We start from the raw sequence: 143639 nt of genomic DNA, 5'->3' as shown, positions 1-143639 counted from the left end.
CACATCCACTATAGGCTTAGTTGGGCTTTGTATGGATGTGTCCCAAATGGCACCCTATTACCTATGTATGGGCACTGGTCAAAGGTTGTGTTCTGCATAGGGAATAGAGTTTCATTTGGGCCGTACCCTAATTTTTTCCTCCCCCTATGGAATTCAAACTTTGTTTTTTACATATCTAGAACAGGCTTTCTCTACTCTTACCATAGTCTAAACAATAGGTCAAAAATATAAAATAAACAGCTGAGAAGTTAAGTTGGAGGGAGATGACTGTGTTTACATGATACTGCTTTTTACAATGCTTGTTTTGAGCATCATAAGTCGTATAATTTGTATATTGTAATGTGGAACAAACTGACATCAGCTCATTATGAGATTAAACATTATACGAACAAAAACATGATAAGGATCCGCATGTCACGGCCGTCTTCCTGGAAGGAATAAGTGGACCAAAGTGCAGCGTGGTGAGTGCACATTTTCCTCTTTTTTTTTTGGAATGATGCCAACAAAACAAGATACAAACTGAACAACCATGACGCTTACAGGGCTACGTGCCACTAACAAAGTTAACTACCCACACTGAAAGGCAGGGAAAAGGGCTACCTAAGTATGATTCCCAATCAGAGACAACGATAGACAGCTGTCCCTGATTGAGAACCATATCCGGCCAAAACATAGAAATAAAGACACATAGAAAACAAAACATAGAATGCCCACTCCACATCACACCCTGACCTAACCAAATAGAGAAATAAAATGGTTAGGTCAGGACGTGACAGCGCAGCCATCACTAGCACATTCGAGGCTGCTGTACTATATACAGTACATAGACTTGAAATCACTAACCACAGTAATAAATGGAACACTAGTCACTTTAATAATGTTTACATATTTTGCATTACACATCTCATTTGCATATAATGTATTCTATTCTATTCTACTATATGGTAGTCTATGCCACTCTGACATTGCTCATCTATATATTTATATATTCTTAATTACATTCCTTTACTTAGATTTGTGTGTAATGGGTATATGTTGTGAAACTGTTGTTAGATATTACGTGTTAGATATTACTGCACTGTCAGATCTATAAACACAAGCATTTCACTACTCCCGCAATAACACCTGTTAAACACATGTATGTGACCATATATGCTTATAACAAATGACATTATATTATGCAGTATACCCCATACATTTTGTAGTACTGTAGCTCTTGAAAGGCCAATCTGTTGCGGTTAAATAAACAGGAGCAGGATTTCTGACTGTGATTTTGTCAACATTTCAGTCAGTATCAGTGGAAAGTCTTGAGCTACAGAGGTAATGTACACACTGCAGCACAGTCACAACTCTGCTTGGACAAACTGTAATGACAGTAAGGGCGGGTCAGGTCATAGAATTTGAATTCTATGACACACACACACACACATACACACATATCCTCATGGAGGCACACACACGCACACACGCACACACACACACACACACACACTAGCTAATAGAGGGACAGTGGATCAATGTATGTTTTAGACCTCCCAGAAACCTAGATCACATCAGCACTCATCCCTAGTTACTGTTCTCAAATGTCCGCTACCTCCGATGCAGTAGGAATCATATGGATGATGTGTTTGTATTGATGAATTCACTACATGGATCGAATGCATTGTGTGTTATTATATGTGAGAGGCACAAAAGGACACAGACGTAACACAGAAAATATATAACCTGCAGCTGTATGTGTATCATTAGACTGTTGAAATTCGATCAATCAGCCTCTTGAAACGTGAACACTAACAGGTGGGTTGATTGTTAGAAAAAGTCTTCAACCACCGGGTGTGTGAAATAGCTAGCTGTGGCCACTTGAGGGCATCTTTGTTGTTTTAGGCAAATAGTGTTGCATTTCTTCAAGGCCTCGCAGGACCTGGTGCTATTTCTATACCTCAAACACACAGTCACTGACTCTACATTAGGCAACACACACAGCACACAGTTTGTGGTCAATTCATAGATCAAGTCAAGCTATGGGGAGAATACAGATTGAATGATGCTAATGTTGTTATTAACCTCTGAGAGAAGCTTCTCCTTAACCCTTCAATGAGATGATGTTGTTTTTCCTACCGGACTGGTTTGCTGGTTCTATTTTAAAGTGAATTGTTGTTAGCTATATCATAGCTAATACATTCACTGTATACAACATGGCACATTATCATCAACTCAACATACTGATACCATTATATAAGCCACAATCCTGCACAGTGGCATTCACCCCTGCTGTAGCACACACATTGAACTGCTGAGAACCTGCATTAATTGAGCTCCAGGCAGCCCTCTGCTGGCTCAACAATGGTAGAACAATCTGAGCCTGGTTCTAAAAGCACAGGGTCTCCTTTGAGTACTTTAGAACAGGGGTGTCCAACTCATTCCACGGAGGGCCGAATGTCTGTGGGTTTTGGGTTTTTCCTTTCAATCAAGACCTAGACGACCAGGTGAGGGGAGTTCCTTACTAATCGGTGACTTTAATTCATCCATCAACTACAAGGTGGAGGGAAAACCCGCAGACACTCGGCCCTCCGTGGAATGAGTTTGACATGTTTAGAAAATGCACACATCCCTCCTTGTTTCCTGGAGGTAAGCACAGATCTGTAAGTGGATAGGTTTAAGCAAAGTTCACCAATCCACATTTCTGAAGTGTTCAAACAGGGCCAGGATCCTGTTTGAATACCTTTTGGAAAGGATGTATTTTCTAAAGTATTCAAACAGAGCACTCATTTGTATCCTTTCTTCCTCCCATCCTTGAAGTAATCACTGATCTATAAAGACAAGATAGGGGTAGGCAGGGGTTCCATCCCATAGCGTTCACCTTTCCTGACATGTCTGATCAGTGATTACCACAATTTATGAACAAACTTTTACTTGAGTCATTTTCTGTTAAGGTATCTTTATTTTTAATAAAGTGTGACAATTGGGTACTTTTTCCACCACTGGTGTTCAACAGCATTTTGGAATGGACTTATTGAATTCTACTATGTGTAACTTTGGTGTACAACCCTGCTCTCCCTTTCTCATTCTCCTCGCTGAGCCTTACCTGGCTGTTCAATCAATCCCTCTTTGTTCTTGGCATATCCAGAACGCAGGCATTTGGAGTATCTGGCTAAACAGATAGCACTTCTAGTGATGACATGGGGAGCTAGCGCGCAACAAAAACAGTGGTAGAAATGCTGCTTTCAAAATAATTCTTCTGACTTCAGTGAGACAACTGGAAAATCTAAAAAAATATATTGTTTTGAACTGTGTTCCAACTCGGAATTCAAATTCAGAAACTCAAGCATCTTTTACAGACTTTCCGATCTGAACATCACTGACCTCATGATTTGACCTAGTTGTCTTGAAAGCACCAAAACACTCAAGCATTGCGTTGAACAATTACGCAAGGTCCACAGATCATGAAAAAAGTTATCTTCACAATAATTTAAGGGTTTCTTTGCTGTCTCTGTCCGCGGAAGAGAATCTAGAAAAGTTCAATGGAATTTTGGAGTTGAAAGGAGATGGCTCCTCAATGCAGAAAAAATTGAATGGATTAAATCAGGTGTTGAAGGAGTTGCTACCGAAAGGGGATGACAACAGTCTATGTGGATGGCTGGACTATCTGTATGCCTACAAGTGATATGTTTATCCTAGGCTGCCTGCCATTTCATATGATTCCTATTAATTACTCTTTTGCTCTTGGAATCCCAGGACTAGGCCGAAAATAGCTTGTTGTACACTTATTTCAAACATTTTATTTAATACTACAGCTTGCTCTTGCTTGCTGAAAGAGAGCGAGAAATGGTGTGATCAAAATACACCATAAGAGTAGCCTGCTAATATACCTTTCTGGACCTTGTACACTGTGGAGAATAGACCCGTAACTGATCCAAGTGGTTGCATAATCAGACCATGGCTGTATGGTACTCCCTGTATATTGCTCCATTCTTGTGCATTTTATTTTATTCCTCTTGTGTTACTATTTTAGCAAGCGTTTCACGGTAAAGTCTATACCAGTTGTATTCGGTGCATGTGATAAATACAATTACATTTTTTTCTGCAGTTATTTCGGCATGAAGCGTTCAAAACAGGACATTTATTGTCTTGCTCCTTACTGTAATCAGAAAGCTAATATCAAAACTATGCATGCCGTCCTCTCTTGGCTAAAAGTAGAGGAGAGACTGACTGCATCACTTCTTGTTTTTAGAAGAAGCATTAATGTGTTGACATTTCCAAATTGGTTGCATAGTCAACACACAGCACTGACACACACATTTACCCCAGCAGCTATTTGTGATGTTTTAAATGTATGTACTTATGTCCTTAAGTTGTTCTTGTCTATTAATGTTCTGTATTAAGTCAGGTTTCATGTTGTGTGTGGACCGCAGGTAGAGTAGCTGCTGCAATAGCCACAGCTAATGGAGATCCTAATAAAATAAACATTTAAATATTCTTCATCACTGCAGCCAAAATTGGTGTACTCACTTGATAACAACAATACATTCCTCATTGCACTGTGTTGTTGTAGCCTAGTAGTATTATATTATTGTCAAGAAATGTAGGCCTAATCAACAGTGGAGCGTTGCGTGCCTGACTACTGCCTGACTAGTGCCTGACTAGTGCCTGACTACTGCCTGACTACTGCCTGACTAGTGCCTGACTAGTGCCTGACTAGTGCCTGACTAGTGCCTGACTAGTGCCTGACTACTGCCTGACTAGTGCCTGACTAGTGCCTGACTACTGCCTGACTAGTGCCTGACTAGTGCCTGACTAGTGCCTGACTAGTGCCTGACTAGTGCCTGACTAGTGCCTGACTACTGCCTGACTAGTGCCTGACTAGTGCCTGACTAGTGCCTGACTACTGCCTGACTAGTGCCTGACTAGTGCCTGACTACTGCCTGACTAGTGCCTGACTAGTGCCTGACTAGTGCCTGACTAGTGCCTGACTACTGCCTGACTACTGCTTGACTAGTGCCTGACTACTGCCTGACTAGTGCCTGACTACTGCCTGACTAGTGCCTGACTAGTGCCTGACTACTGCCTGACTACTGCCTGACTAGTGCCTGACTAGTGCCTGACTACTGCCTGACTAGTGCCTGACTAGTGCCTGACTAGTGCCTGACTACTGCCTGACTAGTGCCTGACTAGTGCCTGACTACTGCCTGACTAGTGCCTGACTAGTGCCTGACTACTGCCTGACTACTGCCTGACTAGTGCCTGACTAGTGCCTGACTAGTGCCTGACTACTGCCTGACTAGTGCCTGACTAGTGCCTGACTAGTGCCTGACTACTGCCTGACTAGTGCCTGACTAGTGCCTGACTAGTGCCTGACTACTGCCTGACTAGTGCCTGACTAGTGCCTGACTAGTGCCTGACTAGTGCCTGACTACTGCCTGACTAGTGCCTGACTAGTGCCTGACTACTGCCTGACTAGTGCCTGACTAGTGCCTGACTAGTGCCTGACTACTGCCTGACTAGTGCCTGACTAGTGCCTGACTACTGCCTGACTAGTGCCTGACTAGTGCCTGACTAGTGCCTGACTAGTGCCTGACTACTGCCTGACTACTGCTTGACTAGTGCCTGACTACTGCCTGACTAGTGCCTGACTACTGCCTGACTAGTGCCTGACTACTGCCTGACTAGTGCCTGACTAGTGCCTGACTACTGCCTGACTACTGCCTGACTAGTGCCTGACTAGTGCCTGACTAGTGCCTGACTAGTGCCTGACTACTGCCTGACTAGTGCCTGACTAGTGCCTGACTAGTGCAGAGCGCAGCCTGGAGAAATGCACAGATCTGCCATTTCATAATCTCTAAATGTTTTTATTTTTCTTGCATTTTGACAGGTAAATATTTTTAGCAATAATATATAATGAATGAGTGGCCTAATATCTAGCTAATATTTAGCTTCTTTGGCTACACAACTCTAGCCTCTCTTCCAGCTTGACTGGTGTAGGCTATAAAACAATACACTTTCCTCTAGTATGGATGTTCGCCAAAGTTTTATAGTTGCAGTATGTATAATTTATTGTTATAGTTATCCTCCTTGTCGTGGATTCCCCTAAACGCTTCAAATCCAAAAGTTCATTTCTTTGCCTCATTCTTTACAGTGTGTTACTTTAGTGCCTTATTACAAACAGGATGCATGATTTCCTTCTTTTCACTTTGTCATTTAGGTTAGTATTTTGAAACTACAAATGTGGCTTGTTTCAGGAAACTAGGCATATGTCACAGGAGCGCCATTTTAACGTAAACTTTCATATACCTTAAAAACAAACGTGTATGTCATCTGTAAATACGAATGCAATTGCTAAATTACTAGCCTAATTGGTTTAGTCACAGAAAAAGTTTACAACCTTCCCACTAGCCATGATTGGCTGAGATAATTAGAGGTCTGGACATGCCGAGAGATGAGTTGGGATTTGTCTGCCATGTAGAACGCTTCTGTCTATTTGAGCTGGTCAGTATGTGTAGGTAATCCTGTCTAACGCAGCTTTAAAAAAATATATTGCTTAGTAGAACTGCATAAGTGTTGCTCTCCACTGCTCTCCACTCCACTGATAGCTAAGGAGATGGAGTGAACAACTATCTCCGGATTACATCTTCAAACTAAGAGCAACCATGGCATCCGTGACAGAGAAGGAGAAGCTTTCCATCCATGTATACTGGTAAGATAGTCTAGCTAGCTACATTTTCAGATATTACACATTTCTAATTTTGTCAGAAAGTAATTTTAATTTCAAGTTAAATTGTATTGTTACCTAGCTAGCTAATGTTAGCTGGCTGTCTCGCTAGCTAACAGTACGTGTATGATCTGTGTAGTAATATTATTCGTATCTGAGGCATTTGTTTTGCTAGATATAGCCTAATGTTAACGAGCTAGCATTGAACCTGGTTGGTTAGCTACCTGCAGATTCATGTAGGGTAGTAATGTCATGAGTTATGGTTTATGGGATTATGGTTCATTGTTTGCTAGCTAGCTACATGTCTTGACAAAAGACTTCAATAAAATGTTCATAATGTCACTGCGACACGACAGCTGTTGATAGACGTATTTGGTAAATCCGCTCTGGCTATCTACTCCGATTTCAGAGCACTCTCGTCTGAGTGTGCCAGAGCGCAGAATAACTGACGAATTTACGAACCCGTTGAATATGGCGGGTGTCAGTAAACATTGGTAAAAAAGCGCAGTTGAATTGTTGGCAGCAGCGCAGTTGCATTCACCAACGCTCTGGATAACATAAAAACAGCCTAACCAGCTCTGCTAGGTTGAGTAAAATGGTCAGAGTGAGCTGTTCTCTCAGTTGTGTCTGGAAGTAGCCATTAAACTCTGTAACTGCTTTAATATCACCATTGGACTCATGTTGAAATTCCTGAGCGCTTTCCTTCCTCTCCGGCAACTGAGTTAGGAAGGCTGCCTGTATCTTTGTAGTGACTGGGTGTATTGATACACCATACAAAGCATAATTAATATCTTCTCCATGCTCAAAGGGATATTCAGTGTCTACTTTTTTTTCTATTTTCTTTACCCATCTACCAATAGGTGCCCTTCTTTGCAAGGCCTCCCTCGTCTTTGTGATTTAATCTTTGCTTGAAATTCACTACTCGACATTCCACCAGAACAATTGTATTTGTGGGGTACAGAGATGGGGTAATCATTTACAAGTAATGTTAACCAATATTATTGCACACAGAGTCCATGAAACGTATTATGTGACTTGTTAAGCAAATTTTTACTCCTGAACTTATTTAGGCTTGTCATGACAAAGGGGTTGAATACTTACTGACATTTCAGATTTAAATTATTATTCTTTAGTTATTTTATTCTAAAAACAAAATTCCACTTTGACATTGTGAGTTATTGTGTGTAGATCAGTGTCACAAAATCTAAATTTAATCAATCAATGGTCTCGGAATATCTGCATTTTAATTGTATGTTTTTTGTGTGATAGCATGATTTAAGCATAATTCAATATTATTCCATTGCAAGAATACCCCAAAATTGTGCCTCCTCGCGATTTTAACTGCCCCACTTCATCCTGGTACAGGGTTTTCCCCATTTCTTGAAGGTTTGTCTAGTGAATTGCTTACAGTAACAATACAATGCATCTCACAGGCTCACCAGCTCTTTTGGTTCTTAGATAAATTCATATGTGATTGTATTCACCCTCTTTATATAAACCCTTTATGGAATTTGGGTCCCTTTTCAGAAACATTAAAAAGCCTACGAACAGGAATCTTCCTCAATTCAATCAGGAATTAAATCCGGAATACCCCTTTTGTATTCTCCCCAATTCCTGATGTTTGTGAAACTCTGGCCAACTCTGATTATCACAGCAGTTTGGAATGTTGTATTGACACACACACACACACACACACACACACACACACACACACACACACACACACATACTGTACACACACTTTTTCTCTCTCTCCGCTCTCTCTCTCTCTTTCTCTCAAATGTGAGTGAGCCCCTCCCCACCTCCGCAATGGTTTAATCTGAATAATTCTCTGTTTGCAGATGTTGTATTGGCTTTCTGAGATAAGCCTGTGGGCTGGGGAGAATGGCATTGTGATGTGTTCCTCTGTGTCAGGGACTGAACTTGTCCCGTTCATTTTGAGGACACTGGATTTGGCCTCATGCCGTGGGTAGCCCTACTGTGCAGCTGGAGAGATACAACAACTCACAGAATGTCCAATTGAGTTGAAGTTGTTTGTGTAATTAAACATGGTGCCTTTGAATTAAAAATATTGTGTTTGGAAATGTCTGGGGTGTGGAGAGAAGTCCACCTGTGCTGCTTGTTATCTGCCCTCCCCTGTGTTAATTAAGCAATAAGGCCCGAGGGGGTGTGGTATATGTCCAATATACCACAGCTAAGGGTTGTTCTTATGCACAAAGATTCCAAGAACACAGGATGAGATGTTACTATCCTTTGTGCAAGCACTTCCAAGAGTTCATGAAGAGTGAGCCTGGTGAGTATTTGGGGAGCGCATCGTCAGTAGTGTACCTTTGGTTCCTATGGTGTTTCGGCCTTTCATACTATACACCCTCCCCAAAGGCGGCCAGTGACAGGGTGATCAATCCTACGCTTGCGTCCCATTCCCAATTAGTCATAGGAGTTGCCTTGTTGTTGATAGCCAACATCCCATGGGACTATGCATGGCAGGGGCGTCCTCCTCCCTGAGTCAAGCATTGTTGACCGCATACCTCCAACCACGCCAAGCTTATCCGTGGTATTTTGGAAATATTCCACTAACCCCCGAGGTGCCTTATTGCTTTTATAAACCGGTTGCCAACACAGTCAGGCAAGGAACTACACAAATTTAAACTGTTGCTTTAATAAATACAAAAATAATAAATACATTGCGCCAGAAAAAGTAGTCCGGACAAAAGTCTTGTTGCTAGACTGGTTGCTATGCAACAACCACAGGCTAGCTAGCAAGCTTACATTAAATGTATCAAAAAACCGAGCATTAGCGCCCCTTCTAGAGTGACTAACACATGGCAATTATTCATTCATGTTGATCTGAATGTTGCCATTTTTTTTGTGCACAAGTGAAAAAATTGTCCCATGTTATAATTTGTTGTTGGTTTGCCCATGTTGTTGTTTGCTGGCTCCACACTGCTGGAAACAGGGGGAGCTGCTGCTGTTCTGTCAGAGAGAATAGTGCTCCACCGCTTCCAGATTTGCCCTCCAGTAACTTTGAAGAAAGGTTTCGAATCTGTGTCCTCTGACAGACAGTATTTCTCGTACCTTTATTTCTCGTGCTTCTGTCATCCGACAGTTTCTGGATCATGGTGGTTCGAAGGCAGTGGTTTGTGTAAACCTGCGACGGGCCAGCTATTTTGCAGATCTTTGGCAGCGTTTTTGTGTTCCTGAAACTTAAGACAATAACGTTAGCTACAGTGCCTTGCGAATGTATTCGGCCCCCTTGAACTTTGCGACCTTTTGCCACATTTCAGGCTTCAAACATAAAGATATAAAACTGTATTTTTTTGTGAAGAATCAACAACAAGTGGGACACAATCATGAAGTGGAACGACATTTATTGGATATTTCAAACTTTTTTAACAAATCAAAAACTGAAAAATTGGGCGTGCAAAATTATTCAGCCCCCTTAAGTTAATACTTTGTAGCGCCACCTTTTGCTGCGATTACAGCTGTAAGTTGCTTGGGGTATGTCTCTATCAGTTTTGCACATCGAGAGACTGAAATTTTTTCCCATTCCTCCTTGCAAAACAGCTCGAGCTCAGTGAGGTTGGATGGAGAGCATTTGTGAACAGCAGTTTTCAGTTCTTTCCACAGATTCTCGATTGGATTCAGGTCTGGACTTTGACTTGGCCATTCTAACACCTGGATATGTTTATTTTTGAACCATTCCATTGTAGATTTTGCTTTATGTTTTGGATCATTGTCTTGTTGGAAGACAAATCTCCGTCCCAGTCTCAGGTCTTTTGCAGACTCCATCAGGTTTTCTTCCAGAATGGTCCTGTATTTGGCTCCATCCATCTTCCCATCAATTTTAACCATCTTCCCTGTCCCTGCTGAATAAAAGCAGGCCCAAACCATGATGCTGCCACCACCATGTTTGACAGTGGGGATGGTGTGTACAGGGTGTTGCTTTTACGCCAAACATAACGTTTTGCATTGTTGCCAAAAAGTTCAATTTTGGTTTCATCTGACCAGAGCACCTTCTTCCACATGTTTGGTGTGTCTCCCAGGTGGCTTGTGGCAAACTTTAAACGACACTTTTTATGGATATCTTTAAGAAATGGCTTTCTTCTTGCCACTCTTCCATAAAGGCCAGATTTGTGCAATATACGACTGATTGTTGTCCTATGGACAGTCTCCCACCTCAGCTGTAGATCTCTGCAGTTCATCCAGAGTGATCATGGGCCTCTTGGCTGCATCTCTGATCAGTCTTCTCCTTGTATGAGCTGAAAGTTTAGAGGGACGGCCAGGTCTTGGTAGATTTGCAGTGGTCTGATACTCCTTCCATTTCAATATTATCGCTTGCACAGTGCTCCTTGGGATGTTTAAAGCTTGGGAAATCTTTTTGTATCCAAATCCAGCTTTAAACTTCTTCACAACAGTATCTCGGACCTGCCTGGTGTGTTCCTTGTTCTTCATGATGCTCTCTGCGCTTTTAACGGACCTCTGAGACTATCACAGTGCAGTTGCATTTATACGGAGACTTGATTACACACAGGTGGATTGTATTTATCATCATTAGTCATTTAGGTCAACATTGGATCATTCAGAGATTCTCACTGAACTTCTGGAGAGAGTTTGCTGCACTGAAAGTAAAGGGGCTGAATAATTTTGCACGCCCAATTTTTCAGTTTTTGATTTGTTAAAAAAGTTTGAAATATCCAATAAATGTCGTTCCACTTCATGATTGTGTCCCACTTGTTGTTGATTCTTCACAAAAAATACAGTTTTATATCTTTATGTTTGAAGCCTGAAATGTGGCAAAAGGTCGCAAAGTTCAAGGGGGCCGAATACTTTCGCAAGGCACTGTAATAGTTAGGCCTACATAGCTACCAGTTATATTGTCACCGGTTATATTGTCAGTGTATATGAGAATGATTTAGCTAGCTAACAGTTAGATACCATGTAGCCATTCACTGGTGGGCAGCTTTATCTTGCACCTCGTCCCTCAACTTTTTAATTACGCCGACAGACACATTTTTGCTCTTTGTGAATTCGGTGTCCTTCTGTATACTCCATGCCAAACTGAGAGGGGGGGGGGGGTCATTGATATGTCTGTTCAAACCATCCCTGAGGCCAGCATAGCTGCTATGTTTCTCACTGAACCATACAGGTCCCGTAGAATGACGTTCAGCTCCGTTTTGGTTGTATTCCCAAACTCACAATGTATCCCTTTTCTGCCCACCAGTTAGTAAAGCAGGTACAGTTGAAGTCGGAAGTTTACATACACTTAGGTTGGAGTCATGAAAACTCATGTTTCAACCACTCCACAAATTTATTTTTAACAAACTATAGTTTTGTGCATGACACAAGTAATTTTTCCAACAATTGTTTACAGAAAGATTAATTCACTTTTAACTCACTGTATCACAATTCCAGTGGATCAGAAGTGTACATACACTAAGTTGACTGTGCCTTTAAACAACTTGGAAAATTCCAGTTAATGATGTCATGGCTTTAGAAGCTTATGATAGGCTAATTGACATATTTTGAGTCAATTGGAGGTATACCTGTGGATGTATTTCAAGGCCTACCTTCAAACTCAGAGCCTCTTTGCTTGACATCATGGGAAAATCAAAAGAAATATGCCAAGACCTCATAAAAAATATTGTAGACCTCCACAAGTCTGGTTCATCCTTGGGAGCAATTTCCAAATGCCTGAATGTACCACATTCATCTATACAAACAATAGTACGCAAGTCTAAACACCATGGGACCACGCAGCCGTCATACTGCTCAGGAAGGAGACACATTCTGTTTCCTAGAGATGAACATACTTTGGTGCGAAAAGTGCAAATCAATCCCAGAATAACAGCAAAGGACCTTGTGAAGATGCTGGAGGAAACAGGTACAAAAGTATCTATATCCACAGGAAAATGAGTCCTATATCGACATAACCTGAAAGGCCGCTCAGCAGGGAAGAAGCCACTGCTCCAAAACCGCCATAAAAAAGCCAGACTATGGTTTGCAATTGCACATGGGGACAAAGATCATACTTTTTGGAGAAATGTCCTCTGGTCTGATGAAACAAAAATAGAACTGTTTGGCCATAATGACCTTCATTGTGTTTGGAGGAGAAAGGGGAGGCTTGCAAGCCGAAGAACATCATCCCAACCTTGAAGCACGGGGTTGGCAGAATCATGTTGTGGGTGTGCTTTGCTGCAGGAGGGACTGGTGCACTTCACAAAATAGATGGCATCATGAGGCAGAAAAATTACGTGGATATATTGAAGAAACGTCTCAAGACCTCAGTCAGGAATTTAAAGCTTGGTTGCAAATGGGTCTTCCAAATGGACAATGACCTCAAGCATACTTCCAAAGTTGTGGCAAATGGCTTAAGGACAACAATGTCAAGGTTTTGGAGTGGCCATCACAAGGCCCTGACCTCAATCCCATAGAACATTTGTGGGCAGAACTGAAAAAGCGTGTGCGAGCAAGGAGGCCTACAAACCTGACTCTGTTACACCAGCTCTGTCAGGAGGAATGGGCCAAAATTCACCCAACTTATTGTGGGAAGGTTGTGGAAGGCTACCTGAAACGTTTGACCCAAGTTAAACAATTTCAAGGCAATGCTACCAAATACTAAGTGAGTGTATGTCAACTTCTGGCCCACTGGGAAAGTGATGAAAGAAATAAAATCTGAAATAAGTCATTCTCTCTGCTATTATTCTGACATCTCACATTCTTAAAATATAGTGGTGATCCTAACTGATTTAAGACTATAGATTTTACTAAGATTAAACGTCAGGAATTGTGAAAAACTGAGTATAAATGTATTTGGCTAACTGTTGTTGATGTAGCCATTTTATCGAGCTGAAAAGGTGCAACGATTTAAAGGTGAAAAGGCTAAACGTCATAGCCATAGTATTCCGGTCTCACATACACACGGCTAAATGCTGTTTTAGCCAATCAGTATCCAGTAACCAAACTACCTGGTTTATAAAAATAAATAGACCATCGATAAGTAGATTCTGAATGCTCAACAGACTTGCCAAAGCAGAGGGGAGACTAAGTTAAGTTTGTTAAGTTTATTTATTCTATCTAAATACTTTTGGTTGTTGGGAGAGAATAATGTGGTTCTATTCTCCCGGGGTCCATCTCTGGTTCCTCTTTTAGATGTTATGAACACTCCACTCTGCCAGACCAAGTGATGAGTGGAGTCTGTGTTGGATTGAATGAGCATCAGGAGTTAGGTTCTCTTTAGGAGAGCGAGAGATCACAGGACAGGTCTAAACATGTCCACATATCACGTTAGATTATGCAATATATATTGGCCCAGCATCATCCGGGTTTGGCCGGGGTAGGCCGTCATTGTAAATAAGAATTTGTTCTTAACTGACTTGCTTAGTTAAATAAAGGTTAAATAAATAAATAAAATAAAAATTCTAGACATTTTGTCATGAGGCCGAAAGAAAAAAAGAAGTCAGTTTTGAAGCTAATTTTCTACAATTGGCATGCACATTTTGTAATGTGGCTGAGAGATAAATGTCCATTATAAGGCTAATTTCCTGCAATTCTACACATTTTGCCATGGCTTGCACCGGCTTTCACCGTGTTCTTATGCTATCTGAGTGATTCAAATATTATAACAAATATATATATATATATATATATATATATATATATATATATATATATTGTTCACTTACACTGAACACAAATATAAAAGAAACATGTAATGTGTTGGTCCAATGTTTCAAGAGCTGAAATAAAATAGCCCAGAAATGTTCCATTGCTCCTTGGGATGTTTAAAGCTTGGGAAATCTTTTTGTATCCAAATGCACAAAAGAGTGTGGGCAAAACTTTTATATCTTTATGTTTGAACATCCTTCTTAGGCACTGTATATATATATATATATACATATATATATATATATATATTGCGTTTCTCCTTTAGCCCAGAAATGTTCCATTTGCACAAAAAGTGTGGGCAAAACTTTGTTAACATCCTTCTTAGTGAGCGTTTCTCCTTTGCCAAGATAATCCATTCACCTGACATATATAATTAAACAACATGATCATTACACAGGTGCACCTTGTGGTGGGTACAATAAAAGGCCACTCTAAAATGTGCAATTTTGTCACACAACACAATGCCCCAGATATCTCAGGTTTTGAGGGAACGTGCAATTGGCATGCACAAATATAACATTTTCCATCACATTCCTCTTTCCACTCAATCTGTGATAATTATCATTATATTTTAAGGCATTAGATTATAGATTCTAACAAAAGGTGCTATACTCCTATTAAAGTAAGGAAAATCAACACATAAAACCAGACACTTCATCATTTCAAACCCTTCATTCTGGGTTGTACAATCCTTATAAAACCATGGCTTTAGACCTTCACTTCATACAGTTACACATATGCTTCATTACACAATTAAATTTATGGATTCTGGCAATTACATTTTAGCTGGAGATTTTGTTGCTAGTGGCATGTTAATGACAGATCAGCATCTCAATGCATTTCTAGTCTAAAGTACTATACATTTCACAAGTGTGCAGCCCTCCACAATCAACATGATACCCAAAATAACAATTTTGGATAACCATAAATTAATTACGGGCACGGTTGGCGTTTCAGTTCGTCCTCCCAATGGCACCTCTTCAAAGTGGATGGCCCTTGATAATATCCCTCACCTGAGCCGCCACCGTCTTGTCCATTTTCCTACCAGTACAATAGCAGCATGAGGGAAGTTTGGACTGGATCTCTCTCCATGCTCACTCCACACGGTCTCATGTTACACTCCTGAGAGAAAAGGCATGAGAGATGTTGATAGCTTTGACTGAATGCTGTGTACAGATTGCTGGATCGGACTCAGGTTTCAGGTGGTGAAGGACCATATTGAACGTCATTGTCGCCATTACTTCAGCCAGTTAGAGGGGGTGAGTTTCACACTGTTCTCGGCCGAATTATCCCTTCCATGCATCTAGATACCATCTATGGTCACCATCGCTATAACCTTGAGAAAGGAAAGACCAGAACAACAGTTTAGTTTAGGGCATTTATGATCCAGACAAATTATTATTAACTGTATGACAAATTATTACAACTACCAATATTCTTAATACAAATTTCTAAGACAAACAGCAATACACTTATTCATATAAAACTAGAGGTGGGGAAAACGTCAACCATTTGGAGTAACTGTCAACCGTTACCAACATATCCTTTTTCCTTTTACAGGCAGGCATGTGGAAAAATCAATGAGCATATTTACCAAAGGGCCCCAGGGGACTGGTAATTACCCCTTTGGACACATGACTCACATTGTGACTCATGTGTCCAAAAGAAACAACACTGCCTGTTAAAATCAAAATAACAAATACAATTAGAATTACAACCCTTGATCACTACATCTTAATTTAATTGTATCCCATAAGGTAATGGTAAAATAGACTGGAGACAGGTGTACCTCGTTCAGGGGCAGTGCTCTTTCTCCTTCTCGTGTTCAGAATCACACATAGGACTGTTGATAAATTATAAACTTCTTCCAAATGATTAGTGTTTACATAGCCCAATTAAATCTCACCCAATGTCTCTAGTCTTTCTAGTGAGGGTGATTAGGCCTCACCAGGAAGTCAGAACAGAGGTCAGAGATCATTCAACCCCATTAAGTGAGTGTGTTTGTTTCCCTGTACCTCAGACATTATTTAAAGATATTTCAAACATTTCAAACATTTTATGTATCAGGTTTACATTGAGTTTTTCAGTACATTTCTTATCAAGGTGCATTGTGTGTGGGTGCTGGCATGTGTGTGGTAAAAATCGCTGGGTAAAACCTAACAAAATGGCCATACCTTACTTAATATGGGAGCTCTCTCAACATCTGGATCCCGGCACCTTTACACTGCACAATACACAGTCTCAATAACTGCTCTCCTAACATGCTTGCGTGCGTGCAACCCCCCTTGATTTTGTCCCCCCACACCAGACGCGATCGGGACATGCAGGTTGAAATAACAAAACAGTCATTTGGAGACAGGTCGAAAAGCATGACATTTTGAAGGCAATTTAGCTAACTAGCTTGCTGTTACTAGCTCATTTGTCCTGGAATATAAACATTGGGTTGCTATTTACCTGAAATGCACAAGGTCCTCTACTAAGACAATTAATCCACAGATAAAATGTGAAGCCGAATTTGTTTCTAATCATCTCTCCTCCTTCCTTCAGGTTTCTTTTTCTTCATGTGGTGGTTGGCAACCAACTTTACGGTGCATTACCACAACCAACTGGAGTGTGGAGCTCAGTACATCTTTCGATCACCCACGTGGGTATATGCTCCTAAAAACCAATGAGGAGATTTGAGAGGCAGGACTTGCAGCTAGTTGAGCATCACACATAGAACCATGTTCTATTTTCGCACCTGGCTACGCAGACGCTCGCTAGCAGTGTGGTCAGCATGTAAGGCACCTGCCTCAGGAAGCCCCTCAAAGTGAGATACACAGAACCATTGGCAATCATAAAAAAAATTGGTAGCGGACATTCCATAAGTCCTGGAAGAAAGAAAACAAACATCTTAATCAGTCCTAAAAAATTATTCATCTTAATTCGAGTTTACTGCATCTTGGGCAGGAAATCTTGATAAACCCATGCGTATGCATAAATATACTTCATACACATCAGATGATACCATGTCCCGTCAAGCTGAATAGGCACATTCTAAAGTAAACAATCCCAGAGCCCCTCTCTTGTAATCATTGTCATTTTGACCCGTTGCATTGACAAACAGTTCTGTACAAACTCTCCCTGGGACATAAACTATTCAAAATATAAAACCTGTTGTTTAATAAATCTGCTAGGACCTTTTGGTGCGGGCTTATCAGCTCAATATTTGGCACTAAAAACATATACTTTGATCTACTTACAGTGGGGAGAACAAATATTTGATACACTGCCGATTTTGCAGGTTTGCCTACTTACAAAGCATGTAGAGGTCTGTAATTTGTATCATAGGTACACTTCAACTGTGAGAGACAGAATCTAAAAGAAAAATCCAGAAAATCACATTGTATGAATTTTAAGTAATTCATTTGCATTATATTGCATGACATAAGTATTTGATACATCAGAAAAGCAGAACTTAATATTTGGTACAGAAACCTTTGATTGCAATTACAGAGATCATACGTTTCCTGTAGTTCTTGACCAGGTTTGCACACACTGCAGCAGGGATTTTGGCCCACTCCTCCATACAGACCTTCTCCAGATCCTTCAGGTTTCGTGGCTGTCGCTGGGCAATATGGACTTTCAGCTCCTTCCAAAGATTTTCTATTGGGTTCATGCCACTCCAGGACCTTGAGATGCTTCTTACGGAGCCACTCCTTAGTTGCCCGGGCTGTGTGTTTCGGGTCATTATCATGCTGGAAGACCCAGCCACGACCCATCTTCTTACTGACGGAAGGAGGTTGTTGGCCAAGATCTCGCGATACATGGCCCCATCCATCCTCCCCTCAATACGGTGCAGTCGTCCTGTCCCCTTTGCAGAAAAGCATCCCCAAAGAATGATGTTTCCACCTCCATGCTTCACGTTTGGGATGGTGTTCTTGGGGTTGTACTCATCCTTCTTCTTCCTCCAAACACGGCGAGTGGAGTTTAGACCAAAAAGCTCTATTTTTGTCTCATCAGACCACATGACCTTCTCCCATTCCTCCTCTGGATCATCCAGATGGTCATTGGCAAACTTCAGACGGGCCTGGACATGCGCTGGCTTGAGCAGGGGGACCTTGCGTACGCTGCAGGATTTTAATCCATGACGGCGTAGTGTGTTACTAATAGTTTTCTTTGAGACTATGGTCCCAGCTCCCTTCAGGTCATTGACCAGGTCCTGCCGTGTAGTTCTGGGCTGATCCCTCACCTTCCTCATGATCATTGATGCCCCACGAGATGAGATCTTGCATGGAGCCCCAGACCGAGGGTGATTGACCGTCATCTTGAACTTCTTCCATTTTCTAATAATTGTGCCAACAGTTGTTGCCTTCTCACCAAGCTGCTTGCCTATTGTACTGTAGCCCATCCCAGCCTTGTGCAGGTCTACAATTTTACCCCTGATGTCCTTACACAGCTCTCTGGTCTTGGCCATTGTGGAAAGATTGGAGTCTGTTTGATTGAGTGTGTGGACAGGTGTCTTTTATACAGGTAATGAGTTCAAACAGGTGCAGTTAATACAGGTAATGAGTGGAGAACAGGAGGGCTTCTTAAAGAAAAACTAACAGGCTGTGAGAGCCGGACTTCTTACTGGTTGGTAGGTGATCAAATACTTACAGTGGGGCAAAAAAGTATTTAGTCAGCCACCAATTGTGCAAGTTCTCCCACTTAAGTCATCCCCCGTTTGGCAAAGTTGGTCTTCACACAGTTCGCAACGAGCCAGGCGGCCCAAACTGCTACTTATAGTCTGACTTTGTTGCACAAAACACAAGATAAGTGACACAATTTCCCTAGTTAAAAGAAATTCATGTTAGCAGGCAATATTAACTAAATATGCAGGTTTAAAAGTGAAGTGCAGAGTGAAGGAAAAGCAGCTGACAAGTGCTCAGCATATGTGGGACCTTGTTGGCCTAGCTGGTTGAGAGAATGCCAAGAGTGTGCAAATCTGTCATCAAGGCAAAGGGTGGCTATTTGAAGGATCTCAAATATAAATTATATTTAGATTTGTTTAACACTTTTTTGGTTACTACATGATTCGATATGTGTTATTTCATGGTGTTGATGTCTTCAATATTCTTCTACAATGTAGAAAATAGTACAAATAAAGACGAACCCTCAAATGAGTAGGTGTTCTAAAACTTTTGACCGGTAGTGTATAGATAAAAAAAAACTCAGCTCACAGAACTGGTTGGGGTATACATTCAGACACACACTCAGTAATCTCCCATATTACCTCTTCACACCGGAGCCAGTCCCCTGACAGCTCTCATCCACTTAGTACTTAATAGTAATAATATTATTATTCTAAATGTCAATATCTTATTATCTTAATTTCAATCAGTTTAATATCCAAATTGCAGTCCTTTTATTATCCAAATTTAAATATGCTTAATATCCAAATTTCAATCAGCTTAACCTTTTTGGGCTAGGAGGCAGTATTCGGAATTTCGGATGACTGACGTGCCCAAAGTAAACTGCCTGTTACTCCGGCCCAGAAGCTAGGATATGCATATAATTGGCAGCATTGGATAGAAAACATTCTTAAACTGTTAAAATAATGTCTATGAGTATAACAGAACTGATATGGCAGGCGAAAACCCGAGGACAATCCCATCCAGGAAATGGGATTTTTTTTATGTGAGTGGTTTTCCATTGAAAGCCTATTGACTATATAGGGGTTTAGTGCCCAGATTGCAGTTCCTATGGCTTCCAATAGATGTCTTTAGACATGGTTTCAGGCTTGTTATTTGAAAAACGATGAAGAATAAGACCTTTTGGTCTATGGAATCATGCAGTACTGGTTTGCACGCGTGACTGTGTGTGCGCTCTTCATTATCTTTCCTTTCTATTGAATACGCTATTGTCCGGTTGAAATATTATTGATTATTTAGATAATTGACAACCTGAGGATTAATTATAAACATTGTTTGACTTGTTTTGACAAACTTTACCGGTACTATTAGGATGTATTTGTCTGCATGTTTTGACCGCCTTTGAGCCAGTGGATTACTGAACAGAACGCACCAACAAATTTGAGTTTTTGGGACATAAAGAGGGACTTTATCGAACAAAACAACCATTTATTGTGTAGCTGGGACCCTTTGGATTGCCGCCAACAGAGGGAGATCTTCAAAGGTAAGTGATTAATTGTATTGCTTGGTTGGAAAATGTTTGTATGCTTTTGTAAACGGGGCGTTGTCCTCAGATAATCACATGGTATGCTTTCGTCATAAAGCCTAAAGCGGCTGGATAAACAAGAAGTTAATCTTTTAACCAATGTATAACACTTGTATTTTTATGAATGTTTATTATTACTATTTCTGTAATTTGAATTTGGCGCTCTGTAATTTCATGTTGTCGAGGTGGGTCGCTAGTGGCACACCTGCGCCAGAGAGGTTAATCATGAAAAACATGGGGGTGTATGTTTTCCCTACTTCTTCTCAGAGAGATATTTGTTCCTGTCTGCGCGATGAACTGAGACCCAAGCTGGCTGGACTGACTCAGACAGTATATCCCGAGAGAGCCATGTTTCCGTGAAACAGTATGTTACAAAATAAACCCTATAAAAACAAATAAAATTATTATCCAGAGACTGAACATTAGCGAGTAATATACTCGGAAGTGGTATAGAAGTAACCCTCCTTCGCCGGCGTTGTTTGGGTCGGCCTCTGGAATCAGTTAAATTGCCCTGTTGGGTGCAAACAAAGGATCCGCTTCGGGAAAGTCGCATTCCTCATCGTAATGCTGGTAGTGCAGGTGAGTCGAAATGAGCCAATGAGCCAAAAGAAGTTAACATGTCCTTTCCACAATCACACAACTCTCACATCCACAATCACTTAGTATTATTCCCAAACTCACTCAGTAACCTCCATTATTACTCCATGTGCATCTCCAACGATTCTCCTGTCGTTACTTGCTATGCACCATATGTATCTTCAACGGTTCTTTTGCCTCTTCTTCCTATACATATAAATATCTCCCCGTTTTCTAAAACACCTCTTGTTATTTGTAGTGGCTGCAGACCATGTAGACACTTCTTCAATAAATGTCTACATGCAGCTGTCAGTGGGGCTTTCCATTGTACCGTTACTCGCCCTAGCTCTAGTCTTTTGACCATAAGACTAGTGAATAGCCTTCTCTCTATAAGACTATGGGTACCTCTTTATGTGCTACTCACCTTACTTATATTGGTTTTATATTTTCTTTTAAATAATTATTTTACAAATTCATTTAAATCGACTTAATTGACTCAATTGTTCGTGGATGATGTGTCTCCTCCTTGACTGCTCACAGTAGGGGTCTGGTCTGGGCGGGTCTCGTACTCTTTTGGTCAGACGGGAATTTCCCTCACACTTCATCAAATGCGCCAACGTTTTTCTTCACAGACCCCCACTGGAAAGCGCCGCAGGCAGAATCAATAATGCCAAATTGTCATGGAAATTCAACACAGGGACGTTCAAAGTCAATATTAAATTAATCATCCTTTATTATCAGTGCGCTTGAGAGGTTCCAACCAACTCAATGCACCAAGTAAACATGTCGATCAGGAGCTCCACCGGGGAAATCCCGTTCGTTCTCTTATAAACAGACAAGTCATTTGCATGATTTAGCTTATTCATCATTCATAATTAATTCATCAGTAATGTTTGCTTCATTCATGTGACCACATCTCAAAATTAGGAAGGTGTTCCCAATGTTTGGTATAATGTTAGGTAGAAAAGTATATACAGTATACTTTTTACATAATATTTTTGGGAGTGGCGGCCACGATGAACATAGGGAAACACTGATTCCATTCCAGCTAAACAAAGGATACATAGCATTTTGCATACACATCTAAAATCTATGAACATCTGAAAACATTAATAACTTAGACACACATGAAGCTGCCCAAAAGCAATCATTTCTGATGAAAAAACACAAATGTGAAAAATTGGTGGATAGAGCATTTTGGAAATAAAATCTTTAATTAAAAACCTTTGTAACATTTGAAATGCATATATTGGCTAGAGGGCAATTATGTTATAATGCTTGTAAGATTATATTATATTCTTTGTATTACATTGTAATAGTTGTTACATTCGACAGAATAGAGTATTGTGTGTGTGTTCCACTAAGGATGGGCCTCTATGAGATAACACTGACAGAGGAGATTTAGGATGTCTTTGGGTAATAATGCCTAAAGAGCATTCCAGATAACATGAGGTAATGGTTCTGCGCTATACCGTACCAGGGTGAGACGGGTTCCAGTTTAGAGTAGGAGGGGACCAGACACTGGTCTTTACAATGAGAACTGTTGACAAAGCACTAACTGTCTGCTATGTTTTATATCTTTCATACAAATCTTAACCTTTGTGAACTGTTCCTAAGATCTGTGAGTTGAGAGGCCTATCTTGGCTATAAAATATTTGTGTACTTTTCTTTTGGGACTTTTTCAATGTTTTTTTTATTTTATTTGTTTTTATTTATTTTATTTTTACCTTTATTTAACTAGGCAAGTCAGTTAAGAACAAATTCTTATTTTCAATGACGGCCTAGGAACAGTGGGTTAACTGCCTGTTCAGGGGCAGAACGACAAATTTGTACCTTGTCAGCTCGGGGATATGAACTTGCAACCTTTCGGTTACTAGTCCAACGCTCTAACCACTAGGCTACCCTGCCGCCCCAATTCATTAGAGATAGCACATCATTGAAAGTCAAAAAGGGCTATTGCAAAGCTCTTATAAACAAAAATGTAGTTTAAGTGTAACTCTGACTGGTGTGTAGTTTGTAACTCTCCTCATTTGGTAAAGCAGAAAAATGCCACCACAGTGTGTGTGTGTGTGTGTGTGTGTGTGTGTGTGTGTGTGTGTGTGTGTGTGTGTGTGTGTGTGTGTGTGTGTGTGTGTGTGTGTGTGGTAAAGACTGCTATCAGACTGGAGAGTATTAACATCCTCTCTTCTGCTTAATCACCACACTCTCTCTGTCCCCTTTCACCCCCATTACCTGTCTCTGCTCAGACGATGGGGATCTGAGATATCTCTGGAGACACACACACACACACACACACACAGTGTTTGCATTCGTACATTGTCTACATCTAGGCATGCTGGCACTCATCAGAACAAAAGGTTGAGTGTGGTCACAGTTAATGACCGTCAGGGCCATAACTGTGGTCATTACTGACTAATTAGCATTCCATAGTCTCAGAGCAATAACCATAAAGCTGTCCTGAATTAGCTCGGGCTAAAAATCTCAATCATGTCAGAGGAAATTAATGTTCATGATGTTTGCCATAATAGGAAGTATTGAGTATATATCATAAACATAAAAAATGCTAATTAACTAACAAGTCTAAGTGTGTCACATAATGACATGTTTAATTTTTACTTTTAGCAAAAAGTATATGCAGTATATATGGTCAGCTAGGGTATTGAATGCTAACACCCCAAGATCTGCATGTGTAACACACAATCTTCCATTGAGATCTTTGCATGCATAATTGACACCAAAGTCTGGATAAAATGTATGTCCCTAAGGTTACGATTCAGTCTTTTATTTTCACACCTGAATAGAGAAGTCATATTGATAATACTATTGTATGACTGTTTCCACCTTGACATGGTACTGTTCATTATAGCATGCTACAGAAAACGAACATGAGCATTTCTCGTTGAGCAAGTACAGGTAGTCCCTCTCTGTTTCAGGCCATTTTCTTCCATTTGGTGCCAAATGAACATGACCCAGTCCCGAACCACTGTATTACACTAGTTCTGTCTGCATAGAAAGAAACAAGCAGTCCAGACAAGGCATTAGTAATTAGGGCTGTTGGGGTGATCATAATACCGCAACACTGGCAGTCATAAGTCATGACCACAGTAGAATTCCACGTGACCGCTAAGTCATGGTAATCTCATGTTAAGCATTCTGGACATCATTTGGTAGTACCCAACTCACTAACAACCATCAAGTTTATAATGTCCTGGTAAACAGGGCTCTATTGTCCCTCTAACCACTCTGACATCAATGCAAAAGCAATCAAAAATCACATCAAACACATCAACACAGTGGAATGGACTTGGTGGTCAAGATGTGTTGGTATCTATGCTCACCAAGCTGCTTGCCTATTGTACTGTAGCCCATCCCAGCCTTGTGCAGGTCTACAATTTTACCCCTGATGTCCTTACACAGCTCTCTGGTCTTGGCCATTGTGGAGAGATTGGAGTCTGTTTAACTATGCTTTTAAAACTCCCCTCACCGTGATTTATACATTTGAAGAAAGAAGTTCAACAGGTTGACACTGAGTGGAAAACATGGTCGTAGTGGATGTTGTTTCAAAGCCTAACACAATTAAATGAACTGCGTTTTCTTAGGTGAGGATACCTTGATGGTTCAAATTACCTTTATATACACTATATATAAAAAAGTAAGTGGACACCCCTTCAAATTTGTGGATTCTGCTATTTTTAACCACACTCATTGCTGACAGGTGTTTAAAATCGAGCACACAGCCATGCAATCCCCATAGACAAACACTGGCTGTAGAATGGCCTTACTGAATGGCAGAAATTGGAAGAACTGACTTAGGTATCATCCTATGACGGTGCCACATTGAAAGTCAGCTCTTCCCATTTCTGCCCTGCTAGAGCTGCGCCAGTCAACTGTAAGTGCTGTTAGTTTGAAGTGGAAACATCTAGGAGCAACGGCTCAGCCACGAAGGGGTAGGCCATACAAGCTCACAGACCGGGACCGCCACGTGCTGAAGCGCGTAGTGTGTAAAAAATTGGGCTTCATGAAATGGGTTTCCATGGCCCAGCAGCCACACACAAGCCTAAGATCACCATGTGCAATGCCAAGTGTCGGCTGGAGTGGTGTAAAGCTCGTCACCATTGGCCTCTGGAGCATTGGAAATGTGTTCTCTGGGATGATGAATCACACTTCACCATCTGGCAGTCCGACGAAGGAATCTGGATATGGCTGATGCCAGGAGAATGCTGTTTGCCCCAATGCATAGTGACAACTGTAAAGTTTGGTGGAGGAGGAATACTGTTCTGGGGCTATTGTTCATGGTTTGGGCAATGCCCATTAGTTCCAATGAAGGAAAATCTTAACGCTACAGCATACAATGACATTCTAAATTATTCTGTGCTTCCAACTTTGTGGCAACAGTTTGGGAAAAGCCCTATCCTGTTTCAGCATGACAATGCCCCCATGCACAAAGCGAGGTCCATACAGAAATGGTTTGTCGAGATCGGTGTGGAAGAGCTTGACTGACCTGCACAGAGCCCTGACATCATCCCCATCGAACACCTTTGGGATGAATTGGAAGGCCGACTGCGGGCCAGGCCTAATCACCCAACATCAGTGCCCGACCTCACTAATGTTTTTGTGGCTGAATGGAAGCAAGTGTTGTGTGTGCTCCCTCTCCGGCCTCTAGGTCACCAGGTTGCTCGTTATGGCGCACACCCTACACCATCGTTATGCGCACCTGCACGTCGTCAGACTCACCTGGACTCCATCACTTCCCTGATTACCTTCCCTATATATGTCACTCCCTTTGGTTCCTTCCCCAGGCGTCATTGTTTCTGTTTCAGTTTCCTGTCTGTGCGTTGGTCGTGTTTCTTGTTTTGTTTTATGTTTCGTTTATTGATTAAATCACTCACTCCCTGAATTTGTTTCCCAACTCTTAGCGCACATCGTTACAGCAAGTCCCTGCAACAATGTTCCAACATCTAGTGGAAAGCCATTCCATAAGAGTGGAGACTATTATAGCAGTAAAGGGTGTTCCAACTCCATATTATACAATGGATGGGTCTAATGCTGATTGATTAAAACCGCATTCCAGCCTGTGTCTATTCCACAAGTTACCAGCGTCTATGAGGTTAAAATGCCTATTTACTCTGTTCGATCTGACTGCGCAATCCACTGTTTCATCAGCCCAGCAAGCCAATTAATAACCTTGATCTCCACTATAAAAAACATTTAGACATTATCTCACATTTCTTTTAGACTAACATTTAGTTTTCAACAGTGGAGATTTGTATAAACCTTGATGTCTGTCTCTCCGACATTTGCAACATTGTTTCAATATTCAAATTCTTATCTCCAGCTGTCCCATAGTAATGAATGTGTCAGGAGATGGGACAAGACAGACAGGCAAGCCGGGTTTCTCAGCCAGTTGAAATCATGAATCAGCTGGCATAATTTTTATGGATATATACAAAGAAATGTCAATTCAAAAAAGATTAAACGAAATGAAGTGCCGCTAATTGTCAGTCTTTCCAGCTTGAGTTTAAAGTGATTGTGTTAGCTGTGTTGTTGGCTAACTGCTCTGAACAACAGTGTCCTGAGGAGAGAGCACATTTTTTATTCCAGGTCTAATTGTGCGTCTTTAGCTCATTGTTATGGATTCATCCAAATAAATGTCACTAGAAAACAGCTTAAACCAATTCAAATGCAGCTACTGTTGTTATTCTGGCTGCACTGTTTGACGTGACCGTAAGTAAGTTAGCCGTAGTTGGCTAGCTAGCAAACAATCGATAAGAACGTTGTCAGCCAGTATGGCAATGGAACATTTAGAACAAACGACTGGGTCGCGTCCATAAATACAAAACAAAAATACTGAAGGACTGGGTCGCGTCCCTGGCAACCGAATCGATAGAATCAATGACCAGCTGGCTTGGGTAAAACCCCTAGATTTGTTTCGGAACTATATCTTGTGGAAAGATTAAATAGTATGAATAAATTCTTCAAAATAACATGTTTAATGTCATTCATTATTTGTCATTCATTATTTGAATGTGTTGGTAACGTATTGTATAAAAGTGATGATGCCCGCGAAGCCGGTGTTTGGAGGATATATTGGCACTTCCTCTCGGGCCTAACAACATCCACGCTAATATATCCTCCAAACACTGGCTTCTCGGGCATTATCACTTAATTAATGCCCATGAATTTGGAATCAGAGGTTCGACAGGCATGTGTACACATACAGTTGAAGTCGGAAGTTTACATACAGCTTAGCCAAATACATTTAAACTCAGTTTTTCACATTTAATCCAAGTAAAAAGTCCCTGTTTTAGGTCAGTTAGGATCACCACTTTATTTTAAGAATGTGAAATATCAGAAAAATAGTAGAGAGGATGATTTATTTCAGCTTTTATTTCTTTCATCACATTCCCAGTGGGTCAGAAGTTTACATACAGTCAATTAGTATTTGGTAGCATTGCCTTGAAATTGTTTAACCTGGGTCAAACGTTTCGGGTAGCCTTCCATAAGCTTCCAACAATAAGTTGGGTGAATTTTGGCCCATTCCTCCTGTCAGAGCTGGTGTAACTGAGTCAGGTTTCTAGGCCTCTTTGCTCGCACCCGCTTTTTTAGTTCTGTCCACAAATGTTCTGTAGGATTGAGGTCAGGGCTTTGTGATGGCCACTCCAATACCTTGACTTTGTTGTCCTTAACCTCTTGAAGCTAGGGGGCACTATTTTTATGTTTGGAAAAATAACGTTCCCAAAGTCTCTCTTTTGTTTGTGCAAAAGAGAGAGGCGGCCATTGTTCCTCCCGGTCCTAGTGAAAAGCCAACTGTCCCGGTTGATATATTATCGAATAGATATTTGAAAAACACCTTGAGGATTGATTATAAAAAACGTTTGCCATGTTTCTGTCGACATTATGGATATAATTTGGAATTTTTGTCTGCGTTGTCGTGACCGCTATTTCCGGTGGATTCCTGAGGATAACGCACCAAACTAACAGAGGTATTTGGATATTAAAAATATTATCTTTATGGAACAAAAGGAACATTTGCTGTCTAACTGGGAGTCTCGTGAGTGAAAACATCCGAAGATCATCAAAGGTAAACGGTTAATTTGATTGCTTTTCGGATTTTCGTGACCAAGCTTCCTGATGCTAAGTGTACATAATGCTATGCTAGGCTATCGATAAACTTACACAAACGCTTGTATTGCATTTGCTGTAAAGCATAATTTCAAAATCTGATTAACAAAAGGCTAAGCTGTGTTTCGCTATATTTCACTTGTGATTTCATGAATATTAATATTTTCTAGTAATATTTTGTTGACTGTTGCGCTATGCTATTCAGCGGTTGCTGATGACAAATATACCAGATCCGGGATTGGTAGTTCTAAGATTATTAAGCCATTTTGCCACAACTTTGGAAGTATGCTTGGGGTCATTGTCGATTTGGAAGAGCAATTTATGACCAAGCTTTTATCTTCCTGACTGATGTCTTGAGATGTTGCTTCAATATATCCACATAATTTTCCTCCTTCATGATGCCATCTATTTTGTGAAGGGCACCAGTCTCTCTTGCAGCAAAGCACCTCCACAACATGATGCTACCACCCCAGTGCTTCACGGTTGGTATGGTGTTCTTCGGCTTGCAAGGCTCCCCCTTTTTCTATTTTTGTTTCATCAGAACAGAGGACAATTTCTCCAAAAAGTATGATTTTTGTCCCCATGTGCAGTTGCAAACCGTAGTCTGGCTTTTTATGGCTGTTTTGGAGCAGTGGCTTCTTCCTTGCTGAGCGGCCTTTCAGGTTATGTCGATATAGGACCCATTTTACTGTGGATATAGATACTTTTGTACCTGTTTCCTCCAGCATCTTCACAAGGTCCTTTGCTGATGTTCTTGGATTGATTTGCACTTTTTGCACCAAAGTACGTTCATCTCTAGGAGACAGAACGCATCTCCTTACTGAGCGGTATGATGGCTATGTGGTCCCATTGTGTTTATACTTGCGTTCTATTGTTTGTACAGATGAACGTGGTACATTAAGGCATTTGGAAATTGCTCCCAAGGATGAACCAGACTTGTGGAGGTCTACAATATTTTTGACTTGGCGCTCCGGGACCGCTTGCCGTGCGGTAGCGGAGAGAACAGTCTATGACTTGGGTGACTAGAGTCTTTTTTGGCACTGCCTAGTATATAGGTCCTGGATGGTAGGAAGCTTGGCCCCAGTGATGTACTGGGTTGTACTCACTACCCTCTGTAGTGCCTTATGGTCAGATGCTGAGCAGTTGCCATACCAGGTGGTGATGCAACCGGTCAAGATGCTCTCAATGGTGCAGCTGTATAACTCTTTCAGGATCTGGGGACCCATGACAAATCTTTTCATTCTCCTAAGGGAGAAAAGGTTTTGTTGTGCCCTCTTCACAACTGTCTTGGTGTGTTTGGAACAGGATATTTAGTTGGTGATGTGGACACCAAGGAACTTGAAACTCTAAACCCGCTCCACTACAGCCCTGTCGATGTTAATGGAGGCCTGTTCGGCCCACCTTTTCCTGTAGTTCACGATCTGCTCATTTGTCTTGCTCACATTGAGGGAGAGGTTGTTGTCCTGGCACCTCCTCCCTATAGGCTGTCTCATCGTTGCTGGTGATCAGGCCCACAACTGTTGTGTCGTCAGCTAACTTAATGATGATGTTGGAGTCGTGTTTGGCCATGCAGTCGTGGGTGAACAGGGAGCACAGGAGAAGCATGCACCCCATTTTTTAGTATCAGCATGGCAGCTGTGTTGTTGCCTACCCTTACCACCTGGGGGCGGCCTGTCCGGAAGTCAAGCATCCAAGTGCTTAGGGAGGTGTTTAGTCCCATGTTCCTTAGCTTAGTGATGAGCTTTGTGGGCACTATGGTGTTGAACGCTGAGCTGTAGTCAATGAACAGCATTCTCACATAGGTGTTCCTTTTGTCCAGGTGGGAAAGGGCAGTGTGGAGTGTGATTGAGATTTTGTCATTTCTGGATCTGTTGGGGTGGTATGTGAATTGGAGTTGGTCTTGGGTTTCAGAGATGATGGTGTTGATGTAAGCCATGACCAGCCTTTCAAAGCACTTTATGGCTACCGACGTGAGTGCTACGGGCATTTAAGCAGGTTACCTTTGCTTCCTTGGGCACAGGGACTATTGTGGTCTGCTTGAAAAATGTAGGTATTACAGACTCGGTCAGGGAGAGGTTGAAAATGTCAATGAAGACACTTGCCAGTTGGTCCTCTCATGCTTTGAGTACACGTCCTGGTAATCCGTCTGGCCCTGCGGCTTTGTGAATGTTGACCTGTTTAAAGGTCTTGCTCACATCGGCTACCTATAGCGTGATCACACAGTCATCCGAAACAGCTGGTGCTCTCATGCCTGCTTCCGTGTTGCTTGCCTCGAAGCGAGCATAAAAGGCATTTAGCTCGTCTTGTAGGCTTGTGTCGCTGGGCAGCTCGCGGCTGGGTTTCCCTTTGTAGTCTGTAATAGTTTTCAAGCCCTGCCACATCCGACGATCGTCAGAGCCGGTGTAGTAGGATACAATCTTAGACCTGTATTGACGATTTGCCTGTTTGATGGTTCGTTTGAGGGAATAGAGAGATATCTTATACTGTAAGCGTCCGGATTAGTATCCCGCGGCAGATCTAGCTTTTAGCTCGGTGCGGATGGCTTCTGGTTGGGATATGTACGTATGGTCACTGTGGGGACGACATCGTCAATGCACTTATTGATGAAGCCGGTGACTGAGGTGGTATACTCCTCAATGCCATTGGATGAATCCCGGGACATTTTCCAGTCTGTGCTAGCAAAACAGTCCTGTAGCGTAGCATCCTTGTCATCTGACCAATTCCATATTGAGCGAGTCACTGGTATTTCCTGCTTTAGTTTTTGCTTGTAAGCAGGAATCAGAAGGATAGAATTATGGTCAAATTTGCCAAATGGAGGTCGAGGGAGAGCTTTGTATGCACCTCTGTGTGTGGAGTAAAAGTGTTTTCCCTGTGGTTGCACATGTGGCATGCTGGTAGAAATTTGGTAAAACAGATTAAAGTCCCCGGCCACTAGGAGCACCGCTTCTGGATGAGCATTTTCTTGTTTGCTTATGGCCTCATATAGCCTGTTGATTACGGTCATAGTGCCATTATCGGTTTGTGGTGGTAAATAGACAGCTATGAAAAATATAGATGAGATCTCTCTTGGTAGATATTGTGGTCTATAGCTTATCATGAGGTACACTACCTCAGGTGAGACTTCTTTAATATTAGAAATCGCTCACCAATTGTTATTTACAAATAGACACCAGACGTAGCTTCTCTGTCCTTCCGATGTATGGAATACCCAGCCAGCTCTATAGTATCCGTGTCGTCGTTCAGCCGCGACTCGGTGAAACATAAGATATTACAGTTTTTATGTCCCGTTGGTAGGATATTCTTAATTGGAGATCATCCAAATTATTTAATTGTTTTCCAGTGATTGCACATTGGCCAATAGTATGGGTGGTAGTGTTAGTTTACTCACTCGCCTACGTATTCTCACTCGCCCTCTTTTATCCGTCTTTTCATCACGCAAATGACAGTGGTTTGGGCCTGGTCTCGAGAAAGCAGTATATCCTTTGCGTTGTTAAAGAAAATAATATTTGTACAGTTCGAGGTGAGCAATCGCTGTTCTGATGTCTAGAAGCCCTTTTCGGTCATAGGAGACGGTAGCAGCAACATTATATTTAAAATAAGTTACAAACAATGCGAAAAAATCAACAAAATAGCACGGTTGGTTAGGAGCCCCATAAAATGGCAGCCATCCCCACCGGCGCCATTACACATGCTCTATATCATAAAGCTGCTTATTACTGTAACCTTATAACAATAGCCTACAGTCGCATCATGCAGCCCGTATACTGTGTGTTTTGATTTCTAATATATTCTACGGTTTGTATCATTCACAACTGAAGCTGTTTAAAATGATCACTTTTATGCTCAACATACTGTAGGTACTTCATGCTCTGGAATGGGAAAAATATTATTTCCATCTTATTCTGCTAAATTCAATTATATTCTTCTTACTATAAAATCATACAATATATAATAATGGCACAGGACTTATAAGCATATCCTGTCAGCTAAATCAACAAGCCTTCAGCCTTTGGCATGGAGCATAACCAGATAACATAGAGTGGATCAACTCATATTCTGTTCTAGTGAAATACATTTTCTTCATATCATAATGTTTCTTTAGACCTGCCTGAAATAAATAATGAATTTATTGTGATAGTGTATATTAAATTGGGTTAGGGTTAGGGTTAGGGTTAGGTTAAATAATGAATTTATTGTGATAGTGTATATTAAATTGGGTTAGGGTTAGGGTTAGGTTAAATAATGAATTTATTGTGATAGTGTATATTAAATTGGGTTAGGGTTAGGGTTAGGGTTAGGTTAAATAATGAATTTATTGTGATAGTGTATATTAAATTGGGTTAGGGTTAGGGTTAGGGTTAGGTTAAATAATGAATTTATTGTGATAGTGTATATTAAATTGGGTTAGGGTTAGGGTTAGGGTTAGGTTAAATAATGAATTTATTGTGATAGTGTATATTAAATTGGGTTAGGGTTAGGGTTAGGGTTAGGTTAAATAATGAATTTATTGTGATAGTGTATATTAAATTGGGTTAGGGTTAGGGTTAGGGTTAGGTTAAATAATGAATTTATTGTGATAGTGTATATTAAATTGGGTTAGGGTTAGGGTTAGGGTTAGGTTAAATAATGAATTTATTGTGATAGTGTATATTAAATTGGGTTAGGGTTAGGGTTAGGGTTAGGTTAAATAATGAATTTATTGTGATAGTGTATATTAAATTGGGTTAGGGTTAGGGTTAGGGTTAGGTTAAATAATGAATTTATTGTGATAGTGTATATTAAATTGGGTTAGGGTTAGGGTTAGGGTTAGGTTAAATAATGAATTTATTGTGATAGTGTATATTAAATTGGGTTAGGGTTAGGGTTAGGGTTAGGTTAAATAATGAATTTATTGTGATAGTGTATATTAAATTGGGTTAGGGTTAGGGTTAGGGTTAGGTTAAATAATGAATTTATTGTGATAGTGTATATTAAATTGGGTTAGGGTTAGGGTTAGGGTTAGGTTAAATAATGAATTTATTGTGATAGTGTATATTAAATTGGGTTAGGGTTAGGGTTAGGGTTAAATTTATTGTGATAGTGTATATTATTGGGTTAGGGTTAGGGTTAGGGTTAGGTAAATATGAATATTGTGATAGTGTATATTAAATTGGGTTAGGGTTAGGGTTAGGGTTAGGGTTAGTGTATATTAAATTGGGTTAGGGTTAGGGTTAGGGTTAGGTTAAATAATGAATTTATTGTGATAGTGTATATTAAATTGGGTTAGGGTTAGGGTTAGGGTTAGGTTAAATAATGAATTTATTGTGATAGTGTATATTAAATTGGGTTAGGGTTAGGGTTAGGTTAAATAATGAATTTATTGTGATAGTGTATATTAAATTGGGTTAGGGTTAGGGTTAGGGTTAGGTTAAATAATGAATTTATTGTGATAGTGTATATTAAATTGGGTTAGGGTTAGGGTTAGGGTTAGGTTAAATAATGAATTTATTGTGATAGTGTATATTAAATTGGGTTAGGGTTAGGGTTAGGGTTAGGTTAAATAATGAATTTATTGTGATAGTGTATATTAAATTGGGTTAGGGTTAGGGTTAGGTTAAATAATGAATTTATTGTGATAGTGTATATTAAATTGGGTTAGGGTTAGGGTTAGGGTTAGGTTAAATAATGAATTTATTGTGATAGTGTATATTAAATTGGGTTAGGGTTAGGGTTAGGGTTAGGTTAAATAATGAATTTATTGTGATAGTGTATATTAAATTGGGTTAGGGTTAGGGTTAGGGTTAGGTTAAATAATGAATTTATTGTGATAGTGTATATTAAATTGTTTTATTGGACTTTTTGTACATGTAGATGTTCCAAAGGCACGCATCACCAGCTTGTATGCATGGAGGCCCGGAGATGCTAAAAGCAGTTATCTTAATTAACCTTTGCATGACCTTTCATGACCGCCACAGAACTATTAGTAATATGTTTTAATACAATATATCTGCCTTTACAATACCTAAGCCCTGTGTCGTTGAACATAGTTCTGCAGGAGGATGATCCACAGTGGTGCACTAAGCGGATTTTGGATGGCTATTACTGTAACATTATATTACACTGATCCTAATGGAAATATCTCTTTATCTGCTGATACTGTGGTAGCGTGTTTCTGTGCAGTGTCCTTCAGTGTATGGGTGCATGCAAGCTGAATTTATTAGTGCTTAGTGTGCTTTGTGGTGGCTTATTTATGTATTTACCAAATGAGGAGAAACAAACTTCACACACCAGTCAGAGTTATACTGTCAGAGATATGTGTTTCCTCAGCGCGCCGAAACCAATTGTCCACCGCAGGAGCCTCGGTCCGGTTCTGATGCCAAGGAGCCAAAACCGGCTGATACCCTAATACACATTGAAAAGGAGTAAGGTTAGTGGAGGAGTGACGTAGCGAGTTCTGAGCCATCTCTGCCCAGGGCACGAACTTCGCCCACTCCCCCGGCCGATCCTGGCAATAAGACCGCAGAAACCTACCCACATCCTGGTTAACCCTCTCCACCTGCCCATTACTCTCGGGGTGAAAACCTGAGGTAAGACTAATCTAGATCCCCAGACGCTCCAAGAACGCCTTCCAGACCCTTAATGTGAACTGGGCACCCCGATCAGACACTATATCCTCAGGCACCCAATAGTGCCGGAAAACGTGTGTAAACAGGGCCTCTGCAGTTTGTAAGGCCGTAGGGAGACCGGGCAAAGGGAGGAGACGACAGGACTTCGAAAACCGATCCACAACGACCAGGATCGTGGTGTAACCCTGTGAAGGTGGAAGATCAGTCAAAAAACCACCGACAGGTGCGACAACGGCCGTTGAGGAACGGGTAGAGGTTGTAGCTTACCTCTGGGCAGGTGTCTAGGAGCCTTGCACTGGGCGCACACCGAGCAGGAGGAAACATAAATCCTCACGTCCTTAGCTAAAGTGGGCCACCAGTACCTCCCATCAAGACAGCGCATCGTCCTACCTATCCCAGGATGACCAGAGGAGGGTGACGTGTGAGCCCAATAGATCAATCGGTCGCGGACAGCAGACGGAACGTACAGACGACCAGCTGGACACTCAGGGGGGGGGGGTACTGTCACGTCGTTGCCTCTCCTTGTTCGGGCGGTGCTCGACGTTCGACGTCACCGGTCTTCTAGCCATCATTGATCCATTTTTCATTTTCCATTGGTTTTGTCTTGTCTTCCCACACGCCTGTATCTACTAGCGCCTTATACTGGGAATGCAGCGAAAAATCAGGAAAAGAGACCGAGACAAACATTAGTGCAACAGAGGGCTCTGGATGAGAATGGTGCCTACTCTCCTGGGGTGATGCCAGAATGCCCTGCCTGCCTTCTCTATTCCCAGAGGAACCAACCCTGCACCGACCAGCAGTGTGCCCTCTGCGACCATGAATGGTGCTCGAGCGGGAATCCCCTACAGTCTCCCTGCGCACCATCCCTCCCAATTCCATAGGTTCGGGAGAGAGGGTGCGGGAGGATGGAACAACCAGACCCCGATCTAGACGTCCACGAGTAGCCAGCATGTTGTCCAGCCTGATGGACATGTCCACCAGCTGGTCGAAGGTGAGGGTGGTGTCTCTACAGGCCAGCTCCCGACGGACGTCCTCGCGTAGACTACAGCGGTAATGGTCGATCAGGGCCCTGTCGCTCCATCCAGCGCCGGCAGCCAAGGTCCTAAACTCCAAAGCAAACTCCTGTGCACTCCTCGTCTCCTGCCTCAGATGATAGAGGAGCTCACCCGCTGCTTTGCCTTCGGGTGGATGGTCGAATACTATCCGGAATTGGCGGGTGAACTCCTCAAAATGGTCCAACGCCGCATCCTCCTTTCTACACACAGCGCTGGCCCATTCCAGGGCTTTCCAAGGTGAGGCATGAGACGAGGGCGTAACTCTTCTCACGGTCAGATGGTACTGGGGAGTCCGTGGTCAGATACAAGTTCAGCTTAAGGAGGAAACCCTGGCAGCCGGCAGTATCTCCGTTGTATCCCGTGTGTAGGGATAAATGGATCTTCGGTTCCGGAGGGGAAAAAGCGTTCAAGGGATATTCCGGTTGTGGTGGTGGTGGCGCTGGAGAAACTCCCTGTCTCTCCCAGCGATCCATATTCTGGACAATGCGATCCATGACGGAGCTTAAACAGTCAATCTCCTCTGCTTGTTCCCGGACGCGTTCCTCCACCTCCATGAGCGTAGTGTCCTCTCCTGCTGACTTCATATATTAGGGTCAGAGATTCTGTCAGAGATATGTGTATAGGTGGCAGGGAAGTCAGGCGCAGGAGAGTCAAACGGAGTGTAAAATGGAGTCTTTTAATAAATGTCCAAAGTAACATGCTCCATAACACTAATAAGAAAAATGAATATAAACAAAAATGGGTACGAACACCCGTCGCTCACCAATACAAAAAACACTACACTGACAATAAACAATCTCTGACAAAGACATGAGGGGAAACAGAGGGTTAAATACACAACAGGTAATGAATGGGAAGACAAGACAAAACCAATGGAAAATGAAAAATGGATCAATGATGGTGTAACGGCTTTCTTCTATCTCCTCCTCGGACGAGGAGGTGTAGCAAGGATCGGACCAAAATGCAGCGTGGCTATTGCAATCCATGTTTATTTAATAATAAAGAAACACGATCACTACAAAAACAATAAACGTAATGTGAAAACCGAAACAGCCTAAACTGGTGCAAACTAACACAGAGGACACTAAGGACAATCACCCACGAAACACCCAAAGAATATGGCTGCCTAAATATGGTTCCCAATCAGAGACAACGATAAACACCTGCCTCTGATTGAGAACCACTTCAGACAGCCATAGACTTCACTAGAACACCCCACTAAGCTACAAACCCAACACACCACATACAAAAACCCATGCCACACCCTGGCCTGACCAAATAAATGAAAATAATTTTTCTTGAGAAAGTATCCCTTAGCCAGATTACATTCGCTATAAATTATCGTTCAGTTTGGTCCCTAAAACAAGGTTCTAATCTCGTTCCTGGTACTTCATAGCACAAAAACATTACCTCATGTTATCTGGAATGCTCTTTAGGTTTTATCACCCAAAGACATCCTAAATCTCCTCTGTCAGTGTTATCTCATAGAGGCCCATCCTCAGTGGAACACACACTGAATAGTTAACAGAATACTCTATTCTGTCGAATAAAACAACCATTATAATACAATACAGGCATTATAACATACTCTTGCAATTTTCCACAACGTGTGTTATTTAGTATGTATTTGTGTGTAAGCATGCTGAATACCTAAATGCTGAGTGTGTATGCGTGCTGAGTATGTCTGTGTGTGTTTGCATCTTCAGTGTGTGTGTGTGTTTGTGTGTGTGGGTGGGTGGAATTCCTGAAGGCTCAGTGGTAACCGTCTCTAGAGGTCTTTCCCGGGCTCTGTGTTTGTTTGATGCTATTTGATAGCATTGGGCTTGTTCAGGAGAGGCCTATGTGTGAGACGTGTGTGCGTGTGTGAGTGAGTGTGTGCGTATTTATGTGTGTGTGTGTGTGTGTCAGGCATGTATGTGAAGCGTGTGGGAGAAATCAACACACAAGGATAGTTATCAGAGGAGGTTGTGATGTCTGCTGCTCTATTATAAAATATGGGGAGGCATACAAAGCCTGTATAGGCTATGCTCACCTTAAAGCTATTCAACCACCCTTGGAGCAAAATGTTTGTTCAATATAGGTTGTTTCTTTATTATTCAAGATGTATGTTTCAGCATTAACGCGCATCAGTGTGTCTGTTGTATTACAGAGCATGCACAAACTAAGATCATATCCTGTTGTTCCAATGTTGGAATTCTCCTTATAATTCTGCATGGTAATGGACCTCTCTCAAACGAAGGCTGACCTTATTTCAACTCAATTACTATTCTATGAGACCTTTTATGGCTTAAGAAACACAAGCGCATTTCGTGAGCCTGGGATTCTCTTGGCCACCCTGGGATTTGCGCACACACACACCCCCAGTTTCAGGTCTGCCAGAAGGTTGTAGTGTATGGGCTAATTGATATTCTCGCCCGCTGCCCTGGGCTTCTCCTAGGAACTTCTCTCTGCAGTGTTGCTGACAGGGCATGTTCCTACACTGCTACAGACTTCAAATAGGATCAAAGGATGGAAGCGTGTGTGCATGCGTGCGTGTGTGTGTCAAAGAGAGAGCAAAATATGTGTGTTACCAGCATGCAAGCTGTCTGCAGTCATCATTCTGCCTCTCTTGCTCTCTCTCATTTATATTTCTCTCCCTCTCTCTCTGTTATTTCCATTCAAGGAGAAAGAATAACATCAAAATGTTAGTGGAGTTTCTCGCTGTACGTGCATGGATACAAACATCCTGTCTGAGTCTTGACATGTGATTGGTTGGATTGGGAAGAGTCTCTAGGTATGACACTTAACTAATCACAAAGTGTAAAGGCTGCACTGCTGCAGGCCTCCAACTAATATGTTGGCATTATTACACAGCTGTGCTCTTTCCTTCCTTTATAATCAGGTTCCCTGTGAACGTGTAAAAGTCTAATTAAATGGCAAAACCCCACAGCCACAATTTACAGATTATGCATCGATCCACTTGGCCTTTCACTTACAAGGAGAGAACTGTCACAGCCTATTATGAGCACTGGTCAAAGTCAGGGTCCTCTGTGAACATTATCTCCATGGTAATCTGTTTTGGTTAGGTACTTGATGTGTTTTTATGATTTGCTCTCAATTTAACTGAATGTCAAACTCTGTGTTGTCTCTCTCTCTTTCTTACCGCCCACCTCTCTTTCCCCCACCATTTTCAACTTTCTTTCAACCTCCACCCTCTTTCTCTCTGTCACCCTCTATCTCTTGCCTTTCTCTCGTCCACCTATCTCTTTCTTTCTCCTATCTTACCACCCCCCCATCTCTCTCCCCTCTCTCAGAGTCGCTGGACAGGTAACAGTATAAAAACATGTCCCCAGCTATCATCTTTATGTGAAGAGAAGTTTAGCAGTGGTTTGATCGTTAATGGAGGATTGCAAATTAGGATTTAATGGTTCTGTGGCCTATAGGTTGGCCCCTCTGGGCCACCGTTGGTTATTGTGTTTCATTAGTGTCTCGGTTGGAGGCTGTTGACACCTCCGGTTCGTCCTAGGCTGCGTCTGAAATGGCACTCTATTCCCTATGAAGTGGGCCCATGGGGCTCTGGTCAAAAGTAGTGCACTATATAGAAAATAGGTTGCCATTTGGGATGCAACCCTAATCCTATCACAGTCAGAAGGGCGTTGCTCCATCACACTCACAACAGAGAGCCTTATTGTTCTGTGGCTACAAATATGCTCCAATGACATATTTATTATGACCTAAGGCCAATGCATGATGAGCATTTAAATGCTTTGATGGCTACCGACCGATAGGAAAACCAACCGTTTGGCGGCCCATTGAATTCTAAGTAGTTATGAAAAGAATAGCTTGTGAGTAATCAGTGTTTGTGTCAGTATTTGAGGGTTCTTAGCTTGACTTGCCCTTCGAGGTGTAATATCTGTAATCAACTTTAAATGAACCGGGCAGTGTGAACTCAGATGTGCTGTATGGCGTATGATTAGAATGATATTTGTAGGCTAGCTTTGATAAAGACCGATTGAGGTCGAAAAACGCCTGCTTTGTAATAAATAAGAGCATTTGTGCCTTGAAAGAATTCTTGTTGTTGCAGTCTTTTTGGGAGATGCCATCACCTTGTTCATTTGTACCTGTTTGTCCAGATGGGATGTATAGTAACAGTAATATGTTGCCCAATAAAATATCATTTCTTCACGTTCCCAATGTTTTGCAACACATTGTAGAGCTTGCTATTATGTACGATACACTTTGATCATTTTATTGCCCATTTCCATGGAAATGAAATAGGTGTTATAATCTTTTCATTTATCAATTGTAAAACAACAACAAAAATGCATTCTTGTATAATTGATGGTGATTTGATTGGGCTCTGAATTGAAGTTTAGGGCTAATATATGGGTCTCCTTTTTCAACGCAATCAATTGTCGTAGATCTTTTTACCCACAATCTCATTTGTATTATTGCTGTATAATTAGTCCATTCCATTATATCGATTAGATTGTGTTTTGAAGGTGAAGCAGTCTCTATGTCATTTTGCACACAGCAATATGAAACACTAATACGGACTCACGGAAAAAATGCAGTTAATCTAAGGACTACCTCCTAGTACCTCATTCACATACACTAATTTACTAAATTTAAGCACCACTTAAGGAGCTTGCTCCATTTTCATTTTCTTCATAAGTTGCCTGTGTACAACCCCCCACATCTACAATGCCTGATTAGCTTAGAGTATTAGACTTCTCAAACAAAACACACACACATGCGCACACGCAAGGAGGTACACATCCACACACAGATGCGGGCACACACACACGTGGGGGCACAAGTGGACACAAACACACAAACGGCCATGTTTTGCTGGCTAAGCCAGTTATTTTTAAAGGCCCTGCATCTGGTTGCCTCACTGGATGGACTCAAGACTCAAAGAGCGATAGAAAGAAGGGAACGAAACGACTTAATTCTCTGCTAAGCAAAATCATTTCTCATTTTTCTCATCTCAGTCTCGACCCTGAAAATGTTCTGACTCCCAATTTACAATTTACCCCATCAGGGAGGCGACTAGAAGAGAGGAGAGGCCCCCGGAGCGACTCAAATTAATAGGAATAATCTACAGCCTTGTTTATTGAAGTCCCATCCGCTGACATTTTCTGTTCCTCTGCCGCAGGACATCTCGTAAGCACTAACGTAATTCCCGAGGAAGGAGATTTGATAAGTGAATCCAGCCCTAATGGATCAGTTAGCTTTATAGTCTTCCTCTTGTCTGGCTCTTTGTTTTCGTCCCTGCATCTTAGATCCCAATGTGTGCATTGTTCTTCCCGTGGGGGAGGGGGGAGGAGGGGGGGTTGATACTCACATCCACAGTGGTGGTAACAGGTTTTAGCATACTAACAACACCAACTCTGCTATTTCTGTTGTTTCTTTTTTGGGCAATTCTCATCGCGTTTAGAACGTCTGTCTATTTAGCAATTATGTTTTGTCACAGTTGATTTGGGTACCCTAGTAGTGTCTGATGTCCATTTGATTGGATTTGGAAACTTCAGCCATACAGTGTAGTTGAGTATGGCAGTCCCACTGTAGTTTCAGTCGGTAATGTTGCAATACTTCAGTTTTAAACAGAAAACAAACTTTACTCTTCTTTCTTCTTTCCTTAAAGAGCGCATAAAGTGACTAATTAATTTGAACAGTTTGGGGCGGACTGTCAGTTCACACTAACAACGTTATCTCCTAGTATAAGCTGTATAAATGGGGCAGAAATCATTCCAGGTCAGATCCCATGCAGTAAAGAAGGGCTCTTAGCCTGCTAGGGGTTGGAATGGGTTGGCCATGGAGTCCCACACTTTCCGAAGGAAAAGACATGTAGGTATGTGCTCAACTTTCTATCTACAGGACAGTAACGAATAGAACGGCAGAAGGAGTAGAAAACGCTTGGTAAATACTTACTTAAAGCATTCAGGTATAATGCTTTATGACTTGTTATGAGCATGTATGAGCTTTTATAATGTCTTATAACAAGGTTTCTGTGTCTAATATCAAAATGTCAAATTTACTGGTACTTTATTACCTCAATGGGAGGATGCTGGCCCATGTTGACTCATGCTATGCAGCGTGATATCATTTTGAATTTTCTGTTCAGAATCCTACCCAAGCTTATCTTTCATCATGGCATAGACATATTCAACATAGATATTGTATGGATTCAGACTGTTGCTTGCATTACTGCTGTAGAGACTCTCTACATGTATGTTTTAGATACGTTTATGTCTCCACTCGGTGAAGGAAAGGCTTATCTATCCCCGCATGCTGTGTCGACTCCTGAGTAGTGCTGAATGATTAACTAAAATATTGGTTCTTTTCTGTTTTTTAAACAACTTATTGACTTACGTTGGTTCAATCATTTGAATTCCATTTTGTTTTGGGGTTTTCTGAGAGCTTAATACACACACTGCAGTGTTTCTCTAAATCAGATCCAGCCTGAACTGTGTGATGTTGTAGTTTCTCTAGAGATAAATCAGACCCAGACTGAACTGTGTGATGTAGTAGAGAGTTGTAGTTTCTCTAGAGATAAACCAGACCCAGACTGAACTGTGTGATGTAGTAGAGAGTTGTAGTTTCTCTAAAGATAAATCAGATCCAGCCTGAACTGTGTGATGTAGTAGAGAGTTGTAGTTTCTCTAAAGATAAATCAGATCCAGCCTGAACTGTGTGATGTAGTAGAGAGTTGTAGTTTCTCTAAAGATAAATCAGATCCAGCCTGAACTGTGTGATGTAGTAGAGAGTTGCAGTTTTCAACAGGCCAATGTTCTACATAGTTTAGAGCATAACATAACTAACTACAATGACCATAATCCATTGCGCAGCTACTTGTCTGGTCTCTGTTTATTTTATGCCTGCTATGGAAGAGTCGGAAGAATGTGTGCTCGTGAGGGGATATACACTGACTAGACTCAATTCATCAGGGCATGGACTCTATAAGGTATTGAAAGCATTCCACAGGGATGCTGGCCCATGTTGACTCTAATACTTCTCACAGTTGTGCCATGTTGGCTGGATGTCCTTTGGGTGGTGAACCATTCTTGATACACACGGGAAACTGTTGAGCGTGAAAAACACAGCAGCGTTGCAGTTCTGGAAGCAAACCGGCACCTACTATCATACCTCGTTCAAAGGCACTTAATTTTTGTCTTGCCCATTCACCCTCTGAATGGCACACATACACAATCCTTGTCTAAATTGTCTCAAGGCTTAAAAATCCTTCTTTGACCTGTCTCCTCCCCTTCATCTACACTGTTTGAAGTAGATTTAACAAGTGACATCAATAAGGGATCATAGTTTACACCTGGATTCACCTGGTCAATTTATGTAATGGAAAGAGCAGGTGTTCCTAATGTTTTGTATGCTCAGTATAGAGTGCTGCTGTTGCTTCGCGAGGTATCTCTATCTGAAAATACATGTTCGAAGTGATTGATAGTTGGTATTCAGCAGTCATCGAAGTATGCCTTATTCATTTTGAAGAACTACAAAATAGTGATTTTGTCAGACAGCATATGTAGCAGCTCTATAGAGATGAGATGATGACTTGGAATGAAATAGTAGTCATCAAATAAAACAAATGTAACATACACAACAACTGAAATATTTAATTTAAATAATGTGAATAAATGATTGATAAAAGTGATAAGCAGAAATGGGCAGACACTACCATCATGGGACTTGTATTAATTGTTTTATTCTGATACAACATTCAACCCAAAGAATAGAAACCGACATCGAAAGCCATGAATATTTTTTTTACCATCAAATCAACCTCAAAAAGCACTGATCTCTCAGCACTACTCCCCCAGTGGCATATTTCTGGTAAAGCAGTAGTCTAATCCAGTCTGCCTCCCCCATATACTCCCTATACGCTTCAGCCCTGCTAGAGACTGAGCAGTAAAGCATTGGCTGCATGCTGTACAGGTTGCAGATGAGGACAGAGCATACTGCAGCATCATGCTCATTGTAATATTTATATTGCTGTAGCAATAGTTTTTATGGGTATGTTTTGTAGCTCATTGAACATACTACTGTAATCTCTCATAAGTAATGTATTCCTCTCAGCAAACATATTGTTTTGTCATGTAATTCTCCTGGCTTCGGGGATGAGGCTGATTTGATATTATGTCCATGTATTGACTGTGGGAAATAACAGTGCAGCAAATATGATTTGCAATTGGATCATTTATCTGTTCATGTTGCCATGTAATGATGGCATTGGGTAAAGACAAGAATGTACATGCAGCCTCATACAGAAATAGCAATTCATTCGTTGTGCAAGAACATTTCTGAAAGACTGTCTCCACATATGGAAAACATAGTCCTGTCATGTTCTAGTAAACATTTGATCAAATTGCATTGATTTACAGTGCAGGTAATACATTCTAGCCAGACTATCATGTCATACAGTCTCTGTCCATATCTCACTGCTACTGCACTGTGCCGGTGGTGTACTGTGTCTGTACCTACGTGTAGAGTCATTGTTGGGCTGACAGTGTCCGCTGCTGGCTGCAACATAAACTGCATTGTCTCCAACTGTGCATGTCTCTGCGGCTGCATCTGAGCACAATCTATCCGAGGAGCATTTACGTGCGAAGACAGGCACACCACACATATAGACCGGTCACAGGGGTATTGTTTTCCTCAAAAAGGTAGGGGTCCAAACTATTGACACCAGGAGATATTATTATAAATAAAGTAGTCAAACGTTTAGTCCCATATTCCTAGCACGCAATGACTACATCAAGCTTGTGACTACAAACTGGTCGGATGCATTTGCTGTTCATTTCGGTTGTGTTTCAGATACTTTTGTGCCCAATAGAAATGAATGGTAAATAATATATTGTTTCATTTTGGAATCACTTTGGAGTCACAAACAATATGTTTCAATATCTTTCATACATAATATACCATTAATTTCTATTGGGCACAAAATAATCTGAAACACAACCAAAACAAAATGTAAATGCATCAAACAAGTTTGTAGAGTCATAAGCTTGATGTACAGTGCCTTCAGAAAGTATGTTCACCCCTTGACTTGTTTGGTTTTGTGTTAGAGCTTGCATTGAAAATAGATTAAATTGAGACTTCATGTCACTGGCCTACACACAATACCCCATAATGTGAAAGTGGAATTATGTTTTTAGAAATGTTTACAAATGAACTAAAAATGAAAAGCTGGAATGTCTTATAAGTATTCAACTATTTTATTGCAAGCATAAATAAATTCAAGAGTAAAAATGTGCTTAACAAATCACATAATAAGTTGAATGGACTTATGATTTTTGATTTTTGAATGACTACCTCATCTCTGTACCTCATTCATAAAATTATCTGTAAGGTCCCTCAGTCAAGCAGTGAATTTCAAACACAGATTCAACCACAAAGACCAGAGAGTTTTCGAATGCCTCGCAAAGAAGGGCGCGTATTGGTAGATGGGTAAAAATGAAAAAAGCAAACATTGAATATCCATTTGAGCATGGTGAAGTTATTAATTACACTATGGATGGTGTATCAATACGCCTAGTCACTACAAAGATACAGATGTCCTTCCTAACGCAGTTGCCGGAGAGGAAGGAAAATGGTCAGGGATTTCACCATGAGGCCAACGGCGACTTTAAAACAGTTACAGAGTTTAATGGCTGTGATAAAAGAAATCTGAGGATGAATCACCAACATTGTAGTTACGCCACAATACTAACCTAATTGACAGAGTGAAAAGAAGGAAGCCTGTGCAGAATAAGGATGCATGTTGTAGAAAAAAAAAACTATTCCAAAGCATGCATCTTGTTTGCAACAAAGTAATTCTGCACAAAATGTGGCAAAGCAATTAAATGTTGTCCTGAATACAAAGTGCTATGTTTGGGGCAAATCCAAAACAACACATTACTGAGTACCACTCCATATTTTCAAGCATAGGGGTGGCTGCATCATGTTATGGGTATGTTTGTAATTGGATGAAAAGAAACGGTATGGAGCTAAGCCCAGGCAAAATCCTTGAGGAAAACCTGCGTAAGTCTACTTTCCACCAGACACTTGGAAATTAATTAACGTTTCAGCAGGAAAATAACCTAGACACATGGCCAAATATACACTGGAGTTGCTTACCAAGATGACATTGAATGTTCCTGAGCGGCCTAGTTACAGTTTTGAATTCAATAAATTAAAACATAAAAACATGGCCACGCTACAGAGGGTTATATCGGTCCACCAATAAAGGACTAGTAAATGCCCAGTGCACTACTTTTTTTTCTTTTTTTCCCCAGTTGTTTTTATTAACATTGTTTTTTAAATTCGGATTTTTCAGGGGGTGCTGCAGCACCCTAAGCACCCCTACATCCAGCGGCTATGTGGGTGTGAATACCTATGTAAATGAGATATTTCTGTATTTAATTTTCAATCAATTTGGGGTATTGTGTGCAGATGGGTGAGAGACAAAACATAGATTTAATCCATTTTGAATTCAGGCTGTACTGCAACAAAATGTGGAATAAGTCATTGCGTGCAAGGAATATGGGACCAAATACTAAACTTTTGAATAGGCCTACTTTATTTATAAGGATCTTTAGGGTGTCAATAATTTTGACACCTACTTTTTTGAGAGAAAAAAATATTTATTTGAGCAATTGTATTAGTATAAAATAATATAATTTCCCAATTTTTGGGAGAATACAACATAGCCCAGTATTTGAATTATGTATTTTATGCACTCATTATTGTGGATCTTTATCATGAGTGTCAATAATTTCGAACCCCGCTGTACATTTGATTTAATAAGGTTAGATAGTTTTCCCTCTGAATATAAATAGGGATTGAATGCGGCCCTCTTTAATCATCCAGAATATCTACCCCTGGCTAAAACATTCATTAGTAGGCCCTAAAATGACGCAGTGATAAAAAACATTCATATTGCTGATTAATTTCTCTGACCGGCTCCCTAGTTTCCAGGTGCAACGTGAAAAAGGGAATGCTTGCGAATCCAGCCCTGGCCCGGCCATTTGGCAATGCATCTCAGCCCGGTATGCCTTGACATCAACAAGTGGATGCTCCATTGTGTGGGGAAAGAGAGTGTAGCCTAGAGCCCGGTGATGCCACTGTCCCCAAATGTTCCCACTTGTTTAATTAATTGCGGCGACAAACGGCAGATGGCTCTCTTGCTTTTTAATTTATATCTGTGAATGTTGTCTCTGGAAATGATATCCATCTAACAGAGAAATATCTAATGATTTATGGTGTTGTTTTGTAGTATTGGAACCACCAATCCAGCATATGTTGAAGTTTCTGAAGTGTCTCTGCTGAATATGTCAATGTTTTTTGTGTAGCCTATGGTTTGTTCTACGATTTATCCAGGAATTAGCACTGTGCGCCCTCAAACTGGGCATAGAAATCTATTCCACGTTGGTTCAACGTAATTTCATTGACATGACGTGGAAACAACGTTGATTCAACCAGTGTGTGTGTGTGTGTGTGTGTGTGTGTGTAAGAGAGTGTGTGGCAAAGGAACGAGGCGCTGAAATGAATGAGCCCGAAAGTGATTGAGAGATAGAGTGATATTATTGTGAGATTAAATGGCGATAGTCATGCATGTTAGCCCGCTCGAGTTGCAGGTTGTATTGACATTTTAGTCATTTGGCGGATGCTCTTATCCAGAGCGATTTACATGACCGATTTGTAGGGTTAAGTGCCATGCTCAAGGACACTTCGAAGATTTTTCAACTAGTCAGCTCGGGGATTTGAACCTTTCGGTTAATGGCCCAACGCACTTAACCGCTAGACTACCTGCCGCCCTATGTTTTTGCAGTTACACTATTCCTTCTGCTTAAGCACTTGAAGCACACACTTTTATTTAATTTGATTAGCGAGGAGTTCAAAAGCCTACATTTTGATGCACGGTTTACTCTTTTCCAATAGACTACCTGACCAGGGTCATACGTAGACTACCGGGCAATAAATGCCTACATTGATACATGCAATTGTGGACAGTCCCATACAGATTAAAATATATACAAATACATGTGTTTTCAGCCATATTTGTAACGAGCCTATTCAATTGCCCATTGCCATTTAGTTGCGAGCCTGTTCGGAACCGGGCGTCAGTTATTGCACAGCTGAAGCCGCCTTTATGTGTCAAATCTCACTACCGGCTCATAGCAACGCCTGGAGTGAGGGACTTGAGGTCGAACGAGAGGGAGGGAGGGTATTCTCCTCTTTCCTCTCCGAGGCGAGTGCAAAGGAGAGGGTGAGTGGCTAAGCCTTGTTGATGTGGAAGATGGGTTGATCTAGAGACGGAAACAAGAGTCACCCTTCATCGTTTTCCTTACAGCGCGGGATTGATGCCAAATGCGCTTTTGCGCGGGAAAGGTGTGCGTGTGCAATGGTGCCTATAGATAGCCTATGCGTTTCCATGCGGGGTCTCCTATCCTGTCTTTTCGATTACGCACCTGATTGCTGTCTCTCCAACGAACGGTGGGTTTAATACGAAATTCCCCACAGCCGTATTGTCTCCTCCGCATCCGGCAGCGTAAGTTTATCTATTTGTATGCAGTTGTCACACCGCCCAGACGTCATCCGCACAGGACCCGGTTAAGCTTAGGTTAGCCTACATTTTCTTTTCTCTCCAATCGGTGTACAATCGCCCATGTTGTGTGTGTGTTTCTCTTGGACCACAATACAAATCTACAATGACAGCTCAGATGTGAAGGGAAGTGGACTATACAAAGAGAAGACGTGAAAACGCATCATGCAGCCATGCGGTCGGATAGGTATAGCCTATATTGCTATTCAATAGGCCTAGATATAGCCACGTTTGATATTTACGTATTACTTTGATGTCGTATTTATCGTACTGACATGTATTGGTTAATATTTGACTCTCCAAGATGAATGGCCATTTCAGGAGCAGTGTTGCGTATTGAATGGTCAGCTTGGCTAATATTTCTGCGTAAACGTCGTGTTATCCTAAGCTGTACCCTGGCGAGTAAGTGCCCATCGTCCGACGGTGATAATCACCCAGAAAAGCGCTTTTGTTTGTTTGTTTGGACGGCTGGCGGAACACACGCGCGTACACACACTCAACACAGCGTGGCCACCGCTGTCCAGCGTGCTGAGTTCTGAATCCTGCACCGGTCTCCAGGACGAGAGGAGGGAAGGAAGACAAAAGGAGAAGAAGAGACAGGAGTGTGGGAAGGGGAGGCTACAACACACACTGGACATTTAGCAGGGGATGGAAGTGAAAATGTCACCCAATAAATCGAAAATCAATACGCAGATATGACTATTGAGCAATCTCGTTTGGGGTGAGTTTTTGCCAAGCAATTTCACCAGCTAGACTCCTGATGAAAATATGGAATGAAATAATTTTATGACAACAGTTTCATGATTCTCACTAACCGTACAATTAATGATAACGCAATGTTTCATAAGCACTAAAATGTAGTGTCTGTACACTAAAGGCAGTTATCAAAAAGTAGACTACTATTTAAATATACCTGATTCTACACCACGGACCGTCTAGCCGCCAATATGGGACTGTGACCGTGCTGCGAGCGACTAGAGGCGGTTGTTTATGTGGTCTGTGCTCCGTGTGCGGACGGAGTGCGGACCGGACCTGAGCAGCAGTGAGACATTGAGCCATGGCAGCCGCTATTGCCAGCGGTCTGATCCGGAAGAAGAGGGAGGCACGGGAGCAGCATGTAGACCGACCACCCCCAAACAGGCGGAGGAAGAGCCCCAGTAAGAACAAGGGGCTCTGCAATGGCAACCTGGTCGACATCTTCTCCAAAGTGCGTATCTTCGGCCTGAAGAAGAGGAGACTACGGAGACAAGGTGTGAGAAGTTGTGTGTCCCCGTGTTTGTGAGGTGTCTTTTGTGACTTATGTGGGTAACGCATTGTGCTGTAAAGTCAACCTTTTTATACACATCATTCATTTGGGTAACCCCTCATTGGGAAGTAGGCAAACCAATGTGCGCATGAACATTAATTTAATATCATTAAATCACTAAACTCAGAGATAAACCATTGCAGTATCATATTTGCACTGACTATCCCATCATCCATAAATGTTGAATGAAGGGAGAAAACAAACGTGGTAGGCTATAGCCCAGGGTTCCCCAACTGGCTTCCTGTGTGGGACTTGGCCTGCAAGTGATGTCATTTGCCCCCCCCCCCCCCCCCCCCCCCCCCCAAGTTTTCTGAGCTAAAAAGATATATACTTAAATTCTTAATTGTTGGGTATAAAATACTGTAAAAACACCAGGAAATCCACCATAAGTGATTTTAAATGTGTACATGTGTTCCCAAGCATAATAGAGATATATGTGATTGTATACAAATCTAAGCTAGGTTTGAAATGATTATGTTTTAGTGAAATATTGTATCTGTTTAGGCTTCTTGCGGTCAATTTGCAGTCTACAAATGATTTGTAATTATGTTCCAGCCCCGTCCTGCGGTTGAAGTTAAACCCTGCTGTAGCTTGTGGCGGCCAATCCCATGGTTCTTATGGTTGACTATAGCGGTCTGTTTGTTGGTCCCTCACAGGCAGGAAGGAGAGAAGGGGAGAAAAAACTCCTCTACCCCTGATTTAGCCTACATTCAATCTCAGGTAGATGACAGGCAATAGACGAGTGGTGTGTGATGCTTTAGAACAGGGTTCCCCAACTGGTGGCCCGCGGGCCAAATTTCTGAGCTGAAAAAAAAACTAAAACATTGTTGGACATAAAAGACTGTTTAAACACAAGGACATTTTTATTTTCAACATCTGTTCCGAAGTGTTCCCAAGCATAATAGAGAGACGTGATCGTATACAAATGTAAGCAACGTTTGAAATATTCTATCTCTTTGGGCTTCTTGTGGTCAATTTGCAATTTACAAATGATTTGTCAGTATGTTCCGCCCCCTCATACCATCCGCTCAAGAAAAAAATCGTCCTGTGGCTGAATCTAGTTGATGATCCCTGCTTTAAAACGGAGCTATCACCAAGTCTTGCTTGAATTGGCGTGTCCACTTTGAAGCTCCTACATGCACACTGCTGAACTGATGAACTGCATTGTGCATATAACAAAGCCTTACACATCCCCAGAATGAACAACAAATACAATTAATTGCTGTGAGACCTAAAAGGTTAATAGTTCCCTGATAAGAGGCTACGCCTTTCAAACCTAATCTTTCCTCACATAACTGTATTGAACCTGTGGGCCACTACCTTTCATTTATATCCTCCGATCAAAAAATCAAAAACTCATAAAATACACAGGCTTAACAGTGCTGTATTAAACCAGCTAGACAGCATATTTCCATTCCTAGTCCCTGTCTGTCTGGATGCCCCCTGCACTGTCCAATAACCCAGTTCTTCTGGCTTGTGGACAGAGATCCCAGCAGTTGCAGGACTTGATGCTAGATCATACCAACAGAGAAGCCGGGGCCTAATAAAACCATAATAGGCGCTGTGGGCTTGGGTATGTGGCGTAGCTGTGTATCTTGGTACCTGCCACTGGTGTCTACGGGGGCAATCTGTCGCTAATAAATTCCAGAGTCAAAGACACTGATGCCAGGCTTATCCGGTGTGACAAATTACTCCTACAACGCCTTGACAACAACACACCAGACAACTCAGGGCGCCTCTGTCTGTTTGTGAGTGTGCATGTGTGTGTATGTATTTGCTTGTGTGGGTGTGTGTTCATGTGTGCACGTGTGACAGTGACATTGCCCTGATAAGTATTGGCAAGTGATGCATTGCATTTGGCCTTTCTAAAACAGGTCCTCTGCCATAAGACAATGCATTATAACAATTAAATGTAGTGGTGGAGAAAGCTACTCAGAAATGTATGATTTGTTCTAGTTGCTGAGTGATAAGAGTTGTAGTCAGACCACATGGCAAACACTTGGGCCACGTCCCAAATGGCACCCTGTTCCCTATGTTGTGCACTACTTATGGGCCCTGTCAATTTTTTTGCTCTAGAAAGGGAATAGGGTGCTATTTGGGATGCAACCTTGGTTGTCGCCCATCTTCATCATAGCTGTTCCGTTATTTGTGATTACTGGCCCAGTGGGAAGATATCTCATTAATTTCCCACTCGCATGAGAGTTGTTGGGGACAATTTTTAGCGAGTGATTTCAACCACCACCACAGCTTTCAGAGCTCACAGGGGGCTGCTAGGAAATGCTGCCCACTCTTGTGCTCTCTCTCTCACACACACATGCATATGCACGCACATGCACACAGACGCAGGCACGCAGACATGTACAGAAACAAACACACATACAGACTAAAGGAAGAGTAATGACTTGTTTGGTGTGCTTAATTCAATACTGGCCTCTCTGGAAGGACATTTCTAGCTAAATAAAGCTGAATGCTCCACCAATCATACGCGGCACTATAACGCGAGCGGACAATGCAGTTGTCCTTTTTTCAGGGCTTCCACAGCTGAGGATACACTGGAAATAGGGCTTCCAGGGGAGAGCTTTTTCCTAGATGATTAGTTTTTCTGAGACTGTGTGGGTTTTCCATTGAGGAGACCAGGTTTTTCTTTACTGTGGCGCAGTTGACACTGTTGGATGGAGCATAGTGCTGGGTGGTGTTCATTAGACACCAAATGGAAGAAATTGGACTAAAACAGAGAGGGACTGTCTGGACGTTTTGTTGCAAGCTCTAGTGAACACGAATATGTCCTGGATTCATGCATTGGCCACAACACACATACTGATTGTATAGCTGTAATCCTTTTTTGTAAAAGCGTTTGAATATTCACCCTTTTATAATATTTTTATGGCAATGTTTTCACAAACATTGTCCTTAATCTGAATTTCTGATGATTCTTAGGATTCTACTAAATTTTGTTTGGCAAAAAAACAACTGAACAACAGCTTCCATGTCTGCATCTGAAAGACAATGCATTTATTTCCTCTTAATGCATTTCTCAGTATCTTAGTAGTAGTAAGTCCCTCTTCCACATGTACATACTGAATGTCATGGTTCCCCCTGGACCAGATGTGGGCAACATGGGTGTATACACTATCAGTGAGGTGAAATGGGCAGAGCATTGCAGATAGTTCACTTCTATCTCCAACAAGTCTCCATCAACTTACCTGGTGAATCTCCATCAACTTAGGCCACCTAAAACAGTTTAAAAACGTAACCTTTTCACACGTAACAACAAACAGGTGTGATCATTCTACAGTGGTCCCTTTAGCGTACGCTAAAACCGGTGTCATTATAACGCTTATTTAGAACGTACAGTTTTGATTGACACAATAGTCAGCATTTGAGGTAGCCACACTGTTTTTCCACGCAAACATTTTGCACAAACACAGTCCTTACAACGTTATGTCCTGTATGTGACCAGTTTATTTTGGGATGCAATATTCAGACATGCACAGAAGTAGCGACAACATAACACAATCGTCCAAACCGTGAAATGTAGGCTACGTTAGTCCTAGCACTAACTGAGGAAAGATTGAAGTAACACAAGCGGTCATATTTAGAGAACTCTCGGCTGACAGAAACCATAATATGAATTTGCCAATAGCAATTACTATTTATAATTCATCACATCACGGGTGAGCTCAACATTGATCGAAATACAGCAGATCCTCTGTTTTGCCCACCACCCAGGACAATGGATCGGATCCCAGCCGGCGAACCAAAACAACAAAGGGGCAGACGAAGCGGTCTTCTGGTCAGGCTCCGGAGACGGGCACATCGCGCACCGCTCCCGACCATACTACTCGCCAATGTCCAGTTTCTTGACAACAAGGTTGATGAAATCCGAGCAAGGGTAGCATTCCAGAGGGACATCAGAGACTGTAACGTTCTTTGCTTCACGGAAACATGGCTCACTCGAGACACGCTATCGGAGTCGGTACAGCCAGCTGGTTTCTTCACGCATCGCACCAACAGAAACACGCATATTTCTGGTGGGAAGAGGGGCGGGGAGGTACTCCTTATGATTAACGAGACGTGGTGTGATCATAACAACATACAGGAACTCAAGTCCTTCTGTTCACCTGACTTAGAATTCCTCACAATCAAATGTTGAGCGCATTATCTACCAAGAGAATTCTCTTCGATTATAATCACAGCCGCATATATTCCCCCCCAAGCAGACACATCGATGGCCCTGAACAAACTTTATTTGACTCTATGTAAACTGGAAACAACATATCCTGAGGCTGCATTCATTGTAGCTGGTGATTTTAACAAGGCTAATCTGAAAACAAGACTCCCTAAATTCTATCAGCATATCGATTGTGCTACCAGGGCTGGTAAAACCCTGGATCATTGTTATTCTAACCTCTGCGACGCATATAAGGCCCCTCCCTCGCCCTCGTTTCGGAAAAGCTGACCACGACTCCATTTAGTTGCTTCCAGCCTATAGACAGAGACTAAAACAGGAATCTCCCGCGCTCATATCTGTTCAACGCTGGTCCGACCAATCTGATTCCACGCTTCAAGATTGCTTCGATCACGTGGACTGGGATATGTTCCGCATTGTGTCAAACAACAACATTGACGAATATGCTGATTCGGTGAGCTAGTTTATTAGCAAGTGCACCGTGGATTAATGGCACAAACCGTGGATTAATGGCAGCATTCGCGTGAAATTGAAAGCGCGAACCACTGCTTTTAATCAGGGCAAGGTGACCGGAAACATGACCGAATACAAACAGTGCAGCTATTCCCTCCGCAAGGCAATCAAACAAACTAAGCGTCAGTATAGAGACAAAGTAGAGTCACAATTCAATGGAAGGAGTGGCTTCGTAAGAAGCATTTCAAGGTCCTTGAGTGGCCTAGCCAGTCTCCAGATCTCAACCCCATCGAAAATCTTTGGAGGGAGTTGAAAGTCCGTGTTGCCCAGCAACAGGCCCAAAACATCACTGCTCTAGAGGAGATCTGCATGGAGGAATGGGCCAAAATACCAGCAACAGTGTGTGAAAACCTTGTGAAGACTTACAGAATACGTTTGACCTCTGTCATTGCCATCAAATGGTATATAACAAAGTATTGAGATAAACTTTTGTTATTGACCAAATACTTATTTTCCACCATGATTTGCAAATAAATTCATAAAAAATCCTACAATGTGATTTTCTGGATTTTTTTTCTAATTTTGTCTGTCATAGTTGAAGTGTACCTATGATGAAAATTACAGGCCTCTCTCATATTTTTAAGTGGGAGAACTTGCACAATTGGTGGCTGACTAAATACTTTTTTGCCCCACTGTATGTAGCCTCGTTTAAATGTTTCTTCTCACAGCATTAAGATGGATTGATAATATATTATAGAATGCATGTCACATTGACGATACCTGTGGGAATCTGTAACAAGTAGATCTTGGTTGAAATACTATTAAAAATCATTCAAATACTTTTAGCTTTCTCTTTAGCCTGCCTGGAGTGCCAGATGGGCAGGGTTTGCACTTTTGATACTCTATCGGTTCCATTGCTCCAGAAAAGCTCAATCAAGCCGAGCTAAAGTATTTGATGTGATTTGATCTGATTACAATTCCATAAATCATTGGACTCTATCTACAGTATACTATTAGAATGTGTCCTATGAAAGAGTTTTGCCCTAAGATTGAAGATCTTTGGCCAGGTGTAGACTAGAGGTCGACCGATTATGATTTTTCAACGCCGATACCGATACCGATTATTGGAGGACCAAAAAAAGCAGATTTTTATATATATTTGTAATAATGACACTTACAACAATATAGAATGAACACTTTAATTATTAACTTAATATAATACATAAATACAAATCTATTTAGTCTCAAATAAATAATGAAACGTTCAATTTTGTTTACATAATGCAAAAACAGATTGTTGGAGAAGAAAGTAAAAGTGCAATATGTGTCATGTAAAAAAGTAAGGTTTAAGTTCCTTGCTCAGAACATGAGAACATATGAAAGCTGGTGGTTCCTTTTAACATAAGTCTTCAATATTCCCAGTTAAGAAGTTTTAGGTTGTAGTTATTATAGGAATTATAGGACTACTTCTTTCTATACCATTTGTATTTCATATACCTTTGACTGTTGGATGTTCTTATTGGCACTTTAGTTTTGCCAGCCTAATCTCGGGAGTTGATAAGCTTGAAGTCATGAACAGTGCTGTGCATCCCAGCATTGCTAAGAGCTTCTGTTTGAATTAATGCTTACGAGCCTGCTGCCTATCACCGCTCAGTCAGACTGCTCTATCAAATATAAAATCATAGACTTAATTATAATATAATAAAAACACATAAATACGAGCCTTAGGTCATTCATATGGTCAAATCCGGAAACTATCATTTCAAAAACAAAACGTTTATTCTTTCAGTGAAATACGGAACCGTTCCGTATTTTATCGAACGGGTGGCATCCATAAGTCTAAATATTGCTGTTACAATGCAAAACCTTCAATGTTATGTCATAATTACGAAAATTCGGGGAAATTAATTACGGTTTGTTAGGAAGAAATGGTCTTCACACAGTTCGCAACGAGCCAGGTGGCCCAAACTGCTGCATATACCCTGACTCTGCTTGCAAAGAACACAAGAGAAGTGACACAATTTCCCTAGTTAATATTGCTTGCTAACATGCATTTATTTTAACTAAATATGTAGGTTTAAAAATATATACTTGTGTATTGATTAAGAAAGGCATTGATTTTGATGGTTAGGTACATTGGTGCACCATCAGTGCTTTTTTTCACGAATGCGCTTGTTAAATCATCACCCGTTTGGCGAAGTAGGCTGTGATTCGATGATAAATTAACAGGCACCGCATTGATTATTTGCAATGCAGGACAAGCTAGTTAAACTAGTAATATCATCAACCGTGTGTAGTTAACTAGTGATTATGTTAAGATTGATAGTTTTTTATGAGATAAGTTTAATGCTAGCTAGCAACTTACCTTGGCTCCTTGCTGCACTCGCGTAACAGTTGGTCAGCCTGCCACGCAGTCTCTTCGTGGAGACTCATGCAATGTAATCGGTCATAATCGGCGTCCAAAAATGCCGATTACCGATTGTTATGAAAACATGAAATCGGCTCTAACTAATCGGTCATGCCGATTAATTCGGTCGACCTCTAGTGTAGACATTCAAAAGACACTTCTATGGGATACAATCATGATTGGATCTGGCTGATGATGTGATTTCAAAAAGTATCTGATTACAATTCCATTAAACATTGGACTCTATCCACAGTCTACTATTGGAATGTGTCCTGTGAGAGAGTTTTGCCCTAAATGAATGAGATTGAAGGTCTTTGACCAGGTGTAGATGTTCAAAAGGCACTTCTTTGTGATCCAATCATGATTGGATCTGGCTGAGTTCCCTTAGAGGTGGACTAAAAATATTTTTGTCTGTGTTGTCGCCAAATGTACGAATACATTGGTTGTTTATTGCCACAAAATGTGATGACCTATTTCAATGCCATGCCAGTGATTCCTGGATGATACATTATATTTCCATCACATCAAGAGTGACTTAGAAGGGTTAAGTGCCTTGCTTAAGGGCACATCAACATATTCTTCACCTAGTCAGCTCAGGATTCAAACCAGCAACCTTTCAGTTACTGGCCCCACGCCCTTAACTGCTATGCCACCGTAGATGATTGGATTAGTTCTATGGTTCAAAGGGTTTTCATCCAAACCCATTTTCTACTAAATACTGTATATACACTGAGTATACAAAACATTAAGGAACCCTGCTCTTTCCATGACATAGACTGATCAGGGGAATCCAGGTGAAAGCTATGACCCCTGATTGAAGTCAGTTGTTAAATCCAAAGTCTTGAGAGAATTGAGACATGGATTGTGTATGTGTGCCATTCAGAGGGTGAATGGGCAAAACAAAAGAGGACCACTGGGTTGACATTCACTCTCTATGCTAGCTATCATTGTATTTTTGGCAGGTTTTTTCCCAGGAAAATGCGTCATCAACATGATTACCTTTTCCAATGGAACATATTTATTCCTGAAGGGTTTCACACACAAATGTCATATAAAACCACAGTGGAGGCACTAGTTATTTTGATTGTATGGGAAATGTCTGAATGCAAAACAGTCACAGAACACCCTGTACTGTAATGTAAAGCCCCTACAGGGCTGCGCACTCATCTTTGTATTGAAACAACGGATACATGCTCTTTCCCTTGATGAATGACAAACAGTCTACCGTTTATATCACTTGAATTGATGATGGATTTTAAAAAGAAATTCAGACGGAGTTGAGATCGTTCCATAGTGTTAAGTAATGTCCGTATCAGAATATGAATGTCGACATAAGCCCTCAGATAAACAGTAAAACTGTAAGCAGCTTTTTTATTGGCCTGCAGGTCCCAGATCTGTTGATATCATCTCAACTACTTGTCATGCTAAACATGATAACACAAACAGATCTGTGACCAGGCCAGCTTTTCATTTGCTTCCTGCTATCTTCCATGACCACATGGAGGAGAAAGAGACGGAGAGGGCTTTTCCGATGCGGGCAAGGAAAAGCCCCTCAAATATTTCAGAAACATCCAAAGTGTGCCAATCAGGGTTGGGCTGGCTGTGAGGTGTGCAACTGCTGTGTGTGTGTGTGCATGCAGCTGAGCATGTGTCTCCACTGTCTTGACAGTTACCTTTCCTGACAGAGAGAGAGAGAGAGAGAGAGAGAGAGAGAGAGAGAGAGAGAAAAGAAGAAGAGAAAGGAGAGAAAGAAAATACCCCAACATCAAGTACACAGTGATTGTTCCATTTATCCCAGGAGAAACCCTATTGTAAAAAATAACCGAAACAAAAAAACGCAATTTCAGCTCAAGAGAAAAAGGGTTGTAATCTTTTAGATGTGTGTGAAGGTTTTGAGAGAGCGGGCAAGGGAGGGATACCCCTATTGCATAAACCAACATTTCTACTCAGCAAAAGGGAGGATTTGATGTGTGATTGTTGTGTATGCAGAAAGAGGGATGCCCCTACAGCTGCAAAACCACTGCAGCTATATCAACTGTTAGGTGTGAAGGGTACCCTGCCTGGCTCTTCATTTGCAGTGAGAAAGAGGAATACACCTTCAACTGCACAGGATGCTGTTTTGAAAAAGCACCCAGTGATTCTCTCAGCACAGTATATCCAACCCCCTCTCTATTCAGCAACTGAAAGCCTTACGTATCGTATGTCTTAGAATACGCCTTATTCTCAATAGTGGTGCCCTAGTAACACCCACAGCTTTGCTTGTTCTGTACATGTAGCATACCATCTTGCATCCCACTGTTGGCTTGCCACTGAAGCTAAGTACGGTTCTTCCTGGATGGGAGACCAGATGCTGCCAGAAGTGGTGTTGGATGGCCAATAGGAGGCACTCTTTCCTCTAATCTAAAAAAAGATCCCATTGCTGTCTTTCAGATGGGACATTAAACAGGTGTCCTTACTTGCTGTGGTCACCAAAGATCCCATGGCACTTATTGTAAGAGTAGGGGTGTTAACCCTTGTCTCTTGGCTAAATCCCATCATCCCCAGTTTCCAATTGGCTCATTCCTCTCTGCTGTAACTATTCCTTGGGTTGTTGCTGTAAATGAGAATGTGTTCTCAGTCAACTTACCTGGTAAAATAAGGTTTAAAAAAACATGCGAGAGAGGGCCAGTAGCCTTATATATGGGTTGAAAATGACACATCTGGGCACTGTTAAGTGTCTAAATTGGAATGCAGTACCTTAACATGTTAAAAATGCCAGGCCCTGTGTTTCACAGCACTGTATGGGTTTTGACTGACAGCCGTTCTGAATTTGAGCACCACACGCAACAAGAAGTTGCCCCCATCCCTCATGCTAATTGAGCAACTTTATCAAAATATTGGTTGTCTGAGCGAGGGAAATGCTGTAAATTAAGAGGACTCAATGTATTTTGAAAGATGAGATGTTGAGGAGTATAATAAATACCGCTTCGATGTCATAAAAGCAAGCCAAACACCAGTCCAAATGTGCACTTCACATTTCCAAATCATAAAACACATGTAATATACAGTGTCAACAATCATGAAGACTATGGTTGTTGTACAGTTACCAGATGACATGGTGTCATACCCTGGGTTGTTCTGAACAGAATGAGCCTGTGTTTGTCTATTGTGAATTAAATTCACTGTGAAACACGCACCTGGGTGCACGCATAACTCCTTTCTATGCACACTAAATTACAGTCTGTTGCCCTGTGAAAAGCCCAGAACTGTAAGATCGTAATTTATAACTTAGCAAGTCATGTTGGAAATAGAACAAGCTTTCAAATGATGCCCATCTTACCCAGATTACGATTTATAATGGACCGGTTTTGAATTGCGTAAACAAAAACAGTAGTGTTGTGATAACGGGGATGCTGGGTTGTGTTCCAAACAAACAACTACAAGTGTCTTGTTCTAGTTCCTCTACAGCACAGCTAGGGGAGCTCAAAACAAGCACCTTATAGTTGGAGACTCTTCTTTGAGTCACTTTGGAGAGGTGGGTAGCCACTTGGAGACACAAATTAGTCCTCTCACTCAAACACTGTAGCACCCACCCCACCCTTTCCAGGAATATTCTTATCACGTTACTGAAAGTATCCAGAGTATTTTATCGTTATCAACAAATGCGGCAAAAAGTACAGTAAATGTAAAATGCACATAAAATCAAGTGTAATGTTTTGGATTCAGTTTTGTGTCAGCTGGACTGTTGTTTCCTCAACTTTGGTTTAATCATTTCTGAACAGTTCCCTTTCAATTGCTACCATGCTTATGTGTGTGCTTTTCATATTTCTTCTGTAAGAAACATTTCAATGCAGTCCTATCCACATAGGCCAATTCCCACAAGTATAAAGGGTTAACCTAACATTTCACGGCCACACATGTAGCAGCGTATGCGAATGTCTGCCATCAATTGGCTATCGTGAATAATGTATTGAATATTCAGTCTGAGGACCTACGAAGGCTTGCATAATAGATAGGAGTAGATTTCTTCAGCTCCACTCATACAGAAGGACTGAAGTGCTCCAATTCTGCCATGATGAGAAAGAATGCCTGTGACTTCTATCTCATATTTAGTAAGGCATTTAAAGGGATCACAAATTACAGAAATACAAGTGGCCAGGTAAACAAAAACAAAGCCTGGATTGCTGTCTTACCTTGTTCATAGACTCCTGACAGGGTAAGGGAACCAATATGTAATTTTGTAATTTGGGTGAACCATCCATTTAAGCCTATCTTGCATTGTTCTCAGGGTAGCTGATGGATTTGCATTTCAGCTATGGTTTTGCTGGTTTTCTCTGTTTTTTTTTATCAAACTGGTGTCACTTTGGAAATAGTGGGGAAATGAGTCCCTGGGCTACAGGATACAGTGCCTTTGGAAAGTATTCAGACCAGTTGTCTTTCTCTACATTTTGTTACGTTACAGCCTTATTCTAAAATTGATTAATAAAAAACATTCCCCTCATCAATCTACACACAATACCCCATAATGACTAAGCAAAAACAGGTTTTTAGAAATGTTTTCAAATTTACTAAAAACATTAAACTGTAATATCACATTTACATTAGTATTCAGACCCTTTACTCAGTACTTTGTTAAAGCACCTTTGGCAGCGATTACAGCCTCAAGTCTTCTTGGATATGACGCTACAAGCTTGGCACACCTGTATTTGGGGAGTTTCTCCCATTATTCTCTGCAGATCCTCTCAAGCTCTTTCAGGTTGGATGGGGAGCGTTGCTGCACAGCTATTTTCAGGTCTCTCCAGAGATGGTCATTCGGGTTCAAGTCCGGACTCTGTCTGGTTCACTCAAGGACATTCAGAGACTTGTCCCAAACTCCTGTGTTGTCTTGGCTGTGTGCTTAGGGTTGTTGTCCTGTTGGAAGGTGAACCTTTGCCCTAGTCTGAGTTCCTGAGTACTCTGGAACAGGTTTTCATCAAGGATCTCTCTGTACTTTGCTCCATTCATCTTTCCCTTGATCCTGACTAATCTCCCAGTACCTGCCGCTGAAAAACATCCCCATAGCATGATGCTGCCAACACCATGCTTCACCGTAGGGATGGTGCCAGGTTTCCTCCAGACGTGGCGCTTGGCAGTCAGGCCAAAGAGTTCAATCTTGGTTTCATCAGACCAGAGAATCTTGTTTCTCATGGTCTGAGAGTCATTAGGTGTCTTTTGGCAAACTCCAAGTGTGCTGTCATGTGCCTTTTACTGAGGAGTGGTTTCCGTTTGGCCATTGTACCATAAAGGCCTGATTGGTGGAGTGCTGCAGAGATGGTTGTCCTTCTGGAAGGTTCTCCCACCTCCACAGGGAAATTCTGGAGCTCACCTCCCTGACCAAGGCCCTTTGCCCCCGATTGCTCAGTTTAACTGAGTGGCCAACGAGTCTTGGTGGTTCCAAACTTCTTTAATTTAAGAATGATGGAGGCCACTGTGTTCTTGGGGACCTTCAATACTGCAGAAATATTTTGGTACCATTCCCCAGATTTGTGCCTTGACATAATCCTGTCTTGGAGCTCTATGGACAATTTCTTAGACCTCATGGCTTGGTTTTTGTTCTGACATGCACTGTCAACTGTGGGACCTTATGAAGACAGGTGTGTGCCTTTCCAAATCATGTCCAATCAACAGTTGGACTCCAATCAAATTGAAGAAACATCTCAAGGATGATTAATGGAAACAGGATGCACCTGAGCTCAATTTTGAGTGTCATAGTAAAGGATCGGAATAGTTATGTAAATAAGGTATTACAGGTTTGTATTTTTAATAGATTAGTAAAAAATATATTTCTGTTGTATTTTATACATTTTATACATTTGCAAATATTTATAAAAAACGGTTTTCACTTTATCATTAGGAAAACATATATTTTATCAATTTTAGAATGAAGCTGTAAAGTAGCAAAATGTGGAAAAAGTCAAGGGGTCTTAGTACTTTCTGAAGGCACTGTATATCCTTGCTCCTTACACATAAACGCAAACGCAGACAAAATCAAGGACATTAAATGTAAAACTGTAACATTTTAGTAATTTGTGACCGATCACCTTGATTCAGTCTTATGTAGCAAAATTAGAAATTGTGTTTTTACATTGGATTGGATAAATGCAGAGACACAGAGCTACAAAATGGTATATCATACACTGCATTTGTGTAATTCTGCTTCGAAAGTTGATCAACTTGTAAACCTCACTTTTGAGAAAATTGCCTTTGAATGTTTTGTCTACACCCATTCAGCATGGTTCACATCCTCTTAAGCTTTAGCCCCACCCATCTCTTTAAGGGTTGATCCACGCGTTCTGTCCTAACAACAGCAGTCAAGCACCCAAGCTAACTGGCTAACTTGCTAGCTACGTCCAAACACAAATGAGTTAACAGCTCACTCTGACCATTTTACCCGCCCAAGCATAGCTGGTTAGGCTGTTTTTATGTTATCCTCAGCATTGGTGACTGCAACTGTGCTGTCAGATTGTCCTTTCATAAATTCAGCGCACATTAAACGCTCTGGCCGATGAGAAGGGTTGATCTGAGCATTCTGACCTCACAACGGCAGTCAAGCACCCAAACTAACTGGCTAACATTGGCTAGCTTGCTAGCTATTTCCAGACACAAATGAGAGAACACCCCACTCTGACCAGTTTACTCGCCCTAGCAGAGCTGGTTAGGTAGTTTTCATGTTAACCAGAGAGTTGGTGACTGTAACTGTGCTGCTGGCAACAATTTAATTACGCTTTTTTTGCCGATGTTTACTGACACCGGCCTTATTCAATGGGGTTGAGTGTTCATAAATTCATCATTTATTCTGTGCTCTGGCACACCCAGACGAGAGTGCACTAAAATCGGAGTAGATTGCCAGACTAAATTTAGGAACCCAAAATGGTTACTTGCATAGTGGAGTCTTTTGTTAAGACATGTAGCTAGCTAAACAATGGACCATAATCCCAACTCGTGACATTACTACCCTGCATGAATCTGCAGGTAGCTAACCAACCAGGTGCAATGTTAGCTAGCTAACATTAGGCTATAACTAGCTAAGCAAATGGCTCTGAGATACGAATAATACGATCATACACGTAACGTTAACTAGCAAGCCAGCCAGCTAATGTTAGCTAGCTAGCTAACAGTGCACTTTAGCTTGAATTGAAAATGAATTAGAAATGTGTAATATCTGAAAATACACCTAGCTAGACTATCTTATATCTTATACATCATTGTTGGACGCTTCTCCCTGTCACAGATGCCATGGTTGCCCTTAGTTTGAAGATGTAATCCGGAGACAGGTGTTTTCTCCATCTCCTTATCTATCATACTCTGATTCCACTGATTTCAAAACTCGGTCCCCCAGAAAGTGAAGAGCAGTTCTACTAAGCAATATATTTTTTCAAAAGCCACGTTAGACAGGATTACCTACACATATTAACCAGCTCAAATAGACAGAAGCGTGCTATATGGCAGACCAATCCGAACTCATCTCTCTGCATGTCCAGCCCACTCATTATCTCAGCCAATCATGGCTAGCGGGAAGCTTGCCATCTTTTTCTGTGGCTAAACCAACTAGGCTCGTAATTTAACAATTGTATTCATATTTACAGATGGCATTCAAGTTTGATATTAAGGCACAGGAAAGTTCACATATTCCAGAAGGCATTTCTGGCAAAAAAAGATTACGTTCAAAGGGCTCTCCTGTGAAGTAGTGACCCGCGACATACGCCTAGTTTCCTGAAACGGGTCACATTTAGCAGACACTCTTATCCAGAGTGACTTACAGTTAATTGCCTTCCTCAAGGCGACCATTTGGGTTCTGGCCCAATGCTCTTAACCACTAGTCTACCTGCTGCCCCAGGACGCACACACACACACACACAGGCTCACACAGTTGTGCACACGCCTCTGCACACTGTGTGCTAGCGCAGCAAGCTCTCAGCTCTGTCTCCATTTTAATTATTACAAATCGGCCTCTGCTGAACTGTCTTAGGAATCAATCTCACTCTCTGAGATTGTTTTAAACGCTGCTGATCAAAGTCTTTAATTGATTGGAGGAGGCCATCTTAGTGTGTCTGCCTGCTTGTTCTTACTCAAGGGGATTGTGCTCTCATTAAAAATCCATGTGAAAGTGTGTGTGTGTGTGTGTGTGTGTGTGTGTGTGTGTGTGTGTGTGGTCCATGGGGATGTGTGAAACTTACTCGTCAGCCTGAAGTGTCCCCACATCAGCCTGAAGTGTCCCCAGCAAATAGCTACCTTTTTGCGTGGCGGCGCTGACTGTTAAGACGCTTCATGAGGTCACATGTGCTAGCAAAGCAGAGGTCCAAAGTCCACGCCAGGTATGGGCCAAATTGGAAGGAAGTGGTACTAACTAAGCAAGCATCACTATGTCCTTTACTTGTGCTGTCCTATGAAGTCTTCATAAATGTAGATATCAATTCATGACATCTGAAAATCCTGTGGTCTCTATGCTGCCTCAGCGTCAGTATCCCATACTCTTCAGTCAGAAAGAGAGGGCGATGTCAGGAGTTTTTGTCAATTGCTTTGGTGCTATTTTCACAAGTAGGTGGTGAATTTTCAAAACTCCAAACTGGTAAAACTTGTAACGCCCAAGTATTATATTCAAAACCTTTTATTGTGCATTCATTTTGTTTGGAGACATTTTTCACCACAAAACCATTGATCCAAAAACGGTGAAATATCTTGAGAACATTATTTGAATCGCCAAGCCGCAACATGATATCTGTTTTTACAACCAGTTAATCCAATAACATTGCCCTTTGAATGTAACATGCTACAGTACTGTAAATTACAGTACATGACACTGTTTTCACATTAGGCAAAACACTTGCACTACCCATCAAAATGTAACATCAAATTTCTGTAATTTCTATCCCATGTGTGATCAATCAATCAATCAATCAAATGTATTTATGAAGCCCTTTTTACATCAGCTGATGCTGCAAAGTGCTTATGCAGAGACCCAGCACCCCAAAAAACAAAGTGCAAGCAATGCAGATGTAGAAGCACAGTGGCGAGGAAAAACTCCCTGTAAAGGCAGGAACCAAGGAAGAAACCTAGAGAGGAACCAGGCTCTGAGGGGTGACCAGTCCTCTACTGGCTGTACTGGGTAGAGAGGAACCAGGCTCTGAGGGGTGACCAGTCCTCTACTGGCTGTACTGGGTAGAGAGGAACCAGGCTCTGAGGGGTGACCAGTCCTCTACTGGCTGTACTGGGTAGAGAGGAACCAGGCTCTGAGGGGTGACCAGTCCTCTACTGGCTGTACTGGGTAGAGAGGAACCAGGCTCTGAGGGGTGACCAGTGGCTGTACTGGGTAGAGGTCTGAGGGGTGACCAGTCCTCTACTGACTGTACTGGGTACCAGGCTCTGAGGGGTGACCAGTCCTCTACTGGCTGTACAGGGTAGAGAGGAACCAGGCTCTGAGGGTTGACCAGTTCTCTACTGACTGTACTGGGTAGAGAGGAACCAGGCTCTGAGGGGTGACCAGTCCTCTACTGGCTGTACAGGGTAGAGAGGAACCAGGCTCTGAGGGTTGACCAGTTCTCTACTGACTGTACTGGGTAGAGAGGAACCAGGCTCTGAGGGGTGACCAGTCCTCTACTGACTGTACTGGGTAGAGAGGAATCAGGCTCTGAGGGGTGACCAGTCCTCTACTGGCTGTACAGGGTAGAGAGGAACCAGGCTCTGAGGGGTGACCAGTCCTCTACTGGCTGTACAGGGTAGAGAGGAATCAGGCTCTGAGGGGTGACCAGTCCTCTACTGGCTGTACAGGGTAGAGAGGAACCAGGCTCTGAGGGGTGACCAGTCCTCTACTGGCTGTACAGGGTAGAGAGGAACCAGGCTCTGAGGGGTGACCAGTCCTCTACTGACTGTACTGGGTAGAGAGGAACCAGGCTCTGAGGGGTGACCAGTCCTCTACTGACTGTACTGGGTAGAGAGGAACCAGGCTCTGAGGGGTGACCAGTCCTCTACTGGCTGTACTGGGTAGAGAGGAACCAGGCTCTGAGGGGTGACCAGTCCTCTACTGGCTGTACAGGGTAGAGAGGAACCAGGCTCTGAGGGGTGACCAGTCCTCTACTGACTGTACTGGGTAGAGAGGAATCAGGCTCTGAGGGGTGACCAGTCCTCTACTGACTGTACTGGGTAGAGAGGTTAAGAGAACACGACCGTTAAGGCCAGATTGTTTATCAAGATGTTCAAACGTTCATGGATGACATGTTGTTTTTTCTTCAACTTTATTTAACCAGGTAGGCCAGTTAAGAACAACTGACCTGGCCAATATAAAGCAAAGCAGTGCGACAAAAACAACAACACAGAGTTACACATGGGATTAACAAACGTACAGTCAATAACACAATAGAAAAATCTATGTACAGTGTGTGCAGATGTAGTAAGGCTAGGGAGGTAAGGCAATAAATAGGCCATAGTGGCGAAATAATTACAATCTAGCATTAAAACTAAGTGATAGATACGCAGATGATGATGTGCAAGTCGGGGATACTGGGGTGCAAAAGAGCAAAAATGACAATATGGGGATGAGGTAGTTGGGGGGGCTATTTACAGATGGACTGTGTACAGGTACAGTGATCGGTAAGCTGCTCTGACTGCTGATGCTTAAAGTTAGTGAGGGAGATATGTCTCCAGCTTCAGTGATTTTTGCGATTTGTTCCAGTCATTGGCAGCAAAGAACTGGAAGGAAAGGAGGCCAAAGGAGGTGTTGGCTTTGGGGATGACCAGTGAAATATACCTGCTGAAAAGTTGCATATCGCGGGGGCTATTCAATGCTAATGCATTATGCCACAGAATGTTTTGTGATGGTCAAGGGCAATCAAGTCTGGATTGAACCAAGGGCTATATCTGTTCTTATATCCAAATTTTTTGAATGGGACATGCTTATTGAAGATGGTGAGGAAGGCACTTTTAAAGAACAACCAGGCATCCTCTGCTGACAGGATGAGGTCAATATCCTTCCAGGAGACCCGGGCCAGGTCGATTAGAAAGGCCTGCTCGCTGAAGTGTTTTAGGGAGCGTTTGACAGTAATGAGGGGTGGTCGCATGACTGCGGTCCCATTACGGACGCAGGCAATGTGGCAGTGATCGCTGAGATCCTGGTTGAAGACAGCAGAGGTATATTTAGAGGGCAAGTTGGTCAGGATGATATCTATGAGAGTGTCCATGGTTACGGATTTAGGGTTGTACCTGGTAGGTTCCTTGATAATTTGTGTGAGATTGAGGGCATCTAGCTTAGATTTTAGGACGGTCGTGGTGTTAAGTCTGTCCCAATTTAGGTCACCTAACAGTATGAACTCTGAAGATGGATGGGGGGCAATCACTTCACATATGGTGTCCAGGGCACAGCTGGGGGCTGAGGGGGGTCTATAACATGCGGCAACAATGAGAGACTTGTTTCTGGAAAGGTGGATTTTTAGAAGTTGAAGCTCGAACTGTTTGGGCACAGACCTGGATAGTATGACAGAACTCTGCAGGCTATCTCTGCAGTAGATTAAAACACCACCCCCTTTGGCAGTTCTATCTTGATGGAAAATATTGAAGTTGGGGATGGAAATTTCTTAATTTTTGGTGGCCTTCCTAAGCCAGGATTCAGACAGGAGGACGTAAAGGCTGGTGGAGTGTGCTAAAGCAGTGAATAAAACACATTTAGGGATGAGGCTTCTGATGTTAACATGGATGAAACCAAGGCTTTTACGGTTACAGAAGTCAACAAATGATAGTGCCTGAGGAATGGGTGTGGTACTGCGGGCTACAGGGCCTGGGTTAACCTCTACATCACCAGAGGAACAGAGGAGGAGTAGGATAAAGGTACGGCTAAAGGCTAAAATAACTGGTTGTGTAGTGCGTTGGGAACAGAGAATAAAACCACATCGGACGATTACGTCGGCAGACCAATCGTGACGGATCGGCTGGGCTCCGTGTCGGCAATAAAGGGTCCAGGCCAATTGGCAAAAGAGATATTGTATTCCACGGATTAGCGGGTATACCTCTTCGGCTAGCCGGGAGATGGGCCTAGCTTGAGGATAGCTCAATGCTAACTGGTGCTTGCTTCGGGAAAGAGGCATTAGCCAGCGGTATCCACTCGGTTGCAGCTAGCTAGCTGAGATGATCCGGTGTAATGGCACAGAGTAGCAGGAATCCGGTGATGTGGTGGAGAAAAGCAGTCCGATATGCTCTGGGTTGATATCGCGCTGTGCAGACTGGCAGGTATTGACCAAGCTAAAGCTGGCTGGTGTCCAAGCTAAAGGTGAAGACCGCTAGCCGTGGCTAACAGTGACTACTATCTAGTTAGCTGGTTAGCCTCTGATGGAGGTTCCTGTTATAATGTATAAAAATAGCAGATCCGTACCACATTGGGTGAGGTGGCTTGCAGTAAAGTATATTTAAATCGTAGGTGGAAAGTGAGATTAAAATATATATGAAAAAAATGATGGTAATCATACACCTTCCACCTGTATTGTAATCATGTATTGTATTTTACACTATTGTAGTGGTTGTGTGTGGCACTAGCAATACCAGAGTTGTGGGTTCGATTCCCACTGGGGTCACATACAAAAATGTGTGGACTCGAAGTTGTCACTTTGGATAAAAGCACCTAATATGCATTGGCAATTCTACCTTTTTTACACACACACACACACACACACACACACACACACACAAGGCTCATGTGATTATTCATCTCCTCAGGGCTTAGTGAGAATCAAATCTGGCCTGATAGCTGTCTCTATGATAAGGCTAATGTGGAAGGCATTAGGCCCTTGGGTAGACCACACACACACACCCACACACACAGGAGGCAAACATCCACACATACAGGTGAAACACACATACAGGCAGCACACACACACACACACACACACATGCTAAGGTGTTGTACATAGATGAGTGCATTATGTTAATTTCTGTGGAAAATGTGCATGTATAAAGAGTTCACGGCAAGACCTCCCAATGTGGTGGGTGGAAGCAGCTCTTAAAAGCGTACTACCTGTTCCAATACCAACATCTCACTCAAACATCCACGTTTAACTACAGGAGCTAAGACAATTGTTTCAGTTAAATTATTCTGATTTGAAAATGACTTGAACATCCGCTTGAACTCTTATCTGTGATTATGAATGATAAAATAGACTTTAAACCAGAGTACTCCCGCTGCTCTATACAGTATAGTCCATATTATCCCAGAATTCACATGACAACCCTTTGAGGAATTTACAGTGCAACATGAGCCATGATTTCCCCTCACAGAGAAGATAACTGAAGAGGGTGCTGTTGAGTTTGCTATCATATTAATTTAATCACATTTGATTGGGCCGATTTCTGCGTAAGGCATGGCTTATATGCAGTACATTTTAGCTACATGATTTGCCCCCTGAAAATTCACAATGGTCATTAAACAATCATAAAGAGTTAGGTACTTTGTTTTATGGAATGGTTTTCAAACCAGACACAAACAGTGGATTATGAAACAATATATTCAAACAATTTCCACATAAGAATGGTTTGGTTGTTCTTTACTCTGTGATCCTCTTCTCTACATTTACAGTATATGACAGTTCATATAGAGATTTGAATATTTGCTCTATGTATATATGAAGTGTTTCTTTGGTGCAGCATTTGTGTGGTAGAGTCCTCTTCTCTCTCCTTCAGTTGAAAGTATAAATTATCTTGAGCTGGTCTAACTACTTGTATACTGTTGCTAACCTCTCTCTCTCTTTTTCTCCCTGCTTCCCTCTCTCTCTGTGTGTTTCAGATCCCCAGCTCAAGGGTATAGTGACCAGGTTATATTGCAGGCAGGGATACTACTTGCAAATGAACCCAGATGGTTCTCTCGATGGGACCAAGGATGACAGCAGTAACTCCTGTGAGTATACAGTCTCTTCATCTATCCTGCTATAGCAGTGGATCCCAACCAGGGGTACTAGGACCCCTGGAGGTACTTGGCCTATCCACAGGGGGTACTTGAGAAGACTCATGAGACCACAGACCTACTGGTAAAATGCACATGAGGGCGTACATCAGGGGTACTCCGGGCGGAGCAAAAATCAGTTGGTGGTACAGCAACCGAAAAAGGTTGGGAACCACTGCTACAGGGTCAACAAGTTGTCAAATTGCATACATTCGTGTGAAACTGTTTAGTATGCATGGCCAATACTCCATTCTAAGTAGTATGCAAGTCTAGATATTATGCAAGTCTAGATACCACATCTACTGTGGTGTCTCATAATCGGCAAATGAAGATTTTTTTTTATATATATGATGTATGATTTAAGATAAATAATGGTCAATTGTTTACACATGGTTGAGGTTGATAAATCTATAATTTTATCTGTCCATGATGACAATCTATAACATCAAAATGCTGAGCTTGTCAACACATTGATTTAGTCTCCCAACCTCACCTGTATTATATAGAAAGCAGATGGGTTCTTCTCTCTGAGATGGAAAGTGGTCCAAGAAACAGTGGGCTAGCTCGAGAGAAGAGAGTATTCTTAGCTCTTCGCTGGCACAGCTTCCTTAGTGCTCCAGGCTAGCTGGTTAATTTGATTTCAGTATGTGGCGCTAACTCTAGCTTGACACTGCTTTGTCTCTGTGTCTGTCACTAGGAGCAGAGATGACACGTGTCACTTCCATAGACCAATAGAACCTTGTTTATGGATATACAAGGGGCACCTACACATACACACATGCACACATGATAGAGTTCATAAATAATATGGTATGAAATATAATTAAATTACATGAATATGTTATGTTACTAAAGCAATGATTGTAAGATCAATAGTCAGTTGGACCAAAGAATCCATCCATATTTTATGTAATTAATTAAGAAACAGTATAAACTATTCATGGGTTTCACAGTCATGCCATTGTTATGAACGTTCACTGAGGACTGAGGGCCAACTTTTCTAAACAGGTGTTAATGACGATGTTGTCTAAATTACACTACTTTGTCTTAGAAATATGATGACATTGCTAAAATAGGCAAATCATTTGTGGAGAAACAACTTTGTCATCATTAACATGTCATCAGATTTACTTTAGATAGATGGCAATGTTGTCATTGACTAGCAAAGTTAGTCAAAAATACCTAGCAATGCTAATGTCAGTTAGCTAAAATGCCATTGCTCTCCCTTCACAACGTAGCTAGCTACGTTACGACATCTAGTCAATATGATGACATCACAATGATGACAAAAGGTTTTCCTACTAATTATTTGCCTCCTTTAGAAATGTCATTGATTTTCCAAGTCACCAAAATTCACTTCATCAGCACCAATTGATAATTCATTGAGTAAAACGTTCAGTTCGACCTCTTTCAAAATGTAGTGACAGGAACAACATTTGCACAACACAGTATCAGCCAAAATCCCTATTCCATATTTGCTCAATGCCTCTAAAAACCCAGTGTCCATACATACATTGCCTTCGGAAAGTATTCAGACACCTTGACTTTTTTCACATTTTGTTACGTTACAGCTTTACTCTAAATTGATTATATATTTTTTAAATCCTCAGCAATCTACACACAATACCCCATAATGACGAAGTGAAAACAGGTTTTTAGAAGTGTTTGCAAATGTATAAAAAACAACAGAAATACCTTATTTACTTAAGCATTCAGACCCTTTGCTATGAGACTCAATTGAGTTCAGGGGCACCCTATTTCCATTGATCATCCTTAAGATGTTTCAACAATTTTATTGGAGTCTACCTGTGGTAAATTCAATTGATTGGACATGATTTGGAAAGGCACACACCTGTCTATATAAGGTCCCACAGTTGACTGTGCATGTCAGAGCAAAAACCAAACCATTAGGTTGAAGGAATTGTCATTAGAGCTCAGAGACAGGATTGTGTCGAGGCACAGATCTGAGGAAGGGTACCAAAACATTTCTGCAGCATTGAAGGTCGCCAAGAACACAGTGGCCTCCATCATTCTTAAATGGAAGAAGTTTGGAACCACCAAGACTCTTCCTAGTACTGAGTAAAGGGTCTGAATACTTATGTAAATGTGATATTTCAGTTTTTTAAATTTCTAAAAACCTGTTAAGGTATTGTGTGTAGATTGATGAGGGGAATAAAACCATTGAATATTTTTCAGAATTAGCCTGTAACATAACAAAATGTGCAAAAAGTCTAGGGGTCTGAATAATTTCAGAAGGCACTGTACGTCTCACATCCCTCACTCTGCTCTACCTACTGTACATCCACACCAATACCAATTACCTCAAATGGTCAGGAGAGCTTATTACTGTGCATCTAAATCAGCCATACACACACTGGCTTGTATTCCAAATGGCACCCTATTCCCTATACATTGGTACAACCTATAGGGCTCTACACAAAACTAGTGTATAATGTGGGGAGTAGGGTGCCATTTGGGATGCGATTGCTTAGTGTCGCCGCCAAGACTAGCCCTGTTATTTCTCAATCAGTACAAACAAAATGGCCATTACCTAACAGGGCCAAAGTGTGTTCTACGGCCAAAAAGGACCTATTAAATCAGCCACGCTCCTATGGTGGCTCCAGTTTTTCCAGTGCTACTTCCCAGGTCCATCAATGTTGCAAAATTATACTTTAGTTTCATTGTTTGCTAGCTGGTTAGCTAGCTCTTAGTGCTGAGCGATTAAGCAAAATGCCTTTATTTTGGGGGGGTTCAGTTACTTGAATTCCATGTATTTATTTTTTTGTGAGCTCAACACTTATTTTCTCTAAATAGAATCCATTGCGCCTGTTCTTTCTGGCCATGGAGATAGGCGGATACACACAGACCATATGAGACCTCATGAGAGAGGAATGACACAACACAACAACGAGAGGGAAAGAGACAGTGAGGTAGCTCTACCTGATTGATGGTTGAAGTAGTTGATAATAAGCAGTCTACTTTGAAGAACTAGTAAAATGATTTTGGCAGCCAGCTAGCTACTACTAGCCTAGTTAATTAGGATGACTCATTCAATGGGGAGCACAGCGATAAAGTAAGATGGTTGTCTGGGTGGTTGGATGCTACTACCTGAGCAGAGATGAGATGATGACTTAAGGAATGAAAATAATGAAGTCATAAAAAATATAAGTTATACACAGCTGAAATATATTATTAAAGTAAAGTAATTAACGTGCTTAAATGATGGTTAATAAATGATAAGCAGTAATGGGAATTCACCACCATCATGGTGTTCTTGTGAATTGTTTTATTCTGTGTTGTTACAGCATTCAACCCACTGTCAGTGTCAGGAAAAAGACAGGTGATGGCTGAGGAAAGTTATGTTAATTAGCTAAATGCGTGTTAATTAGCTAAATGCGTGTTAATTAGCTAAGTTAGCTAAATTATGAATATAACGTTCATCTGCTGTCGACATCAGGATAGGATTTGAGACCACTAGTTACCTCCAAAAGTAGTTAATAGCATTGACTGCATGCTGACAGTGCTTTCAGAGCCATCTAGTGGCTAGCCACACTACAAACTTAATTTTACCAGGTTTCTGTAAAGCAATTGTAATGACAGTCCACCACAACATATCCAAGAGTCTCCTGATCAGCAATAGGTAGTCTGTGTGTAATTTAATTCTGTATTGAAAATACTATTTGAGATCATTGTTTATTTATTTTTAATTAAACAATATATATATTTCACCTTTATTTGACCAGGTAGGCTAGTTGAGAACAAGTTCTCATTTACAACTGCGACCTGGCCAATATAAAGCAAAGCAGTGCGACACAAACAACAACACAGAGTTACATATGGGATAAACAAACTTACAATCAATAATACAATAGAAAACAGTGTGTGCAAATGAGGTAAGATAAGGGAGGTATGGCAATAAATAGGCCATGGTGGCAAAGTAATTACAATATACCAATTAGACACTGGAGTGGTAGATGTGCAGAAGATGAATGTACAAGTAGAGATACTGGGGTGCAAAGGAGCAAGATAAATAAATAAATACAGTATGGGGATGGGGTAGTTGGATGGGCTATTTGCAGATGGGCTATGTACAGGTGCAGTGATCTGTGAGCTGCTCTGACAGCTGGTGCTTAAAGCTAGTGAGGGAGATATGAGTCTCCAGCTTCAGTGATTTTTGCAGTTCGTTCCAGTCATTGGCAGCAGAGAACTGGAAGGAAAAGGCTGCCGAAGGAAGAATTGGCTTTGTGGGTGACTAGTGAGATATACCTGCTGGAGCGCGTGCTACTGGTTGGTGCTGCTATGGTGACCAGTGAGCTTAGATAAGGCGAGACTTTACCTAGCAGAGACGTGTAGATGACCTGGAGCCAGTGGGTTTGGCGACGAGTATGAAGCGAGGGCCAGCCAACGAGAGCGTACAGGTCGCAGTGGTGGGTAGTATATGGGGCTATGGTGACAAAACGGATGACACTGTGATAGACTGCATCCAATATGTTGGGTAGAGTGTTGGATGCTATTTTTTTAATGTAAGTAAATGTAAGGGGTGCGCAACTGGTGGCAGGGAAGTCAGACGCAGGAGAGCCGATCTAGGTAATAGCCGGAGCAGTTTAATTGCAAAACCAACGGCATCAAGAAAATATCAACATGGGTACAAAACCTGACGCGCACCTGTCAGCACTTACAACAAACAATACCACACAAAGATATGGGGGGAACAAAGGGTTAAATACACAACACGTCATGAGGGAATGAAAACCAGGTGTGTAGGAAAACAAGACAAAACAAATGGAAAATGAAAAGAGGAGGAACCTCCCTCACCTCAGACTCCTGGAGTGGACCAGCCACCACGGGCCTGAGGAGAGACACATGGAACGAGGGGTTAATACGGTAATCGGGGGGAAGCTGTAACCTGTAACTCACCTCGTTCAGTCTCCTCAGGACTTTAAATGGCCCCACAAACCGCGGACCCAGCTTCCAGGCAGGGCAGGCGGAGGGGTAGGTTTCAGGTCAAAAGCCAGACCCAGTCTGGTGCGAACACCGGGGCCTCACTGCGGTGACGGTCTGCGCTGGCTTTCCGGCGCAGCACGGTGTGCTGAAGGTGAACATGAGCGGCACCCCATGTCTCATCCGCTCGCCGGAACCAGTCGTCCAGCGCAGGAGCCTCAGTCTGACTCTGATGCTAAGGAGCCAGACCCGGCTGATACCCCAGTACGCACTGGAAGGGGAGAGGTTAGGAGAGTAGTGGGGGAGCGAGTTCTGGGCCATCCCTGCCCAGGGCACGAATGCCACCCACTCCCCTGGCCGGTCCTGGCGATAAGACCTCAGAAACCTACCCACATCCTGGTTAACTCTCTCCACCTGCCAATTACTCTCGGGTGAAAACCCCCAGACGTTCCATGAACGCCCTCCAGACCCTTGAAGTGAACTGGGGACCCCGATCAGACACTATGTCCTCAGGCACCCCGTAGTGCAGGAAGACGTGTGTAAACTAGGCCTCCGCAGTCTGTAGGGCCGTAGGGAGACCGGGCAGAGGGAGGAGACAGCAGGACTTATAGAAATGGTCCACAACGACCAGGATCGTGGTGTTACTCTGTGAGGGAGGAAGAACAGTAAGGAAATCCACCGATAGGTGCGACCACGGCCGTTGTGGAACGGGTAAGGGGTGTATCTTACCTCTGGGCAGGTGCCTAGGAGCTTTACACTGGGCGCACACCGAGCAGGAGAAAACATAAACCCTCACGTCCTTAGCCAAAGAGGGCCACCAGTACTTCCCACTCAGACAGCGCACCTTCCGACCGATGCCTGAATGACCAGAGGAGGGTGACGTGTGGGCCCAATAGATCAGCCGGTCACAGACAGCAGACGGAACGTACAGACGCCCAGCGGGACACTGGAGGGGAGTGGGCTCTGCACATAATGCCTGCTCAATGTCCACGTCCAGCTTCCACCATAGTAGCACCAACGGAAACCCCTAAACACCTACCTGAGCACTCTCGCGACGACCCTGTGAGAGCCCTCTGTTGCCACGAAACAGTGGGGTCATGACAGGCTAACCAGGGCAGGCCTAGCACCACGGGAAACGCAGGAGAGTCAATAAGAAAGATACTGATTCTCTCCTTGTGATCCCCCTGCGTCACCATGCCCAGGGGAGCGGTGGCCTCCCTAATCAACCCTGACCCTAATGAACGGGAAGGGCACAGCCACAGGAACAATGGGGAACCCTAAACTATGGGCGAACGATCTGTCTATAAAATTCCCAGCCGCGCCTGAATCGACGAGCGCCTTATGCTGGGAATGCGGGGAAAATTCAGGAAAAGTGACATACAAAAACATGTGTGCAACAGAGGGCTCTGGGTGAGAGTGGTGCAGACTCACCTGGGGTGACACCAGAGTGCCCTTCCTTCTGCTTCAATCCCCAAAGGAACCAACGCGGCACCGGCAGTGTGACCTCTGTGGCCACAGATAGTGCACGAGACGGAACCTCCTCCTCCGGTCTCCCTGCGCACAGCACCTCCCAGCTCCATGGGCATCGGAGTGGTGGTGCTGGGGGATGGAACTGACAGACCCCGCTCTGGACAGGTACACCAGCTGGTCAAAGGTGAGGGTGGTGTCCCTGCAGGCCAACTCCCGACGGACGTCCTCGCGCAAACTGCAGCGATAGTGGTCGATCAGTGCCCAGTCGCTCCATCCCACGCTAGCAGCCAGGGTTCGAAGGTCCATGGCAAACTCCTGGACGCTCCTCTTCCCCTGCCTCAGACGGTAGAGACGTTCACTGCCGGCTTTACCCTCGGATGAGTGGTCGAAGACGGCCCGGAAACGGCGGGTGAAATCCTCGAAATGGTCCAGCACCGGATCTCCTTCTCCCCACACGGCGTTGGCCCACTCCAGGGCTTTCCCTGAGAGGCACGAGACGAGGGCGGACACCCTCTCACGGCGCGAAGGAGCCGGGTGGACGGTTGCCAGGTAGAGATCTAGCTGCAATAGGAAACCCTGGCCGCGTGCAACCTTCCCGTCGTACTCCCGGGGAAGGGCGAGACGAATCCCACTGGGACCGGGTGAATGGGAGGCGAGTAGTGGAGGCCCTGGTTGTGCTGGTGGAGGCGCTGGAGGAACTCCCTGTCTCTCCCACCTGCCCATGGTTTGGATGACGCGGTCCATGGCGCGGCCGAGATGGTGGATCATCTGCGCTTGCTCCTGGATTCGCTCCTCGACCCCTATACCAGGGGCACCTGCTCCTGCTGACTCCATATGGTGGTGTGGAATTCTGTAAGGGGTGCGTAACTGGTGGCAGGGAAGTCAGATGCAGGAGAGCAGAACTAGATAATATCCAGAGCAGTTTAATTGCAAAACCAACGGTATAAAGAAATAACCAACATGGGTACAAAACCCGACGCGCACCAGTAAACATGTGCACAAGCACTTAGAACAAACAATTCCACACAAAGACATGGGGGGAACAGAGGGTTAAATACCCTTAATGAGGGAAATGAAAACCAGATGTGTAGGAAAACAAGACAAAACAAATGGAAAAGTTGATTGACGATGGCTAGAAGACCGGTGACGCCGAACGCCGAACGCCGCCCGAACAAGGAGAGGAACCGACTTCGGTGGAAGTCATGACAGTAAATGACATCGTCGAGGATCTGTAGGATAGTCAGTTTTACGAGGGTATGTTTGGCAGCATGAGTGAAGGATGCTTTGTTGCGAAATAGAAAGCCGATTCTAGATTTCATTTTGGATTGGAGATGCTTAATGTGAGTCTGGAAGGAGAGTTTACAGTCTAGCCAGACACCTAGGTATTTGTAGTTGTCCACATATTCTAAGTCAGAAGCGTCCAGAGTAGTGATCCTGGACAGGCGGGCAGGTGCGAACAGCGACCGGTTGAAGAGCATGCATTTAGTTTTACTTGCATTTAAGAGCAGTTGGAGGCCACGGAAGGAGAGTTGTATGGCATTGCGGCTCGTCTGGAGGTTAGTTAACACAGTGTCCAAAGAAGGGCCAGAAGTATACAGAATAGTGTCGTCTGCGTTGAGGTGGATCAGAGAATCACCAGCAGCAAGAACGACATCATTGATGTATACAGAGAAGAGAGTTGGCCCGAGATTTGACCCCTGTGGCACCCCCATAGAAACTGCCAGAGGTCCGGACAACAGGCGAGCTTAAGAGAAGTAGTTGGTGAACCAGGCGAGCAGTCATTTGAGAAACCAAGGCATTTGAGAATCCTGGCCTTGGCTAGGTCGATGAATACGGCTTCACAGTAATGTCTCTTATAGATGGCAGTTATGATATCGTTTAGGACCTTGAGCGTGGCTGAGGTGCACACCTGACCAGCTCTGAAACCAGATTTTATAGCGGAGAAGGTACGGTGGGATTCTAAATGGTTGGTGATCTGTTTGTTAATTTGGCTTTCAAAGACCTTAGAAAGGCAGGGTAGGATTGATATAGGTCTGTAGCAATTTGGGTCTAGAGTGTCTCCCCCTTTGAAGAGGGGGATGATCGCGGCAGCTTTCCAATCTTTGGGAATCTCAGACGGTATGAAAGAGAGGATGATCAGGCTAGTAATAGTGGTTGCAACAATTTCTGCAGATAATTTTAGAGAGAGGGTCCAGATTGTCTCGCCCGGCTGATTTGTAGGGGTCCAGATTTTGCAGCTCTTTCAGAACATCAGCTATCTGGATTTGGGTGAAAGATAAATGGTGGAGGCTTGGGTGAGTTGCTGTGGGGGGTACCGGGCAGTTGACCGGGATAGGGGTAGCCAGGTGGAAAGCATGGCCAGCCGTCGAGAAATGCTTTTCAAATTCTCAATTATACTGGATTTATCGGTGGTGTCAGTGTTTCCTAGCCTCAGTGCAGTGAGCAGTTGGGAGGAGGTGCTTTTCTTCTCCATGGACTTTACAGTGTCCCAGAACCTTTTTGAATTTGTGCTTCAAGATGCAAATTTCTGTTTGAAAAGCTAGCCTTAGCTTTCCTACCTCCCTGTGTATATTGGTTCCTAACGTCTCTGAAAAGTTGCATATCACGGGGGCTATTCAATGCTGATGCAGTACGCCACAGGATATTTTTGTGCTGGTCAAGGACAGTCAGGTCTGGAGTGAACCAAGGGCTATATCTGTGTCTGGTTCTACATTTTTTGAATGGAGCATGCTTATTTAAGATAGTGAGGAAGGCACTTTTAAAGGATATCCAGGCATCCTCTACTGACGGGATGAGGTCAATGTCATTCCAGGATACCCCGGCCAGGTCGATTAGAAAGGCCTGCTCGCTGAAGTATTTTAGGGAGCGTTTGACAGCGATGAGGGGTGGTCGTTTGACCGCAGACCCATTACAGATGTAGGCAATGAGGCAGTGATCGATGAGATCTTGGTTGAAGACAGCAGAGGTGTATTTGGAGGGCGAGTTGGTTAGGATGATATCTATGAGGTTGCCCTTGTTTACGGATTTGGGTGTACCTGGTAGGTTCATTGATAATTTGTGTGAGATTGAGGGCATCAAGCTTAGATTGTAGGATGGCCGGGGTGTTAAGCATGTCCCAGTTTAGGTCACCTAGCAGCACAAGCTCTGAAGATAGATGGGGGGCAATCAAGTCACATATGGTGTCCAGGGCACAGCTGGGGACAGAGGGTGGTCTATAGCAAGCAGCAACGGTGAGAGACTTGTTTCTGGAAAGGTGGATTTTTAGAAGTAGAAGCTTGAATTGGTATGCCACAGACCTGGATAGTATGACGGAACTCTGCAGGCTATCTCTGCAGTAGATTGCAACACCGCCCCCTTTGGCAGTTCTATCTTGTCTGAAAATGTGAAGGGTTTTCTCCAGTGGTTTGAATGGAATTGGTCTGTCTGTCTGTCTGTCTGTCTGTCTGTCTGTCTGTCTATCTGTCTGTCTGTCTGACTCTGACTCTGACTCTGACTCTGACTCTGACATTGTCCTCCTCTTTCCATCTTTCTGTCTTCCAGCTTTGTTCAACTTGATTCCTGTGGGTCTCCGAGTTGTTGCGATTCAGTCTGTGAAGACAGGGTTATACATCTCCATGAACGGGGAGGGCCATCTGTACACATCAGTGAGTAACAGTCTATTCTATTCCGTTTTATTCTGTTACATTCAACTGTATTTTCAGCTTCTGTAATATTTAAGGCATGAAGGAATGACACACACAGGTCATGCAAATAATAATTCAAGAAACAGTCAATATACATTACATGCAAGTGGGTATTGAGAGTATTCGGAATGTATCCAGATCCCTTGACTTATTCTGAAATGTATTAAATTGTTTTTTTTTGTATCTTATCAATCTACACACAATACCCCATAATGACAAAGCACATTTTTTTTTTTTTTTCAAATGTATAAAAAAACTAAACTGAAATATCACATTTACATAACTATTCAGACACTTTACTCAGTACTTTGGCAGCGATTACAGCCTTCAGTCTTCTTAGATATGACGCTACATGCTTGGCACCTGCATTTGGGGAGTTTCTTCCATTCTTCTCTACAAATCCTCTCAAGCTCTGTCAGGTTGGATAGGGAGCGTTGCTGCACAGCTATTTTCAGGTTAGCTATTTTCACCTCCCTGACCAAGGCCCTTCTCCCCTGATTGCTCAGTTTGGCCGGGCGGCCAGCTCTAGGAAGAGTCTTGGTGATTCCAAACTTCTTCCATTTAAGAATTTGGGGGCCACTGTGTTCTTGGGGACCTTCAATGTTGGATATAAGGTGGGACCTTATAAAGACAGGTGTGTGTCTTTCCAAATAATGTCCAATCAATTGAATTTACCACATTGGACTCCAATCAAATTGAAGAAACATCTGAAGGATGATTAATGGAAACAGGATGCCCCTGAGCTCAATTTTGAGTCTCATAGTAAAGGATCTGAATACTTATGTAAATAAGGTATTACTGTTTTTTATTTGGAATAAACTTGCAACAATTTTGAAAAACTTGCTGAGATTTGTTATTTTTTAAATCCATTTTAGAATATGCAACAAAATGTGGAAAAAGTCAAGGGGTCTGAATACTTTCCGAAGGCACTGTATGTCCAGCTCAGACTCCTTTGTTATCATATCACATTGCTCATTTTAGAGACCCCCCCCCCACACACACACACACACACACACACACACACATAAAAACACATAATCAAATCCCACTGTTTATTCTAAAGGGAAGATGTCGACCTTCTCTTCATTTCCGGCATCAGAGTTAAAATCTTTTGCAGCAGAGCATTGTTGGTGTTGAGAATATTTACTGCAGTATTTCAAGGCTAATTGCTCTGCAGAGAAGATGAGAAATCCCATTGCACACGGTTTCATGCATATAGATTTATATTAATCACATCAAGTACCTCTATAATCACATCAACTAGATATTTCCGGTCCATGCATCAACAACAATAAATGGTGCAAAATGGAAATGGAGAGACAGTTTGTCATGCTGTGTAGAATAACATATTTCTGTTTTATTGTATTGTAAATATATTATTTTAGATGCAAAATGTAAGCATGTTTTTTTCTAAATTGGAATTAAGAATTGAAGACCGAACAAAATAAAGTAAAATAAAGGTTATGAGAAGCAATACAGTATGATGTGTCAATGAAGACTCATATTTTAACCTTTTACATCTGGTGCAAAGAGCCTAATGCTTTGGTGATTACTTGGGAAAAGGAAATTGATAGAAACACAATCGGGATTTATCTATATACAGCAAATCATTTACATATCATGATATGTTAATGCTCCTGTGCAGTGATATCAAATCAAATCAAATGTATTTATATAGCCCTTCGTACATCAGCTGATATCTCAAAGTGCTGTACAGAAACCCAGCCTAAAACCCCAAACAGCAAGCAATGCAGGTGTAGAAGCACGGTGGCTAGGAAAAACTCCCTAGAAAGGCCAAAACCTAGGAAGAAACCTAGACAGGAACCAGGCTATGTGGGGTGGCCAGTCCTCTTCTGGCTGTGCCGGGTGGAGATTATAACAAAACATGGTCAAGATGTTCAAATGTTCATAAATGACCAGCATGGTCGAATAATAATAAGGCAGAACAGTTGAAACTGGAGCAGCAGCACAGTCAGGTGGACTGGGGACAGCAAGGAGTCATCATGTCAGGTATTCCTGGGGCATGGTCCTAGGGCTCAGGTCCTCCGAGAGAGAGAAAGAAAGAGAGAATTAGAGAGAGCATATGTGGGATGGCCAGTCCTCTTCTGGCTGTGCCGGGTGGAGATTATAACAGAACATGGCCAAGATGTTCAAATGTTCATAAATGACCAGCATGGTCGAATAATATTAAGGCAGAACAGTTGAAACTGGAGCAGCAGCACAGCCAGGTGGACTGGGGACAGCAAGGAGTCATCATGTCAGGTAGTCCTGGGGCATGGTCCTAGGGCTCAGGTCCTCCGAGAGAGAGAAAGAGAGAAGGAGAGAATTAGAGAACGCACACCTAGATTCACACAGGACACCGAATAGGACAGGAGAAGTACTCCAGATATAACAAACTGACCCTAGCCCCCCGACACATAAACTACTACTGCAGCATAAATACTGGAGGCTGAGACAGGAGGGGTCAGGAGACACTGTGGCCCATTCCGAGGACACCCCCGGACAGGGCCAAACAGGAAGGATATAACCCCACCCACTTTGCCAAAGCACAGCCCCCACACCACTAGAGGGATATCTTCAACCACCAACTTACCATCCTGAGACAAGGCTGAGTATAGCCCACAAAGACCTCCGCCACGGCACAACCCAAGCAGGATGACCACATCAGTGACTCAACCCACTCAGGTGACGCACCCCCTCCAGGGACGGCATGAGAGAGCCCCAGTAAGCCAGTGACTCAGCCCCTGTAATAGGGTTAGAGGCAGAGAATCCCAGTGGAAAGAGGGGAACCGGCCAGGCAGAGACAGCAAGGGCGGTTCGTTGCTCCAGAGCCTTTCCGTTCACCCTCCCACTCCTGGGCCAGACTACACTCAATCATATGACCCACTGAAGAGATGAGTCTTCAGTAGAGACTTAAAGGTTGAGACCGAGTTTGCGTCTCTGACATGGGTAGGCAGACCGTTCCATAAAAATGGAGCTCTATAGGAGAAAGCCCTGCCTCCAGCTGTTTGCTTAGAAATTCTAGGGACAATTAGGAGGCCTGCGTCTTGTGACCGTAGCGTACGTGTAGGTATGTACGGCAGGACCAAATGAGAGAGATAGGTAGGAACAAGCCCATGTAATGCTTTGTAGGTTAGCAGTAAAACCTTGAAATCAGCCCTTGCTTTGACAGGAAGCCAGTGTAGAGAGGCTAGCACTGGAGTAATATGATCACATTTTTTGGTTCTAGTCAGGATTCTAGCAGCCGTATTTAGCACTAACTGAAGTTTATTTAGTGCTTTATCCGGGTAGCCGGAAAGTAGAGCATTGCAGTAGTCTAACCTAGAAGTGACAAAAGCATGGATTAATTTTTCTGCATCATTTTTGGACAGAAAGTTTCTGATTTTTGCAATGTTACGTAGATGGAAAAAAGCTGTCCTTGAAATGTTCTTGATATGTTCTTCAAAAGAGAGATCAGGGTCCAGAGTAACGCCGAGGTCCTTCACAGTTTTATTTGAGACGACTGTACAACCATTAAGATTAATTGTCAGATTCAACAGAAGATCTCTTTGTTTCTTGGGACCTAGAACAAGCATCTCTGTTTTGTCCGAGTTTAAAAGTAGAAAGTTTGCAGCCATCCACTTCCTTATGTCTGAAACACATTCTTCTAGCAAGGGCAATTTTGGGGCTTCACCATGTTTAATTGAAATGTACAGCTGTGTGTCATCCGCATAGCAGTGAAAGTTAACATTATGTTTTCGAATAACATCCCCAAGAGGTAAAATATATAGTGAAAACAATAGTGGTCCTAAAACGGAACCTTGAGGAACACCGAAATTTACAGTTGATTTGTCAGAGGACAAACTATTCACAGAGACAAACTGATATCTTTCCGACAGATAAGATCTAAACCAGGCCAGAACTTGTCCGTGTAGACCAATTTGGGTTTCCAATCTCTCCAAAAGAATGTGGTGATCGATGGTATCAAAAGCAGCACTAAGGTCTAGGAGCACGAGGACAGATGCAGAGCCTCGGTCCGATGCCATTAAAATGTCATTTACCACCTTCACAAGTGCCGTCTCAGTGCTATGATGGGGTCTAAAACCAGACTGAAGCATTTCGTATACATTGTTTGTCTTCAGGAAGGCAGTGAGTTGTTGCGCAACAGCCTTTTCTAAAATTTTTGAGAGGAATGGAAGATTCGATATAGGCCGATAGTTTTTTATATTTTCTGGGTCAAGGTTTGGCTTTTTCAAGAGAGGCTTTATTACTGCCACTTTTAGTGAGTTTGGTACACATCCGGTGGATAGAGAGCCGTTTATTATGTTCAACATAGGAGGGCCAAGCACAGGAAGCAGCTCTTTCAGTAGTTTAGTTGGAATAGGGTCCAGTATGCAGCTTGAAGGTTTAGAGGCCATGATTATTTTCATCATTGTGTCAAGAGATATAGTACTAAAACACTTGAGCGTCTCTCTTGATCCTAGGTCCTGGCAGAGTTGTGCAGACTCAGGACAACTGAGCTTTGAAGGAATACGCAGATTTAAGGAAGAGTCCGTAATTTGCTTTCTAATAATCATAATCTTTTCCTCAAAGAAGTTCATGAATTTATCACTGCTAAAGTGAAAGTCATCCTCTCTTGGGGAATGCTGCTTTTTTGTTAGCTTTGCGACAGTATCAAAAAGGAATTTCGGATTGTTCTTATTTTCCTCAATTAAGTTAGAAAAATAGGATGATCGAGCAGCAGTAAGGGCTCTTCGGTACTGCACAGTACTGTCTTTCCAAGCTAGTCGGAAGACTTCCAGTTTGGTGTGGCGCCATTTCCGTTCCAATTTTCTGGAAGCTTGCTTCAAAGCTCGGGTATTTTCTGTGTACCAGGGAGCTAGTTTCTTATGAGAAATGTTTTTAGTTTTTACGGGTGCAACTGCATCTAGGGTATTGCGCAAGGTTAAATTGAGTTCCTCAGTTAGGTGGTTAACTGATTTTTGTCCTCTGGTGTCCTTGGGTAGACAGAGGGAATCTGGAAGGACATCAAGGAATCTTTGTGTTGTCTGTGAATTTATAGCACGACTTTTGATGATCCTTGGTTGGGGTCTGAGCAGATTATTTGTTGCAATTGCAAACGTAATAAAATGGTGGTCCGATAGTCCAGGATTATGAGGAAAAACATTAACATCCACAACATTTATTCCATGGGACAAAACTAGGTCCAGCGTATGACTGTGACAGTGAGTGGGTCCAGAGACATGTTGGACAAAACCCACTGAGTCGATGATGGCTCCGAAAGCCTTTTGGAGTGGGTCTGTGGACTTTTCCATGTGAATATTAAAATCACCAAAGATTAGAATATTATCCGCTATGACTACAAGGTCCGATAGGAATTCAGGGAACTCAGTGAGGAACGCTGTATATGGCCCAGGAGGCCTGTAAACAGTAGCTATAAAAAGCGATTGAGTAGGCTGCATAGATTTCATGACTAGAAGCTCAAAAGACGAAAACGTCATTTTTTTTTTTGTAAAATGAAATTTGCTATCGTAAATGTTAGCAACACCTCCGCCTTTGCGGGATGCACGGGGGATATGGTCACTAGTGTAGCCAGGAGGTGAGGCCTCATTTAACACAGTAAATTCATCAGGCTTAAGCCATGTTTCAGTCAGGCCAATCACATCAAGATTATGATCAGTGATTAGTTCATTGACTATAATTGCCTTTGAAGTAAGGGATCTAACATTAAGTAGCCCTATTTTGAGATGTGAGGTATCATGATCTCTTTCAATAATGACAGGAATGGAGGTGGTCTTTATCCTAGTGAGATTGCTAAGGCGAACACCGCCATGTTTAGTTATGCCCAACCTAGGTCGAGGCACAGACACGGCCTCAATGGTGATAGCTGAGCTGACTACACTGACTGTGCTAGTGGCAGACTATGAATGTTTGAGATCGTGTCTTATACACAAAGTGTACAAGTTCCTGATACTGAGTTGCAACCCTCACTTTTGCCCTCAGAACCGCCTCAATTCGTCAGGGCATGGGCTCTACAAGGTGTCGAAAGCGTTCCACAGGGATGCTGGCCCATGTTGACTCCAATGTTTCCCACAGTTGTGTCAAGTTGGCTGGATGTCCTTTGGGTGGTGGACCATTCTTGATACACACGGGAAACTGTTGAGTGTGAAAAACCCAACAGAGTTGCAGTTCTTGACGCAAACCGGTGCCCCTGGCACCTACTACCATACCCTGTAACTCTTTTGTTTTGCCCATTCACCCTCTGAATGGCACCCTTACACCCTCTGAATGGCACCCTTACACCCTCTGAATGGCACCCTTACACCCTCTGAATGGCACCCTTACACCCTCTGAATGGCACCCTTACACCCTCTGAATGACACACTTACACCCTCTGAATGGCACCCTTACACAATCCATGTCTCAATTGTCTCAATGCTTAAAATTCCTTCATTAACCTGTTTCCTCCCCTTCATCTACACTGATTGAAGTGGATTTATCAAGTGACATCAATAAATGATCGTAGCTTTCACCTGGATTCACCTGGTCAGTCTATGTCATGGAAAGTGCATCTCAATGTTTTGTACACTCATTGTCTACTTAGCGTAGTTGCTCTATAACCACAGGTTCCATTTTGAACCGTGTGTTCTCAAGGTAACTAGTTTGTGTAGTCATGAACTACTTTCTCTTACTCATGGCCAGTTGTAACAGACTGCAGTGTCAGTGGCCTGACTGCGGTATTGACTTTTCCTCTGTAAAATACACCATCCTCATGGCAGGCAGCCTTGAAGACGATAAAACCCCACTCCAATCACCGCCCTCTTCTCTCTTGTCTCTAAAATGCATAATGTGATATGATAACAAAGATGGTTGCATGTCCTAGCTGGACCAATTTTGCATGTGATGTGTATTGACTGTTTTCTTCATTTATTATTTGCTTGACCTGTGTGTGTCATGCTTTTATGTCCTAAATGCCACACAAGCAGAAAATACAGTTGTTCGACTAGAAATGATTAGAAACAATTATAATCAAATTGAATTAAGATGATAACACTCCACCATTCCTCTCTCATCTCCACTTTTCTCTTCTCTTCCCTTCTCCATCTTCGACTACCTGTAATTTCTCTCTCTTCTCCTCTCCTCTCAGTTCCCCCTTATCTCCTCTCTCTTTTCATTTCCTTTCATTTCCAATCCTAATTAGCTATATTAATCAGGATGAAGAACATCCTAACCTCGTCTCCCAGATAGGGAGATCCATCAGGATCAGTGCCCTAAAATCCCTCTCACGTCTTCCCATCCCACATAGAGCATCAGGGACACTGAAATCTCATTCGCCTTGCTGTCCTCATTCATTAAGTGCAGAGGATAAGAGGCACGGTTTTCCAGCGACAGGCAGGCAGGCATTCCGATGGAATTCCGTGACTTTATTATCACTGCTTGGCTAAAGCCATGAAGGGAATTACAGTGGAGAGGATTGACCTGGAGTCTATGGATTGTGTTTAGGGAATTTACGGTAGGGATTGGGAATGAATCTACATTATGGATGCTACACAACGCATTACATAACGTGTCTTAATAGGGCATTGGGCCACCACTAGTCTCACGTTGCCATACCTACAAAATCAAATTGTTGTCACGCCACCCTTGGAAGTAATTCTGTATTGCAATAACAGTTTATTTATCCGCTGGCTCCAAGCGGTAACGTTTTGATTGGGTGCTACATTTCAAGAACTCTCCCCAACATGCCCGTTGGTGCTATGTGTTAGTTCGTCACTGTTTTCAGACTGAGAAGGACACATTTTGCAGTTGTTTCGTATGCTAGTTTGCAACTTTGCAGAAAAAATGGAAGAGAACATGGAGGAAAAAAACATTCTGTTTTGCCAGAAGTGTGCTCTGTACACAAAATTGACATAAATCAAGATATTTTAATGGGGTTTTAATGTGCGATTTCCCGGCCATTCTCACACACTTGCACCTACGACACAAATCTAGTGAGCACCATTGGGGCTCCGCTCAAGCAAGGCATTTGATTGGTTTGACATGTTGCAAGGCATCACAGATTTACACCTGGTTGCCACCCCTATTTAGCAATTTTCTTGCCATGAACTTCTCCAGGCTTCCTAGGCCACCACAAGCCGCCAGAACAGCTTCAATGCGCCTTGGTATAGATTCTGCAAGTGTCTGGGACTCTGAAAGAGGGGTGCGCCACATAATTCTTCAACTAAATTCCATTTGGTGTTTTTGTTGATGGTGGTGGAAAACACTGTCTCAGGCGTCGCTCCAGAATCTCCCATAAGTGTTCAGTTGTGTTGAGATCTGGTAACTGACACACACACACACAGACACACACACCCTTTAAACCCTCTTTCAAAGTCACTGAGATCTCTTCTTCTTCTTCAGCCATGGTAGACAAAATAAGGACCCTAAGCATGCTTGCCTAATTAACTCAGGAATCACACCTGTGTGGATGCATCTGCTGTTTCCTTTATTTTGGCAGTTACCTGTAAATATATAGAGGTTTATTTTTTTCATTGGTTCATTTCATCTTGTAGGCTACACATTCACAGCTAAAAGTTGGATTGCAGTGTAGGTCTACACTCATGGTGGAGACTGGTGCTTCTGGCAACCCACTGGATGAATTGATAATGATTGATGTCAGATGATGGTCAGGCAGTGGGGTGGCTAGTTTGTGGCTAGTTTGTGGACTTGATCTGCACAATTTGCTCTCTGCTCTCGTCGTTGGCTTTCACTTGCTCTCTCTCTCTCTCCCCCTCTGTCTTGCTCTCTCTCTCTCTCCCTCTGTCTTGCTCTCTCTCTCTCTCTCTCCCCCTCTGTCTTGCTCTCTCTCTCTCCACCTCTGTCTTACTCTCTCTCTCTCCCCCTCTGTCTTGCTCTCTCTCTCCCCCTCTGTCTTGCTCTCTCTCTCTCCCCCTCTGTCTTGCTCTCTCTCTCTCTCTCTCTCTCTCTCTCTTGCTCTCTCTCTCTCTCTCTCTCCCCCTGTCTTGCTCTCTCTCTCTCCCCCTCTGTCTTGCTCTCTCTCTCTCTCCCCCTCTGTCTTGCTCTCTCTCTCTCCCCCTCTGTCTTACACTCTCTCTCTCTCCCCGTCTGTCTTGCTCTCTCTCTCTCCCCCTCTGTCTTGCTCTCTCTCTCTCCCCCTTTGTCTTGCTCTCTCTCTCTCCCCCTCTGTCTTGCTCTCTTTCTCTCCCCCTCTGTCTTGCTCTCTCTCTCTCCCCCTCTGTCTTGCTCTCTCTCTCTCTCTCCCCCTCTGTCTTGCTCTCTTTCTTCCTCCTCTGTCTTGCTCTCTCTCTCTCCCCCTCTGTCTTGCTCTCTCTCTCCCCCCCTCTGTCTTGCTCTCTCTCTCTCCCCCTCTGTCTTGCTCTCTCTCTCTCTCCCCCTCTGTATTGCTCTCTCTCTCTCTCCCCCTCTGTCTTGCTCTCTCTCTCTCCCCCTCTGTCTTGCTCTCTCTCTCTCTCCCCCTCTGTCTTGGTCTCTCTCTCTCTCTCCCCCTCTGTCTTGCTCTCTCTCTCTCCCCCTCTGTCTTGCTCTCTCTCTCTCCCCCTCTGTCTTGCTCTCTCTCTCTCCCCCTCTGTCTTGCTCTCTCTCTCTCCCCCTCTGTCTTGCTCTCTCTCTCTCCCCCTCTGTCTTGCTCTCTCTCTCTCCCCCTCTGTCTTGCTCTCTCTCTCTCCCCCTCTGTCTTGCTCTCTCTCTCTCCACCTCTGTCTTGCTCTCTCTCTCTCCCCCTCTGTCTTGCTCTCTCTCTCTCCCCCTCTGTCTTGCTCTCTCTCTCTCTCCCCCTCTGTCTTGCTCTCTCTCTCTCTCCCCCTCTGTCTTGCTCTCTCTCTCTCCCCCTCTGTCTTGCTCTCTCTCTCTCCCCCTCTGTCTTGCTCTCTCTCTCTCTCCCCTCTGTCTTGCTCTCTCTCTCTCCCCCTCTGTCTTGCTCTCTCTCTCCCCCTCTGTCTTGCTCTCTCTCTCTCCACCTCTGTCTTGCTCTCTCTCTCTCCCCCTCTGTCTTGCTCTCTCTCTCCACCTCTGTCTTGCTCTCTCAATCCATCTTTCCTTATATCTGATTCTCCCGCCGACCCTTTATCAACATATATATTTTTGATAACGCTTTAGTCTTAAAAAAGCAACATAGAATGTGATGTGAAATGCTTAAACACGTTGAGTGGGAATCTTCTTATGAGCTCCTTCGACAAAAACCTTCAATACAAACAAATACGTTAAACCTTGTACACTGACTGTGACAAACATGAGGAGCACCTTCCTAATATTCAGTTGCAGCCCTTTTTGCCCTCAGAACAGCCTCAATTCTTCGGGGCGTGGACTCTACAAGGTGTCAAAAGCGTTCCACAGGGACTCCAATGCTTCCCACAGTTGTGTCAAGTTGGCTGGATGTCCTGTGGGTGGTGGACCATTCTTGATACACACGGGATACTGTTGAGTGTGAAAAACCCAGCAACGTTCCAGTTCTTGACAAAAACCAGTGCACCTGGCACCTACTACCAAACCCTGTTCAAAGGCATTTAAATATTTTGTCTTGCCCATTCACCCTCTGAATGTCAAACATACACAATACATGTCTCAATTGTCTCAATGCTTAAAAATCCTTATTTTACCTGTCAACTCCCCTTCATCTACACTGATTGAAGTGGATGTCACAAGCAGAGCAGGTGTTCTTAATGTTTTGTGTACGCAGTGTATATATTGGTGTGCAAAATAAACATGCCCTTGCCATCCAACCAGCCACACACTCACTCACACTCAGATCTCTTGCTGTTCTCTTGCTGTTCTCTGATGTGTGAATTACTCGTATATTCACAGCTAGCGAAAACACACCTCATCCCCCCACCTCCTCCTCCTATTTTATCTCTTTTTCATCCTCTCCTGAAAGCAAGTTACAGTTGAAATTGGACGTTTACATAGACCTTAGCCAAATACATTTAAACTCAGTTTTTCACTATTCATGACATTTTATCAGAGTAAAAATCCCCTGTCTTAGGTCAGTTAGGATCATCACTTTATTTTAAGAATGTGAAATGTCCATATAATGGTAGTAATGGTAATTATTTATTTCAGCTTTTATTTCTTTCATCACATTCCCAGTGGGTCAGAAGTTTACATACACTCAATTAGTATTTGTTAGCATTTCCTTTAAATTGATTAAATTGGGTCAAACTTTTCCGGAAGCCTTCCACAAGCTTCCCACAATAAGTTGGGTGAATTTTGGCCCATTCCTCCTGACAGAGATGGTGTAACTGAGTCAGGTTTGTAAGCCTCCTTGCTCGCACACGCCTTTTCCGTTCTGCCCACTCATTTTCTATAGGATTGAGGTCAGGGCTTTGTGATGGCCACAACTTTTGCCACAACTTTGGAAGTATGCTTGGGGTCATTGTCCATTTGGAAGACCCATTTGTGACCAAGCTTTAACTTCCTGACTGATGTCTTGAGATGTTGCTTCAATATATCCACATTATTTTCCTACCTCATGATGCCATCTATTTTGTGAAGTGCACAAGTCCCTCCTGCAATAAATCACCCCCACAACATGATGCTTCCACCCCCGTGCTTCACGGTTGGGATGGTGTTCTTCGGCCTGCAAATATCCCCCTTTTCCCTCCAAACATAACGATGGTCGTTATGGCCAAACAGTTCTATTTTTTTTCATCAGACCAGAGGACATTTCTCCAAGAAGTACGATATTTTTCCCCATGTGCAGTTGCAAACCATAGTCTGGCTTTTTTATGGCGGTTTTGGAGCAGTGGCTTCTTCCTTGCTGAGCGTCCTTTCAGGTTATGTCGATATAGGACTCATTTCACTCTGGATATACAGTGGGGGAAAAGGATCTTTAATGAATTCATTTGCAAATTATGGTGGAAAATAAGTATTTGGTCAATAATAATAATAATAATAATAAGGTAAAACGTTTTCTGTAAGTCTTCACAAGGTTTTCACACACTGTTGCTGGTATTTTGGCCCATTCCTCCATGCAGATCTCCTCTAGAGCAGTGATGTTTTGGGGCTGTTGCTGAGCAACACGGACTTTCAACTCCCTCCAAAGATTTTCTATGGGGTTGAGATTTGGAGACTTGCTAGGCCACTCCAGGACCTTGAAATGCTTCTTACGAAGCCACTCCTTCGTTGCCCGGGCGGTGTGTTTGGGATCATTGTCATGCTGAAAGACCCAGCCACGTTTCATCTTCAATGCCCTTGCTGATGGAAGGAGGTTTTCACTCAAAATCTCACGATACATAGCCCCATTCATTCTTTCCTTTACACGGATCAGTCATCCTGGTCCCTTTGCAGAAAAACAGCCCCAAAGCATAATGTTTCCACCCCCATGCTTCACAGTAGGTATGGTGTTCTTTGGATGCAACTCAGCATTCTTTGTCCTCCAAACACGACAAGTTGAGTTTTTACCAAAAAGTTATATTTTGGTTTCATCTGACATATGACATTCTCCCAATCTTCTTCTGGATCATCCAAATTCTCTCTAGCAAATTTCAGACGGGCCTGGACATGTACTGGCTTAAGCAGGGGGACACGTCTGGCACTGCAGGATTTGAGTCCCTGACGGCGTAGTGTGTTACTGATGGTAGGCTTTGTTACTTTGGTCCCAGCTCTCTGCAGGTCATTCACTAGGTCCCCCCATGTGGTTCTGGGATTTTTGCGTGATCATTTTGACCCCACGGGGTGAGATCTTGCATGGAGCCCCAGATCGAGGGAGATTATCAGTGGTCTTGTATGTTTTCCATTTCCTAATAATTGCTCCCACAGTTGATTTCTTAAAACCAAGCTGCTTACCTTTTGCAGAGTCAGTCTTCCCAGCCTGGTGCAGGTCTACAATTTTGTTTCCGGTGTCCTTTGACAGCTCTTTGGTCTTGGCCATAGTGGAGTTTGGAGTGTGACTGTTTGAGATTTTGGACAGGTGTCTTTTATACTGATAACAAGTTCAAACAGGTGCCATTAATACAGGTAACAAGTGGAGGACAGAGGAGCCTCTTAAATAATAAGTTACAGGTCTGTGAGAGCCAGATATCTTGCTTGTTTGTAGGTGACCAAATACTTATTTTCCACCATAATTTGCAAATAAATTCATAAAAAATCCCACAATGTTTTTTTATTGATTTCTTTTCTCATTTTGTCTGTCATATTTGAAGTGTACCTATGATGAAAATTACAGGCCTCTTTCATCTTTTTAAGTGGGAGAACTTGCACAATTGGTGGCTGACTAAATACTTTTTTGCCCCACTGTAGATACTTTTGTACCTGTTTCCTCCAGCATCATCACAAAGTCCTTTGATGCTGTTCTGGGATTGATTTGCACTTTTCGCACCAAAGGACGTTCATCTTTAGGAGACAGGCCGCGTCTCCTTCCTGAGCGGTATGACGGCTGCGTGGTCCCATGGTGTTTATACTTGCATACTATTGTTTGTACAGATGAACGTGGTACCTTCAGGCGTTTGGAAATTGCTCCCAAGGATGAACCAGACTTGTTTAGGTCTACAATTTTGTTTCTTAGGTCTTGGTTGATTTCTTTTGATTTTCCCATGATGTCAAGCAAAGAGGCAGTGATTTTAAAGGTAGGCCTTGAAATACATCCACAGGTACACCTCCAATCAACTCAAATGATGTCAATTAGCCTATCAGAAGCTTCTAAAGCCTTGACATCATTTTCTGGAATTTTCCAAGCTGTTTAAAAGCACAGTCAACTTAGTATATGTAAACTTCTGACCCACTGGAATTGTGATACAGTGAATTATAAGTGAAATAATCTGTCTGTAAACAATTGTTGGAAAAATTACTTGTGTGATGCACCAAGTAGATGTCCTAACTGACTTTCCAAAACTATAGTTTGTTAACAAGAAATTTGTGGAGTGGTTGAATAATGAGTTTTAATGACTCAAACCTATGTGTTTGTAAACTTCCAATTTCAACTGTGCATCTATTCCTGCCATTCACTGCACACTGTCTCTCGTTCTGAGTGTGGGAGCTCATGATCCACCTTTTCCCTCCATCAGGTGTATTTGATGATAGTGCACTTACAATCCCAGCCAATGCCTAGGAGATTGTATTCAAGCAATGGGAGAGTGTACTATTAGCGAGCAAGATTTTAAAATGTAATGGGAAATTCTGTGAAACCTGTCTTTTTTTAAGTGTCCTTTCAACCTCTAGCGAAGCTCTTTTCTCCTCTAGTTTTAGCACGACTTCAGGTTCATGAAATCCGAGTAATGAATAATTCTTCCTCCCCTTTCACCATAATGAATCAATTATCAACACAACGACAGAGATTACGCAATTTGATGCTAAGCAGAATTCTATTTTTTGACAAATAAGAGGAATGAAAGAGTGAGTCTGGTAGGCTTTCAGATAGAGCCGGAAGGCCTTTTGAGCATCCCTGGTTTTGAATCATTTTATTTTGTGTGAGAAATATTCGGCGAACAAAGTATGAGAGAATACAGATAGCATCAGAGTGACTGAGCTGCCTGGCACAAAGGACTCACCACAAAATAAAAGGAAGTTCAATCATCTCTTCCCTTTTCAATCTAGTACCTTTGTATCTAGGGCAATAAACTCCGTCTAATTTCTTCTCTTCTGTTGGGAGAGGGATGAGAGAGTTCTCCAGAATAATGAGAAGACGAGGGGGGATTTCTGTTTCTCTATCATGGCTCGCAAAACGGGGACATGTAGAAATAGGATTTATTGTATTCTCCAGATAACTGTAATGGAACTGTTTATGCAAACAGCGAACCAGACACATTTTAAACATGTACATGTTATTACTCCCAAAAGACTATTACAACCCCTGACAAGCCTGGGGCAGTGTTGCATTGTTTTACTTCTATTGGTCGTTGTGAAATGTTTGCGTTAGCAAACCTAAGTGGCTGGTGTTGAGTTTGCTCATAAGTCTCATACTTTCCTGTGTAAAGGTTATTTTCATAGCCTGTTGGTTTTCTTTAGAGATTGTCCTCTCCTTCAATTCACTGTTCAGTCAGACTGCGGGCGTTGTCTTCATCTGACGCCTGCACTTGTTTGTTTGTGGCACCTTTTTACAATTCTCAAATTTACTTGCCACATCAAGGAAGTGACCCTGTCGAAATGAGATCCTTCAGAAGACCAATCTCACGCAGTATTGTGGTGGAGCTGAGTGCAGAGTGGCTTTTTTTTGGTATCATAAAGCTTAAAACGGAGACCGCGGAAGGCACCTGTTTCGTTTCAGTGCTCGATTTAGGCCAAACATGAAAGGTTGGAGGTGATGCATGGACAAACTTAGATTGCATCAATATGAATTTAAAAAATAAAGAAAAAAACTATGGGTAACTTAGGACTGGGTGTGTTTGGGGAGGAATAGAGAGCAGCATCTTATACAAGAGTCAGTAGCGTGAAACAGAGTGTTTCTTTGCAAGGATGCTGGAGACGAGTCCCTAGTGCTTTGGGTGTTTTTTATTTTGGCTCAAACTTTCCTATTTATCATTTTTGTCTTGTTCTATCTGGTCCATGCTGCTCTCAAAGTTTCTCTCATTCTTCTCTGCAGATCCTCTCAACCTCTGCCAGGTTGGATGGGGAGCATCGCTGCACAGCTATTTTCAGGTCTCTCCAGAGAAGTTCGATCAGGTTCAAGTCCAGGCTCTGCCTGGGCCACTCAAGGACATTGTCTTGGCTGTGTGCTTACAATCGTTGTTCTGTTGGAAGGGGAACCTTCGCCCCAGTATGAGGTCCTGAGCGGTCTGGAGCATATTTTCATCAAGGATCTCTCTGTACTTTTCTCAGCTTATCTTTCCCTTGATCCTGACTAGTCTCCCAGTCCTTGCCGCTGAAAAACATCCCCAAAGCATGATCTTGCAACCACTATGCTTCACCATAGGCATAGTGCCAGGTTTCTTCCAGATGTGATGCTTGGCATTCAGGCCAAAGAGTTCAATCTTGGTTTCATAAGATGAGAGAATCTTGTTTCTCATGATATGAGAGTCTTTAGGTGCCTTTTGGCTAACTCCAAGCGGGCTGTTATGTGTCTTTTACTGAGGAGTTGCTTCCGTCTGGCCACTCTTCCATAAAGGTCTGATTGGTGGAGTGCTGCAGAGATCTTTGTCCTTCTGGAAGGTTTTCCCATCTCCACAGAGGAACTCTGGAGCTCTGTCAGATTGACCATCGGGTTCTTGGTCACCTAACTGACCAAAGCCTTTCTCCCCCGATTGCTCAGTTTAGCCAGCGGGCCAGCTCTAAGAAAGAGTCTTGGTGCTTCCAAACTTCTTCCATTTAAGAATGATGGAGGCCACTGTTTTCATGGAGACCTTCATTGCTTCCCCAGATCTGTGCCTCGACACAGTCCTGTCTCGGAGCTCTACGGACAATTACTTCGACCTCATGACTTGGTTTTTGCTCTGATAAACTGACCTTATATAGACATGTCTGTGCCTTTCCAAATAATGTCCAATCAATTGAATTTACCACAGGTGGACTCCAATTAAGTTGTAGAAACAGGATTTTTTTTCCCACCTTTATTTAACCAGGTAGGCCAGTTGAGAACAAGTTCTCATTTATTTACAACTGCGACCTGGCCAAGATTAAGCAAAGCAGTGCGACAAAAACAACAACACATAGTTACACAGAAACAACACAAAATAAAAGAAAAATATAAAGATCTATGTACAGTGTGTGCAAATGTAGAAGAGTAGGGAAGTAAGGCAATAAATAGGCCCTAGAGGCGAAAATAATTACAATTTAGGATTAGTACTGGAGTGATAGATGTGTAGATGATGATGTTCAAGTAGAGATACTGGGGTGCAAAAGAGAAAAAGGGTAAGTAATAATATGGGATGAGGTCGTCGAGTAGTTGGGTGTGCTATTTACAGATTGGCTGTGTACAGGTACAGTGACCGGTAAGCTGCTCTTACAGCTGATGCTTAAAGCTAGAGAGGGAGATATAAGACTCAGCTTCAGAGATTTTTGCAATTCGTTCCAGTCACTGGCAGCAGAGAACTGGAAGGAAAGGCGGCCAAACTAAGTGTTGACTTTGGAGATGACCAGTGCAATATAACTGCTGGAGCGCGTGCTACGAGTGGGTGTTGCTATGGTGACCAGTGAGCTGAGATAAGGTGGGGCTTTACCTAGCAAAGACTTATAGATGACCTGGAGCCAGTGGATTTGGCAACCAATATATATTGAGGGCCAGCCAACGAGAGCATACAGGTCGCAGTGGTGGGTAGTATATGGGGCTTTGGTGATAAAACGGATGGCACTGTGATAGACTGTATCCAGTTTGTTAGAGTGTTGGGTGCTATTTTGTAAAGGACATCGCTGAAGTCAAAGATCGGTAGGATAGTCAGTTATACGAAGGTATGTTTGGCAGCATGAGTGAAGGATGCTTTGTTGCGAAATAGTAAGCTGATTCTAGATTTCATTTTGGATTGGAGATGCTTAATGTGAGTCTGGAAGGGGAGTTTACAGTCTAACCAGACAACTAGGTATTTGTAGTTGTCATTGTCTAGGTATTTTTTTGTTGTCAGGGGTCAGGATGCACCTGAGCTGAATTTTGAGTCTTGTAGCAAAGGACCTGAATACTTATGGGTTATTGTATGTAGATTGATGTGGTAAAAAATGTATTGAATCCATTTTAGAATAAGTATGTAAGGGGTCTGAATACTTTCTGAATGCATTGTAATATCTAAAAGAAGTAAAATCAGATCATATCATGGACATGACATTCACCTAGAAGGTTGTACTGTAGGTCATTTTCTTTACCTATCTTTAGAAGATATCATATAAAATAACTTTTCAAATCCCCTCATAAAAGATAATGATATTGAAATATGTCCCTTCTGTTTTCTCACTAGAATGACTCAAATGCATCCAAGTTATGATCTGATTTTCCTTTGATTTTAGAATCCACAGACTCACCATGGACAGCCGAATCTGACACAGTGGCCAGAAATATACAGTCAAACTGAATGTCCAGTCAAACTGAATAGGACCAAAATCTGACACAGTGACCAGAAATATCCAGTCAAATTGAACAGGACCACAATCTGACACAGTGACCAGAAATATCCAGTCAAACTGAATAGGACCACAATCTGACACAGTGGCCAGAAATATCCAGTCAAACTGAATAGGACCACAATCTGACACAGTGACCAGAAATATCCAGTCAAACTGAATAGGACCACAATCTGACACAGTGACCAGAAATATCCAGTCAAACGAATAGGACCACAATCTGACACAGTGGCCAGAAATATCCAGTCAAACTGAATAGGACCACAATCTGACACAGTGACCAGAAATATCCTGTCAAACTGAATAGGACCACAATCTGACACAGTGGCCAGAAATATCCAGTCAAACAGAATAGGACCACAATCTGACACAGTGACCAGAAATATCCAGTCAAACTGAATAGGACCACAATCTGACACAGTGACCAGAAATATCCAGTCAAACTGAACAGGACCACAATCTGACACAGTGGCCAGAAATATCCAGTCAAACTGAATAGGACCACAATCTGACACAGTGACCAGAAATATCCAGTCAAACTGAATAGGACCACAATCTGACACAGTGACCAGAAATATCCAGTCAAACTGAATAGGACCACAATCTGACACAGTGGCCAGAAATATCCAGTCAAACTGAATAGGACCACAATCTGACACAGTGGCCAGAAATATCCAGTCAAACAGAATAGGACCACAATCTGACACAGTGACCAGAAATATCCAGTCAAACTGAATATGACCACAATCTGACACAGTGACCAGAAATATCCAGTCAAACTGAATAGGACCACAATCTGACACAGTGACCAGAAATATCCTGTCAAACTGAATAGGACCACAATCTGACACAGTACACAGACACATAACACAAAAAAAGGGAATGGCCTACACTAGCCAGAAACATTTGTCAGCAGTTTAAGTCAAGGCAGGATTCCCTACAATTCTAACATGACAGCAAGCAGTGGCCAGTACATAAGTTTGAACACAAGAATTGTAGTGAAAAAGAAACTCTAACTAAATAGATACCATTGAATAGAACAGTTGTAGTACTATTTTGCAGTCTGCACTTGTAGCACTAGCCTTTTACAGCCTAGGAAGACACTGTGTGTGTGTGTGTGTGTGTGTGTGTGTGTGTGTGTGTGTGTGTGTGTGTGTGTGTGTGTGTGTGTGTGTGTGTGTGGACGTGTTTAACTATACTTGTGGGGACCAGAAGTCCCCACAAGAATAGTAAACCAACAAATATTTGAGCAACTGGGGACACAAATGCTGTACTCAGATAACAGCGCCCCCTGACTTCACATACCTGCACATCACCCAGAGGTGAAGAGGAAATATAGGTGCAGGTCATTATAGGACCATGTTCACAGACTTCTGCAGGTGCTTAATTACATAACTAATTTCTGCCACAGTGGACAGTCAGACAGTCAGCTCTCTCCTATCTCTAATGTAGTGTCAGTGTCAGGCAGGTCGGCGTCCACAAGGGCTAGTGGGTGACCAGCTTCGTGCAATAACCCTCTAGGAGATGCACATTGTTGCCCTCAAGTAACAGAACCCCCCCCCACATGTAATACATTTTCCCCCTACACATGACAATATGTGATGGCATGTCTGTAAACAATCGAATGAGGTGCAGAAGTTGTTATGATGAATCATTTGGGGGAGGGACCTTCTTTCAGGAAGCAGAGCGCACACGAAAGCATGGTGTGAGCGAAGGGTAAGATACTGTGCATTTCATTCTTTTGCAAGTTTAAACAATAAAACATATGAAATGTACTTGTGTAGGAACCTCTAAAGAACCGTATTTGATAGGTTTTGAAAATATTTCATTTGAATATATATCTTTGTTGCCTCAGGGCAACATTGTGCTGTTAGGCTACTTTTCAGGGCAATATCATACTCATGAAAGGAATGTAATTTGATGTAAAAAGATGGCCTTGGTCAATGTTTTTGCCAACATATTCTCTGACATTCACAGGCAATGAACACAGGGACATTCTATGGGCGAAAGGAGCCTAATCGAGCAGTTAGGATCATTCTCCCTGATAGTGAGCTTGAGGATTTTTTTATTTAACCTTTATTTAACTAGGCAAGTCAGTTAAGAAAAAAATCTTATTTGCAATGACAGCCGACCCCAGCCAAACCCAGATGACGCTGGGCCAATTGTGGGACTCCACAATTACAAACCTTATGGGACTCCAAATTACAACTGAATGTGATACAGCCTGGATTTGAACCAGGGACTGTAGTGATGCATTTTGTACTGAGATGCAGTGCCTTAGACCGCTGTGCCACTCGGGAGCCCTGAGGACAGTGACAACAAGGAAGAATGAACCCCAGAATCAGGTTGAGGCAGTGAAATACTAGTTTATGGACAGCTTGTATGTTATTATGTAAAGAGTGCTTGGGAAATTGTATTAATTTTCAACTTCATGTTCATTATCTCCAGCACCACCCCAACATCAACAGATGTGAAAATGGCGCGGTTCGGTTTTGTAGTATAAACGATAGAGGAAGATAAGTGTTTCTACCCTTATTGCACAGCGCTGCCCTGAGACAACAACATTTCTTCTGGTTGTAGGGGGTAAAAATGATTTATACATTATCAGAAAGCCTAAATTGTCCCAAGAAATAGGATGGAATCTTTTTTTTGTACGACAAGACAAAATGTGTGCTGTAGAAGTAATGAACAACAAGGTCAGAGGAAACCATCAGAGCTGGCCTGGCACACCGCTAGCAGGGGGCAAGACAGGGCTAAGAATATACTTTGGCTCTCAGCCACATTATTGCACTGTTATTATTAACAATGGGCCAACCTGTGTTATTATTAGTAATGGACCAATTTGTAAGGACAGACTGAGAACTCAAACTTAGTGGAGTTGTATGGTTAGCATGCCTTTAGACAAGATTTCATTGTGATTAAAACAGGGTTTAATGAAGTTATTATGGTCTATTCATTTCATGTCTCCTCCTCCATTCCTCTCTCGTTCCTTTATTCTTCTGTTTATTCTAGATAATTATCCGTGTGCAGCTGTTTTCTGAGTCACTGGTTTACAAGACACTTATTTATGACTTACAGTAAAGCAGAGCTGTGAGACTGTGTGTGTGTCCCAAACGGCGGCCTATTCCCGATATGGTGCACTACTTTCGACCAAAGCACTATGGGCCCTGGCCAAAGGGAGTACACTAGGGAATATGGTGCCATTTAGAATTCAGCCACTGCATGTGCTAGGAGGAATAGTAAGGATGTGTGATGGATAGTGGAGAGAGGAGAGGGATATTGTACAATCCCATAGCACACTCAGATCAACAGATAAAATGGCGGATAAAGAGGATATTGTCCTTTACAAAAGTAGATTTTCCAAATTCCCTTCTCTCAGAGCCTTTTGTCGTGAGCCTTGGTAGTCATGTCACGTTCTGACCTTTATTTCCTTTGTTTTGTCTTTATTTAGTATGGTCAGGGCGTGAGTTGGGGTGGGCAGTCTATGTTTGTGTTTCTATGTTTTTTCTATTTCTGTGTTTGGCCTGATATGGTTCTCAATCAGAGGCAGCTGTTTATCGTTGTCCCTGATTGAGAACCATATTTAGGTAGCCTGGGTTTCACTGTTGGTTTGTGGGTGTTTGTTTCCGTGTGTGTGTTTGTCACCACACGGTACTGTTTCGGTTTGGTTATTTCACGTATTTGTTTATTGTTTTTGTATTTCATAGTGTTCAGTGCTTTTCTTATTAAAATCGTCATGAACACTTACCATGCCGCATCTTGGTCCGATCCTCAGACGAAGAGGAGGAAATCTGCCGTTACAAGTCAATGCTGTGTGAACACTGAAACAGCCTGTGTCTTATGCTGGACCTAGAAGGGACAAACATATGATCATAAATATGACCAAGATTTGGGTTTATATTATTTAAACCCCAAACTACGAATTTAAATTCACTTAATTTACAAAACACCAATTATTCTCTTGACATTGAGATTGTTTGAAATTGACTTATCTTTTCACCATGATGTCCGTAGGGTCTCGTGGCTTGGTACCTCCTGAAGGGTTTCCTTGGCACTATTGATCCCCAATCCTTCTCTGCCCCCTGTGGACAACCCAGCAATGATGGAGGCCATCCCTCCATTGATCTGTCAACCAGGGCTCAGACATTGTGGTTAGCATAAACCTTGAGGCATTTGGGACTATTAATGCAACAGGCTCTCACAGTCTCACTGCAGAATTAGACATTTATTCACGTTTATCCAAATGTCAAATTTCAAAGTTGTTCCAGACGTCAAATTTCGAAGTGATTTTGACACCCTGTGTTGACTCAACTCAGTATCGCTTCGTTTCTCCAAATGTAAATTTTAAAAGTTTTGGATTTGGTTTAAAACATTAAGTTTGAGGCACTCATTCCAAATGGTTAAGGAACAGGTGTCAAACTCATTGCACAAAGGGCTGAGTGTCTGGATTTTCACTCCTCCCTTGGCATTGATTGATGAATTAAGGTCACTAATTAGCAAAGAACTCCCCATGCATGGTTGTCTCGGGCTTAATTCAAAGGAAAAAACAAAAACCTGCAGACACTAGGCCCTCCATGGAATGAGTTTGACACCCCAGGGTTAAGGTAAGGGATTGAACATGCAATCTTCATGGAAAAAATAAAAAACGAGTGTCAACCACTGGGATCAAACACGCAACTTTCTGAACCAAGGTCATAATTATTATTATTTTTTAAATAAATGTGTCCGGCTGTAACGGCTGTCGTCGGGAGAAAGAGAGGACCAAGGTGCAGCGTGGTAAGTATTCATTGTAATTTAATAAAGATTGAATACTTAAACAAAAACAATACACGACAAACGAACAGTCCTGAACAGTGCAACAAAACACAGAACAGAAAATAACAACCCACAACCCATAGTGGGAAAACAGGCTGCCTAAGTATGATTCTCAATCAGGGACAATAATTGACAGCTGCCTCTGATTGAGAACCATACAAACTCAAAAACCAACATAGAAAAACAAACAGACTGCCCACCCAACTCACGCCCTGACCATACTGAAACAAATATATAATAATAGAACTAAGGTCAGAATGTGACAGTACCACCCCCCCCAAAGGTGCGGACTCCGGGCCGCAAAACCTGAACCTATAGGGGAGGGTCTGGGTGGGTGTCTATCCGGGGTGGCGGCTCTGGCGCGGGACGTGGATCCCACTTCACCATAGTGATTGTCCGCCACCATAGTCCTTGTCCGCAGCGCTGGAGTGAAGGACGACTCCGGCAGCGCCGGACAGGCGGGAGCACCTGTAGGGAGGAGACAGAGAGAGAGCCTGGTGCATGGGGCTGCCACTGGAGGGCTGGTGTGTGGAGGCGGCACCGGACACACAGGGCCGTGGAGGCGCACTGGAGGTCTCAAACTAATGGCCTGCACAACCCGTCCTGGCTGGATGGTGACTCTAGCCCGGCACGTGTGGGGCGCAGGCACAGGACGCACTGGGCTGTGCAGACACACGGGAGACACAGTGCGCAGCGCCGGCACAGGATATCCTGGCCCGAGGAGATGCACTGGCTGTCTGGAGAGCAGGGCTGGCACCATCTGCCCTGGCTGGATCCTCACCCTAGCCCGGCAGATGCGGGGAGCCGGGATGTAGCGCACCGGGCTAAGCACGCGTACTGGGGACACCGTGCGCTCCACCGCATAACATGGTGCCTAAGCACGGCTTGGAGAGCTGTAGCGCTGAGCTGGCACAGGACGCGAAGGGCTAGGGAGGCGCACAGGAGGCCTGGTGCGTGGGGCTGGCACAGTCTTCACCAGATGGCTAGCACACACCTCAGGACGAGTATGGAGAGCTGACTCAGGTGACATCAAATCCCAGACACGCTCCGTCGGGCGGATGTCGTGCCTCATGCACCAACACAGCAACTCCCTCATTACTCTCTCCTCCAATCTCCCCATTAACTCCTTCACTGTCTCTGCTTCGCTCCCTTCGCTCACCTCCAATTCCGCCCTGACCGGCTCTGGTTCCATCCTTGGCTCCTTACGGTAAGCACGGGGAGTTGACTCAGGTCTGACTCCTGACTCCAATACATTTTTGGGGCTGCCTCTCGGGCTTCCTTGCCAGCCGTGTTCCCTGGTATCGCTGGTTCCCTTTTCCTGGCTGCCTCCACCTGTTCCCATGGGAGGAGATCCCTTCCAGCCAGGACCTCCTCCCATGTGTAGGATCCCTTGCCGTTCAAGATGTCCTCCCATGTCCATTCCTCCTTTTCACCACGCTGCTTGGTCCTTTGGTGGTGGGTAGTTCTGTAACGGCTGTCAACGGGAGAAAGAGAGGACCAAGGTGCAGCGTGGTAAGTATTAATTGTAATTTAATAAAGAATGAATACTTAAACAAAAACAATACACGATAAACGAACAGTCCTGAAAAGTGCAACAAAACACAGAACAGAAAATAACTACCCACAACCCATAGTGGGAAAACAGGCTGCCTAAGTATGATTCTCAATCAGGGACAATAATTGACAGCTGCCTCTGATTTAGAACCATACTAGGCCGAACTCAAAAACCAACATAGACTGCACACCCAACTCATGCCTTGACCATACTAAAACAAAGATATAATAACAGAACTAAGATCAGAACGTGACACCGGCACTGGGATGAAATACAAAACCTTTTAATCCAGTGTCATGGGATTATGTTCATCTGCCATTTTCTTTCACAACACCATAGAAAATCCCAAGCCTATCGTAATAGTCCTCACTGTTGCCCCCACGTCCTTAGGACCCATTTCCAAGTCACGCGTCCCATTATCAAGTCACTCGTGAGCGTTCTGCCCGATAAATGATATGGGTGTGACAGATAATGGGAAAGCAGGAGACTGGAAAGAGCAGCATATTGATTAGTGGGAGAAGGAGAATTATTGAGAGAGAAGAGGTAAGTCTATCAGGGGAAATTCACACTAATGCCAATATAACCTTCATTGTAAACTGCAGACCCTTTAATCTACCAGTAGAGTTCTTATCCGTAATTATCACAGCTGTCTACATCCCTCCACAAGCCAACACCACTCTGGCACTCAACGAACTGTATGGGGCCATAAACGAACAAGAAACTACTCGCCCAGAGGCAGTATTTCTGGTCTGGGTGAGCAGAGACTTTAACGCTGGGAGACTAAAAATCGCCCTACCTCACTTCTACCAACACGTCTCCTGCACCACTAGGGGCACTAAAATTATTATTATTATTATATATTTTTTGGCAATTTTTATTCTACCAGAAGAAACACATACAAGGCCCTCCCTAGTCCTCCCTTCTGCAAATTTGACCATGACATCATTCTCCTGCTTCCTGTTTACAAACAAAAGCTCAAACAGGAAGTTCTAGTGATGCATTCAATACGGAAGTGGTCAGATGAAGCAGATGCGAGGTCCCAAAATTGTTTGGCTAGTACAGACTGGGATATGTTCCAGGATTCATCTGTAGCACTGAGGTGTTTAACACAACAGTCAGAGGCTTCATCAATAAGTGCATTGACAACATCGTCACCACAGTGAATATAAGAACGTATCCAAACCAAAAACCATGGATTACGGGCAATATCCTCACTGGGCTAAAGGCTAGAGCTACTGCTTACAGGGAACTGGACCCGGACATGGACGACCTCTGACGAGACTTCAGACATGCAGAAGGCCAATATCGGAGGAGGGTGGAATCCTATTACACTGGCTCCAATGCTCGTCGTATGTGGCAGGGTTTGCAGACGATAATGGATTACAAAGGGAAACCCAGCCGTGAGTTGCCCAGTGATGCAGAATTCCCACAAGAGCGATGCAGAACTCACAAACAAGCTCAATGCCTTTTATGCTCGCTTTGATGAAAATATGCCTTGTGTGAACGCCCCTGTTATTCCGGATGACTACGTCATCTCGCCCTCCGTGGCCGATGTGAGCAACAGGTTAACATTCAGACGGAATACCAGGGCGCAATCTCAAAGCATGCGGACACCAGCTGGCAGGTGTCTTCACTGACATTTTCAATCTTTCCTTGTCCCAGTCTGAAATCCCAACGTGTATCAAACTGACCACCATAGTCCCTGTTCCCAAGAGCTCCAAGGTAACCTACCTAAATGACCTTCGCCCTGTAGCACTCACATCTGTAATTATGAAGTGCCTTGAAAGACTATCATCCCAAACACCCTAAACCCACTCCAATTCGCATACCGTCCCAACAGATTCACAGATGATTCAATCTCAATTGCACTTCACACTGCCCTCTCCCACCTGGACAAGAGGGGAAATAACTGTGTGAGAATGCTGTTCTTAGACTACATCATCAAGCTCGGTCCCTGGTACTGAAACCCTCCCTCTGCAACTGGATCCTGGACTTCGGGATGGGCCGGACCCAGGTGGTGAGTGTAGGCAACAACACCTCCGCAATGCTGATCCTCAACACGGGGGCCCATCAGCGTGTGTTCTTAGTCCCATGCTCTACTCCCTGTTCACCCACGCATGCTTGGCCACTCACGACATCAACACCATCAATTTTGCTTAAGACACGACAGTGGTAGGCCTGATCACTGACAGCCTACAAGGAGGAGGTCAGAGACTTAGCAGTGTGGTGCCAGGACAACAACTTCTCCCTCAATATCAGTAAGACCAAGGAGCTGATCGTGGACCATAGGAGAAAGAGGGGAGAGCACATCCCCATCCATAGTACTGCCTGTATATAGCTCCACATTGATCTGGTGCTAGTACTGCCTGTATATAGCTCCACATTGATCTGGTGCTAGTACTGCCTGTATATAGCTCCACATTGATCTGGTGCTAGTACTGCCTGTATATAGCTCCACATTGATCTGGTGCTAGTACTGCCTGTATATAGCTCCACATTGATCTGGTGCTAGTACTGCCTGTATATAGCTCCACATTGATCTGGTGCTAGTACTGCCTGTATATAGCTCCACATTGATCTGGTGCTAGTACTGCCTGTATATAGCTCCACATTGATCTGGTGCTAGTACTGCCTGTATATAGCTCCACATTGATCTGGTGCTAGTACTGCCTGTATATAGCTCCACATTGATCTGGTGCTAGTACTGCCTGTATATAGCTCCACATTGATCTGGTGCTAGTACTGCCTGTATATAGCTCCACATTGATCTGGTGCTAGTACTGCCTGTATATAGCTCCACATTGATCTGGTGCTAGTACTGCCTGTATATAGCTCCACATTGATCTGGTGCTAGTACTGCCTGTATATAGCTCCACATTGATCTGGTGCTAGTACTGCCTGTATATAGCTCCACATTGATCTGGTGCTAGTACTGCCTGTATATAGCTCCATTCTTGTGTGTTATATTTTATTCCTCGTGTTACTATATTATTGTATTTTTCTAACTCTGCGTCGTTGGCTCGTAAGTCTACACCAGTTGTATTCGGCACATGTGACAAATAAAAATGTATTTGATTAGATTCAAACCGATAGCATTTAGATTACAATTCATCACAGGAACATGTATTACGAATGTATTGCACATTGCACACGTTTCAGCATAATGCCGTCTTGTGAAAACATAAACCATTCCAACGTGATGTATTGTGTGTACAGGGCAGCTTCTCTTCCCGAAATGCTTCCATTTTGTGAAGAAGCGATTAGCTATCCCATTCGTCACACACGACTGATCTTGTGTGTTCGCCCCTGATAGGCTAATTCATCCTCTAGCATGTCTGATTGCCCCCCCGCTTTAGAGAGGCACGCCACCTCTGCAGTGGATTGATTATCGATCCACTCAGCCTCACTGTGATAACCTTTACAGGACAATCTTTAGAGAGGCTAATTTCCATATGGGAGCCCCTAATCCATTCACACCAGTCGGGATCGCTACCTGGTGAGTTTTAGCCCATGGGGCACTTAGTGAATTACGTGAAGAAGCTAGCACCTGTAGGTTGCCATAGAGGCTGTAAAGACCCAATGAACAGTAGTCATGCACACATCGACTCTGCTCCAATTTCTACACTAGCATACTACTTAGAATGCATGTTCCATACATTGCTTCTTTCTTAGTCATATGCTGGTATGGAAATGGACAGCAAGGCAGAGGTGATTCTTATCCAAGGAGATTGGAAAAAAACAGCTATGGTTGTGTATGGTCATACAATTTCCTCCTGTCTCCTAAGTAAAAGTAAGTTTTGACATTTCTAGGCATATTGTAATAAATCATTGGTATATGGATGAGACCTTCTTGTTTATCCTGTCCACAATTAAACTGAAAAAGACGATGAACATGGATTTATTTGGGCATGGCGGGACTCCATACCACGGAACTCTGTCTAGACATGTACCTCTAGACAGGAACCGGACAAGAGACCTCTCTCTGCTCCTCTATAGTCACTTGTGCATGCATGTGTGCATACATGCATCGGTCGGTGTCTGTGCGGCTTGCATGTGCCCATGCCCTTATCATTGTGTGTATTTGTGCACGTGTATGCACTTGCCGGGGTATGCACTTGTGTCGTGCCTATGCCATCATTTCTCCTTGAATACACACTGCAGTAGCTATCTGAGCGTATGCACCCAGCCAGCAATCTGTATTAATGACCCTAATGCAGACCTAATTACATTGCCAGTGTTAAATGTCAAGTACCATGCAAATACAAATGGTGTACTTGTGCTTGTTGCTTCAAGTACAATGTAATGTGCAAAGGAGCAGGGTTTGAACAGCCACAAGTAGTCATCAGGACACGAGTGTTGAAATAGTCATTTGATTTGTATCACTGTCAAACCTCTCCACAGTACATACGGTTCAGATATACACTATGTGTACAAAACATTCAAAACACCTGCTCTCTCCATGACAGAGACTGACCAGGTGAATCCAGGTGAACACTATGGGCCCTTATTTAGGTCACTTGTTAAATCCACTTCAGTCAGTGTAGATGAAGGGGAGGAGACAGGTTAAAGAAGGATTTTTAAACCTAGAGACAATTGAGACATGGATTGTGTATGTGCCATTCAGAGGATGAATGGTCAAGACAAAATACTTAAGTGCCTTTAAACGGGTTTGGTAGTAGGTGCCAGTCGCACTGGTTTGTGTCTAGAACTGCAACGCTGCTGGGTTTGTCACACCCAACAGTTTCCTGTGTGTATCAAGAATTGTCCACCACCCAAAGGACATCCAGCCAACTTGACACAACTGTGAAAAGCATTGGAGTCAACATGGACCAGCATCCCTGTGGAATGCTTTCAACACCATGTAGAGTCCATGCCCCTGACGAATTGAAGCTGTTGTAAGGGCATATTTTCAGAAATGTATCATATCTGTAGTCACTACCTGGTCATTTCTCTATCTGTATTTCTAAAACAATGCATCATTTCAATATATATCCTTACATGATACTCTAGGTAATATTCATCCGTGTATGTCTGATCATTGAAAATGGACTAAATCCGACTCATGATCAATGGCCAGCAACCCAAATAATTTTACCTGTTCAGGTGCTGAAAGTTATCGTGCTTCTTTACACGAAGGTGAAATATCTGAGCATACATTTGCACCATATTCAGTAGTAGGCTACAAAGCATGGGAAGGCAAACATAATCATATTTAATCCAAGTTGCTATTTCCAAAGCACACTTTTGCTATTTCTGTTTAAAAAAATGCAACATAGCAAATCCAGAGCTCCAATCACGACAGGTTTTCTGTAAAGATACAAACTTGGCCAATCTTTGTTAAAAATGTATTATTATTATTTTTTACCCCTTTTTCTCCCCAATTTCGTGGTATCTAATTGCTAGTTACAGTCTTGTCTCATCGCTGCAACTCCCGTACAGACTCAGGAGAGGCGAAGGACGAGAGCCGTGGGTCCTCCGAAACACAACCCAACCAAGCCGCACTGCTTCTTGACACAATGCTCGCTTAACCCGGAAGCTAGCCACACCAATGTGTCGGTGGAAACACTGTACACCTAGCATGCGCCCGGCCTGCCACAGGAGTCACTAGAGCTCGATGGGACATGGACATCCCTGCAGACCAAACCCTCCCCTAACCCGCACAACGCTGGGCCAATTGTGCGCCGACCCATTGGTTTCCCGGTCGCAGCCGGCTGTAACAGAGCCTGGACTCGAAACAGGATCTCTAGTGGCACAGCTAGCAACTGCGATTCGGGGAGATCCCAAATTGTATTTATTTAACAGAAAATAAAAGTTGCACACCCTCAATACCCCTGCCTGCCCTGTTTGTTATGGATAATGGATGCAATGGGTGCAGATTGGGTCACCAGCGGCAGTCCCTCGCAGTCCAGCCCCTACACGGTAGTAGTGTTAGTCTGTGATCCACTCCAAACTGTCAATGCATAAATCATTCATCAAAATTGTGTTGGTATTGGAAGAAAATATTATAATTTCACATAACCTTAGCACAAGGTAGCTACTCTACCTGCTTCATACATGACGAGAAAGCTTGTTCCAGTAATTTAAGTTAACGTAAACTCACTCACTTTTGTACATCACCTTGGTCCGTACAATTGACCTTATTTTAGGGCCCCAAAAACGTAATACTTCCAGATCAACAGTAATGTCAATACCATTGTAATGCACACTTTCTCCCCTTTCCAACAAAATAAATGACATGACCTAAACGCTGCCCGTTTCTGCATAATTCAAGCAGGCAATGAGCCCCGTCGGGTCTTTTTAAAAATGGTGGGAAGCGAAACTAATGCGTGATAGTGAGAAGGAGAGATGTTGTGTGGGAAAATTGCTTTTTTTCACTCGATCTGTCCAACTTATCACCTTATCGTCTCTAAAATGTAAATAAAACACCATAAAGTGTTTATATAATGTGTCATTACACACCTATTTGAAGGTTTGTGTCGAATTTGAATCAGGTTTTTAGGACGGTGCTAAACTGATCTTCAGAAGTAAACATCGTCGTGATTGCTTGCAGTGACGATGCAAAATATGACTAGGTATCTCCCCCTTACCCCTGTCACTGTCCATTTCTTGTTTTTAAACGATGAGAGAAGTGCTACACCTGGTGGAGAAAGATTGTAAGACAGAAATAGTAGCTTAATGCGTGCTGTACGTTACGGCATGACACGTCATGATGTAACGGAGGTTCCGTTTTTTCAACTTTTCTCCAATACTATAGAGCCATTACCATGTCGATCAACGCTTGAATTGAAACGTAATTCACACCCCAGATTTTGAAGTCAACACAGTCCCATTATTTTTCTTTGCAGCCTCGTTTGAATGTTGCGGTTGCGCACATTTGTATGGAATGGGGTGAATTTACGTTAGCTAACTAGTCAAGTTGCTAGTTAGCTAGCTAGATAAATTAGTTAGCTAGCTAGCTTCTTAACCAGTAATACAAAATATGACTAAATGTTTTAAAACGTTAGCTGTCACCATGAGTATTGATAGGAGGTATAAAAAAAAAACAATGACGTTATTTGTTAGCTAGCTAGGCTACCAATTACCTTTTACCCCCCTGTCAAGCCTAGCAAGCTAGCCCTATTGGCTGCTTGCCGAATTAGCTAACTTTCTTGATTCTAGTTAAATAAAACATCTCATATGAGCTACTCATTTTAGTGTTAACTTCTTTGAGGTCTTTTCTGAACAGCTTCTCACTTCTATGTTTCTCTAGTTGTCAATGTTTACACACTCATTTAAGGCACCCAAATTTAAAAATGACAGTTTGAAATCCACAGCAGAAAATATGTGATTCTTGTTGCTAGGCTACTAGTTACAGTGCTTTTAGCTTGCAGTTTGCACCTTCTTTATGCAGAGGGAATACAGAAATTATAGCTAGTGTCTGCAAGAATTATATGGATTTAATATTTGTTAAATTATTGAGCCTGTCCTCAAAACTCAAATAAGCATCAGAAATGGTTCTTATTTAGCATATCAAAAAGCATATCAATATCCTGATATGGACCTCAGTCAAGAGCATAATGCATTGCATGTGCTGAGAAAATAACCTATGTAGGCCTACTTTCAGTATTTGTCATCATACAGAGAAAATAAGATGTCCACATAGGCATATCTCAGGATATCTAATGTGTCAATATCATGTATGATATCTGGAGGGAATCCCAAAATGATTTGTGCATGAAAGAAAACACCTGAATCAACACTATAAATTAAAAATCAGCATTAGGTAACACTGGCCAATTTGCTGTGACAACGCAGAGTACTAAAAGAACACAGCGACTACACGTACAGCGTCTGTTCCTCATCCCGTCTCCTGATCAGATAGATGACAGCCTCTATCTCTGTTCTGTAGATGATCACAACACTGTGGAGCTCTGTGTGTGTGTGTGTGTGCGTGTGTGTGCGCGTGTGTGTGCGTGTGTGTGCGTGTGTGTGTGTGTGCGTGTGTGTGTGTGTGTGTGCTGCCACGTACTGTCGGTCAGAGTATCTCTGTATCTCGCCGCTGCAGATGGTATCGCTTGAGCCCTCAGCTGATCAACACACTGGCTTTTTGTTGGCTAACGGGCTGGTCTCTTGCTTTGCTGGCTAACTGACTGGCTTGCTGGCTATCTGAAGGACTGGTTTGCTTGCTGCATATTTGACTGACTGGCTTGCCTGTATGCATGCCATCTTTTATCTCCAGTTGGCAAGGACGGGAAAGTTTTATAAAGTCTGGAATTCTTCATGCATAAGGAACCAATATAATGTCTCCTTGGTGATTTTCCTACTGCATAAATCCACTGAAACCACATTCTGGGCATGCAGTGAGCTACAAAAGACAGTGACAAATGTTTTCTTGTTTTTGCTCTGTGCTCCATCACTTTGGATTTGAAATAATACAGTGACTATGAGGTTGAAGTGCAGACTGTCAGCGTTAATCAGCTATTCATCCATATCGGGTGAACCGTTTAGAAATTATGTCACTTTTTGTACATAATCCCCCCATTCTAAGGGACCAGAAGTATGGGACAAATTCACTTATACGTGTATTAAAGTTGTCAAAGGTTCAGTATTTGGTCCCATATTCATAGCACGCAATGATTACATCAACTTTATGACTCTACAATCTTGTTGGAAGCATTTTCTGTTTGTTTTGGTTCTGTTTCAGATTATTTTGTGGCCAAAAGAAATTAATGATAATGTATTGTGTCATTTTGGAGTCACTTTTATTGTAAACGAGAATAGAATATGTTTCTAGACACTTCCACATTAATGTTGATGCGACCATGATTACTGATAGTCCTAAATGAATCATGAATAATAATGAATGAGAAAGTTACAGAAGCACCATTAGAACAACAGGGGAGGTTAGCAATTTTTGGGGCGTCTGTAACTTTCTTACTCATCATTATTCACGATTCCTTCAGGACTATCCGTAATCATGGTAGCATTTCAAATCCAAAGTGCTGGAGTACAGAGCCAAAACCACAAAAAAAATGTGTCACTGTCCTAATATTTTTGTAGCTCACAGTCCTTTAAATCAGTAGCATTTATAGTATGTATATTAGGAACAAACTGTCATTATACTGAAGCCGCCAAACATGAGGCAGGGAGGATGGTCTCAGATTCAGAGGGAGTGGCAGTGGAACTGTACAGATGGGAGAGAGCGTCAGGCTTCACATTTTTTGACCCTGGGAGGTAGGAGATGGTGAAATTGAACCTGGTAAATAACAAGGTTCAACGAGCTTGCCTTGGGTTGAGGCGCTTGGCACTGCAGAGGTATTCTAAATTCTTATGATCCGTCCAGACCAAAAATGGAACTTCTGCCCCTTCCAGCAAGTGTCTCCACTTCTCCAGAGCCATCTTAACCACCAGGAGTTCCCGGTTCCCAACGTCATAGTACCTCTCTGCAGGGTTGAGACGATGGGACATGAAGGCACAGCTTTTGGTCCTGGACGGATCGCTGGGAAAGGACGTCCGAAGCGTCAACCTCAACCACAAACCTGACGAGTCGAGTCCAGATGGATGAGGAAGGGGGCAGTAGTGAATTGCTGCTTTAGATCCCCAAAATCCCTGTCCGCTGCTGGAGACCATGTGAACGGTACCTTGGGAGAGGTAAGTACAGAGAGGGGGGCTGCCAAGTTGCTGTAGCCGCAAAGGAAACAGCGGTAGTTATTAGCAAATCCCAGAAACCCTTGTAGCTGCATCCTGGACGTGGGCTGGGGCCAATCCACGACCGCTCTCACCTTTTCCGGATCCATCTGAACATTCTCTTCAGCGATGATGTATCCCAGAAAGGAGATAGTGGAGTGGTGGAACTTGCACTTCTCAGCATTTACAAACAACTGATTTTCCAGAAGGCGCTGAAGGACCTGTCGAATATGGAGAATGTGTCCTGGGCAGAACAAGAGAAAACCAGGATTTCGTTGAGGTAGACAGAAACAAAATGATTCAACATGTCCCGGAGCACATCGTTGACAAGGGCCTGGAAGACAGCAGTTGCGTTGGTGAGTCCAAACGGCATGACCAGGTACTCCTAGTATCAGTGTTGAAAGCCTTTTGTCTTTGTGATTGTCCCCACCCACCTCCAGGTGTCACACATACACAATCCATGTCTCAATTGTCTCAAGGCTATAAAACCATTCTTTAACCCATCTCCTCCCATTCATCTACACTGATTGAAATGGATTTAACAAGTGACGTCAATAAGAGATCATTCACCTGGTCAGTTTATTTCATGTAAGGAGCAGGTGTTTTTAATGTTTTATATGCTCAGTGTGTGTGTGTGGTTGTGCATCTACATTCGTGCAAATGTGTCTGTGTGCATGCTTGCATCTGTGTGTGTGTGTGACTGCCAAGTTTGGGCCATCCAGCACACAATGAAATGTTACCTTGCAGTAAATGTGTATGGTAGTTCTATCCATATTGTTTGTATGTGAACCCTGCCCCATCCAGATGTTTCCATCCAGTTACAACGTGTTTCTGTGGAAATGACTTAATACTGTACCAGTATGACATAACGGCAGTGCTTATTGCTCAATACTGGATAATAATAGTTCTAATAGTCATGTGGTTCAATACATAAACTCTAGCTTCTCTCCTGACCTCCGACCTCCACCAGATAGGCACTATGTCTGACTAACACCTCTTTTGCATCACTATGGTATTACATGGTGACCCTGTTGACATGGCTTAGTGTCCCAGACGTACAACCAGATGGCATTATCCCCTGGATAACATGACGCTAATGCCCATGTACAACTGATGCCTTATAAGGTTCAAGGTTAATGTTTTTAAAATAATGTTTTAAGGTAACTAGGTTTAATTTGTCAAGATATATAGGAAATGTTTTATTTTTATGTTACATTTCGTAAAATTGATTAGTGGATATCTTCTGGTATTATTTAGAACTAACACTAGCTACCTGATATGAAATGGAAACGTTTAGTGGTTGTTCTAATCTAATGGATCTCAAACATCTAAAGTACTTATTCCTAGGTAATTACCTAGGTACTTAGGTAGTTCATTTTGAAGTGAATACTGCCATTTACAGTAAATACTAAGCAGCCCATAAAATAAATGTAGTGGATACTTGTTTGTTAAGCCTAAAAGTTCTCTGTGAGGACAATAAAGTAACGTATCTTAACTTTGCTTTAACTGTACAAGGCAATGCAATGTTCTGACCCCCAATGCATGGTCCTGCATCATACACTCTGGTAAAGTACATTTTAACATCAGGGAGTTCAATTAACAGACACATCTCAACATCAACTGTTCAGAGAAGATTGTGTTAATCAGGCCTTCATGGTCGAATTGCTGCAAAGAAACCACTACTAAAGGACACCAATGAGAGGAAGAGACTTGCTTGGGCCAAGAAACACGAGCAATGGACATTAGACCAGTGGAAATCTGTCCTTTGGTCTGATGAGTCCAAATTTGAGATTTTTGGTTCCAGCCGCCATCTTTGTGAGATGCAGAGTAGGTGAACGGAGGATCTCTGCTTGTGTGGTTCCCACCGTGAAGCATGGAGGAAGAGGTGTGATGTTGTGGGGGTGCTTTCACTGTCAGTGATTTATTTAGAATTCAAGGCACACTTAACCAGCATGGCTACCACAGCATTCTGCAGCGATACGCCATCCCATCTGGTGAAGGAAAAGCAGCCAACAAGTGCTCAACATATGTGGGAACTCCTTCAAGACTGTTGGAAAAGCATTCCAGTTGAAGCTGGTTGAGAGAATGCCAAGAGTGTGCAAAGCTGTCATCAAGGCAAAGGGTAGCTACTTTGGAGAATCTAAAATATATTTTGATTTTATTAACACGTTTTTGGTTTCTACATGATTCCATATGTGTTATTTCATGGTTTTGATGTCTTCACTATTATTCTACAGTGTAGAAAATAGTAAAAATAAAGAAAAACCCTTGAATGAATAGGTCTGTCCAAACTTTTGACTGGTATTGTATATAAAGTGTAATATTGGGATACAAACTCAAAATTGTGTGTGATGTGTATACTTTTGTTTCAAAGTAGAGCTGTGTTTAAGACTACCAAGAAACACTCAGTGTGACCCTGATTTAGCCCACTGCAGTAAAAGGTTAAGTCCTGTCAGTGGTACACTGCGGCTTTGCAGAAAATTTACATTTGAAGTGAGTGTGAGGCTGCAGGGATGTCAGACAAATTGAGACTTTAATTGCTCAGAGGAATGAGAGGGGGAGGGGGAACGAGAGACAGAGAGAGAGATGGGTGGGAGAGGGAGAGAGTTTAAAAGGAGGCACAGAGATGTTATGCTATTGATGAAAGATGTACGTTTCCAATACCAGGGTACACTTCTAGATAGATATTGCATTGCTCATAAAGGGATGAAGTGACATAGATGTGTTAGTAGTTGACAGATGTTTATGTACAGCAGTTATCTTGTACCCATATAAATGGACATGGTACTCAGTTGTTCCACATTGCAAGAACATCTAGCCAGTTCTGTAAATCTTCTCAATCTGCAAAGTTCAACTCACCCTAATAAGCCTCTGGTTTCAATTCTGTCTTTGGGCCTTGTGTGGGTAGTACATTGGGAATCTTGAAGAGAACAAAATACGACTGTTTAAGACAGCTATGAAAAATGGCTCTGAATCTGTGGTGTTATCTTGGAAATCCAGGTAAATGTTTCACCTCGTGTCCAAACTGACTTCTCTGGTTACATCATATATGTGTTTTTATCCCTATTGTCTAACCTATCTGATCATCTCTTCCCAGCTCTTTCGGACTCAGTAAGACACACACACTTTTCTCTCCTACAGTATTACTTCCTCTCTTTTCAGCTCTTTCAGATTTGGCAAATGTCTGCTCAGTCAGATCAACGCTGTGCGTATACTTTTTTCTATACTTATTTATTCACTGTGCAATTTTTTTTAATTTGGCCTTGCTCTTGCAGTAACATTGTTTGTCAGCGACGTTCACACTCGACTGAATAAGAATGGTAGTGCCCATTGGGCCTTCAAGGCTGGCCACCAAACCGAAATGGGCCTAAATTCCCATCCTTTAGAGTAATTACACTCACAAAGCAACAATAGCAGTGGACTGGGAGATGACAATGCCGTCTATTAAAATCCAGGTATAGGGGATAAGATAAGGGCAGAAAAACACGGTTGATTGAATACTATCCTGTATTAATTTAGAGTCCTAAAGATACACATCAGTTTTACTGCATTTGCCTTGTTGAAAGTTACCACAACTGGGGAGTTTTAAACAATTCCACACTATGTGAAGATAAGGCAAGTAGTACACCTGAGAATTGGTTCTTGAATCCGTTTTGTTTTCCAATACCCTATTGTGCCGACCTGTAGTGTGAACAGTCCTAAATGTTGGAAGTTAACTGCAGTTAAGAAATTAAAGCTGAAATGTCATCTTCAGTGACATTTGGACTTGATTATCTGACGCACAATGCAGAACATGCTGTCCGATTCGTATTCTGACCTGCTTCAAACATGCTCCAGTGTTCATGATCAGTGGTAAACTGTCACTCAGACTGTAATTCAGAAATATATGTTATAATGTCAGTTAGACTTGTTCAGTTTGAATCATTCTGTAAATTCAGGGCAGTGCTAGATTCAGGCAGCTGAGGGGGAAGGGGGTGAGTGTTAGAGAGGAACAGAGAGACAGAAAGATGGAGAGAAGAGAGAGAGACCAGAAGAATGAGGGTGTGGTCGATCACTTCCTCTCTGAAACAGAAACTGGGACACGGTCTCCATGAATGTGTGTGTGTGCGTGTGTGTGTGTGTTTGTGTGTGTGTGTGTGTGTGTGTGTGGTGTGTGTGTGTGTGTGTGTGTGTGTGTGTGTGTGTGCGTGGCCCGTCACTACACAGGAAACCCAGTACTCAGAACCCTGATTCTCTCACCCTCGCTCTCCCTTTCTCTCGCTATGATATAGTGTCATCATTAAAATGCACTAATGCCATATCATACCATAATGCCTCCAAAGCCGATCAAAACACATTATTAACATTCTGTAAATGTGTGATAAAGCTAACCGTCTTTAGGAAAAGCTGTTGTCTACCAATTTCTGCCAGAGTCAACCTAGTATTTAATCAAAAGTGAGGCATTTATATCAGATTCATCTAATTTCTAATCAACTGTTACTGTACTGTCAGGCAAAGCAGTCAATAGCCTGTTTATACAGTACGCATCTGTCATATCCCAGCTTTCATCTTTGGTTTATTGGATTCTGAAAACTGAGTCCAACTCATGCTTCTCTGGGTTGGAGACGAATGTTGACAGCCCCTGTGTCTTTGTGTGTGGGTGTGTCCGTGGGTGTAGGTGTGCGTGTGTTTGCGTGCCAGCGATATGTGTGTGTGTTTGCGTGCCAGCGTGCGCGTGTGCTGCAGCTTTTTTCCTTTCCTTTGTGTCTTTGCGTCTTTGAAACCCATTTGAGAGGACTTTGTCAGCTTGTTAGAGGTAGCAGACGGCTTTCCCCTGACGAGAGATGACTGGCCAATCTAACTGGGATCTCAGTCTCTTGACACCAATATGACCCCAATTTACAGATCAACACCACAGCACTGGGAAGTGGCTGGTTGGATAAATACACACAGGCTTTGAACTTAGGAAGCAAGGCTGTTTGAAAGCCATTGATCCAGGTCTAGGCTTTGTGTGTGTGTGTGTGTGTGTGTGTGTGTGTGTGTGTGTGTGTGTGTGTGTGTGTGTGTGTGTGTGTGTGTGTGTGTGTGTGTGTGTGTGTGTGTGTGTGTGTGTGTGTTTGTGTTTGTGTTTGTGTGTGTGTGTTTGTGTGTGTGTGTGTGTGCCAGAAGTCCTCACAAGGATAATTAAACAAGGAACATTCGGTTAACTGGGGAACTTTTTCCAGTCCCAAAGGAAAAATGCTATTTTAGTCTTAGGCGTTAGGTTTAGGATTAGGGTTACAATTAAGGTTAGGGTTAGAAGTGACGGTTAGGTTAATTTTTAGGGTTCGGATTTAGGGTTTAGATTTAGGGTTAGGGGTTAGGGACAATTGGATTTTGTATGGGAATAAGTTATTTGGTCCCCACAAGGATAGCAATACAAAACTGTGTGTGTGGCTAGAATAACAGTGTGCAGACCATTAAGGATCCAGTATGTTTTCATATAATGACGGTCATTGTGAACATGAAAAGAGACAGAGTGCCTAATGAGCACGTTCAGTCTACTTTCGACAAACCGACTAGAAAAGTTAACCGTTAGACCTAGATTTCTGTATGTCACATTTTCTGTGGCCATCCGAGTGCTGTCTAGTGACAATATGCGTCACTTGTAGAGTTTGCTTTCAAAAACAATACTAGCAAGCCAATTGAGGCAAAGCTAGTGTGAATACATCAGAATCCCAGTGCAGGACTATTTTCTTTGAGAACCCTGAATCAGTTGTGGTTTCCCCATCCCTCAGTGTTGTTGTCCAGCTGTGATGCGCCTTCAATTGACCTTTGGCCTTTGAAATGTAAACCTGGTGGAGAGGGGGGGTCTACTTTGGAGCTTGGCAGGTGGCCTAGTGGTTAAGGGTGTTGTGCCAGTAACCGAAAGGTTGCTGGTTTGAATCCCCAAGCCAACTAAGTGAACAAGATGTTGATGTGCCCTTGAGCAAGGCACTTAACCCTAATTGCTCCTGAAAGTCACTCTGGTTAAGAGTGTCTGCTAAATGACTGAGATGTGTCTGTTCCTCTCTGCTGAATCATTAATTAGCCATGTCCTCAATCAGCTGTGTCATCCACAACTAGACACTGGAATAAGAAAAGAAAATACAATTAAAATTAAAGAAAGGAAATTAAACAAGGGAAGAAATATGTGGAATCCGTTGTAATGTACAGATGCTGCACAATCAAATTCATAATAGACTTTTCTCCATTTGGTTTTGACTGATCAAGTTCTAGTAAAGAGATCATGCACTAAACTAGAGCATGCAGTTATCAGAAACAGTTTAAATGAATTTCCATGAATTGAATTGGGACTGTAAAATTCTCTTGGTGAAATTGTACTTTCGACTGCGTATTTGTATGTTTTTTTCAAAGTGTATTTGGCCTGGTTCGTCCCAATGAGATTGCTATGTCTTTTGCTCGGGAGACTACTTTTTTTTCTCTCTGGTTGCTCTGGAGCTGCAGTGAAGTGTCTGTTTGTGTGAGTGGAAGTGCAGTGAGGTGGAAGTTAAGGAGATAGAATGAGAGAGCAACTGAATGTGATGCACAGCGTTGAGGGTATAATACAAAATCAAGAGAATGTTAGGGGGGAGAGATACATAATTAGAATGGTATCATAGTACATCAATTGAAATCTAAACTCAGTCTGTATTTGGTTGAGAGGGGAAATACTTGAGACTGAGCATCCGCGTGTGTATATCCGAGTGTGTGTTTACGTGTGTGACTGTGTGTGTGTGTGTGTGTGTGTGTGTGTGTGTGTGTGTGTGTGTGTGTGTGTGTGTGTGTGTGTGTGTGTGTGTGTGTGCATGTAGTTTGAGGATGGTGTTAAAAATCGAAACATTTCAAAGGTCAGTGCCCTCGGGATGCTATATTGAAAGCTTAAGTGCTTCAGATCGCCAAGCACTTTAAAAGCATCAGTACTTTTTTCATCCACTCTCAAAAATAGATATCCTCCATGATGGATGTAGAGAGAGAGAGAGGGGGGGGGGGGCTTTCTGGATACCACATTCACTCACAGTAAAGAAGGCATCACTCTGGCAGTACAAAACATCAACTATATATTCAGGCAAACGGCAAAAGAAGCACAATTGAAATTGATTAAAAAAACAAATAAAAAAAAGACCACAGATGACAACTGGTTTGATGCAGATTGTAAAATTATAAGGAATAAACTTAGAACACTATCCAACCAAAAGCACAGAGACCCAAATAATGGTGAATTACGCCTTCATTACTGTGAGACTTTAAAACTCTATAAACGTACCCTCAGAACCAAAAAAACACAGTACAACAGCAAGCAGCTGACACTAATTGAGGAGTCCATAAACACACACAACTCCTGGCAAAATTGGAAAAAACTTTAAAAAATCTAAACGAGGCATTAGCGATACAAAATGGTGACATATGGACAACCCATTTTAAAACACTCTACAACACTGTTCAAATTGACACAAACGCAGAACAACGCCAAATTCATGAGAAGTTGAGTGGATTAGAAAAATCTATAAAGGACAATCAAAATCCACTGGACTCCCCAATTACTGAACAGGAGCTCTATAAGAAACTTCAGGCTCTCACTTTTAAAAAGGCATGTCGGACCTGATGGCATCCTAAATGAGATGCTCAAACTCACTAGTGCAAAATTTAAATTGGCTATATTAAAACTGTTTAATTTGATCCTGAGTGTTGGTTATTTCCCTGGAATCAAGGACTCATAACCCGAATCTTGAAGAACGGAGACAAATTTGACCCTAACAATTACAGTGAGAGAGAGTGAGAGAGAGAGAGAGAAATAGGGAGCGGGAGAGAGAGAGAGAGGGGGAGAGAGAGAGAGAGAGAGGGAGAGAGAGAGAGTGAAAGAGAGAGGGAGAGACAGAGAGAGAGAGAGCAGACAGATAAAAATGAGTGAGTGTTAGTAGAAACAAATATACTGTACACTGAGTGTACAAAACATGAATATACTAATATTGCATTGCATACCCTTTTGTCCTCAGAACAGCCTCAATTCGTCGTTACATGAACTTTACAAGGGGTCAAAAGCATTCCAAAGGGATGCTGGCCCATGTTGACTCCAATTCTTCCAACAGTTATGTCAAGTTGGCTGGATGTCCTTTCGGTGGTGGACGATGCTTGATACACCTGGGTAACTGTTGAGTGTGAAAAACCCAGCAGTGTTGCAGTTCTTGACACACTCACACCGTGGCACCTGGCACCTACTACCATACCTCGTTCAAACGCACTTACTGTAAATCTTTTGTCTGCCCATTCACCCTCTGATGGCACACATACGTAGCACACATACACAATCCATGCCTCAATTGTCCCAAAGTTAAAAAATCCTTCTTTAACCTGTTTCCTCCCCTTCATCTACACTGATTGAAGTGGATTTAACAGGTGACATCAATAAGGGATCATAGCTTTCAGCTCGAGTCACCTGGATTCACCTGTCATGGAAAGAGCAAGTACACTCAGTGTATGTGACCCTTTTGTACTTTCAGCCAAAGATAATCAGGACACTGCTTTATTATCCACAATACTCTTAGAACACTAGTTTTCAGTAGTGTCTAGTTTTACTGTCTTTTTGACCACTCTCAATGAAGTGAAGTTGATGTCTCCCTTTGCTGCAGTGCTATTCGTCTTTCTCACTCATTATCTTATTCAGATAAAAGATGACAAGTTTTTTTTTTTTTATATACAAAATATTTCCCTCTCCCCTCAAATTGTCACATTTGTCTGAATGTGAAATGTGGTCGAAGGAACTGAAATCAGTTTGGTATCCAGTGCAATTTATGCTTCAGTTATATTGGAGATATAAACATATTCTGCTGTAATATTCAGACAATTTCCCCAGCTTCAGCTTCAAAGAACTTCTCAAGGTTTCAAGACAGAACTATGTTACAGACATCATTAGCCTTGTTAGAAACATGTTTGTTTATGAAGGCTGCCATGTTAGCACTTCAAATAGAGAAGAGTGAAACTTTTCACGTAAGAATTGTACTGGGGATTCTTCATCAAGGGTAATACCATGTTGACGTCCTTATCAATAGTTGTGGTCTGCCTCATCTGTGGTAATAGGTCCAGTGACACTTATAAACTACTTATCAAATTAAACTAGTTATGTGTTGTAAAATTCTTCATGATTAATATGATTAGAGTTTATATATACAAGTGTTCTGTAAAATAAATAAACGGACGTAATATATTTTGTGATTTACAATCAAGTCAGATAATTAAGGCTATTTGATAATGGTTTAAAAACTGTTCACTCCTACTCAAACAGTGTTACCATAGGAGGATTTGATAAGTTATGATCTAGCTAGAATGGCATTAGAACGGGTTTGGAACGGGACTTGGAATGTGCTTGGAATCATCCAGGGTTCTCCAGCTGGCTCCAGATCCAAGGATTAGTGGATATTGGCTGTCAAAACAACAGCTTTCGCCAAGTCAAGAAATGTATTACTTGATAATCACTCTGTGATTGGGTCAGCCACCTGTGGGCTTGATAGGACTGGAGAGTGGCCAGGGGATGGACCGAATATCACACACATGCACGTACACACGCACGCATGAAAGCATGCACACACACACACACACACACACTTAAATACACACACTGGACTAGACTGGGACTGCAGTTCACCTTTGAAACAATTTGCTTCGTCCGTTCGTCTGACTGCAAAATGCTTTAAACCCCCATGCAATCTTTTTCATTTTAAATCACCGCATGTCTAATAAATCACTGTGTGTGTTTATTTAGGAAAATAACTCCAACGTATATTTGTATTTCCCTGAGCCTCCTTTGGCCATTGAAATGCGCAGTCTGATCGTGTGGGCATTAGGATACAAATGTGAAGATGTTTACACACCCAGCCCTGATTAGCTGATCGGCTGGTCTAGAGCCCATCCCCTTTTTTGATATATCATTGTTGTAATTTGTTATGTGAATGTCCACCTTCCCTGTCAGGGGATAAAATTATTATTTGATATTATTAATGATGATATAGCAAATTAAGATGGAAGATGTATTTTTGATGACAAAACATAGTAGCCTACACACCTGTGTAAGTTTCCTCACTTTCAGGGTCCCATTCCAGCTCCAACTGACAGGTTGGATACCATGTGCCTTTTTAAAAAAAAATAAAAAATACAAAAATTAGAGGTAGGTCATCAGAAGATGCAGACAGGTCCCAGAACAGCATGGCAGACCATCCTGGACTATACCCCATCTGCCTCGACATCTATTCATAGCAGAACGGCATGATTAACTACAGGCCTCTGCGTCTCAGAGACCTGACACAGTCAGTATTACTTACTGTGTTAGGCCTCTGAGACCATGAGGCCCATGGTATAATCTTCAGCAAACGTTTTTGACTAAACACTCTTGAAGTACATTTTGGAATGGTGTCTGTTGTTGAAAGTACATAAACAATGCTGCAATGCAAGGTTGTTGTCATTCTTTATAAATGACCTTGGCAGTTATTTACATAACCAAACAAGGTTATAATAAAAGTTGTGGTTTTATTTACACTGTAATCACCAATTCTCTCTAATGCTGACATTGCTATACACAGCTACTCAACTATAATTTCATCCCCTGACATGAAAGGTGTCATAACAAATGTTTTTGGCAACCTAATCAAAAGCCAATGTTTACTTTTTATTTGGAGCTATGACAGTCTATTACAAATCAGTCTGACAGTACTTTGACAGTGACCATATTAAGTATGGTTTGAAATGACTGACATGATTCAGAAAGGTATTGGTAAGATCACCAGGCAATAATTGTGTCTGCTCTTCTGTGGAGAAAAAAACATAATCATTACTTTACATTATCTGGTGCTTTTCCCCCCAGTTTGACTGTGCCTAGTCCTGTCCACTCTGTTCTCACGAGTCCCGCGAAGCTTGTGAGCATCGTAAAGGGAAACAGATTTGTTTTCCTGAGAGTCTTAGCTTTCAGGAATCGTGTCATGATAGCTCCTAGCTCCGACTGTTCAAAGGTTAGAGCGACATTTGCAGGGGAAAATCAGATCGGAGGTTCCTCGCGTAACCGTCGTTCTATGAACTAAGCAATACATTTTTATTTTATTCAAAGATTCTGTCGCAACCCCATTTTCAAATCAGGCGACCCCACATGCGACCCCTAGTTTGGGAAACACGGCGAGCATACACTATTTCCCTAGGTTGCAAATCCAGCTAGCTAGGTAGCTACCTACCAGCTAGCTGAATCCCAGAGGTAAGGGAAAAGTGTATGCTGGAACATTGTCGCAGGAGGCAGAGTTTGGTTTCCCTTTAAGAGTGGTCCAGTTGGTAGAGCACAGTGCTCGCAACACTAGGGTTGTGGGTTAGATTCCCATGGGGGACCAGAACAAAAAAATTGTTAATTAAGTCTGCTAAATGACTAAAATGTCAAATTTGGACATTTACTTTATTATGTACAGGTAGCTACTATGGAAATGTAAACGTCAAGTCAGTATCTAGTTATCCTAGTTGCGATCGAATGAGGAATGAGGTGGGTAGATAACTAAGTGTGTCATTGCAGTGTAACCGATATGAAATGGCTAGCTAGTTAGCGGTGGTGCGCGCTAATAGCGTTTCAATCGGGTGACGTCACTCGCTCTGAGACCTTGAAGTAGTTGTTCCCCTTGCTCTGCAAGGGCCGCGGCTTTTGTGGCGCGATGGGTAACGATGCTTCGAGGGTGGCTGTTGTTGATGTGTGCAGAGGGTCCCTGGGTCGGGGCGAGGGGACGGACGAAAGCTAAACTGTTACAGTAGCAAAGTATTTATAAACTACAAATCAGGTCTCTTATATGTTTTGTTCATTTTTGTTCTATGATCTATACAATAGACTATAACTGATTTTGTCCCAATAGGCCTGTCATATTCCCACATTATTTTGCCTAAATACCTTTAGCCCTACCTATAGAAACATTTAAAAACAACTTTGCACCTTTGTCCAGATTAACAAGAGTAGCCACAAGGGTGTTTAGCATCATCCACAAGGGTGTTTAGTGTCATCCACAAGGGTGTTTAGCGTCATCCACAAGGGTGTTTAGCGTCATCCACAAGGGTGTTTAGCGTCATCCACAAGGGTGTTTAGCGTCATCCACAGTGGCTCTGCAAGTGTGGAGAGGACGTTCTCTGCTGCTGACCTGCTCTCCAGGCACCATGAAGCCACAGACTGGCCAAACTCGGATTTCTAAAAATGAATTCTAAAAATTCAATGTCACTAATAAGACATTTTTCATTTAATTTGTATTTAATTCTAAGTCACAGCCTATATGTGCAATTTTAAGGCTATAATTATTGAAACAATGTTGTTTAAATGCTATGCGTATTCTATCCCTACCAGCTTATTGTGTCGCACTCCGAAATGCTTCACAATGTACTGATTTGTAGGCTATAGCCTTGAAGTAATATAATTAATATAGCCTAAATCATTCATATTCGTTCCTTCTTAGGCTCCCTGTCTGGCTCCTGATCTATTTAGAGTGTTAAATGCTGTTTAATATGACATGTTGAAATGGTGTTCAAATCCACATGGTTTGGTTTCAATACTTCAAAACCAAATGGGAGGTCCAGGTAGTCACAACAATAGATGGGTGTTGGTTAAGATGTGGAGCTAATTTGAAGTTTATTTTTCCTGTGAGTGCAGTGGGGTTTTAGCGGAGCAGTTGGAAAGGACATGGAGCACCGGAGCTTGCACACTGTTCCAAGAGCTCAACTCAGCTCACATGCTCTGGAACTAGCACACACAATCATACACGCTTGCACACACACACACACACTCTCCCTCTCTCTCACTATACATACAGTATACATTTCATTAATACATACCATTTTCATACAGTCTTCACATATCCTTGCCCTCATTTCAACTCATTCTCTGGTGTCTCTTTACGTTTATGCCCCGTCTCCTCTCCTCTCCTCTCCTCTCCTCTCCTCTCCTCTCCTCTCCTCTCCTCTCCTCTCCTCTCCTCTCCTCGGTAATCAGTCAGGTTCAGTGAAGCCCCTTCATCTGCACCCACCATTGACACGACTTTTAAACACATGAGAACAGGTTGGCGTTGCAAATGCAGCGTTTTGGAAGATGACCTTTTTCCATGGATTAATAGGCTTTATGCTGGCAGCATTAATAAACCATTTCTTCGTTTCCTCTCTCTCTGTGGTAGTGAGCGAACGCTCTGCATATTAATGCTGGTCCATTCCTTCTACCGGTCCCCTCTCCCCTACACTTACTCTACACCAGCTGTCCCCATAAGAGAACCTTTTGAGGAACCCTTTTTTGGTTCCTGGTAGAACCCTTTTGGTTTCTATGTAGAACCCTTTTTACAGAGGGTTCTACATGGAACCCATAAAGGGTTTTTACCAGGAAACAAAACAGTCATGGACTGTTCTCTCTGCTACTGCTTGGCAAGTGGTACCAATGCACCAAGTCTGGAACCAAAAAGACCCTGAACATCTTTTACCCCCAAACCATAAGGCAGCTAAAGAGTTAACCAAGTAGCTGCCTGGACTATCTGCATAGTTTTCTAAAATGGCCCCGGAAGAAATGGCAGCAGTTTTACGGGTGCCCAGACAATTGTGCTACTATGTGGGGTTTTTTTTGCATTATTTTTAACTTAATTTGTACATAATGTTTCTACAACCGTATCTTACGGCAAAAAAAGAGCTTCACTTGAACCATATCTACATGTACATACTACCTCAATCAGCCTGACTAACCGGTGCCTGTATGTAGCCTCGCTACTTTTATAGCCTCGCTACTGTATACAGCCTTTTTAGGGTTGTTTTATTTCTTTACCTACCTATTGTTCACCTAATACCTTTTTTTGCACTATTGGTTGGAGCCTGTAAGTAAGCATTTCACTGTAAGGCCTACACATGTTGTATTCAGCACATCTTTGATTTGATTTGACCCTTTTTGCACAAACTCTTTTGACTCACATAGCTGCTGCTACTGTGTGTTATCTATCCTTTTGCCTAGTCACTTTACCCCTACCTATATGTACATACAGTATCTACCACAATTGCCTTGTACCCCTGCACATCAACTCAGTACTGGTACTCTGTGTATATAGCGTGCCTTCAGAAAGTATTCACACCCCTTGACTTTTTCCACATTTTGTTGTGTTATAGCCAGAATTTAAAATTGATTATTCAAAATTAGATTTTGTGTCACACACAATGCTCCATAATGTCAAAGTGGAATTATGTTCTTAGAATTTTTTACAATTGAATTACAAATGAAAAGATGAAGTGTCTTTAGCCAATAGGTATTCAACCCTTTTTTTTATATATCCGAAACGTACAACATACTTGCAGTGAAGCCGCTCAACAACTACATCATACCAGTCATCCAACAGACTCCCATTCAGAGCCACACACACAAGCATCCAGGGTCAATGCCCTGCTCAAGGGCACGTTGACAGATCCACCACCAGGCCAAAAAACGTGAACCCGAACCCTCCAAGATCCCCCCACAGTTCCCCAATAGCTGTCCCTCAACCATTTGAGACCCCTTCCACAACCCCCCCCCCCCAGAATAATTTTTTTAATAAAAAAATACAATTAATTCCATTCCCCACCCCAAGAAAATGCAGACAGGAGAAAACAGCAAACAAAAATTACATTAAAAAATTACATTAAATTAAATCAAAGGACATCAAGGACACCTAAAATCATAACAGCAATGCCAACTGTATATATTTGTGTGCATGTCTGGCACTATTACATGTATGTGTGTGTTCTTGTACGCGTTTATTTGAATGAGAGTGTGTGTATATGCATGCGTACAAATCCACAGATTGTGAGTTGAAGATCAATCATTTTACTAAGAGTATTAGTATATTAGTAATTGACTGACCCGTTCTCTCCAGAATTCCTAACAGTACTATTTCTAGAGTCAATTTTAGATCTATGCTATGCATTTTCAGCCATTCCTGAACCTGAGACCAGAAACAGGCTACCTGAGGTCAATACCAAAATAAAAGGTCTATTGATTCTGTATCCTCACAACAAAATATGCAAAGCTTTGATGATTTTATGCACCGAATATTCACCATTTTGTTGGTGGCAAGAATTCTATATAATAATTTTAGCTGAAAAGCACGAAGTCTTGAATCTTGCGTTGTTTAATATATCAACTCATACATCATGTACCATGGAATCGGTACATTAAAAATCTATTCCCAACTATTTTGCAATCTGTATGGCACAGTTGTCAACATCCTGGTCCTCAAATGAAACTGGTATACGGTCTTATTTATGCTATTTTTATACTTCCGCCAGTTTTGATCCTTTATATTGGGCGGACAGACCAGTTCCCTACCTCCTCCCGCTGCCACCTGCCTCCTCCATTTTTGGGGTAATGCTGTAATCAATTGGTTGAACTCCTAGATTGAGCAGACCTTTCCGTACAATTCTGATAACTCCATGAAGGACATAGCTCTATCATTCCAATTAATTAAATAATTAAATTAAATATAATTTAAGAACAAAATAGCATTTTCAAACATCTTTCCCATAAATACAGGTATTTTATCAACCAGCACATTTGAGTTCAGCCATAATATTTGTTGTTATCAAACTACAGTTTTGGCAAGTCGGTTAGGACTTCTACTTTGTGTATGACACAAGTACATTTTCCAACAATTATTTACAGACAGATTATTTCACTTATAATTCACTTTATCACAAATCCAATGGGTCAGAAGTAAAAAAATTCCAGAAAATTATGCCATGGCTGTAGAAGCTTTTGATAGGCTAATTGACAATATTCAAGTCAATTGGAGGTGTACCTGTGGATGTATTTCAAGGCCTACCTTCAAACTCAGTGCCTCTTTGCTTGACATCATGGGAAAATCAAAAGATATCAGCCAAGACCCCACAAGTCTGGTTCATCTCCACAAGTCTGGTTGTGTCTCCTTGAGATTAAAGTACTTTGGTGTTGGAAAAGTGCAAATCAATCCCAGAACAACAGCAAAGTACCAAAATCCACAGTAAAACGAGTCCTATATCAACATAACCTGAAAGGCATTCAGCAAGGAAGAAGCCACTACTCCAAAACCGTCATAAAAAAGCCACACTACGGTTTGCAACTGCACATGGGGACAAATATCGTACTTTTTGGAGAAATGTCCTCTGGTCTGATGAAACAAAAATAGAACTGTTTGGCCATAATGACCATCGTTATGTTTGGAGGAAAAAGGAGGAGGCTTGCAAACCAAAGATCACCATCCCAACCGTGAAGCACAGGGGTGGCAGCATCATGTTGTGGGGGTGCTTTGCTGCAAGAGGGACTGGTGCACTTCACAAAATAGATGGCATCATGAGGCAGGAAAATGACATGGATATATTGAAGCAACATCTCAAGACATCAGTCAGGAAGTTAAAGCTTGGTCGCAAATGGGTCTTCCAAATGGACAATGACCCCAAGCATACTTCCAAAGTTGTGGCAAAATGGCTTAAGGACAACAAAGTCAAGGTATTGGAGTGGCCATCACAAAGCCCTGACCTCATCCTATAGAAAATCTTTGGGCAGAACTGAAGCGTGTGCGAGCAAGGAGGTCTACAAACCTGACTCAGTTACACCAGCTATGTCAGGAGGAATGGACCAAAACTCACCCAACTTGTGGAAGCTTGTGGAAGGCTATCCGAAATGTTTGACCCAAGTTAAACAATTTCAAGGCAATGCTACCAAATACTAATTGAGTGTATGTAAACTTCTGACCCACTGGGAATGTGATGAAAGAAATAAAAGCTGAAATAAATCATTCTCTCTACTATTATTCTGACATTTCCCATTCTTAAAATAAAGTGGTGATCCTAACTGACCTAAAACAGGGAATTTTTACTAGGATTAAATGTCAGAAATTGTGAAAAACTGAGTTTAAATGTATTTAAACTTGTATGTATGTATGTAAACTTCCGACTTCAACTATATGTAAACTTGCTCCTTGTTTTCAATGCTGATTTGAATGTCATTAAGAAAACTGAGAAGTGTCAAAGATTTTTTTCTGCCAACATCCTTTCTGAATTTAATCCATAAAGTAATTATCTAGTTTTTCAAACGTGTGTGTAATCTGATTACAATATTTTTGCTTCTAACGTAAGGGATTACAGTTACCGTTTTTTTGTAATCCCTTACATGTAATGGAATACATGTTGTCCGTTACTCCCCATCCCTGCTTGTCGGTATGTTTGTAAATTAGCATTTGACTGTTAGTCTGCACCAGTTGCATACGAAGGATGTGACAAATACAATTTGATTTGGTTCTCCTACTGTATGGGAACAGCCTTTTTCTTCGTGCTTATTTATCTTTCTGTTTCTTTCTTTCCCTCTCTATATCTCCCCATTTTCTCTTTCACTCTTTCTCCCAACTCTCTATTTTTCTCTCTCGCTCTCTCTCTCTCTCTATATATATGACTCTCTTTCTCCCCCCCTCTCTCTCTCTCATTCATTCTGTGGTGAGTGGAGTGATTATGTTGGTCTGAGCGGTGCTGGCCCTCTGTCTGTGGCCAAGGTCAATTATGGCTGCCCATTTAGAGCGCTGCGAATCAGGGTGCCGGGGAGTCACTGATGTGGAGAGGCAGGCAGGAGGATTGAGAGGGGAGAAAAATCAACTGTTGTGTGCCTCAGAAATGATTCGATTTGCCGCGGGTGTAGAGGGGTGTGCCCCGACCTCATAACTCTCTGCCAATGTCACCCTTCTCTTTCTAAACATGATCTCAAATTCAGGTGGATCTCAGCTAGCATCATACGGTGTACCCCGTCGAGTACATGTATTTTCCCTGCTGAAGTTGTAGAATACTAGCCAAACAGTATTTGAGCTGTTAATTGGCCTTAGATAATTAATAGCAAATGTTTCATCTGTGCCATCATTGGCTGCCCCTAAAAAAAACTGCCACAGCCCACCTACCTTGGAATGAATTTTGAAATGTATCAAACCATAATCTGTATCTTTAACGTTTTGAAAGGGAATATGTCCAATGTTGATCACAGGAGACATTTAATGCATTTACCCCAAAAAAACGAATCTGTTTCACTTGCCTCCAGTGTGGGTCCCTCATGTTCCTATTTATGTTGTTATAGGGAATGACCACCACCGGTCCTTTTCTTTAAGAGCATATCACTATTCTGGAGAAAGCCCGTCTCTGTTGCCATAGCAACTGAGTGCAAAGGTATGTGCCATGTTCTGCCCCCCCACCACAAAAAAAATAGAAAACAGAAGAAAAAAAGAGAGAAGAGGAGAAGGGCCTGTCAAGGAAAGCACGGAGCCAGTAGCTGACAGTGTGGACCAGAGGTTGTCTCTCCTTAATAAAGTTTGTACGCTGCAGCTCAAAGTCAAGACAGCCCCTGACACAGACTCATCACCTCATGGCTCATTTACAGGTTGTGGAGGTGACATTTAGTAGAGCTTTCTATTACGCCCTCAGATATCGACCAAACCCACCAGACACAACCACACACACTGCAAGCAATAAACTGGGAGGGCGTGCCGTTTACACCTCTTCACCTGAAAAACAAGATGGATGTGCATGCCAACACCTTGACTGATGTATTAAATACCACAACAATTAAATTATATATTTCTGTATTTCTATGTCTCTATCCTCAACTTAATTTGTGAATTTGTCAGTCTTCTCCGAAGCAATTTGGCACCGACGTTTCATATTTATGAACACAATGTTATTATGGCCAGCTGAAGTGGACATCAATATTTTCTATCCAAGATTCAAAGAAGGCATCAGAAATGAGGAGAGTGACGATGGCTTAGTTTCAGACTGTGATTTTTAAGCATCCCCTCATGAATTGAATGAACATGTTTTAAAAACAGAAAAGAGGACGTATGTCTGTTTGGCTTTGTTCACTTTCCCATTACAATCATCTGGAAAAAAAAACTGACTGTGATGAACGGAAGACAACAGAGAAGCATTAAAAAGCTCTATTGAAGCTGGAGATTGAGATGCAATCAGCGCCCGAAGAGGAGTCGTTTGACTGCCTCGGAGTCATCTTCAAACCACTATGATTATCGGTGACTGACAGTGTTTGTACCCAAGAAAACGTCTCCCCCCCCACTCTCCCCAAGTCACTCAAATCTGGGAACCTAGTTATATGAAAGTATTTGCATCTCACTGACTTTGTTCTCGGGTGGTTGAAGAATCGTACGGTGTAAGTAATCAGCGCTCAGCTCAACATGGCCTCACAAGCGATCTCGTTGATTACAGTGACCAGTCAACCAACAACGAGCCTTACCTGACGAGGAAGATGTGTAATTAATAACCTAATTGAAGTGACTCTGGGAACCGTGAAGGTAAAAACCTATTTGGCTTTGTAATCGGCTCCGAGACATTAGTTTGGTTCTGAAAGCAACGCGTCAACACCGTTTTAAAAGACATGTTTTAAGGAGTGTATGGAATCTGGTCCAAAAAAAGAGACACTTGGAGTCAGTTGAGCATGTGAAACACCTGTTGCAAATGTGCTTATTGGTTGAATGGCACAGTCAAAAGTCACTGCTTCCTCTTGCATTCAGATCTGTTGTTTTGTTGTGTGGTACGGTACTCTCATATTGTCGTACTAATATAGATACGTACTGTTATGCTCCTTCCAATTGGTATCCCACCTCTTATAGGTATGAATATTATTTGACACTGCATAGGATGAAGCCATGGAGCTTTTACTCACACTATTGCAAAGTGGTCAAGTATTGTAAAAGGCTGTTAATTCTCAACAATTTACCTGACTAAACAAAATTAAGGGCTGATTCAATCCGTATTGTGGAAGATAAGCCCTATAAGCCCGATTGAAATTCAAAGCTAATTACAGATTGAGCCAACAAATGCAGCGTTTACCATAAATGCAGTCTCCACAAATGGGGCCACATTGCCTTTAAATGTAAATCATGCTATAGTGCTGATCTTCAGAGATATGGAATGAATCTAGGCCTAAATCAATACTCACTCCAATTAACTTCTACCTCAATCCATTATATTTTTGAAAAGCTGTGTAGCTGATCTGTCCTGAGTCCTGTCAGTACAGTACAGCGTGTTAAAGACTGTGCTTTCCCCCGATACCCCTGGAAACGGGAAGATGCGGGCACTGCCTCTCTGACATCTTGCACATGATAAGCGGTCCTTTGGAAGGAGACTGCTGACACGCCATGAATCTGAGGATGCGCGTCGCCAAATGAGGATGGAATCCTGCCTCATGTAATTCAGAGAGTATTTTTTTCATATTAAACATGCCTCCGAGCCCTGATTGCTTAGATCATAATCTCTTGAAGGGATAGTTCACCCAAATTACAAGATGACACATTGGTAAGCAGTCTATGGACAAGGTATGAAAGCAATCCATGCTTTGTGGTTATTTTCTTTGCAATGTTTCCAAATACTGTTTTAGCATTTGTGGCACGAATCCCATTCAAGTCATAGTACTGATATTAGCATTTGTGGCACGAATCCCATTCAAGTCATAGTACTGATATTAGCATTTGTCAGGCATCATAAAGTGTTTTGTTTTTGCACATGACCTGCCGTTGCCACAATAACCAGCCAAAAATGTAAAGGAAAAGTGACAGGAAATGAGCATTGCATCTATGTGCTACTTTAGAGGGAACCTAACGCAGCAGCCTTAAAATAAACGCCTGAAACTAGATCTCCTACATTCTGGTCTCGACGAGAAGGAAAAAAACTGTCGGAGGAGGTTATCTTCTTCTCTTCAACCACCAATCCAGTGAATGTGGAGGAGGAGTTAAGATGGAGCTGAAGTCTCTTGCTTGGGCTATGCGTTTTCAGGTTGTCTAACTAACATAAGTACCAGTGGAAAGCCCATCCAGAGAAAAAGCGCTTCACTCTCAGTTATTGCACCCACTGTGTGATTCCATTTGCGTCAATATGATTGGCAAGACAGTTTGGGCTGCAGAAACTCCTGTGTGGCACACAATGCTGTGCTGACTTCAGTGCGGCATCACAAACGTTCAATGCCAAATCAAACGCCAAAATTCATTCAAAAGCTACTGGCTGCGAATATTGTCCGGTCCCGACCCATGTTTTAACTCTCCTCGTCCGTGCCTGCGGGCCTTCGTTACGTTTTCAATGCCGTTCGAGAATCTTAGCAGATTATTACAGCATAGGTGTGACAACCTTTGCATGTTATCTTGCATATATGATTACATAAGAAGACATTTATGGTTACAGTTACCTCAAAATGTGTTACTAATTTTACGGTTGAATGTTACATTAGTTTGTAACATAGCCTTAACTTTAGGCTATTTGCTGTATTACAAAAGCAGTTTGTGCTCAGTCGGTAGTTGGCTAGCCTTGGCAATTCAAAATACACAGTTAGCTAGATAGCTAGTGCTAGTAAAATCATATATTGATTCGAACTGTTTCTAATACCGATGCTGACATTCATGCTTAGATGACCGCCGAATCGAACCACAGAGAACTCGAGAAACTAAGATGTATGTTTCAAAATTGAAGCCCACATACTGGTAGTTTCTAGCATTCACTCGTGAGACATTCAGAGATTTCATTATAGTTTAGTCAAAGTGTATTGTATAATTCACTGGTCAACATTACTCATTGAGTCAACTTCTCAACATTTTCTGACTAGTTGACTAAACCATGTTATCTCAACATTTTCTGACTAGTTGACTAAACCATGTTATCTCAACATTTTCTGACTAGTTGACTAAACCATGTTATCTCAACATTTTCTGACTAGTTAACTAAACCATGTTATCTCAACATTTTCTGACTAGTTGACTAAACCATGTTATCTCAACATTTTCTGACTAGTTGACTAAACCATGTTATCTCAACATTTTCTGACTAGTTGACTAAACCATGTTATCTCAACATTTTCTGACTAGTTGACTAAACCATGTTATCTCAACATTTTCTGACTAGTTGACTAAACCATGTTATCTCAACATTTTCTGACTAGTTGACTAAACCATGTTATCTCAACATTTTCTGACTAGTTGACTAAACCATGTTATCTCAACATTTTCTGACTAGTTGACTAAACCATGTTATCTCAACATTTTCTGACTAGTTGACTAAACCATGTTATCTCAACATTTTCTGACTAGTTGACCATGTTATCTCAACATTTTCTGACTAGTTGACCATGTTATCTCAACATTTTCTGACTAGTTGACCATGTTATCTCAACATTTTCTGACTAGTTGACCATGTTATCTCAACATTTTCTGACTAGTTGACTAAACCATGTTATCTCAACATTTTCTGACTAGTTGACTAAACCATGTTATCTCAACATTTTCTGACTAGTTGACTAAACCATGTTATCTCAACATTTTCTGACTAGTTGACCATGTTATCTCAACATTTTCTGACTAGTTGACCATGTTATCTCAACATTTTCTGACTAGTTGACTAAACCATGTTATCTCAACATTTTCTGACTAGTTGACTAAACCATGTTATCTCAACATTTTCTGACTAGTTGACTAAACCATGTTATCTCAACATTTTCTGACTAGTTGACTAAACCATGTTATCTCAACATTTTCTGACTAGTTGACTAAACCATGTTATCTCAACATTTTCTGACTAGTTGACTAAACCATGTTATCTCAACATTTTCTGACTAGTTGACTAAACCATGTTATCTCAACATTTTCTGACTAGTTGACTAAACCATTCAAAAACATTTTGAGTTGAATCGACTATTTTTCAGTTGAATTGACTTTGGAAAAATTAGCTGAAACAACTAAAAGGCTAAATAAGTTTTTACAGTGTAGGATGGAAGTGTAAACACAGCCTATGAGTCTTTTGTCCATTCCTCAGTGTTACAATCATGACACCAGGGATATACAGCACTAGCGCTACTAGCAGCTTTCGCTGACCAACTGAGCCGGTTAAGTTCCTCGGGTCTGTATGCAGTCAATGGAATCCCTCTGAGTGTTCAATTAAGGAGACTGGAAGCTCTCCCGATACAGCTACCAGCCTGTGCCTGCCTTACCTAATGCAATTTCCTCTGATTGAGCCAGTCATTAATAAGTCCCCCAAAGTGTCACTTAGTCGTCGTCATCGGCCCCGACTGGTTGTTAAGCCCTGACAAGAGCAATTTAACACAGTGCTAATAACCTGCTATTACTCGGTGATGGGATGCGTCGTCGGAACTACACACTCACCCCATAAATAATCCCCAGGGTGAAGCTGTGAGAGTTATGAGCAAACACCTAAACGGTGGAAAGACCACCTAATATTTATTAACTACATCAAGTCCCACTCATAAATGCCTAGCAAGAGGAAATAGCATGGAAGAAGATTAAACGTCAGAAAGAAATTGGGATTTGAGGGTCTCTTTTTGTGGCTCAGACCCGTTCAAATAATTTGCTGGATAGGTGTAAGCTAGTAGTGGGGTCTCTTACATTGACCAATCATGTCAGCGATAAATAAACTCTAAGGAATGGAGGGAGGGAGAGAGGGTACATTTTGGAATTATTCAAACAGGGTCTTTGTTTGGGTGTGCTGAATAGGCTTTAAGTGAACTTCTCCAACCAGAACTCCTTGAAGCATGACCAGGCGTTTATTAATACACCCCAATGAAAACCCTGATGTGGGGCAGATAATGTGGAAAGCTCTTTATTACCCTCATGTTCTCTTCAGTTTAATGAGATGGATGGGGGTAAAGCGGAGGGAGATGTGGTGTTCATTTGTCATTGACAAAAAGGGGTGTGTGAAAGATGATGAGGTCTTTGGATTAGCTACAAGGTTGTTTGCACAAAGTATTACAGATGTAACGAGTGTATTTTCATGACACTTTCTTGGGTGTTTGCTAGCACATCATACACACAGATATAATCCAGCTAGTGTAACAAATTGAGGCATCTAGGCATATAATGTAGAATGGCACCGGAGGAGATGGCTGCCGTTTTACGGGCTCCTAAACAATTGTTACACAATTCAGGAAACTAGTTGTATGTCAAAAGTCACAACTTCATAGGAGAGCCATTTGAATGTAAAAAAAGTTTTTACAAAATGCGTTTTTGGCAGAAATGCCTTCTCGAACATGTGAACTTTCATTTGCCTTAATAACAAACTTGTATGCTATCTGTAAATACGAATAAAATTGTTCAATTACTAGCCTTGTTGGTTAAACCACAGAAAAAGTGGCAACCTTCCCACTAGCCATGATTGGCTGAGATAATGAGAGGGCTGGACATGCCGAGAGAGGAGTTCGGATTGGTCTGCCACATTCAGGGCTTCTGAGTATTTCAGCTCGTCAGTCTGTGTTGGTAATCCTGCCGAACGTGGCTTTTTTTTAAAAAACGTATTGTGTAGTGGAGCTGCATAAAATTAGTCTTTGTGACTTCTGGATATGGCTACATGTTCAAACATTAATGATGTTCATATGCTTCATTGTTTTTTGCACAAAGGCTTTGTGTTTCAAATGACATCTTAATATATAGTACACTTCTCTTCCCAGAGCCATATGTGATAGTGAACCACATAGTAGTGAATAATATGGGGAATAGGGTGTTACCTTTACCTATGCTTCAAGACCCAAATGGAACATACATTATATTTCTTATAACAACAAGATACATCATGTTTTTAAGAACTTAACTTTTTAAAGTTTTATTGTACAAATTATAAATTACAATTGGGGATACAGGTGTGGAGAGGAGAGAGCTTTGGAAGGGTACCCAGCAAACTGGGAAAAATCCCATCAAATTTGCTAAGATTCCCATTAAGTTCTAGTTACGGTTTTGTCTAATAATTAGGACAACATCCCAAAAGCATTCAAATAATGTTTTTGATGAAAATGTTTTTCTTTTCGGGAAATGTTTTAAATTAAATATCCTTGGAATGTTCACCAAACATTCACTAAAATGTTGTGCACAGCTGTAACAACCACCGCAGAACATTTCCCAAACATTCTCATGAGGTTTCCAGGTAAGGAACAGACTAAATGTGTTCTGGGAATGTTCTTGCAAGACAAACTTTGTATAATGATAAACACAACTGGACCGTTTTTGAGTTATGAGAACAATGTAACGAATGTTCTGGCAACTTTCACAGAACCAATTTTGGTTTACTGGGTAAACTATGGGATTGAACCCGGTCACTGATGGGGAGTTAAACATGTATTGAGAGCGGGGACCATTACCACTTAGCCATGGCTCTGCCACATAGACATGATACTTAACCTGTCTTCTGTCTTTGCAGGAACTCTTTACGGCAGAATGCAAGTTCAAAGAGTCTGTGTTTGAGAACTATTATGTGATCTACTCGTCGATGCTGTACAGGCAACAGGAGTCAGGGAGAGCTTGGTTCCTGGGGCTCAACAAAGAGGGCCAAGCCATGAAGGGGAATCGAGTGAAGAAAACAAAACCAGCTGCTCACTTCCTGCCCAAGCCATTAGAAGGTATGCCAACACCACATTCTGAGTTTGATTTTTTCTTTTCGTTAGAAAATAACTGTTTCAGGGGAATTAGAGCAGTATAAGCAAGAGAGCAGCAAATATAGTTTTTGTTGTTTTGTGATGAGTGGCAATATATTGAACTGAAAAGTAGGGCATTTAAATCTGCTAGACTTCTTTCAAGGATAACCTTTGCAAAACATGTCTGTACCTTCTACTGTATATGAACCTTTCCTCCTGGCTGAAAGCTAGTAATTTACCAAAGTTTAACTTCTGTAATGTTGGTAACTAACAGGTAATCTATGGCAATCTATGGTAACTTTGGTAATTTTTATTTGAATTTTAAAAAATGCATTTATATATAGAATTATTACATATAAATAATATTTCATGCTGAAACCCTCATATTAAACAACAATGGTATTCACTAAGTTAATGGATTTTTATTTATGATAAAGTTTTATACTTTTGTCATTCTATTTCTTATTTTAAAATCATCTTATTTGATTATTTTATATAAACTGTAGTGTTGTGTCAGGTTGGCTAGATATTATTTTAGTGGAGGACCATTCTTGAAATACGCTGGAAACTGTTGAGCGTGAAAAACCCAGCAGTGTTGCAGTTCTTGACACCAACCGGTGCGCCTGGCCCGTTCAAAGGAACTCCTTGTTTTGTCTCAAAACAACAACAAAGAACTTCTTTAACCTGTCTCCTCAACTTCATCTACACTGATTGAAATGGATTTAACAAGTGACATCAATCATAGCTTTCACCTGGATTTACCTGGTCAGTCTATGCCTATATGGCATGTCATGTCCATAATGCTTTGCACACTCAGTGTATTTTACACGTGACGAGGTCACACAGAGGACCAGAGATAATTACAGACACCTGTGATAATCCGAAGTACCCAAAAAGGCGAAAGTTACAAACATTCTGGTAGTTTGCTGGTAAACTTCAAAAGTTTCCAGTAATATACCCTCCCTTTGCAACCCTACTACTTATTGTTGGTACCAAGTTTATGCCTCATGTCAGAGGTGTCAAACTTATTAAATGTATGGGCTACCGATGAGGCAGGGTTTATGTATATATCACCAGAATCTTAGACAAGACATTCACATGTAAGCCATCACATGCCTGCAGGTTCACAATAGCACATTGCATCCTCCACACCCCTCGGAATGACCATCCCACACCTACACCCCTGTCACGGTAGTGTCTTACGAGGGAACAAGTCTATCTTTACTGTTAATCCCACCCCGAGTAACCACCCACGGCTACACTGAAGGATGGTTATCTTCCCCTTGACGTATCATTTATATTTCTCATTCCCATCCATAATTCACAGGTTGGCATGTAGCACAGAGGGGAAGGGACAAGCCCTGTCTTTGTGGCCATGAAATGTTGATGCTTTATGGTGCGTCTACACTCTCCTCCCCTCCCTGGCAGATTTGTGTCCATTATTTAAACATGGAAGCCTCTAGGAACCTGTACTGCACTGTCGTGACAGTGACACAGCTGCAGTGCAGGGAGCGTAAAGTGCAGGATCATTTGTGAGGTTCCCACTGCTCATTTTGCATAAAGGCTTTTGGCCAGATTCAGACTGGGGTCTGTAGAAAGGAGAGGAAGATATATACATGTTTTTAATTGAACCTTTACTTAACTACGGCAGCAGTCACAGGCTAAATAATGTGTTAGACACTTTTTTTGGTCTTTTTCGCCCCCTTTTTGCCCCTTTTGGTGTGGTCTGGAATGGTTTCCAGAAACAAATAGAAGCCTCTGCATCAACAAGACTTCAAACGGATTAAATCATTCATGCTAGCAGTCATTGGTGAAAAAGGAGCCATGTGGTTAGTTTTACAAGTTATTGGACTGAAAAGAGGAGAAATAAGACTTATTTTGCTCTGGATTTGACTAAATCTTCCCCCTCTCCTCCATTCTCTCCCTTTCTTTATTTTCTCTCTATTTTCTTACCCTCTCTATCTCTCTCTCTCTACCCGCTTCCTCTTTTTCCCTCTCACCCTTCCTTGCCTCCTTATCTCCTCCCTTCTCTTTATTATCTCTCTCCCTCACAGTTGCTATGTACAGAGAGCCATCGTTGCATGATGTAGGAGAGACCAAAGCGCCCAAAACAGCCGTTCCTCCCAGTAAAAGCACAACCGAGCCCCCAGTGATGAATGGAGGCAAACCAGTCAGCAAGCCTACTACTACTACTACTACTGCTACTGCTGCTAAGCCCCCCACATAGCCACAATTCACCTGGTGTGTGTGTGTGTGTGTGTGTGTGTGTGTGTGTGTGTGTGTGTGTGTGTGTGTGTGTGTGTGTGTGTGTGTGTGTGTGTGTGTGTGTGTGTGTGTGTGTGTGTGTGTGTGTGTACATGATGGAGGGAGGGATGTACATGATGGAGTCAGGGATTTTCCCTACCAGACTCCAAACCTGCACCCTCTTTCTTCTGTGGATTAGTTCCAGGCAATCTCTCGGTCCTTCCTTTCTTCTCCTCTCTCTCTTTCTTTCTCTTTAACTTATCAATGGGGGATCGATGCAGAAGGGTGGTCGCCTCCGCCCCCACCCCCCAAAACAGAAGGAAGAGTGACTCTGACAATGGAATCCGTAAAAATGATGTGTGTTTCACGGCCACATGTGATACCTTGCTTGCTGACGGTAACCCAAGACCACCCCCCTCTACATATATGCCCTGTTGCAACAGTGTGTGTGATTAAGATCTATTTTCTATACCACAGTGCACCAGCTATGTTCTGGGGTAGATACTTTACACACATAGTAAAAAAGAAAATGGACTGCTATCTTCTACTTTTTACAAGTATATTCCTGTCTCTTTCTCTTTCTATTCTCACATTTTTCTCTTTGTTGAGTAACTTAGAAAAAAGTACATTTTGCAGGGGCAGTGTGTGGTTTTGTAATACACACATTCATGCCGATGTATACTCAACACACACAGACACATTGACACTGAAATACACTCTTCTTCCCATACACAACACATACACACACAAGAAATAAGATGCCATAAGGTTCCAGGGACTCATTTAGGAAGTCTGGTGTTAGGGAAGCACTACAGATACGCACGCATGCACGCACGCACGCACACACGCACGCACACACACACACACACACACACACACACACACAGCATCTACGTCGAGGGGAGAGTCAGAGTCTCAGGCTGCGTGTTGCTTTTTTAGAGCTCAATAAAGAAAGACTGGAGGACAGCTCACACAATCATAGCTGATGAAGTGCTAATTACCCCCACTGCAATCAATGCGAGGAGCCCACACACACATACAGACACAGATGTGCGTGTGTGTTGGAGAATGCTTTAA

At 42.3% G+C, this 143639-nt stretch overlaps 1 protein-coding gene across 1 annotated transcript; it reads left to right on the top strand.

The window, feature by feature from the left end:
- The first annotated feature begins 49441 nt into the window (after positions 1-49441).
- LOC139381024 (fibroblast growth factor 14) lies at positions 49442-142545 on the top strand. The gene is made up of 5 exons (XM_071124261.1): positions 49442-49757; positions 70643-70753; positions 80750-80853; positions 140105-140303; positions 142373-142545. The coding sequence occupies exons 1-5, from the start codon at positions 49565-49567 to the stop codon at positions 142543-142545; spliced, it is 780 nt and encodes a 259-aa protein (XP_070980362.1). The 5' UTR covers positions 49442-49564.
- Positions 142546-143639: the final 1094 nt, after the last annotated feature.

This window comes from Oncorhynchus clarkii, chromosome 22, assembly GCF_045791955.1.
Source record: "Oncorhynchus clarkii lewisi isolate Uvic-CL-2024 chromosome 22, UVic_Ocla_1.0, whole genome shotgun sequence".
NCBI classification, from domain to species: domain Eukaryota; kingdom Metazoa; phylum Chordata; class Actinopteri; order Salmoniformes; family Salmonidae; genus Oncorhynchus; species Oncorhynchus clarkii.
The sequence above is the reverse complement of the archived record's forward strand: the minus strand, read 5'-3'. Positions and strand labels throughout refer to the sequence as shown.

What these genes read in the sequence shown, in the direction of transcription:
- LOC139381024 (XM_071124261.1), top strand. Translation starts at nt 49,565, where the DNA reads ATGGCAGCCGCTATTGCCAGCGGTCTGATCCGGAAGAAGAGGGAGGCA. An exon ending in GAGGAGACTACGGAGACAAG is followed by an intron (nt 49,758 to 70,642) that starts GTGTGAGAAGTT and finishes TGTGTGTTTCAG; the next exon opens with ATCCCCAGCTCAAGGGTATA. An exon ending in CCTGCCCAAGCCATTAGAAG is followed by an intron (nt 140,304 to 142,372) that starts GTATGCCAACAC and finishes TCTCCCTCACAG; the next exon opens with TTGCTATGTACAGAGAGCCA.